General features: G+C 48.6%; 1 protein-coding gene across 3 annotated transcripts; it reads right to left on the bottom strand.

The window, feature by feature from the left end:
- Positions 1–12,856: 12,856 nt before the first annotated feature.
- On the bottom strand, positions 12,857–106,936 carry PPARGC1B (PPARG coactivator 1 beta). 3 transcript variants are annotated; one of them, XM_034778318.1, is made up of 12 exons: positions 106,794–106,936; positions 42,887–43,060; positions 37,384–37,596; positions 34,936–35,052; positions 29,566–30,748; positions 28,492–28,528; positions 27,707–27,771; positions 25,894–26,641; positions 24,336–24,411; positions 23,374–23,495; positions 22,822–22,973; positions 12,857–18,532 (listed from the first exon to the last, which is right to left on the bottom strand). In XM_034778318.1, the coding sequence occupies exons 1-12, from the start codon at positions 106,875–106,877 to the stop codon at positions 18,429–18,431; spliced, it is 3,075 nt and encodes a 1,024-aa protein (XP_034634209.1). In that variant the 5' UTR covers positions 106,878–106,936; the 3' UTR covers positions 12,857–18,428. The 3 variants fall into 3 exon arrangements, with proteins under 3 accessions (XP_034634209.1, XP_034634211.1, XP_034634212.1); XM_034778320.1 differs by lacking the exon at positions 34,936–35,052; XM_034778321.1 differs by lacking the exons at positions 12,857–18,532; positions 23,374–23,495 and having other exon boundaries at positions 22,885–22,973.
- Positions 106,937–134,264: the final 27,328 nt, after the last annotated feature.

Below are 134,264 nucleotides of genomic sequence, written 5' to 3'. Positions count from 1 at the left end.
CCGGGGGCCGGCAGTGCTGGGCGGGCCGGGGGTGGTCGGCCGGGGCCGGCACCCAGGGCCCGAGCCGACCCAGGCTGGAAACGCCGGGGGGCCAGCCTGGGCCGCGCCTCCTCCCCCCACACCGCCCCTTACCTGCTACAGGCTTCTCGCGAATCAAATATTCGCGGGAAGCAGGGGAGGGGGCGGAGACTTTGGGGAGGAGGCGGGGTTGGGGCGGGGGTGTGGGCGGGGCTGGGGCGGGGCTGGGGGGCTGTGGAGTGTCCTCCATTTGGAGGCACAAAATATGGTAACCCTACTTAAATCAGAACTTTTTATAGGGAACCGGTTGCTAAGAAATGAAAGGCTTTTTTTCATGTTTTTTTTTTTAGTCATCCCTGCCGGGGCCCCGCCGAAAATGTTCGAATTGGCCCCTCACTTCCTAAAGTCGGCCCTGTGTAGTGTTATAATATATTCCATGACCATTTCACTTTCATATAGATCTACAATAATAGAAAACTGTGAATGTTTGTATAGTATATGATATTGCTGTTAAAGTTCTTGTGCATTCTTTGTTGTGCACCAAAAGACAGGCACATTAAAATGATTGGCATTACACTTCTCCCATCTTCTCTCCTGCACACACACTTTTGTCCTCCATTTCAGTCTGATACATTTGCAATATCAGTTGCCTTCGTATAGCTCCCGGCTAGATATCTGCCACAGGGTTATATCAAGGCCTTAGCAGGCTGCAATCCACTCTGACCCCAAGCTCCTATTTCAAATACTTCAGGTCAGCTTAGAGCTTTTGCACAGCAGTGCTTTTGCTCATATATAGGGCCCTACCAAATTCACGGCCCATTTTGGTCAATTTCATGGTCATAGGATTTTAAAAAATTATAAATGTCATGATTTCAGCTATTTAAATCTGAAATTTCATGGTGTTGTAAGTGTAGGGGTCCTGATCCAAAAAGGAGTGGTGGGGGGGGGTCACAAGGTTATGGTAGGGGGCGTTGTGGTACAGCTACCCTTACTTCTGCACTGCTACTGTTAGCAGTAGCACTGCCTTCGGAGCTGGGCAGCTGGAGAGCAGCGGCTGCTGGCTGGGATCCCACCTCTGAAGGCACAGCCATCACCAGCAGCAGCACAGAAGGAAGGATGGCATGATATGGTATCACCATCCTTACTTCTGTGCTGCTGTCTGCAGAGCTGGGCCCTCAGTCAGCAGCTGCCACTCTCTGGCTGCCCAGCTCTGAAGGCAGCAGCGCAGAAGTAAGGGTGGCATGGTATGGTATTGCCACCTTTACTTCTGCACTGCTGCTGGTGGGAGCTTCAGAGCTGGGCACCCGGCCAACAGCCACTCAGCTCCGAAGGCAGCACAGAAATAAGGGTGGCAATACCGCGACCCCCATAAAATAACCTTGCGACCCCCCTTGTAACTCCCTTTTGGGTCAGAACCCCCAATTTGAGAAACACTGATCTCCCTCATGAAATCTGTATAGTATAGAGTAAAAGCACACAAAAGGCCATATTTCATGGCAGGAGACCAGATTTCATGGTCCGTGACGCGTTTTTCATGGCCGTGAATTTGGTAGGGCCCTACTCGTATTTGACTAAGATGCAACAACTTACATAATGGCCTCACTAATATCACTATAGGAGTGTCCAAGAGCCATTAGATAGACTAACACATGAACAGGGTGTTTCAAACAAATGCTTGAAGTTTTTATAAGTATAGGATTCTTTGCAGAGGACTTCTGGTCAGACATGTCATAAAATGACACCAAGTTTCTTTCACAATCCAGCCCCACCTTGACCACATTTAGGGCTGGTTGCCTAGTTCTGAGCCACTTGGTGAGGGAGGGGGGAACAGGGCTAATATTTTGATGTACATCTTAAGGACTAGGATCCCTATAATCTCCCATGGCAGGCCTGCCAATGCACATTTAACCATCACCAGCATCCCCACTGCAGTTAGATACAGATTATATCCAGGAATGTGTTCATCAGATGCATGACACTGAATGCTAGCTGGATAGTTCCCATATGAAATATGGCTGCTGGTAAACTAAAAATTCTACACTCTGCCTCTTCACCTGGGGAAAGGTGGGTGTGACTCCGATTGCTTCTCCAGTGAGCCCCAGGGCAAATTTAAGAGGGGCACTGATGGACAACAGGGGAAGTTACAGCCAACTTTCCTTGTTTGGAGGACTGGTTTTATGGTTAAAGCACTGGACCAGGACTCAGGAGTATAGGATTTGACTCCTGTGTGGCCTGGGGCAAGTCACCTAACTTTTCTGTGCCTCAGTTTCCCAACTATTAAATGAAGACAATACTTACATACCTCACAGGGGTACGGTAGTTGTTTAAATACCTAGATTGATAGGACGGTCAATGCAACATGAGCTCTAAAGTGCAGGGGATCTTTGGAAACTGAAAATGTACCTAAATATCTGACTGAAGCTGTTTCACCCACCTTAAGAAGAAACCCAGAAAAGATCTGAGAAACCACCCAGAGATGGAAAAGCTTTGTTTTTAGTACTGATCGGGGGGCCAGCCCGAGGGCCCAACCGAACAGCTGATTGGCAGCCAGCCCCCGGGGCCTGGAACCACTGTGGCTTGTGGGTGCTGAGCACCCCCTAGTTTTTTTTCCGTGGGTGTTTGAGTTCCGGAGCACTCACAGAATCGGCACCTATGATGCCGGCCATCTTGGTCCAAAAGAACATGGGCTCGCTGGAAGGTCCAGCTACTTGCTCAGGTGCTGCAGTGGGAGGCCTCTGAGGGCCTGCAGGAGAATTCGAAGTTTTGTAGGAGTTCTGCAGATGGCTGAATTTTGTTGCCTGTTGTGAGGCTAAATACTAGTTATTTATACTGTTTTTAGAAATTGTGTCCAAGTTTCTAGGGCTCCTTCACACACAGACATAATTCAAAATAATTACATACAATAATAGATACTCCCCTTCAGTTACCCTTTGAACAGATCTAGTGGGCCTCTGTATGGGGCTCTGATGGAAGCAGGGAAAGGGTTAACATTCTCCTCCTGAGCAGGGCAAGATGCCACAGCTGCCTGCCCTCAGCCACAGGGATTGCTGGTGAACCAGCCCAGCTGGGGTTTATGAGGTACTTCCTCCAGGGAACTATAACAGGTGTGTGCTACAGGGCACTGAGCTTTTGTCAGGTTTAGTTGCTAGATTCTCCTGGGACTACAGGAAACAATGGTTCCCCTTTTCCTTGGCTTGACTTTTTTTTTAAAACTGTTTCATGGACAGGCACTGCTGAGTTTTATTTTTATATCTGTACTTTGTCCTTGGCCTTTGCTCTCAGGTTGAGTTCAGGAAGCCCAAATTGTAGAGATTCCCTTCTTGCTGGGGCTCCCGGACTAGTCTCCCTAAGCTTAGGTATACTCTGTGTTTTTCTAACCTGTTTTTCTGACGTGTTAAAGAAATGAGCAGATGATACTCAACTGCAGGGATGTGCAATCACTAGTGAAGACAGGAAAAACTAGAGGACTCTAGAGAGATTAGAAACACAGCCAGATGAGAATAGGATTCATTTTTGAAAAATTGTGACCTAACTTATCCGGAGGAACATAATCCAAACCACAGCTGTGAAATGTGGGGGAAAACAAGCGGCGATGCCAAAGGAGATGTAAGACTGATGGTAATCAACAAACACAGGGTCAATGCAGTTTTGGGATACTTGTACAGAGGTGCCATATCATGGAGCAAGGTGGTACAGTCAGAGTCTTTTGCTTGCAGTCCTGAGCACTCAGTACTTGAAAGACATAAACCGAGTGAAGGGAGTCCAGAGAAGAGCAACACAAGCTGGAGGGTTTATGAGAAGATCCAAACACGTGTAGCTTGGCTGAGCAATTAGTCTATGTGTGTGGAAGGAAACATAATGGCAGCTGAACAGTTGAAAGGTGGAAAGCTCCTGCAGGGAGATGACTGATTTAGGGCGATTAAGGAGCAGAAAACTAGGAGAGATGGCATTAAATTTAAAAAGAGACAAAAAACGTAGGCGAATATCAGGATATAGGCTTTAGAACAGTCTCCCTTGGGAAGTGGTGGGAGCCCCAGCGTGTGAGACATTTAAAGATAGGCCAGGCAAAGAACTAGAAATCATACACAAAGGCAGTGGTTCTCAAACTGTGGGTCAGGACCCCAAAGTGGGTTGTGACCCCCTTTGAATGGGGTTGCCAGGTCTGGCTTACACTTGCTGGGGCCTGGGGCCAAAGCCAAAGTCTGAGGGCTTCAGCCCTGGGCAGCAAGACTCAGGTTGCAGGCCCCCAGCCTGGGCCTAAAGCCTTTGAGCTTCAACTTCGGCCTCCCTGACTGGAGCGGTGGGGCTTGGGCCTTGCTCTCCAACCCCCACCCAGGGCAGTGGGGCTTGGGTGGGCTCAGGCTTCAGTCCCCCCTCCTGGGGTCATGTAATTTTTGTTGTCAGAAGGGGGTCGCGGTGCAATGGAGTTTGATAACCCCTGCACTAAAACTCTTATATAGGAGCACTAGGTGCCCAGCTAGGTCTGACCCAGCGCTAGTGTCATAACTCAGGCACTGCAGCCCCTTCATCACTGAAGTTACTCCTCTCTGAATAACTTCCAGTATCTCCATTTGTTTCTGGCTCCCCAAACTGAAAGCAGTGTTGTAGCTATGTTCTTACCAGAGGCTGAGCCATGCAGAAAGGGGGACGAACACTGCTCTGGCCAGAGCCGTGATGCCTTGGCTTAGGGAACAGAGCTGATTGAGATTTTTCCATTATTTTTCATGACAAGTTTCTGCTTCTCATGGAAATGGGCTTTTTGGCAAAAAAATCAAACCCCGACATTTTTGGTTTTAATTTTCCACCCAGCTCTATTATCGAGCTGACAACTCCATTGGCTTTTCTTGTTACACTGTTTTGTTTTGGTTTTAGTTACAAGTCTAAACATCACCCCTGACTTTGTCTGCAATCCTTTGTGTTACTCCCTCTTTCCCTTCCCCTTTGCCTGGGATCATTTCTCCTCCACAGTTCCATGTAGCACAGAGTTAGATTGTAAACACTCTCTTTGAAGTGCCTGGCCCACTATGGTGCTACGTACAAAGGTTTCCTAATAATATTGTCATAAGAGCTAGGTATTATTGCAGCACAAAGAGGTTTCCTATTGAGACCACAATACCCTTATAATGGAAGGTGTTGCTGTCTGTGATTCACTTGCGAATAATAGAGTTGATTACTCCTTTGTCTAAAGTCCTGAGAGTTCAGCAAATTGGGACTGGTTCTGTCAATAAAGAGCCCTGAGTCTGTGTCCAGACAAGGACTTTGGGTCTCCCTGAATATGGAGTTAATTTTTTTTATCCAGCAGACAAATCCATTCTCTTATAGACGGTAACAAGCCATCAATGCAGTCTCGTATGATGCACCCTCTGATCTCTTCCTCCTTCTCCCCCACCCAAAAAGGATTTAAATTATTTCCAGGTTGAATATTTTATTTCCTTTTCTTATGCCTATTCTGTGTCCCCTTGTATACACTCCCTTGTCCTCACTGGTGTCTGCGACGTCTCCTGATGCAATATCATCTGCACATGTAATGACTGTGCTGTTATTGTCCAATTTCAGATTATTAACACAGATGTTAAGTAAAACTGGCACTGATCTCACTATAGGCTACTCCGAAATCAAGTAACACTGCTGCACATAAAACAACCAGCAGATGGGAGTGCGGAGTCGGTGCTTGGGGCGGGGGCAGTGTGGAGCCCAGTGGCCCCCTCCGCCTAGGAGCTGGACCTGCTGCTGGCCGCTTCCGGGGCGCAGCGGGGTGTCGGAACAGGTAGGGACTAGCCTGCCTTAGCCGGGCAACATGGCCGACTGGACTTTTAACGGCCCCGTCGGTGGTTCTGACCAGAGCCGCCGCGACCCAGGGCCTTACATTCCGTGACCCAGCACTGGGTCGCAACCCACAGTTTGAAAACCACTGCACTAGGATGTGGCCTTACTGGGCAGTCTTGATGCTCTGTTTCCTCAAGTGGGCCTGGCAGAATGATGCCTCGCAGTTCAGGCAGTTCCTTACTGCTTGCTGAGGCTGCCCCAGGCAGAAATCACAGGGGATACCTTCCTCCTGCCTTGGTTGCTGCTGGCTTCTCCTCTGGACAGCAGGCCTCCTTGGAAGGTGGGGCCAGGAACTTCTCCACAATGCGGCACAACTGGAAGTTCTTTTGCAGCTTTGGGAAGGGTAAGAGGTCCACTTGGCTGATGGAGCGAGAGTAGGTGTCCCAGGGCTTCTGCTGATTGGTATTGATCACCTCTTGGATGCACTCCTTGCAGAAGGTGTGGCCACAACTCAGAGACACAGGGTCCTTGTAGATGTCAAGGCAGAGGGAGCAGCTAACTCTTCTTCAAAGCTTTCTGCTACTGCTACTGTCTCTTCCCTGGCTCCAGAAATGCAGCCCACTAAGCCGCAGTGAAGCAAAGCTGAAAAGGAAGCAGAGCATCTTAATGCTGATTGCCCAGAGCAAGTTGTGAATATGCCAGCAGAGCCACCACCTAGTTTGTATGGAAACATCTCCCTCCCTAAAGCCTCATCCAGGCTGGGACACCAAATCCCTACGAGCTGCAGGTGTATCCAGAGGCAGCTGCCACGCATGGTTCTGCTTAATATAGTGATTATTATCAAACGGCTAGCTTGGTCTGGAACTCCTACATGGGCAGGGCTTGAGGCTCCCCAGCTTGCAGGCTTTCTCAGCCTGGTTGCAACGTGGCATTTAACTGTGTTGAATGTGGACACAAACCAGGGTCCCTGTACATGTACTTTGGCCCATTGTTAGTGACTTAGCTGTAGCAGCGCACGAGATGTGGGTGCCAAATTCATCCCTGGTGCGATTGAAGTTAGTGAACTTATAGCCTTGGGGAATGTAGTCCATACAATGTCACAAGGGAACCCTCTTCCCCTACAAGAAATGAAAGATGAGCGGCAAAGACCTGAGGAATTTAAAGAAACAGAAACCTTCACTTGGTCCATGAGATGGGGCTAGTCAGTGAGGAAAGTTAGAAAATTTAAGGGGAAATGAAAGAGGGAGTTAGCGCAGTGGTGGACCCAAGGGTAGCTGGGAAAGATGGAGAAGGAGAATAAATGGAGGGGGGAAAGCTCCCTCCTGACCTCTGGAAACTTCCTGAGAGAAAACCAGGAATCTAAGTCGGAATGTGAGACGGAGCCTGGGCAGGAGCCATGAAGGGGAAAAAATAAAACCGGGGACTGAAAAAACCATGAAGGGAAGTAAGATGGGGATCCAGGGCTGGGTGCATAGGCACAGAGAGAACCCATCTCTATAGCAACCAATAATATAGCCAATATATCAGCAACAATAGAAGCAGGAATTTCTACTGCCTTATAGGGAAGAGGAACAAATTGGTTCGTTTCCCTTAAAAAACAGTGGGACCCTGAAGGAACAGCACTTCCTGGATGTGACAAGGGCACAGAAATCAGCATGGTGGCTCAGATTGGACAGGCAAATTGAAGGCTGGGTAGAAAGCCCTCACAAAAGGAAGAAACCAACATGCCTTACTCCCCGCAGTTACCTGTCTGCTACTGGCAGCAAGCAAGGATTGATTTATACTGGAATGGAGAAGCGCATACATTGTCGTAATTGATTTCTCTCTAGTCTTCTACGTGTATTGAGTTGGCAAAGCTTTCAGAGACCTCATCAACTGGAATTTATGTCATGCAGAAGCTAAAATCAATATTTCCAAGACACAGAGACCCTGACGTCCTTCTGACCTCAATTTAAAGCATCGAGGCTTTGATTTTAAATACTGCACTAGTACCCATATCATTCCCTGAGCAATGGAGAGCAGGAATAACCCTATAAAAGCAGTCTTGGCATTTTGGTGAGCACAGCCTCAGAACTATGCCTGGCAAAACTTCAGGTGGGAATTAGACTTAGGACATCTTGGCCTAAGACACTTGATATAATTTTAAGCTAAGAGGCCTGACCTGGAGGAATTCTGAGGGAAAGAAGCTGAAATAAAAACTCAGCAAAAAAAAATATCAGTATTTACCGGTGTCCTAGACTGAATATGTTCAACAATTCTGGGATCAACAGAAACTCCCACTTCATATGCAGCAGAGACTGATAAAGGATGTCTGTGCAGGAAACTAGCTGACCTCTGCCTTATTCCCAAATAATGAAAAAAAAATTGTACAGTCTGTTGGTGAGTGAATCTGCAGCAACAGGAGATACTTGTGAGAGGAAACCCTACAGAAGTGAAAACACTGTGCAATTTCTCCTGATCTTTAGAATATATAGGATGCCCACATCTGAACTCGGAGACATGCCAGGTCAGTAGTTTTTAAAGGAAGATCCACCCCATTTAGAGGATCAGAACCTTTTTCACACAGATGTTTTATTGGAACAGTCTCAGAATTAAAAGGGGTTTAAAGTTCCAAAGAGAGGTGGATCTGTGGAGGCAAGGGTTAAAACCATCTTCTAGTCCTCCTGTTCCCTGCACTGCTGTAAAATGAGCACGTGAGTGTATCTTTCTTGTGCAGCTCACAACATACCCCGCGCAAACCTCGCTGCAAAGCGGCCGCATTTTCAAAATGCAAATGGATCGTGTGACAGAGTGCAGGGAGTTAACAGGTGAGCCTGCACCCTGATCACTCTACCACCACATAGTCCAATTCTGTCCGTGACCCTCCTCCCCCGAAGATTAACTGGGATATTGCAGTTAATTATCTAATCAGGTATAGTGGGCTAGGGGGCTGGGTGAGCTCAGGACTGTTAAGAAAGGCACAGAAAGGGAGAGGAGCAGGGTTGGCTGAGACCAGAGTCAGAGAGATCTCCAGGGAGGGAGGCTTCTCCTCCTCCTGGGCCCTGGGAAAAGGGCTGAAGTTACAAGGGATACTGCAAATAGCATTGCTACACACAACTGTAAAGGTGTTGGTGGAAGGAACATGAATGAACAGCATGCTGTGGAGAGTCAGCCAGTGGAGTCTGAACAAGTTTCTGTGGCAAGAAGGCAGGAGAGGGCCATGCCCTGCTACAGATTAAATCACATGAGTTTATTGGCAGGGCTGGCTCCAGTGTTTTTGCCGCCCCAAGCGGCGGGGTGGAGAAAAAAAAAAGCTGCGATCAGCGGCACTTTGGCGGCAGCTCTACCGCTGCTGCTTCATTCTTCGGCGGCAATTCGGCGGCAGGTCCTTCACTCCGAGAGGGATTGAGGGACCCGCCGCCGAAGACCCAGAACTGCCGCCCCAAGCACCTGCTTGCTTCTTCGGATGGGCTGTAATCCACAAAAGCTTATGCTCTAATAAATTTGTTAGTCTCTAAGGTGCCACAAGTACTCCTGTTCTTTTTGCGGATACAGACTAACACGGCTGCTACTCTGAAACTTGCTTTTCAGGACGTATGCACCCTTCCTAGTGGCAGCACCCTCATCCTGCTTCCACTTTAAAGGTGCAGTTTAAGTGTCTCTCTCTTGCAGGGAGGGTTAATGAGCCATTTATGTTCTCTCACTCTCTCTCTCTCACCATTCTTTGACATTATCCTCCGTTTGTTGGCCCCGAAATGGCAAACTTCAGCTTTCCTGTGTCCGGTCTGGCCCCAGCCTATGCCCACAAGGCCTTCAATTTCCACAGGAGACATTCCATTAGGAGGGGGTGTGACAGTGTACCCCATAAGGCTTTATGGGGAGGGGGTATGTATGTATGACATAACTGGAATATGTTTTGTGCTGCCTGTGCCATGTAACATATCTCCGTAAAGGTTATGGTCTATTATATCTATTCATCCTATTTGTACATATATATATATATATATATCATTTTCTACTTAAGGTTAAGAATATGGGCTGTATGCTTGCTTGGTTTCTAAGTAAGCTTTGGGAGGCATTTGGTCAGCTTCTTTAGGAAGGAATTCGCCAGGTTAAGTACCTGATCAGGAAACACTTGGAGAACAATGCATCTTGGAATGCTCCAATCCACATAAGAAGTCTTCCTGGAGACATGCAAGATACTATGTGGACAATGGCTTCGGCCTGTAAAGACTGAGTCATGCAGGGACATGTGACTTGCCTAGGTGACTCCAGAACTCCATCTTGGAGCTGGACTTTGCATAGGAGGGAGGAGGGGGGGGGGTCTCCACACACAAGAGAGAGTCTATTTAAACCCGTGGGAGACCCCTCCATTTTGTCTTCAGCTGGCTAAAGAAGGAGCCTCTTCCCCCCCTCCCCCATACTTGAAGGAGACTGAAACAAAGGACAGTAACTACAGGGGGTGTGAGTGATTGCTGGATCCAGGCTAAAAGGAGATTAGCCTGTAAAAGGGAGTGCTCTGGAACTGGTGAGGAAATTATCTGTATTTAGTTTGATTAGACATAGATTTGCGCATTTTATTTTATTTTGCTTGGTGACTTACTTTGTTCTGTCTGTTACTACTTTGAACCACTTAAATTCTACTGTCTGTATTTAATAAAATCACTTTTTATTTAGTAATTTACTCAGAGTATGTATTAATACCTGAGGGAGCAAACAACTGTGCATATCTCTCTATCAGTGTTATAGAGGGCGAACAATTTATGAGTTTGCCCTGCATAAGCTTTATGCAGGGTAAAACGGATTTATTTGGGTTTAGACCCCATTGGGAGTTGGGCATCTGAGTGCTAGAGACAAGCACACTTCTGTGAGCAGTTTTCAGGTAAACTTGCAGCTTTGGGACAAGTAATTCAGACCCTGGGTCTGTGCTGCAGCAGACGGGAGTGTCTGGCTCAGCAAGGCAGGGTGCTGGAGTCCTGAGCTGGCAGGGAAAACAGGAGCAGAGGTAGTCTTTTGCACATCAGGTGGCAGCTCCCAGGGGGTTTCTGTGATCCAATCCGTCACCGGGGGAAAGGCTCCTGGTAAGAACTTCAACTTCTTCTGCACATGAACCCCATTTGCCTCCTCCTTCCATTATACTTCACGTTTTCTGGGCAGGAACTCCAAGCAAGGCCTTAATGATAAGCCTCCAGGCCAGGTTCCCTTTGCACTATAACCCATCATCTCCTGTACTGTCCTATAGATTTTAATATGTCTGGGAACTCCAAAATTCAGAGTCATGAGAGCAGAAGCCACCCAAGCAATATGGCAGACTAGATCCCGTACAAGGTCTTGGCCTGATAAACTAGCACAGTCATCCGAAAAGTGTGGGCATTGTAGCTCTGTAAGACCACGCTACCTGCTCTGCTAACGTGCACAGAGAGCAGTACAGAGCACACACTCTCCACTACCAAGGAGCAGTTGGTTATTTTCAACCAAGACCTCACTTGTCCCTGCTGTAGGCAAAGACATGAAGGCAGCCTGGCACCAGTGATGCCAATCAGTCCAAGTCAGCTGTAAAAATTGCCCCCAGTCACAAAAACAAACTGTTGCCTTTTCTTCCCATCATCCAAGAGAAATGTGTCAATTCATCTCCATGCTGAAGGGAACAGAGAGAGCACTGGCTATTGCACTGACTAACCCAGGAGGTGAAAAGTATATGAACTAGCAGAAAAGGCTTCTAGGCGTGCAATAAATTGATATTTTACTAAATAGAAACTGCAACCAGCATAGGGAAACTCCATTATTTTAATCTCCCTGGGAACAAATGAAACTGATGGAGCTATTTGTTGCAAATAATTTATCTGACCAATTGATGTTGTTAAATACATTATTCACAAACCATTTCTTCTCATTCTTTAATCAACTCAGTTGATGGCCAGACAGTCAACAAAAAATGTACTTGACACAAATCTTTTTCTCCCATCAGTGAGATGTCACAAATTATTTGTGAATGTTTCCATTCACTTATCAGGATGGATGCGGTTTGTTTGTTTTAGAAAGGAATACTCCAAAGGAGGGACTGATCCTGCAAACAATTTACCCACTGAGCAATTTTTTTCTCACTCATGTAGTCTCACTGGAGTCAGCAGGACTGCTGACATGAAAAGACTCCAAAACATATGTGCAGGCAAGGTGCTTAGTTGTAAAGGACCTGATCCTGACCTCACACTGGTTCCAGCTGCATTGACTTTGTGGGGCTAACTCCTGGTTCACACTGCTGTGAGTGTGGACAGAAAATGTAGGTCACTGTGAATATTACATATTGGATAAGCTCCAGATATTTCCCATTTTTATCGTGACATTTCCCTTTCCCTTCTGCTAATGTAAAAACATACATCAGCTGGAGTGTTGGAGGCTTTTGAGGGGGAAGAGGGGGGTTGTTCTCTATTCTAGCACGGGCACGTTCAACTGTTTCTTACCAAATCTTAGATAATTTAGTGCTGGTGAAATGTGTCCATTTGACATCCCTACCAATCAAAGCCCACGAAACAGGTAGCAGCAGGGCGACTGTCCTGTGCGCTCAGCCAATGTGCCTTAAACCGGTAAAAGGCGGCATACAGACCTTCTTATTCTGCAGTAAGAGTGGCTTATTTCGATGTAGCTTAATGCAGCAAATAAAATGGATTCAGCTAAACTGAAATAAGCAACTCTTACACAGGGGGTTTGCACTGCTTTATAACAAAATCAATTTAAAACCCCAATTTAAAGAAGTGCAACTTCTGGGCAACAAAAGGCAAAAAGCAACAAAAATCAATCAACTCCATAAAGAACCATTCTTGGCAGAATGTACAATTCCTTCCATTGGCAACACCAAGTGGAAGGGATTACCCTTTAGCACTTTTACTGCAAATACCCAAGTCCTAAAATGAGTGGGTGGACATAGGAAACACCTGTTTGTGGGGGGGGGGCATATATTTTGCTCTGTAATTAATCGTTCTTCAAAGCTTATGAGAGATGGAGGAAAGCATTTCTTTGCAACAAAAGTCACCTCCTCCCTGAACATGTATAAATGGGTTTGCACTAATAAACTGAAGCAGCATCAGGACGGAGATTTTTTTTTTTTTTACGTTATAGTGTATTTGTTATAGTTTATTTATAGGCAGATCACTTCACTATTTACAGTACATGAGCGTAGAGATTCTACAGTCTTTGTGATGTAAACAAGTAACTCCGCAGCAAGGGGAGTCTGGAAAAAGAAGCCAGTTCTGAAGTATTTACACAATTTAAAATAGAACTTTTATACCCACCAGATAGATATAGATAATACATTGAGCGATTTGGTTAAATTATCTATGAAACTATAGAATCTGACAATGTAAAAATACAAGAAAACGTTCTCTCGTTTAGACAGTTAAATCACACTAGAAATAAATCTCTTTTTAAAAATAAGAATAAAGGAAAGGCATAAGAATTCATGCCATTTTTTAAGGTTAAAGTATATTACATAAATAAGGACACAACGGAACATAACTGGGAAAGAAATTAAGTGAAATATAAAAAACCTCTACCAATTTAAAACAAAAAATGCAGTCAACTAATATCTTGATTCTTAATCACAAAGGGATCAATTCTGCTACTTTTACTTACTCCGGGAGTAAGGTGCTACTTACTCAGCTGAGCAGGGTGGCAAAATTGAGCCCTTAGAGTTATTAGCAGTGTCCTTTTTTTTAAAAAAAAAGTAGAATTTAGCTTTTATTATAAATAACAAAGCAGATGTGCCCCTTTTTAGGTGAAATTCTTACACCTTTCTCAAGAAATGCATCAATTTAATCCTTCTCGCTCATTCACATACACACACGTACACACACCCGATTATTAGATTAACCTTGTTCAGTTCTCTGATAAATAATGCCCCTTGCAGCGCCACCTGGTGTATTGCAACCAGACTTTCTAAGCCACTACCTGATTACAGAATCTATATAGGAAGAGCAATGGAAACCCGAAAGCTTTACTTGGTTCTGTATTGCTCAAGATTGTCAAGGATGGACTATCACGTCAAGAACAAAAGGTTTTAAAGGCTCAGCTACAGATAATGATATATTAAGAATTCAACAGATTTCCCAAAAGAAAATTAGTACAACAAATAAAGCTGGTTCCGTAAATCTTTACATGGACCAGTACGGAAATCGAATGCGAACACTGCAACATAGGGACTTGAGCTGCTGCTTACGCTTTGTGCAGATAATGCAGCTCAAAGTTGCACTGAGTAGGAACTGGGGATAGGTATTTTCCATGGGCAACATCAGCTCTAAAACCCTGCATTCCCCAGCTGTCCCTCCCCAGTCCAGACATTCAGAAACAATCCTCATCTTGAGAAGTCATGGGAATGCACTAGATTCTGCCACAAAGAACTGTATCTCATGCAAAACAATGAGATTTAATGGGTCAGTGGATAAGAAAAGGTGACTGGGGCATTATCATTTACTCTGCATGTCAGGTTTTGTACCCGATAGCAAATGGAAACCATCAAGGGATTTTCTGTATATATATATCTATATATCTATATTTAAAAAACTAAATGCCCCTTCCTGATCACCTATTATAACACACTATTTTTACTCCCACCCTCATCCAGAAACTAAATTCTTTCCTTATATAAGTCCCTGCTTCCCTCATAGATGCATGGCTTCTTCCGCACGTTGGCATTATTGCTGGCACTATAATTATTATGGGGGGCGGGAGAGAGAGATACAAGGACCGTGAAAAGCAAATGTGGGGAAAAGTGGGAGTGTCCCTTTAGAATGTGGGACTGTGCACAGAGCAGGGTGGAGAAGACAAGGAGGGGTATCGCTGGGGAGCAGTCCCTTCCTTGGCTGGTGTGCACTGTGTCACTCTCTGTATGGGGAGCATCGGTGAATGTGCCATAGCCTCTGCTCAGATGAATGGTGTGACGCCCACGGAGACTCTCTCCCTCTCCGTACAGTGCTGGCTCCGTGGGACTTAAAGCTATTCCTTTCACACTGCTATTTTCCTCTCCTCGAATGGACGCCACGTTCTCAGAATAACTCTCTCCCATCCCAGGGAAAAGATGTGGCTCCAAATTTAGGGTACAATCCTGCAAGATGGGGAGTGCCCCCAACTCTGGGTGACTTCAGCACCTCCCTGGATTGAGCCTTGATCAGTAGCATACTAAGAATCAAACTGCATTCTTTGATTGTGGCTGGCCTCTGTACAATCATTCCCCTAACAAGGCCAGGAAAGGATCCACACTCCATTGGCAAAGAGCATTCCCATCCAGAACACCGTACTATATAACTCCTCCCCTAGAATCTCCTGCTGCAGAGTGTAGCACTGCAAGCCAACGGGAGCTTAAAAAAACCTCAGTCCAAAGGGAAAAATGTTTACATTAGACCTAGTATGAGTGACATAAACAAAGCGAATATTCATGGCTATGCTTCTCAGGTGGAACATCCAACCCTCAGCAGCCACTGAGATAAGCCACAGGTACTGGTCTGAGCTAACCTGCGTAAACTGTGCGTACATTCCAAACCACAGCCCCCTCTGGCTTTACATTCAGCAATACTGGCTTCCCTGCATACATGGTCACCAACAGGAGCTCATGGCCCAGCCCAGGCCATAACCATGGGTGTGTGCGTTTGTGCACCTGAGTGCATATTGCATAAGTTCTGGAGACACTTCTTGCAAAAATAGTTTATAGGCTTCAGGCAACACGAAGACCACTTATTGCATCTCTTCCTATCCTAGGATTGCAGTACTGATTGGCCCTGTGCATCACGGGATCTTCCTTCCTCTTCAAGAGTATCTCATTTGATGCGCTGACGTTCTGCAACTGTCATTGGCCAACTCAGGAAGTCCCGCCTCATGAAAGCAATACGAGATTTAAAACTGGGTGTATTGAAATCAAAGTTTGTGAAGCGAGTGAGTGATTCACACTGAAGGAGGCTCCTTCCAGGTACCAGGAAGTTCTCCTTATAGCTGCATTCAACCCTTTCACATTCTTAAAGTTTGATGCATTTTCCATCTCTGACCAAAGCCAGCGTTGTGGGCTTTGATTCATCCTTGTCTTGAGCAAGGAGATGGAAGAATTACACGTATCGGTTTTGATTGATCGTTTTCTGAAAAACATCAGCACAGCACAGGACAGTACTACTCACCCTAAATGTGTCGCTATATACATTCTACAGTAAGCTCTATAGCAATCACATGTAAACATCATTGTTGTGAGGAAATACTAGGACAGAAAAAGGCAAAGCTACAATGAGGCGATTGCCAATAGCAAATGCTCAGTCCAGGTCAGAGTTACTTGTGTCATTTAGATTGGGATGAGGAGCAGAGGAAAAGCCCATAACTCTGTTTTACAGTAGGGACGCAATCAGGTAACTACTCTGGAACAAGACTGAAATAGCATGAGGAATATGCCATGTAAGCGCCCAGTAATTAACCCATTAACGAAGGTTTGGGGAAGTGTAGTTCAAATCACCAGGTAGCTCAGAGGTAATTACCATGTAACTGGATATTTTTAGAACCCTGAGCTCCACGTTATAAGACAACTAATCAGATAATTGTCCTGGGGTCACACAGATCCAGATTCTAGCACCCTTCCCCCTTTGAATAGTATCTTACATCACAAGCGATACCATTGGTGTCAATGGAGCACAGTACAATTCAGCATGAATTAGGGTCTTAGAAGAATCCAGTCCTGTGTAATTACTGAGTTTTTGGTCATGTGTGCCCCATATGATGAAATAATACCATTACAGTATGTCAGTGTCATGTACTAGGGGAGACCTTAAGGGAATCTAATCTATCTATTGGCAGAATTTAAGGCTATTATTCTATCTACAGGGGATGGCTCAATCCCTGCGGTCTCACCTGTGTGTGAAAAACAAAATGAAAACGTGGAGGAAGTTTGTGGCGTCAGCAAGGTTGTTTGGTCCCTACTGTTAAACATTGTTTCTTGCTTGTTTTTTCTCTGACTGCCCGGTCTCTCCCCGGCTCAGATGTGGAATGGCTTTAAAGTTTGCAGGTCAACTCTAGAGTGAAGCTGCTGACCATACTGACTGCGTGCCTTAACCCCCGCCCTGCTGACTGGCTTTGCAAGGACCCCCGTGATTGGGGATCTCTGGGAACCAGTGAGAGGCAGGCCAGGGTTAGTGCTACCCAGCAGGAACTGAGGTGACAGCAGCAGGCAAACACCCACCAGGGCCGCAGTGCCTCCATCACTGGTGCTCTGCTAGTCAGGAGCCTGGGGACAGGAGGAATACTGGAGAGACTGTGATAGCCAAGAGGGGTCAATAGGGAGATCAGGTTTGCTAACTTCCTAGTGGGACTGGGTAGGTCTATGGCTTATCAGACACCACTCAAAGGAAGGGTAGCATGCTGCGTGGGGCAGAGATGTTCAGCTTAGCTGCCATGCCCTCTAGCTACCAGTCTGAGCAAAAGAAGAATTTTCTCACCCAGTTCCCCTGCATGTTGTGGAAGTAGCTGTGCACGACGCAACCAGCAAGTCGATTTGCTCCAGCTGAGCCTGCCAATGGATGGAGCTGGGGAGGGCCCAGCAGCATCACACAAAGGCTTTAGCTGATCAACTAAGCGGAGATGTGATCCTCACCTACTGCCAGAGAAATGCACCTGCCTGCGTATGGGGGGATGAACAGGGATGGTTCTTTGGGGGCTTTTAGCATTCACTCTCTCCCAGGCTCTCAAGGCAGGACAGGAGCTTCACTGGGTGGTGCCTGATTCCATCACCAAAGTGGCCTGCAGCGATTAACTCCCATAATACCCAATTTGATAGTGTCCTAACACTACATCCTTATAACTCCCTTTCCCCCGGTCCCACAAAGCTGCACCACTATACAACAGCACCAGCTCCAGACCAGCCAGTGCCAAACCACTAAACTCATCGCTTACCAGCATGTTCAGTCTCAGGCAGCCCGAGATTGATAGCTGGAGACCCAGGACTTCCAGCCACGCAAGCAGGAAGAATGGCTTTTCCAACACACTGCAGTGCCAAACTCCAACCCTATCCTGGTCCAGTTCACCAGGGGCTGGGGCCCGGGCTGGCTCACTCCACAGCTGAAGGGGCAAACTCTGGTCTGGTGATTAATCCAGAACGCCCTCCTGGACTGACCCTCATCTGCTCAGTGGCTAGTGCCTCATTACAGTGCATAGTTAAAAATCAAGGAAGCGATACAATAAATCTGAATTACAGTACATCTGAGCCATAAATACATTTTTAAGTATATACTTTTTTCTTCTATTAAAAATTAGTTTATAGTCCTGATTCTATTCACAATTAACAGTTTCATCATCACACACTACAGACAAAAAAATGTTATGGTGAACACAGCTGCGACTCCACTCCGGGTGCCTGGGTGGATGTTGGGGGACCCGGGGAAGGCGGGGGGAAGAGAAGGCTCACTCCAAAACAACCAGTCAGAAGCAAGGATACTAATGTGTGGCAGTGGAACATCAACACCATGGGGACTCACAGACAGAAGCAGCTTTGTTCAATGTAAACATCAATTTAAAGGGACAGCAGTCTCTCTCAATCTCTCTCTCTCTCTCTCTTTTTTCATATACTTAATAATTTCTTCGAAAACGTAAACATATTGGAAGTGCCTTGACTGAGGTATTGAGGTGTTCCTCCAAGGTTAAGGCTGTTATCGATGCAGGCTTCGCTGGGCCTCCTGCAGCAAGCTGTCAAAATCCATGGTCTCGTACTTGCTTTTCACTGGAGCTGGGGAGGACTCCTCCACATTGGAATCTGGGAAAGGCAGGGACAGAGTATGAGATAGTCAGGAGTGCAGGACATCTGCCAGGGTCACAAAGTACTGACATCCTGCTTCTCTTTGAAGATCAGTGTAGCTACTTAATCGTACGTAAGACTTATAAAGCACTTCACATGGGTGGGCTAATTAATCTTAATTAATCCGCACTCTCCCCCATAAAGCAGGAATTGTCACCATTTAACAAACAGGGAAACCGAGGCACAGAGCGGTGTTCTGACTTGCTCATTCTCACATTATTATGATGTGTTAGAGTAGGACCTTGAGGCCTCAGCCACTGGGGCCTTTTGTGCTAGGTATTTGTACAAACACATAGTGAGAGACAGTTCCTGCAGCAAAAAGCTTACAGTTTAGATACGACAGACAAAGGTTGAAAGGGAAAACAGGTGAAGTGATTTGACCAAGTTCACATAGCAAGTCAGTGGCATAGTCAGGAACAGAACCAAGCTCTCCTGAGGCACAGCCACTGTCCCACCCACTAGATCAAACTGGCTCCCAGTGAATTAGTAGCAGCAGCTGGATAGAACTCAGGAATTCCAGGGTTCTAGTCGAATAATCATCAGTCCATGCTGCCTCCTCAAAAAAGTTGGTTTGGGTTTTCTGTTTAATTAGATGTAAATTAGACTGTGACTCTCACTCCCAACAGCAATCTGACCAGCCACTCCCCATCTGACTGAGCATCCTAACAAATCTGGCAGTAGATGAACTCACTTTCTCTTAGCTCTAACCCAGTGGAGTGTGCAATGTATCCCCCCCCTCCACCTCCGTCTCAGAGAAAAGCCTTCTCTTTTCAACAGAGCAGAGAGGGATTTCTCCATGAAAATCCTGGGCAATTACTTGTTTTCTGTTGTAGGCAGAGCTGGTAGCAGAGCCTATAGTTAAGATTGCTCAGTGCTTCCCATTAAACTGTTTCCAGTTGATTCTAACTTTGCCAAACTTTAGTCTGAAATTTCCCATGCTGGGTGTCTGACTCAAGCTAAATTTTTCGGAAAAGTTTCAGCTAAAACAATCCAGCTATTTCTGAGAATGAGACTCAGGAAAAAATACATTGTTTTGCCCAGGTTAAAAAAAATTCTTATGGCTGATTCATTAAGAAGCTCTCACAGCTCCCTGAACTTTGGCAGGGGAGTTACCCTGGGTCAGGGCCATGCCTTTCCCCATCCCTATGGAAATGTGCCCAAATTCAGGCAAGGTCTGAGCCTCTGAAAAATTTCAGTTCAGACATGATCAGTACAGATTGGTTAGAGTCTGGCAGCTAAGTTCTCTGAAGATTCCATCTGCACTGAGTATCTCTGTTCCCTCACGGCTCCTCTGTGCCAACCGGCCTGACGGAGCTGCTCCAGCTCAGCAATGGAGGGGCTGAACAGGGCTTTCCTGACAATTGCTCATCCTGGCTGCTACAGGAAACAATTGCTCCTCTGTGGCACCAGGCGACTGAAACTAAGAGAAGGGAAACTCTCCAGTGCAGCATGGAGGAGAAGGAAGAAGCCACCTGACTCGAATGGGAGAGGGGAAAACGGTGGAATAAGAGAAGAGGGGACCGGGAGAGGCTGGGGCAGGACAGAGGCAGAAGGGTCTGTAACCACTAGAACACACTCCCCTATAGAACCTGGACAACCCAGGATTCCTGTGTCTCAACATTCCTTTGCTGCTAGCAAATAACTGTGAAACCCACTGGCAAAGTGCCTGGGTATTGGCAGGCCCACAGGGATGTTAATAGCCTTCTACTGCTACCAGTTATTCCATTAGCCTCAGTGATGGAGGACTGTGCCAGGCATCTAAAGCTCCAAACCTCGTTGATCAATATGTCCACAGGATGTTTGTTTTTTAAATTTTTTAAGTTTTTAATCAATATAGGAAATTACTTAAAAAAACCCAAACACCTTACATTAAAAGAACATTGAGGCTGCAAAGCCAAGCTCTCAGAAGTTAGGAAAGGCCAGAATTAAAGTTGCCCATGCCCCCTTAATTCAGCCCACTCTTGTGTATGCATTATAAGAAAGTCATTAATTACATGATTACATATTATTTTTTGCACAAGAGCCCTGCATCATTCAGTTCACGGGACGGACAGTGGTCACGGGCGAATGAGGCTGTTGTTTACAGCAGGGTTTCTCAACCCATGAGTCGCAACTCAAAATTGGGTCACCAGTATGTTTTAAAGGGCTCTGTGGCCACTCCAGAGGCTCTGGTCCCGTAGGGCTGGCTTGGCTCAGTTACCTGCTCTGGACGTTTCAACCTCCAGGGTCATAGTGCCACCCTAGTTTGGCCCAGTTGTCTCTGTGTCATGATGATGGGGGGCCAGCCAGGCCAAATTTGTGGGGTGAATGCAGGGCGGGCTTTGCAGTGCCCCCCCAGGGCCTCCCTCCCACTGCAGCAGCAGTACCCAACCTCTCCCCCAACCTTTTTACTGACTCTCAGCATTCACAAATGGTTCGTGAGCCCCAGCTGGTTGAGAACCTCTGGCCTACAGGACCCCTGCATCACTCAGTACGGAAGTTGGAAGGTGTGCAGTGACTGAGGCAGGGGACAGAAGGAAGAGACTGGATGGTATCATGATTAAAGCAGTTGAATGCTGGCCTAGAGAACTGGATTCTATCCCTGCCTCTGCCACAGAGTTCCTGTGTGATGTGAGCAAGTCACATACACCAATATTTTCATAAATGGCCATTGTGTGCTCCTCATTTTCTGGGGGCTGGACTGGATACCCTGGGGTCTGATTTACAGACATCCCAAGCACTCACAGCAGCAACTCAGGTCAAGGGGAGCTCTCTTCTGGACCTCTACAGTGCTCTACACGCTAAGTGCTCTCAAAACTCAGGCTCTGGGCATCTCAAGCCCAAATTAATCGACACTTTTGGCTTTAATCTCTGTGCCTCAGTTCCCCACGTAGCAATGCCCCCTGGCCCCTCCCCTCACAGGGGGTCTGTGAAAAAAAATGCATTAAAATTTGTGATGCACTCCACTACTATAGTGATAAGAACCACAGAAATGCCATGGGGATCTTAATAATTCTGTATCCATGCGGGGTTCAAACGGTGTGTACTAAATAAGACTGGGGCCCATACGCTGAATGAAGAGGAGAAAAAGAAATACTGAGGAACTACTCATTCACCGAATGAGGCAGGGATCCTGTGGTGAAAAGAGTCTGTGAACATGTAATTAAAGATTGTATCATAAGTCGTACACACCGGGGGGCTGAACTAATTTTTGAGTGACTGGCTTTGCAACCTTAATGCTCTTTCAACAACTTTTTGGTTTGGGTTTTTTTGGATTAAACATACACATAAAGTATGTGGAATCTGGCAGCAAAATGGTTGGTCTGGAACACCGTGAATCAGACATTGCCAGAAGCATCACACAATCATGGGACGGGGGCGTTTCCAGAGAGAATTTTTCCATAAAGACTCAGTTGCTACCTGTAACTTTGAAAGATGTGTGATCTAGTGGTTAGTTCCTGGGACTAAGGTTCAGCAGTTCCTGTTTCTGATCCTGACTCTACTACGGACTAACTCTGTATCCTCGGGCAGGTCATTTTGCCTCTCTGTGCCTCAGTTTCCCAGTATGTGAAACTGGGCTAATAACTATTCACGTCACATGGGCGTTGTGAGGCTTTAATTAATGTCTGTAAAGTGGTTTGAGGTCCCGGGATGAAATGAGTTGGAAAGTGCAATGTGTTATTATAGTTATGCCATGATAATTGGGCACTCTTCACAAAGCAGCTCCCTGGGAAAGCCCTGTCCACAGGCGTATGTGTCTATCTATTCCTGCCACTTTTCCCTGCTGGCTGCCACGGACTGGCCTGCAGCTCTGCGGCATTCAGCAGGAGCAGCTGAAGTGTGGGCTATGGGGAACCTTGTTTTTTCCTCCACTCTGAAGACTAAATGCTTCCCCCCGGCTAGCTTGGGAAAGGCATGCCTTGCAGCCCTGCTGCTGCACTTCCCCTTGTCCTCCCTGCCGTTCAGAGATTTCCCAGCGATTCTGCACCTCCAAACTGTGGCAATTAAATGACCCCCTGTGGCACATTACTAAAGGAAACTCCCGGTCAAGGAGAAGTTTGACTGGGGCAATGAATCCAGACCCATGAGGGTTTAATGGGCAAGGCAGGCGCCTCCCAGGTGACTTCACCGGGGGACACTGAGCTGGAGAGCTGCAGCGCCCCGTTTGAGAGGTTTGGGCCTCAGCATTCACAAAGGGTCATAAAAACTCCCTCTGCCCTAAGGAAATGGGAGCCTGGCTCAGCAGTGGGGCCCGCCTGCTTTCTCACCCAAGTCAGTGTATCTGGTCCTCAAGTTGCCGAGGCCACCGTAGCTCAGCTGGAACCAGGGCTCGTTCCTCTTCCTCAGCGAGGCGCCATTCTTCAGCGATAAGGCGGCGTGTTCCGAACACCGGTAGGTGATGAAGCCATATTTATTCCCCCTGAGCAGCCAAAGAGAGGAGTCACGAGGTGACTGACCAGGGGGAGGGATGTGATGAGCCTTATCTCCTAAGGGGCTGAGAGCCACATACCGTGTAGCTTGGTTTACAGAGGGCACATGCAGGAATCATACAGTGCATCTCACTTGCACCTGTGGTATCTTAACAGTTCTACAGGCCTCCCACACCCACCGTGGCCCAAGGGGGAATTTACAGACAACTCTGCTTAACCTTGTGAGCCCTGGGATGCGAAGTACACCCAAGGGACTGTGCTGTTTTAATCCCCATTCATCCTATTAAAATATGAGGATGAGTCAGCCAGTCGTGCAGCCTACGTCCGAAAAGCCCTAAGAGCATTCCCACTGCTTTGCCTGGTGTGGGCCTGAGCTCGCGCTCGACACACCTGTTATTCCTGGTCAGAACCCGACACTCGACGATCTCCCCAAACACTTCGAAGCGTTTCTTCAGTTCACTGGAGCTCATGCTGCTGGAGAGGTTTCTGATGTACACCACCCGGCCTTCACCCTGCACAAGCACAACCAATGCAGCTCATGCCCGCCCCCTTACCAGGCCTCCCTGCTGCTCCCCTGGCATTACCCACTGGGGAATCCCATTGCTGGACAATGCCCCCAAGTCTCTGAGCACATGCAATGCAAAGATCTGGCCCCTCTGTGTAAACAGCTCTCTGAGGAGCCTCAAACAGCTGATTTCTTTTCATGCACATTTTCTTTCCTTTATCCTTCTACTGCATCCTTTCAGCCTTTGCAGCGTTCTCCTTGTGGAAGTGTAACTGTAAGAATATTATTGAGAATTCCTGTCTATGGGACTCAGCTTGTGCTGAGGAAAAATGCCAGAGATGTGTATGGGGGTGTACAAGGCAATACAGAAGAGCAATAAATTACTACCACTACACACACACACAGGCTTTCTATGTATATCTGTTGCTTTTTATATGCAGTGAGGCTCAGCTCAATAATCTCTTAGCAATTCCAAGTATTCCCCAAGTTCCCAGCCCTAATTGCTAACTCCGAGTGCACTGAAGCTGTGGACGTAGAGTGCTCTGAATTCCTCCAGTGCCAGGGATTCTGTATATTGCCAGTGTCAATTGCTTGCTTTTTATCTTTTCCCCACGCCCTTGTTTAAAATTGGCCCCACCTCCAGGAATGCCAGAGCCAGGGCCAATCCACTCCACCGTCTCCTTTCTGGAGTGGGAGATGAATTGCGGGGCCGTGAATTGCTTTGTCCCAAGATTTAAATGGGCTTCAGCAGGATGAAGCCATCTGCTCCCACTGGAAGTCCCGCTGCTTCTGCCGAGTTCAGCACTCCCCCCGAGCCCCCCCCACCCCAAGCCTGCAGGTCACTTACAATGGCCTTGTCACGTCTCTTCTCAATCTGGTCCTGGCTCATGTTTCCCCCTTGACACTGCTCGCTGTATTCACATCTGTGTGTAAGCAAACAAGAGAGAGAGGAGATCAGTGCGGAGCAGGGATCCTGCAGGGGGAGCTCTGGCAGTCAAAAGGAAGTGGAGGCACAATCAAGTTGACGTGTCTGACACAAGCTTTTAAAAAAATCTCTAACTCAGGAGACTCCTGGTGAGCAGGCTCCACTGATGCTGGGTGTGGATCCTCCAGAGAAGAGCCTGGCTTCCCAAACCAAACCAAACCTCTTTAGGCCTGGTTCCGGGACTTAAGCCGCCAGGGAAATCATTCTTTACAGATACTTGATGTGGCTCCCTATCTCCTCCTGCCTCCTTGTAGCTCTCCCCTTCCCAAGGAGCTCCTGGCTCCTCCCCAATTCTGGCTGTGATCTTCCTCCTTGTGCCACCAGAAAAACCCACCCTCAGACAAGTCAAGCATTGCCTGACTGACCAGTGTCAAGCAGCCACCGGTGTATTATGACTTACTTTTAATGAACTAAAATAAAGGACGTTGGACTCAGCGAACGGAGGCGATTTCATCAGAACTCTCCCCTGTTGGGCTGGACGGTTGGAAGGGCCTCAGATCGATATGAAGTGCATGCCATGCGCAGACTAGGTGATCTGCACACCCATGTTCTGTGGCAGAGGCACCAGCTTTGTGATTTGCCAGCGGGTGCTCGACCACCGCTCCACCCCTTTCCCAAGACCCCACCTTTGCCCTGCGTCTTCCTACCCCTGCTCTGCTTCTTCCCGTGCCCACTCCATCCCCGTTCCGCCCCCTCCACTGAATGCACCCCATTCCCACTCTTCCCCCTCCCCGCCAGCACCTCCGGCACGCCGCTGCACAGCTGATCGTGGCAGGCGGGAGGCGCTGGGAGGGAGAGGGAGGAGCTGATCGCCAGGGCCTACTGGCGGGCGGGAGGCACTGTGGGGGAGGGGGAGAAGCTGATCCACGGGGCTGCTGGTGGGTGCTGAGCACCCACTATTTTTTTTCCCTGGGTGCTCCAGCCCCGGAGCACCCACAGAGTCGGCGCCTATGCTCTGTGGAGGTGTTCAGTGTTAACTCTGCACTGTTCAGTGTGTCAGGCCTGACACCTGATGCTTAACACCTGAGTGGATCTTTGGGGTTGAATGCTTGGATGTATCCCTGGGAATGGGGGGGGACAACCTCAGCTTCGCTTTGGGGTCGGTGTGTTCATCACACTGACACAAGAACATCACTTGGCACAGTCTCTAGCACCGGCTTTTTGTCTTGGCATCTCACAGTGCTTCACACAAATTTATCCTCATTTGACAGATGGAGAAAATGAGGCCCAGAGAGATGGAGAAATGACTTGCTCAAGGTCACACAAGGATTTGGTGGCAGAGCCCAGGCCAGGACTCTGTTCACCTGCCTCTCTTATACCCCCAGTATAAACCCCCAAGAAATTCTTTTGCTTGAGATGTGCTTGCAGGCTGGGACTCATCAGTCCCACCCTTCCCCTCCTGCCAGCTGCCCAACTATACCTGAAAGTCCGTCTGTTTGCTGGAGACCTGGACCTGCAGCATGAAGACCCAGAACTGGATCTGCTCCGGGAACAGTGGTGCAAACTGGACCTGGCAAGTGGGTTCCTGCGCAATGGACGCTCACAACGTTCTTCCTCTTCCTCCTCCTCCACGGGGGAGCTGCTCTCACTGCAGCTATCTTCAAAGACAGTGTCATACTCAGGGGTCTTGCAGAAGGCCGTGTCCTCGTCTTCAAGGGCGCTGTCCAGGAAGCCGAAGTGCTTGGTTAAGCTGGCTCTGATCTCCTGGTCTCTGAGCTGTTTGCTGCACTCCTTCCACAGGGCCTCACCCTTCTCTGACCCCTGATAGTGTGCATCCGGCACTCTTCGCTTGTGCTCACCCTCCACGTGGCTCTGGGGCTCCCAGGATTTCAGCACTTTCCTCTGGAGCGTGGCCTCAGGTTTCAGCACCTGGCAGTAGTCATGGTCCCCAAAAGAGCGAGAAAATGGCCGCTTCAGCAGCCCCTGCTGCTCCGAGGAGGAAGGGCGCACGGCAGCTCGGCTCAGGTGTGCGTAAAGCTCTGTTCGCTCTGGGTGCTTCTTCATGAGTTTCCTGGAGGCTGCCACGTCGACTGCCACTGCTGAGGTTCTTGGCCCTGGGATGGAGGAGGTGATGGTGGCTTCCTCCTTCGCTGACCCATGGGGAATGTCCGGCTTATACAGGTCCTCCTCAGCAGGCTTGTACGGCGGAGTAGTAGGCGGTGTGAGACCTTGACCCCCCACACAACAAACCACAAGAATGAAACTCTTTGAGCAGAGCTTTCCCACTATTACCACAACTGGTCCTGGCAGGAGGAGGTAGGTCTGGGTGACGCTATGGAGAGCCATCAATCCTCTACTCTGTGGAGAGGGGCTCCCTGCTAGTTACTGCTGGCCTCCTGTCTTCAGAAGGGGGTCATTGCAACACCACAGTGGTTTGCAGCTAGAGGGGCCCACAAGATCCCCTTCCTGCCTCCTCCTCAAAACACATTGGTGAGAAAGGCCTTTGACTGGATTGTCAAAGGAGCTGGGCACCCATGTGGCAGCTGAGGTCAGCAGGTACTCTGCACCTCTGAAATTAGCCCCTACGCTTGTTACAGCATACATTTAGCCTGTAGTTGTTGCGTATCATTACATCTAGATAGCCAAGCAGATTTGGACCTGGGCAGTGCTTGGAAGGGAGACCTCCCGGCAAATGCCCTCAACAGCAGACCAGTTGTGAGCCCAGTTCACATAGTCCTTGTCAATCCTTTAGCAATTTTTGGAAAAGCAAGGATTTGGGGCCTAATCCAACCCCCCCTAAAGTCAGTGGAAATGCTCCCATTAACAGTTAACTTTATCCTTGGGGTTCTGCCCAAATTCAAGTGGAGAATGTACAATTTGGCTCCTTATATTTTCCATAGTTTCAGTTCAATACAGGATTCCTCCTCACTTCCTGGATGGATCTGTTGTGCGGTGTTGCTGTGCACCGTTGAACAGCTGCTATGATCCACCCCAGAGGTAGTTGCATTTCAGTGGTACCTGAATTGCTTAAATGAGTAGTTGTAAAGTGCTGAGGGATCCTTTCAGATGAAAGGCACTATAGAAATGTAGGTTTTTATTACTAAAATCCATTATATTTACTCAGTTATAATAATTCCTCAGACTACCACAACCCCCACCACATCTAGAAGCGGTTAGCGCCAGACTATTTCACACTGCATTTTTGGTATTGTTTCCCCTCACCTTTCAACGTACACAGAGAGAATCCCAACAACAAAGGAAGGGAGCACTGCCTCTTTACATGAGTGGCTTACCTGCAGTCCCACACAGCTCTACAGTCAGCACCTGCTCGAAGTTCCTCTTCCCAAATGTAGGATCACTGGAGAGGAGGAGAACATTAGAGGAGCAGGGAGGTGTTTATATGAACATCAGAGACTGAGAGTACTGCTGAAAGAGCAGCACAGAGACCACAACCAAAGGGGGAACAGGAAGAGGAGATGTCACCCATACAGGATGCGTACTGTGTCCCTCTCCGACTCTCTGTGGCATCAGGGCTAGTACATGATGGAGTGAGGGGGGGGGGGGGGTCGGGTCAAAATCCAAGCTCCTGAAGCATTTCCATTTTCCCTCCCAGCTGAGGTAGAGGAACAGGCAGCTAGAGAGTCACTCCAGCAGAAATGTATCCCTCCCAGCCAGAGCTCCAATTCCTTATTTCCAGGGAAAGGAGCCAAAGAAGTGCCCCCACTATCTTCTCTCCAGCATAGGACACTTCTAAGGCTTTCAGCAGAGAAATCCATAGGCATAACCTGCCCTGAATTTGAGGGCCTGGAGCTATGCTATCACTTGCATTTAGGATCCCAGTTCAAGACACTATGCTTCAAACACATGCCACAGCTAGTCAAACGTCCCCTCCCTGCTGCACGTCCTCTTTGCCTGGTTGGTAACAGTCCTGAAGTTTTGCCTGGCTGGATATTTTAACATTGAAATTTAAAATGCGTGTCCATCCAGGCAAAACTACAGGCCACCTGGCAGTCATGCTGGCCCAGACTGCCGCCGGGTTGGGTTTAAATTGCTGGTAAGTATTTTGTTTTACACTTACGTTTGTGCCAAGGACAGCGTGAGACACGTGGGTGTTTCTGAAAGACACGGAGAGAAGCAGAATTACTGAACATGCTGCATTCCCTTCAGACTGATTGATTGCATCACACCCAGAAAGAGGAGGCAGCGTGGGCTAGCAGATTAGGTGTGGGCTTGGGCACCAGGAACTCCGAATTCTGGACCTAGCTTGTCCACCAGTCATGGCTTGCTGTGTGGCCTAGGCAAGTGACTTTGCCTCTCTGTAATTTGGTTTCCCCATCTACCAAACTGGATAATACCTGCCTACGTTGTGAGGGTTAATCACATAATGTTTGTAAAGCACTTTCAACATGCACATGCTAAGGTGCTTATATGAATTGATTATAAGGTGCTAATAATTAATAGTATTCCAAGGGACTCCAGGGGGAGCTCCGGCCCGCTCCTCAGCTGGAGGGGTAGTATTCTATAGGATGAGAAAATGGGGAGATCCTTCGCAGGTGGTTTTGCAGTGATTCACTCAGTAGACAGTGTCTTTGGATGAACACATACTACTTGACACTTATTTTGTGCTTTCCAGCCATAGATCTCAACGTACTTCACAAAGGAGGAGCTGTGTCCTTACCCCATTTTAAAGATGGAGAAACCGAGGCACAGGGAGGGGAAGCAGCTTGCCCAAGGTCACAGTGACCCAATGGCAGAGCTGGTCTCCCAGCCCTCGCCCTGCCCACTGGACTATGCACCCCACAAGTTGCACAGAAAAAACCCAACAGCACTGGAGAAGTTTGGTGTTTGCCCCACTGGCTATGGGGTCTGCAGTGCTCGGCCATTCACGGGCACATGCACAAATGTTTCCTACGTCAGCCAGGCAGCAGCACTGCTACAGTGATTCACCGCCCAGCGAGCGCACGGGATCTGACATGCAGGGCTAGTGCTTAGAACACCGCAGACCAGCTCAGCCTCTGCTAAGCCCCTCATGCACTGACGGCCTGGGAAGAAGGGAGTCAGCCGGGGTTCCTTTGAGCATTAGTTTTGGCAATGCCAGGTCAATGCTGGCGTTAATTCACTTCTAGGCCCCTGCACACTCTCTCCTCCTTACCTGTTTCATGCAACGGGGTGCAGTGCTGGCTCTCATCCACCTCACATCCTTCCCCCTCAACCGGGCTCCCCAGAGGGGGGGTCTGGGTCTCTGGGTGGTTTTGACATCTGCTGTCCCCCTCGTCTGTGCCACCCACCTCCACCTCTGCCGCTGGCTCTTCTGCATCGAAGTTCTCCAGGGCTGGGCACAATGCGGGCTCCCGGGAGGCGAGAGCATCCTTCGCCCGGCTCTCTGCTGCCTCTCTGGGGGCAGATGGCTCTGGGGGAGGCTCATCAAGAAATGACAGCCAGTGGCCAAGCTCAGGGTTGAGTCTCTTGGAGCGCCGGACAGCATAAATAGTGCTCTCCTGCTTCCGTCCCACTTTCCCTGAGGTTTGCTGGGCTGGGAGAGCCACATGATTCCCAGTGGCATCCTCTGGGCTGCTGGTTTCTCTCCTGGCTTCGGACTCGGCCTGGGGGCTTTGCCTTAGCTCTGCTTTCTCCAGAGGCATTTTGGCTCTGGACTGATATCTCCCAGGAGAGCCCTCAGCCTCCTGAGCAGATGCTCCAGGAGACTTGGAGCCATGAGGCCTGACCAAGGAAGCGTACACAGGTTTGGCCAATCTGTACGGCTTGCTCACGTCACACAGCAGGTCCCGGGCCAGTAGCTCCTTCAGGATGGAGAACTCAGGCCATGTGGTTCTAGGCTTCTTGCAGCTGGCTGTTGTTTGCAAGGTGCAGGCTGTCCGGCTCTCCTGGCTGCAAAGGGGAGGTATCTGCAAAGGGTAGTCTGGCTTTGCTCTCTTGTAAGGGCTGTTACAGTGCTGGTGCTTCACATCTGCAGGGTCTCTGAGAGGCAGCTTCCTCGGAGGAAGACAGTAGGTATGCATGTAGCGGATGAGCTTCACTACTGTGTGCATGGCCTTCTCACTGGCCAATTGATCGCTGGTGTCGTCCTTGGAGGAGCAAGGCGTCACCGGGACCTCACTGGAGCTCAGCGAGTCTTCGCTCGAGTCGCTGTCGTCTCCACTGTGCGCAGAGTGACTCAGAGGGGAGCGGCTGCTGCTGCCTTGGTGCTCGTCCGGCGGCCAGGTGGCTTTGGTCTGTGGGCAGCGTGTGGTGGAGGTGAGGTGCTTGTGCAGCTCTGTGCAGCTCCGACTCTGAGCCTGGAGAGAGCTCAACTTTCTGTCCCGGGGACCCTCCGCCTTCAGAGACAGAAGAGAGATGCCCCAGTGAGAACAGACTAAGCCCCCAAGCCCTAAAATGAGGCTGTGTAACTACGGCACCACAGGACTCCCCACCTGCAGAAATACACTCTGTGGGAACAACAAACTCACTAGGGACACGTGTGCCATGTCCAGTTATTTCACTGAACAATGCTATGGGGGAAACAGACCCTGGGCCCATTTTCTCAACCAGCGGAGTAAGGAAGTGGGCCCTCTCTGGGGAGCAGAGCCTGTTTCTGAGCCCTCGGTGTGATGAGCCACTGTTTGCACTGCCTGGTTACATGGACAGAGCAGTTGCTTCACTGAACGTCTTTAGAACCTGTCTAGCACGGAGTGACAGCAGGACCTCCCTAACGGCACAGAGCTGCCAGCCTCGGCTCTCAGCAAAGTCTCCACTGCAGAGACTGGAGCGAATTCCCATGATCCCAGATTTAGACAGTATACAACATTTATTAGGACATTTTGAACAATTATAAATAATTAACCTGCGCTGTCCCTGTGATAATGGAAGGGCCGAGGATACTTGGCGCTCCCTGTATTATCCTTGCTCTAAATGCAGTCAATTGCAGTGGCTTCCCATCCCCTCTGCCCCGCTCACACCCAGTCATGCACTGCCATTAGGCAGGCTCCACTCTGCCTGGGTTCACAAGGCCACTTTGAAACAAGCCCTGAGTATTTTTAGTGAGAACACCTCTCCAGGCCCAGGCCCTTCAGAACATGGTAAGCGCAGAGTTACTAAAGCAGGCTCAGGCATCCCTGCAAAGAATCGGCAAACAATGCAGTGTTTCAGGGTTGGTTTGTTAGCAGTGAAGGAAGGCGCATCCGGCCTTGGTAGTCTACTGGGATCTGTCCTCAAGGTGGTTATGGAGATCTCTGCCCTAGGTATGTCTGCTTCATCACAGCCAGTTGAGTGGGCCGAATCACAGCTCATTACATCTCAGTGGAGACACGTGAATGTTTAATAGCAATGGTTCCTTCATCTGCTGCCTGGGCCCTTACTGTTGCCGGGTCTGATCCCTGAGCTGAGACCATGGGTCGGGCAAGGCAGCGCAGCAAGGACCTTCTCCTAGCCTCTCCTCTTTGGGGAGAGTGGATGAAGGTTGCTTTCCTTCTTTGAAACAGACTGAGATGATGAACAGCCTCTGAGAAGATTATGAGAACTGGCTGCGAACGGATGAGGAAACGGACTTGGCCTAAGAGAGTATGTCTACACTACAGCTGTGAGGCGTGATTTCCAGCCCAGGCAGACAGACTTGCACTAGCTCCACTCGAACTAGTGCACTAAAAAGAGCAGCGTGGACGTTGCGGCAGCAGCGGCAGTTTGGATTGGTTTCTTGAATCCAAGCCCACCCAACCCCCTGATTCTGAGCTCAGGCAGCTAGCCTGAGCCACCGCCCACATCACAATTTTTTACCATGCTCGCTCAAGCTGAGCAAGTACAAGTCTGTCTGCCCATGCTGGGAATGACACCTCCCAGCTGCAGTGCAGACACGCCCATAGTGCCTTGGTCGCAATTCATCATGGTCACCCGCGCTAGCCTGCCCATCTTGTAAACCACAGGCTGTTCGTTAGCCAGAAAACTGGGGTGGCTTAGTGTGACGGAATGCACCCCTGTATTCACACCTTGTACACTACTGTAATCGTCTTTGTACAAAATATGCCTTGTAAGGTATCATTTGAAAACTAGTAACTTGCTGGTCAATAGTACCATGGTGAAATGTGTGTAGCAATTATATGCAAAGTTATGAGTTACCCCTGAATGCTGACAGTGGCACATGTTCAAACTGAGGTAGCCCTGATTAGACAAAACTTGTCAAGCAGGCCTATCTTAAACAAAGGAATGTGTGTTTATCTCAATTTACATATGAAGTCTTGAGACAGCCAGGAGACCAGGCAAATCCGCAGTTTACCACAGCCCCTCTCTCGTCTGGACTGCACCACGGAATGTCATATCTAGTCAGACACAGGGCAAACCACAGCCTTCTGGAGCGCCTCTCTGGATGAGGGGGTTCCATCTTCACAGCCCCTTCATGCTTGACTTTTTTGTCGAGCTGCCCATCACTGACATGGTGGTCTCTGTGATCTCAATGCACTGAGCAGCCCGCTCCAAAATTTGTTTCATTCAAGCTGCCCAAGAGCCAGCAGATGGAACTGGCTTTTGGTTACAACTGACCTGGGCTGAATTTGCACCAGCTACCTAGAAGAGAAAGGTGCTGGGATACAGAGCCTACTTCCTGCACCATTCAGGCTCTCTGGATCTCCCTCACCCTGCAGCAGGGCTAGGATGGCAGCTGAACCCCTAAAGCATCCACTTGACTCCAGAGGGGTGACTAGCATCTCTCGTCACCGACTCAGTCCAACCGTAGAACAAGAGAGTAACTGAGCCCAACTATGTCTGCAGTGGTGGTGTGTAGCTGTCAGCCCCAGGATATTTGAGAGACAAGATGGGTGAGGTAATATCTTTTATTGGACCAACTTCTCTTGGTGAGAGAGACGAGCTTTCAAGCTACAGCGAGGAAGAGCTCTGTGTAGCTTGAAAGCTTGTCTCGCTCACCAACAGAAGTTGGTCTGATAAAAGATATTACCTCACCCACCTCGTCTCTCTGAGCCCAGGTAACACATTCACATGCTGTGGTTGCTCTGCTTGGGCCTCTGAGCAGAGTCAGTTCTCACCCTTCAGTTATGTGGCAGAAAATAGTGCAGGTACTATGGAAACCTATTAGTTAGATAGGCAGGTTACATGGAGGCAGTTACATGGATCCCATCAGACATAGCTGATCTCTCTCTAGCTGGTGTCTGCGACAACACCAGTGCTTTCTTTTTAGAACAGTCCTTCCCCCATTGCAGCTGATATGGAACAATGCCCTGGCAGATTTTTTCTGCCTTTCCCAGGCAATCTAAGTCCACCTATCTAATGCACTGCACAATTTCCATTATCCGAATGGAAAATCTTTGATGGTGGCTTGTGCTGGATTTCAGGGGATTAGCTTAAATGATTGGTTTGGGCTCTGCAATTTTGCATGCAGCTCTCCCCAGGATAAGTCGACTCAACCAAGAGCAAGTTCTACTATAATTTATTGGGAAGGGGGGATTTTATAAATCAGAACTCCAAAGAACTGACTTCAGTGAAACTGTGAGAGGCTTTCACCCTTAGCCCCACTACAAACAAGCTGCTCCAAATGCACAGATGGGGTAGTTAGGGTCTCTCCAGATCCCTTCGGGGTTAGTCTGTCTCAATGTGGACTGTCTATTTCCCCATGCACAGCACTTTCCCTTCAGATCATGACACTCTTGGGCCAAGTCTGTTTTCCACCAGCTTCATCCCCAGGGCTCATTATCCCCCAGTAGTTTCACTCAGAGGCTGTTTATCCCTCCATGGAACCATCATTTGACTGGCTTGTTTTCTGAGGCCTTGGCCACACTTGCAGCTGTACAGCGCTGTGAGGTAAACCTGTCTTCGTACAGCTGAGTAGGGAAAAGCGCTGCAGTCTGTCCACACTGACAGCTGCCAGCGCAGTGGTGTGGCCACACTTGCAACATTTGCAGCTGTGTTGGGAGTGGTGCATTATGGGCAGCTATCCCAGCATTCATGTGGCTGCAACGTGCTTTTCAAAACGGGGCGGGTGGGGTGGATTGTGACAGGGAGTGTGGGGGGAGAGAGAGTGCTCTTTGGAGCATGTCAGTTCTCTATTTTGCAAGTTCCGAACTCCCGGCCCCCTGCTCATTCGTTTACTCACTCAAAGCAAGCTGCAAACTGTTTGCTTTTTCTCTGTGGTACGAGCTTTGAAACCAGCACTTCCGCATTCCTGCAGCCGGTCACAACAATGGAGAGGATTGGCCACTTGACAAGGTGATTAGTACAGCGCTGCAAGCGTTTACACTCACACCCGTGAGTCGTAGCCACTCCACTGCAGCTGTTATTCCTCTCGGAGATGTGGAGTACCTGCAGCGGTGTACCCAGGGAGATACAGCGCTGCAAGTGCCCCGCCAGTGTGGACGGGGAGTGAGTTACAGCGCTGGGGGAGGCTTTACAGCGCTGTAACTCGCAAGTGTAGCCAAGGCCTGAATGCCAGTCTTGAGATTGGGTGATGGGGAGACGGGCAGGCGGGGGGCATCCCTAGCATTCCCTGCTGGGACGGGGCCATGGCAGCTGGGATGGGAAATACCTTTGTGCAGGGTCGCTGGGGTCTGGATTTTGGGGGCCCCTGGCGTCGTGCACTCCCTTCTCTCTGAGCCTCACAGCTTGGAGGCCCGTGGGATGGAGAAAGAAGCAACTTCTTCAGCTAAAAAAGAGAAGTGTCGAGAAAAAGAATGGGAATTCCAGCACTACCAGCAATTGATCGCATACTAACCTCTACTGCACACATGTGAGGTGGGTTCAGTGATCTCCAATCACTGAAGCCAAGAACCACAAACCATTAGTGTGCCTGTATCCGCCCTTGGCTCAGGCTGGGGCTGTCAGCTGTAAGGATCATAGAATCAAGCAGGAAAGAATTTCACACCTCTCTGCATGCTACTTGGCTGCAGGTAAAGAATGTTATAGTCTGTGGAAGTGCTTTATGTCTTCAGAACATTTTACAAGCATTGACACATTGCTGCTCATAACACCCCTGTAGCTATGCAAGATGGGAAAAGGCTGCCCAAAGGGGTGAATTTGCTTGCCCAAAACCACACTGCATTGTACCCCATGGCACCTCCTATTAAAGTCACTAGAACTGCCGGGGCATTTAAATAACCCACCAAAACAATTTTGTCCTTTTCAGATGGTGATTTTAGTTCTGTGTATGCGTCTGATTTGGGCAGCTCACATGAGTCCCCATGCAAGGGGGACTATTTGTTAGTAACGATCCAAAGGGGTTTGAATGAATCAATTACCTTGCAAAGTGTTTTGAAGATACAAAGCTCTGTGTAAGTGCCAAGTATTTATTGGGGATCTCCCCCAAGGTGACCCTGATGTGAATTCCACTGTAATCCCATCAAGAGGGTCTGCTGACAACAGCTGAGCTGGAATTTCCTTAGGTTACACAGCATCATGGCACACTCATTTCTGATCACAGAGTTAGCATAGTCTTCTGTTCAAAACATTAAAAAAAAACATTCCATGTTCCACACACGTCGTGCTAATGCTGAAGCCTAGATCAATAATAGCAAGGCGACTGCTTAGGCTCTGTGGGAACGTACAGACGTGCAATATCTAGGGCTTGGTCTTCAAAGATGGCCTGCAAATTTAGAGGCCCCCTTTAAGACCAGGCCCATGACAACGGTTATTGAAGTGGGAGGTTCACACAACAGCATTTCTGCTCTCTCGGTCGGATTCTGCAGTGAAATTTCAACAGGGGTTGCCCAATGGCTTAATTGTGCACTTCCCATTTATAATAAGTGTAAGTGCTTTCCCCCTGCAACGTATACATCCTATATATACACATACACATTGTGTGTGATATATACACCCCCACACACGCACTGTAGTGTGAAGTGGAAATGCACGCTTTCACCACTAGATGCCGCAATGCACTTTTATATAAACCATGCCTTTCAGTCATTACACAGCGGAGAGGTAGGGGGGTCCCCCCCAGGGACGGATTGCTCTGGCTGGTGAATGAGCTACAGGCCCAGCTCGGTTATATCAGACCAGCAGGGATGCTCTTATATATGGCCCAGGAAGCCTTGTACCACCTGGCAGCAATGCCGGGGCTCTCCTGCTCAAGCCATGAGTGAAGCTGGGTTCCAAGGAGCGGTAGGATAAAGCACAGGATGGACTTGGAGGTGGCATTGGAACTCAGAAACCTCACAAAGCCACAGAGAGGCCTCCTTCAGGGCTGGCGTGTTCAAGGGTTTGCCCAATGGGCATGGGGGACTGCAGGCTACGCAGGCCCAGGCCAACCTCAGAGCGCATGCAGCTCTGGCTGGGAGAGAAAAGATGGGCTGCTCTTTTTGTGGGAAGGGCTGGAGGGGTGGTATCAGCTGTACCCCTCTTTCCTCTTCCCCACTTCCTTGCAGAGTGATTAGCTTAACGGAAGGTTCTCAAACTGAGGCCACAGATAAGGTGAAAGGGCTAGGATTACAACCAGGCCGGGTCCCCTCTCCCCAGCACAAGCTGAGGAGCGCTGGCCCCTGAACACACACCCTGAAGGTGAGGGAGAAGGGCTAGGCCTATGGGTGGAGGTTTGGGGATCAGGAGAAATGGTTCGGAACTGCCCCCAGGTGCTCTAGTGAGATGAAGTGGAATGATGGGGAGCTCTGGGGTGGAGTGGGGGCAGTAATGGGCCACAATGAGACCCCGTTAGCCCAACTGTGATGGGGTTCAGATAAAGTGAGGCCCCAGGCCAAATCCTCCCTGGTTTGGGGGGCTAGAAAATGGATTCTGCCCATCTGCTAACACCCACTGCCCTTTGCACATAGCAGCTTGTTCCCATGAGGATGGTGATGGAGGTGACGGCGATGGCGCGGCACATGTATACGTATACAATACAGGTATATGCTTTGTATCGACGGTTAAGAGTTTTAAGCCTATAATGAAAAGATTCAGACCTTTGCTTCCTATCATACCCATGCAGCCGGCTTATCAGAGGCTCATCCAAATCCACCTTAAACAGTAGGAAGTGGGTTCTTACTAGAGACAGCTCATCAACCTCAGGGGCCAAAGGGGGCCCCCCCGGGGTGGGGGCGACTGGTTTGGGGGGAGGGGCTGGCGAGGCACAGATGTGGTTGGGCGCATCCCTTTCTTCCATAGTGCGGAAGGCAGCCAGGCCCATGTCATCTTCCTGTATTTCATCCAGTGTTTCGGTGAGGGCCGCCAGCAGGGCTTCATTCTCACTGTCTATTATCTGAAAAGCAAGAGAGATTTGTACAGAGCAGTGAGCGCCAGCCGACATTTTCCATTGCAGGCTACCTCTAGGGGGCGTAACTACAGTTCCCACAAGCTGCCCCACCATATTATTTAAAGGGGGCCTCATTCTTCCATCTAGGGCAGGGGTCAGCAATCTTTCAGAAGTGGTGAGCCGTGTCTTCATTTATTCACTCTAATTTAAGGTTTTGCGTGCCAGTAATACATTAACATTTTTAGAAGGTCTCTTTCTATAAGTCTATAATATATAACTAAACTATTGTTGTATGTAAAGTAAATAAGGTTTTTAAAATGTTTAAGAAGCTTCAATTAAAATTAAATTAAAATGCAGAGCCCCCTGGACCGGTGGCCAGGACCCGGGCAGTGTGAGTGCCACTGAAAATCAACTCACGTGCTGCCTTTGGTTCCTATTACCCCCCACCCCCTGTCCCGATTTTTCACACTTGCTGTCTGGTCACCCTACTTCCATCACTGATGCCAGGTTTGCATCTGCCCTACTCCACTGACTTCAGCGGGACTGCTCCCGATTTACCCCAGGGTGAAAGCAGAATCAGGCCCAAGAGCGGCTGCAATCTGGTCCATTTTATGCAAATTTATTGTGCCCTTCCGATTCCCAGCACGTTGCCACTGCTGGCCTCAGTAGCTCCAAGGGTGGTTGCCCTACAGTAGCCAGTTTGAGAGACCCTGGCCTACTCAACCATCCGTAAATACTCACTTCCAAATGAATGCTGTTAGATGAATTTATTTGGGCTTGGTGCATGGAAAGCTCATTCCTTCAACAGACTGACTGCATTCTTTCAGGATTCACTGAACAGCTCTGAACAGGCGTATTATTTCTCTACTGGGAGGCGGGGGGGAGGGTTAAGTTGCAAGGGCTTGGCTGTATCCTTCTGAATCACGCTTGCACAAGTGTCTTTAAAAAAAAAAAAAACCCACCACCCAACTCAATCCCCCCTTTAAATTAGCAGCTGTTGCCGTGGCTTCCCAGCAGCAGCTTCCTCTCTAACTAACTTCCATCCTTCCTGTTTTGGGCGTATTTCAGACACTCTGAAAACAGGGAAGGACACCCGGTGATGTGTTCTTTCCCCAATTTGTGGGCAGCTGGCATGAAGCTGTGACCACAATTTCCACCTGACTTGCTCTCTTGCTTCTGACCAGCACTTCCTGAGACTCACTGGGGCTCAGAGGAGTGGGGTGGAGGAATTGGAGCGCCCAACAAAACGAGGGAAGGATATCTGAAGGGCTTAGGCTCAAGGCTGTCCAATGGAAGGGAGTCCAGGGTGTCGTCCTCCCGATTGACCCCCTCCCCTTGGATCCGGCGGAGCACAGGAATGGCACTTGCATGATGGCAGCATTGCCACTGCTGGCCTTTTTGGTAAGCACTATTTAATTCTTAAAGCCCCGATGACTGGAATCAGAGTCTCTCAGCTTTTAATTAAAACTAAGGACGTTTCTAGCCTTTGTGGTTGCAGAAAAGGGTTGAAAATGAGACTGGCGTGAATCTTAAAGGCTCAGAAATCAGAAAGCAAGGAGAAAGAACCCATCATGTATTATTATTTTTTAAACTCATGATTTTTAAGCCATTCTCATGCTTTTGGCTCCTGTCTCGTGATTTCTGAATGCCTGGGGGTGGTAATACCGGGATTGACTTAAGGCTGTACTGTCATGTCATGACACCGTGTCACCCTGCTTGCAGATATTTTGAAAAGAAAGATGCTGTCACTGGCTCTAGGGAAACTAGGAGCGCAAGCCTGTTAAACTCTGACCTGACCAGCACAGGAGATCTGATAGGGCCGCAGGCTTTTCCATCACAGCTCTGCTAATACATCTTTGTCCTGACCTACAACACTCACCGGCTATTCCAGACCTGAACTCCCACACTCAGCTCTGCTGATGCACCTCAACCCCAACCTACAGCCACGACCCTTAACTATTCCAGTCTGGGCTCCCCACGCAGCTCTGCCGATGCCCCTGCCCTGTTGTAACTACCATCATTCAACCATATTGCCAAAGGCCAACATTGGGGCAAAACCCCAGAATGCTGGACGTAAGAAAAGAAGTGACCCAGATTCCGTTCTTCAGGAGGATTCATTTCTATGGGATTATTTACTGTAGCATTCCTGATATAAATAACTGGCAGTAATAGTAGGATAACTGCAGCTCTGCATGTAGCACAGGGAGAAATCTGGGTCTAAAATGAGGCCTAACTGTACGTTAGCACCTGCTAACGAGAATTAAAATACTCTTTTCTTCAACCCGCTAACCCTGTTAGAAGTTTCTACACCAAGACCCGGGGAAAAGGCGTCAGGATGCTCCATTTTTGGCTGCTGTGCGTAGAAGTTCAGTGGGATACATTTCACTGTGTCCTGCTAACGGGCCTGTCTCTTATATTTCTGTTCTGTTTATCTTTTCCCCAGGAAGTTCAGCGGAAAATATGCATCTCGTGATGAAGGTCTGTCAGCTGCTCCGGAGCCTTTTCAAGCACAGCAGCAGCGCAGCGTAAAGGCCAGAACGTTAGTATTGTTATGGTTAAGTTCGGAAATATTGGGGCTTTTTAAAAGTCTCCAAAAAAATGAAACCAGTGCCAAGATCCACAACTGGCTGCTAACGGGCGCCAGTGAGCTGGACTCCAACGCAGGCCCGTCGCTAAACGGGAGAAGAAGAGTCAAGGCTTCTCTCTGTGTGCAACCATCACCTAGGGAAAAGGGGACGTTTCCTTCCCAGTCCAGAGGGGATGGGGCATGTCAAGGCCACAGCTACAAGAGGAAGGATGGTCCCGTGGTTAGAGCATTAGCCTAAGACTTGGAAGCCACAAGTTTAATTCCATACTCAGCCACAGATTCCCTGGGTGACCTTGGACAAGTCCCTTAGTCTCTCTGTGCCTCAGTTCCCCCTCTGTACAATGGAGATAATAGCCCTGCCCTAACTCTCAGGGTTTTTGGGAGGCGCTCAGATGGTAATGGGGACCATATAAGTACCTTAGCAATCTAGATAGACAAACAGGTATTTACAGAAGGGAGGGGACCTGCTGCCCATTTCTGCCTTTCCCCCCATTCTGTTAGCACTTGTAACCTACCATCATGTTCCTCCTAAACTGCCTAGAGGTGCTGCTTGTGGTGGTGCCAGATGTTTCTGGGGGAGACACAGCCAGTGTGTCCAAAGAGCTCACAATCCCCCTCCAGCTATGTGGAGCCTACACACTGCGTCCAACCAATGGGCCAGCTCGTCTCTTGTCCCACCTCCAGCAGGGGCTATCCCTGATGCTTCAGAAGAAAGTGCCCTTACTCCATGCAGTGCTGTGATTCCTTCCCTGTCGATTACTAGATGCCCTGCCAAATGAGGTTTGAGTACCTTTTCTTAGCACATCACTGCAAATGTCAGTGCTGATGACAAAAACAATCCCATTCTTTTTTTTTTAAATCCAGCAATTGACTCTGGCTTTCTGTGAGACTCACATGCAAATTCCTTGCTTGTTGAAGGGGCTACCCCACTGACTTGTTTTAAAAGCACCAACTCTGTTTTTTCTATTGCAAACCAATGTATCTGCACGAGAGAGGCCAGAAGCAGCCTCTCCTTAGCCCCCTTGCACTGGAAGATCAGATCCAGAGATGAATTTGTGTGTCTGGAAGAAGCACCCAAATGTCAGTGAAGTCTGGATTTGGATCTGATTCTGGATCCAAACTTGGTGACTTAGGTCCAGTTCTACATTGTAAGCAAGGTGTTTGTTTACGACTATCAGTCTGGTGCGCCTGGTAATCTACCCACCTAACCCCCGTTTATATACACACAGGCATAGACACACCCAGGGACAATGATAAAGCTTAGCACGAATACTGCATTGCCCAACCATAGACCTCAAAGCCTTCTGGATGGGGAACACACTTCATCATCCCCAGGTTACAAGTGGGGACACTGAGGCAGGGAAAAGCTGCTGGTCTAAGGTCACACAGGAAGCCAGTGGCACAGCTGGGCTGCACAACCACGTTTCCTGTCTCCCAGCCCTGGGTCCCACCCATCCACTGCCACGCTGCCTCCTGATTGCACAATAGTGGAGCGGAGTCTGGAGTGACAGGGCTGTGGGGGAGAGAGGGTGAACTAACATCCTGTGTGTGACCCATGAGTGGGCTGAGTGGGCCTCTTCCTACTTGCTCATGAGACAATCTAGAGCGCCTCCCCCCGAATGCAGATCAGCTATTAGCATGATGCTCGCATGTCTATTTAGAGCGCAAGTCAGTGAGAGAGAGTCCCTGCTATAAATAAACCTGTGCGCAGAATGCAGAGGTGATGCTGAAGCTGGAGAGTGAGATAAAAGGGAAGCTGTTTTCTGCATGCTGGAAATTAACATTCCTGTGCCACACCGCTCCATGCTGCTGCTGAGCCTCTTAGAAACCACCGCCGCCACCCACCCCAGCACAATCTGTCAGACCTAAAATCAAACAGGATGCACTAGGCACTACGCTGTAATTTCCTTTTAATAATACATCACAGGAGGATCGGCTCAGCAGCCCTCTTCTATTCTTCCACCTCCTCATTATAGCCTTACTCCGCTTGCCCCATTTAGAAACGGAGTGCAAATTAATGGAGCACTAATCAGCTGGGGAAGAGATATTAATAACCCGGACCCCCTCCCCTCCTCATCCCACCACCTGTCCTCTGCTTCCCCAGGCTGATCTAGGAGAAGGAAGGAGATGAGGCGATGTTACCTGAGGAGAAGCCCACAGAAGGCCTTGGCTTCAATGGGCTTGATATGCAGCACTGGGCAGTGACTGTGTGTGTCCGTGTAGTGAGGTATGTGCACATGGACTGGGTGCCCCACGCTACCCGTGCTGGCTCCCCGTGCTGCAGGTGGGGCTGGGGGGTGCTGGCAGGGGTTGGACAGGCAGTTCGGGGAGTGGGAAAACTGTTCTCGGTGACCATGCCCCTTAGAGAGACCCTGCTCCAAAGCCCCCTGGAGTAAATGGGGTGCTTTCCGCTGACATCAGTGGGACCTGGATAGGGTCCATAGCGAATGGCCAGGACAGACTAACCCCAGATCGCTCAGTCTTTACTGCTCTTCTTTGGCTAGGCTAGGGGACAACACAGCAATCCCTCCCCTTCCCCAGACGCCACTTCCTCCTTTCAGTGGGCTGAATGGACAACATCAGTGCCCTGTAGTTGTAGGTGGTGGGTGGGGGAGGAGAGGAAGACCCAGGAGGAAAGATTCGCCCCGGAGTGAAAGTGCCGCTTGGTGGCCTCTGCCTTGGGCCAGGGAGCTGCATGGCACACGGTACCTGAAGGAGCTCAGAGTCGTCTGTGCTGTACTGACTGGACTCGGTCTCGGAGTGCTCGGCACACCACTGCAGCTCGCTGAAGCAGCTGGCAGAGTCAAAGTCACTGGCGTCCAACGGGGACAGGTCAATCTCAGGGAAATCGGAGTAAAGGTGCTCCTCGCCAGACACCTCGTACTGTGAAGAGACAAGAGGAGGTGAGCCTGGCCATCCTCTCCTCCACCTGCCAGCACCAGAGAAGCCTGATACAGCAGCCAAAGCTCAGGGCCTCATGAAATGCGCGTTGAGTTGCATCTGACTGAGGGTGCCGAAACATTGCCCAACCACGGGCCACCTTGGCAACTTACCAGGAGCCCAAAAACCAAACCGCATCTGCTTAAAATGAGCGGATTTCAACAGACTTCAACTTGAATGCAGAGATGTGGCCTGCAGAGACTTCAGCTCCCAGCATGCAATGCTCCATCTCTAGTCAAGTGGCTGGGATAAAGACAGAGCATTGCATGCTGGGAGCTGTAGTGTTAATGTGCTACCCCCAATATTAAAGTTGAGAGCAGCAGAGGGAAGCATTACTGAGTATTATGGGTCATATTTACCCCAGGAGCAGCTTACTGGCATATGGCCCAGTTTGGAGCAATTACATGGCAGTGAAGTGGCACAGGAGATCATTGTGAACTTTGCCAATCAACGGGGAGTGCCCACATCATTTCAAGTTCACATCAGAAACTTCGGAAAGCTGCCCTGCAAGGCTGCAATTCAAAACTGCCACAAAACTGTGCTCCAGTATCTATGTGTCAGAAGCTCCGGCGCAGGTTCTGCCAGTGTCACAACGGGGTGCTTTTGCAAGGGAATACCTTGGTCTCCTCTAGCGAGCACAAGCTCAAAACCATACAGGCCAGATGCTGGCAAAGCAGCAGTCCGGCTCTTCAGGGAAAATTAAGCCACTCCAGCCTTTGGTGACGTGCTGCAGACAGCCAGGGCTAATCCCACTGCCCTGATAAATCAGCAACTAGAGAGGAGAGCAAGAGGCTTACAGGGCACATAAGACAGCCCTGCTCTGGGCAAGACTTTTGGGTGGATGGTTTCACAGCTAGACAAGTCAGCTCTTCCGTCTCCCAAACCCATCTTCTTGCCCCTCTGCCTTCCCACATCCTCCCACCTGTCACTTGACTCAAACTCTGTAACCCCAGCCATCACTGTATCGCCTCCAAATTATCCAACCTTCAGTGTCAAGTCAGTTTCACATTCCCCCTGCAGCCAAGTCACTGAGGAAGGCAACACAGACTCTTAATTCCCCATCTCTCTTTCCATTGTGTCCAACCCAGCGTGCGCGCACACACACACTCAAAAAACCTAGTGTAGAGAGGAATCAATTCCTGGCGCACACAGGCCAATCTAAGCTCTAGGAACAGAGCTAAAAATATCCATTTAATCATGAAAAGCAGCTGAGACCTGCCCCGTTTCCACCTCCTTCCCGATGGCTGCCTTGCTGCAAAGCCACACAGCTCTCTGAGGGGCAGAACATATGATTGTGTTACACACCGGCACAACGGACACACAAGTGGCCAAGGGCAAGGCCCCCACTGACATTATGCCAATGCCCTGCCAACCAGAGAGCGTGGGTATGTGAAAGGCACTGGCTGCGGGGGCCAGGAATGAATGTGAAGGGGGGATTTGTTTAAAGCAAAAAGTGAGCCCCCCTCCAGGCCAATGCTAATTTGAAAGTGTGTCGTATGGTTTGGGTGTCTCAGTCAATGTGTTCCAATTATTGAGTACAGAGAGGAATCTCTTCATTCCTGACCCTCTTCTGTTCCAGCTGCACCCCGCACCCTTCCCCCCAGCCCCAGACAGGGTCTTATTCCCACTGAGGTTGCATGGAAACCTGGCTGGCTAATGCAGAGTTGGTTTGAAATTAGCACTTTGTCTGGCAGCCCTGAAGGCTGAAGGCCTCATCTCTGCACCTGGAGCAGGCACAGCCGCCTAGTGGAAGGTTAAGATTCCCACACACGCTGCCCCTGCAAACAGGTCTCCCCCTGCGCTGGGGTGAGTGTCCATCAGACTCCATGGCCCATTCATACTCTGATCCTGCCTCTGCTAAAGTCAGGGGCCCAACTCCCAGTGACTTCAACAGAGCAGGCTCCCAGTCCTTCCCTTCTGAGCAGAGGTCACCAACTCCTTTCATGCCACTCACCACAAGTCATTCATTAGTAATAGTTTGTCTGCCTCTACTAATGGCCAGGGCAGGATTCGAACCTAGCGGCGAAAGGCGTGACACAATTCTTGCCGTTATTGGCTAATCCGTGGGTGTTTTCTGATGAATGGGGAAGCAAGTTTATTTATACGGTGAGTGCATTTCAGATCAGACAAACATCTGAGCATTCGAGAGGCTGTGAGGAGAGAAAAAACACCCCAGGCGCTGCGTTAAAGCGCCCTAAATAATCTTTTCAGGATTCAACAAGTGGAAGTAAAATCTACTTCGCAAGAAGTTACAGGAATAGAAGAGACAGTTTCACTCTTTTTTTTTAATCTGGGGTTACTGGTCTAGTTTCCTGAGGCTGGGGAATGGGACTGTGTGTCCTGTCCATATTTTCCAGTCTGTCTTAGGACACTGTTCCACAAGCAGTGAACATTACACCCCTCAGCTTCCTTCTCTCTTTATCAACACCACCCTTGGGGAAGGCGATAGGAAGGACAAATGGTCTGGAGGGTGCCTGCAAGGAGCATTGTGAGTGGGTTTCATGTGGCTGGGAGCTGAGGCACCAGAGCCTTACAGAGAGACAGACCCTAACCGAGCACTATAACAAGGCTCCAAGTACCTTCATACAGCTGCACTCATCCTGCTCAACACAGGGCAAAATTCCAACAAGCAACAGAGAAACCGGTTTCAAACTATGAATGGCTCTGAAAGCATTTTCTCCATCGTCTTTCCCACTGGCAAGGCTGCATTACAATGTGTGTTTCTGTATGTAGGAAGCACCCTCATGCCAAAGGATCCCAGAAGTTTTTTACAGCTACAGAGACAAAACCCACTTGCCTTGCTACCCCAGTGGTGCCAATAAGTCTGATTCAAGCAAGTAAGGCAAACAGGATTGGGCCCATTGCTCCATCTCTGGCATGCACCATGGCATCAAGAGGGACAGCCAAGTGCCAGAAGCAAACTGCGTAAGATAGTGGGAAGGAGAAATGCTGACCAAGGCCACCAGGGCAAACCCATGAAGGGCTGCAGGATCTTTAAAGTTCACGCAGGCCTGCCAGGGCCCTGGCTTTTAACTCCTCACCCAGCCGGCCTCCCATGCTGTAAATGGCCCAAATTCATTTAGAAGGACGAAGAGTCAAGTCAAACCTGTGGGTCCAGGGAATGGGAGGATTTCAAATCAGAAGCTTTGGATTTCCCCTGAGCCAACCCCTTGTAGACTTACAGGGATACAGTTTCCTGCCTTTACCCTCCCGCTTTCTGCATCTGCTCTTGGATGGATATGGTTTAGCTCTGGGGCACTGGTGCCCTTTGGGCTTTCAGATTCCCCCATCACCTGTTACAGTGCGGTCCTGATTTCCTTCCGTGTTTCTTGTGTCTACCCCCAAAAATATCCATTTACAGCAATTGCTCTGGCTCCCTCCATCCCCCAAATCTTCCCATGGGAACAGAGGCAACCGTTTTTATTTTTAGAAACCCCCTTTTTAGATATATTTTCAATTAAAAAAGCAAACAGTCAGATTCTCCTGCTTTCTTTGATATGCCACAAGGAAAAAGATCCTGGCGTTGAGATCACAAGGAGCAGCTGACACCTGCACTTGGGACATCTTTTGATCCTCTCTACAGATGCGACACGTACCCATTCCCGATAGAGCTGTGTAAAAATAAACTCCTGCAACCTAATGCCTCCTTGGAATGCTGAGCTGCCCAGCTGGCACTCGGGTGGGGGGAACAAATGAAATCAGTGTCTTGGTAATGCCATGCTGCTGCTTGAGCCCCATTCCAAGGGACTGGCCAGTTCAGGGTACTAGGAACCACAACTCTGTATCCCGCTCAGGTTGGCAGTGCCCAAAAGTCATTCCCGTCCGACTGGTGTTTGGAGGGACCCCATATGTGAAAAGTGGGGAGAGCCTTAGTTTGGTTCCTAGCAGACAGACGGTACAAACCACCACCACAGCTAGCACCTTCTCCACATGGTAGCCAAGGACTGAATGAGCTCCCTGCTGTGACACCCTATTATCCAGGCCACAGTTGAGGTGGGGTAGAAAGAAGATGGCGTTGCCAGAGTGGTATCAGCTCTATCAATGGAGAACTTGTCTCCAGGGGATTTATCAATCCCAGCACTTTTGCCCAGTACAAAGTTCACTTTAGCAATGAGGAAAGAATCCCATTTTGGCTGCCTGCCATGGAGAAATAGAATAAAGGCACTTGGCAGGAGGGCAGGTTATAGTATTTTCAATTCTTCCCCTCCCCCTACCCTAGTCAGGTGATAGGGGAATGGTAGGTAGGACTTGGCTATGCTGGGTCTGCTGCCCATGGAGACTGGATCTGGGCTGGTCCAGCTTTCCTTTTCCCCCACTCTGTGCCTTTCCTGCTGGCTTGGGGAGGAACAAACTTTGTTCTAATTTCACTCAAGAGTTTATAGGGAAAACTGCTGAGCTCCAATGCTCACGAACCAGGTGTCTGGAGTGACGGATGGCTCAGAATTTTCAAGTCTCTCTCCATGGGTGTTTGCTGGCCACACACCAAGAACCAAAGGGCAAAGTTCAGAGATGTGCCCAGGGGATTTGAGAATCAACTGATCATCACTCCAGATCCATAGGGGAAAACCCACCCGACTTCAGTGGGACTGGGAACCAGTGCAGCATCCCTATGCCACAGTGGGATGCACTTCATTTTGGAAATGACTCCAGCTTCTCACAACCCACTGGGAAAAGGGGCAAGAGCCGGTGGGGGTGGTCACAAGGCTGCCATTTGCAGCACCGTATAGGTACCATGAGGTCAGTAATCACATGACCACAAAGGTGGGGAGGTGAAGGCAGAAGCAAAACTTCGAAGATAACTCAGAATATCTACATTGGTGTTTCCATTTCTCACCTAACAGAGGGGTTTTAAGGTGGGAGGGTTGGATTTGTGCCTGTCAAATTCAAGATCATATAGGATGACCCTAGCCATGATGGACTGGCACGTGAGGATCAAGGCTACCGCAGAGCACCCAGCAGCCTGTCAAAAATACAAGACGTGCAATTTCGATGGCTTACATGACAGTGACTTTAAGATGGCTTCCATGGCTTTCCTGAAATCATGAGTTTCCTGCATGCTCCTTTCTGGGAGAAAAGATCTGAGTTATTGACTGAAGTAGGACAGAGAAGCTGCCGACAGTCGGATACGCATTGCAAAGAGCTGTACTTCAACAGAGACTCTGGTTACCGGATGGATAGAGCACTGAAACTACTATTAATTTACTGTTAAGCACCGGGAGCAGGCTCCCTGCTGTGAGGAGCTTATAACTTAAATAGACGATGACACAGAATGCACTGGCAGACTCTGAGGCAGCCTCTGTCCTAGGGCATTTTGTGTTTGTTTTTTTAATTCTCAGAAGTGGGTGACAGCCCACAAGGGCCCCCTCTATCTGCAGCAGAGAGCCAAGCTCTTCTTTTACCCCACCAGCCTGCTCCAGGGAACACCTGACAAACAATTCAAATAGTGGATTCACAAGGCAGGAAGTGTTTTCCCTTCTTTCAGAATTGAATGTGGACTTATATGTGGACTTGGGCTCCACAGACTGAGGTGGGCTCCGGGGAAGAATTTGAAAACCAGAGTTCTGCTGCAGGAATGCCCCTTATGAGCATGACCCAGACAGCGTGCCCACCCCTCCTTTGAGGCCGTGATGTATAAACTGCCCGGGGCTTAGCCGGAATTACCTTTAAAGAGAGATGAACGAGGCTCATGCGTCCAAGGCCAGGACAGAGCCGGTTCTAGAACTAGAGAGGTAGAAGTTTAGCGGCGTCTCAGTAGGGTTTTTTCCATCTCTTCGGAGAGCCAAATAAAGAGTGTGGGCTGGATGCCCAGCTGATGTAAACTGACACAGTTCCACTGACGTCAAAGGAGGATCTGTCCCTCACTTTTAATTATTTGGGTAATATCTCTCAAGTCAGTGATTCCCTCTGACCCCATCCCCCAGCCCCATGTACGCTCTGGTGCTGAGCTGTCTAAGAAACTAGCCAGTGTCAGCTATCCTGTTGGCTTCTTAGAAGCAGGGCAGGAGGAGAAGCCAATGGCGAAGTTAGTTCCCTGCCTGACAGCACTCACCAGCACAGCCCGCCAGCAGCAATTTCGAATGTTGTTAAAGAGAAAAACAATATTTGACATAATTGCTGTGGGCTGTTACAACAGAGAGAACAGGGCTGGGAAATGCAGCCTGGGCTGCTCTAACATGCCAAGTTGCTTGATTGCTGAATTCTTTGGCTTGTGGCAGAGATGCCCCATTGATCGGGGCTATGCCCCAAGAAGTCCCTGATTCAGCAGTTTGGACCCAAACTCTACTCTGGTTGCAACAGGAAGAGTAGGTCCCAGTTCTCTTTGCCACCTTGGACACAGGGCTGGAACAGGACATTTATCTGGAAAGCTGAAGTCTCTGAATGTTCTCCTTCTAGAGCTGTTTAACCCACGTGTTAGCATGTGGGAGGCCTTCTCTCGAAAGCTACGTGAAGTGTCTCCCTGAGACCAACTGCAATTCAAATATTGGATTAACAAGACAGGGAATGTTTTCCCTTCTTTTAAAACTAAATGTGAACTTGGGCTCTACAGATTAGACAGCTCCACAAAGGCCTCCCTCTTCTGCGGAGTGTGCTAGGCTTCGGGCCTATATCCAGGGCTTTGAATGTGCTGGCTCCTTCAAACCAGGCTGGATTAGCAAGAAAAACTGGGCCCGCAGCCTCCTCGCTACAGCTCAGGAGGGACCCTCTATCAGAAGCAGGAAGCCGAGCTCATTTCTGCCCCATCAGCCAGCTCCAGGTAACAGTCGATGGCATATGCTCAGAGGATACAAATCGGACTTTGCCTGCAAGTCTTAGAGTTGAGCGGAAGTGGGGGGGAAGCTGGGAGTTCAGCCGTGTCGAAGCAAACCACCCATCCTGCAGCCTTCAAGACAAGCATTGTGGGCTTTGCTTTTTCATCTTACCGAATGCAGGCTGCAGAAGGCAAGCTTTAACCCAGTGCCTCTCCAAGACGATATCGGCACACAGGCCCCCGTCTGTAATCTGTGCACTTTCTTGGAAAGAAACACAATTCCCGTACTATTTCTACATGATCTCTGAAGAATTGTAACTCTGCTACCACGTGGGCAGCTAAAATAGTGCAGGCCAGCATTTCAGTAGCATCGAGCCAGCTGCTCTGCCTGGTGCTGGAACCCACTGGGCAATCAGTGTTGAATTTCTCCCTATGTTAATGCTTACCTGAGCTTTTAGCCTCTGAAAATGCTTATTACCAGGAAAAAAGCCCTGCTTCTCAGGGTGAGGTGTACAAAACAACCATGAGGACAGCTGAATCTATAGTGGATTATTATCTACACTGCACTGAGGGATCTAGTGGAACAAGGCACATGTAGGTCTTGCCTCCACTGGGATTTTCTGCTCCCATGTAGCTACCCCAGCGTCGATATGCTGCACTTGTGCAGTGGGTCTGTTAATCTCAACATCATTATAGTTACACTGGTGCAAATTTCCCTAGTCCAGGAAACCCCTGATTCCAACACCTTACGTCACGGCAAAGTACTTTGCAGTGCAGCTCAAAGTGCCCTCGGTAATCACATGCAAATTGCGCTCAGGTTTAGCGAGGCTGCAAAAGTTTAAGCTTCTAAAGTCTGCGGCTGCTAAAATGCTGCTGGACTGACTGCAACAGCTTCTCAATAACTTAATCCTGTTTAAGCCTCGAAGGCCAGATTTACATTGTCATTTGCATAAACGTCCCCAGGATGCTTTGCAATAGGCTTGTCATTCAAACGCCGCTTTGCGGCTCTCTAGGCTGAGCAAGAAAAAGGAAGAAAAGTGACGGTACCCGGAGAGGCTGTAGGAAGCAATAACCTCAGCCAGAAACAAGCAGCCATCTACTCATAAAGAGACGTGGCTTCTGCGGTGACTCATCCAACCCCGTACAGAGCCTTCCTCTCATGACTAAGTGCCTACTCGAAGCATTAAGAGAGAAATATACATTAGCACTGAGGAGAGAGCCCCAAATTAGCCAGTAGCGTTTTAGTTGGGTCACAAACCGACACAAGGTGACCAAATACACAGACCGCGCAGGGCTCCTTCAGTGACGCACTCAGAGCCCAAGGGCTGGAGACAGCACCAGAAGGGTTGCGCACGCGGGTGCAGGTTAATGTCTGCGTGTCTGAAAGGCAGGGGAGCTTTGCTCTCACTCTGGGTTGTTTCTAAAAAGGACAGAAAATCCTTGTGCGGGGGTTTTGGCGAGAGCCGTCTGGGCTTACCAGGGAAATCCGTAATTACCGACGGTTTGAAATGCGGATTACGGACATCCAGGGAGACAGACACAGAGATTGTTTCGCTCTGATGAACTTCTGACCCGGCTGTCAGGATCGGCTCTCGTGTAATGCTTCCGGCCCATGTATCTGACCCCAAGAGGTGCTGAGCACCCCACTGGCTGAGATGGGAGGCGCAGGGCCTCCATACTTTCCTAGGGCTGCTGCGCTGAATGGGTTTGCTTTCTAGAAATAAGCATTTCTAGGTGAAGCATGTCAGGGTGGGGGCGGAGGGGGGAGGGAGTGACCGGAGTAAGCATGTGGCTAGTACACGTGGGGATCTGACATGTGCGTGTGGCTGCAGGGGGTTTGTGCACACAAGGAGTGTGATGAGTCTGGAAATGGGGCCCTTCAATGGACACAATGGGCCAATCTCAGCTCCGGAGCAAGTGTACCCAGTTCCCACTGCAGTCAAAGTGAGCCCACGCTCAGACAGCACTGAGCTTGGCCTAATTAGTCTGACCCCTCCTGAAGGGTTATATCTGAGGCCCACGTTCCCTGGGGCAGCAGGGACTGGGAGCTCCACAGAGCTGGCCAGTGCAGCCCGGCGTGGGGGAGCACCTCGTGTCACCCCAAGTGGCCACCTCTTCCTGGGGCTCAGAGCAGCATTCGCAGACTAATGTCAGAGCTGGGTCCGTCCCCTCCTCATCCACTGCAGTGCAGACCCCAGGAGTGTTGGGGAAGAGCTAAGGGCGGCCGAAACAGCCATGCCATGTTAGAGCAGAAGCAAGAGGCGCTGGAGGAGTCTGTGGCTTTTGCACATCTAGAATGTGCAAAGTGTCCCGAGCTGGGAATTGAATAGACCCAGCTTCACTGCAGCTGCGTTATAAAAGAGAGGAGCGTGTACGGCGCCACAGCCATATAGACAGTAGAGCAAATGGTACTGTCCTCCTTTCCCTCTGTCCGAGGCTTTCCCACCCTGATGGCTGACACCTTCGCTAGGAGAGAAAGAGCTTGCAAAATCCTAATCCAGGTGAGTCCCTTAGAAAGAAATGATTTCAGCTCTACCTAACTGAAGGCCTCGCTCACACTAGCCAGCCCCCATCAGTCACTCCAGGGAAAAGCTGCTTTCGGCAGAATCCTGCCGGACTTCCATGGATTGCTGGCATCTTCCGGGTTCCTGGGCGGTGAGCCTTGTTATCAGCCACCCCAAGCAGGATTCCGGTCCAGGCCTCCTCTTCCTCCCTGGCTCCAGAAAAAGGGCCATCGTTTGGCAAGGACACCGCTGTCCCACCCCTGCACCCCTCTCTACTTGAGTCAGAATATGGTGTTGGGGTGAAGGGTGGAGGAGAGGAGTGACTGGTGCAGGGCAGCCCTGGAGATGGAAAAGTAAGTTATAAATACATGTAAATAGGGAGAGAAGGCACCCGGCCGGAGCCGTGAAGGTCACCGCGGTGTGTGCCTGCAGATAAGTAAAGCCCCGCGATGGCATTTGACAAAATGTCACTCCGAATGGGTAGCCGTGGTGTCGGATTGTGTCTTTTGTCAGGCTGCCCCTCTACATGGCGGGATATTTATAGCCGAAGCCTCAAACACCAAGGGCAGCCATTCCTCCTGGGGAGGCAGCGATAGGAGCCGGAGACCCAGCCTGCACCACTCGCAAGCATAAATATTTGACGCGGGGGGGGGAAGGAGGCGGCAGGAATGCTGCCCTGCTGGGCTCCGGAAAGGAGAGACGGGTTCCCTTGGTGCAGAGCGAGCCCCCCGCTGAGGGCTTCTGCTGTGCCCCTCTCCTGGCAGAATGCAAACCTGCCAACTGGAGTCTGGGCCAGGAGTCCCCATGGGGTTTTGATCTGTAAATGCAAGAGGCCGGTGAGCAGGGAGCTCTCTCATTAGGCCTGCACTAAGTTCCCACCCTCCAGCCAAGACACGGACATGAAAGGAGAGGCGCAAAACAACCAAACTGGTGATGCAGGAAGCTCAGTGTGAGCGGAGAGGATGCTATCTCCCACGCACACATGGATCTTCTCACCCTTAGGCTAATGGGGAAGGAGCAGCCAAAATTCCCAGCTTCCTGTATTTGCATACAGGGATTTCCAGGATCTGACTTCCCTGCTAGAATGGGTGGGTTGGAGCCTGTGCATTTTCATTGTGTTTTTAATTAAATGATAATTTCTTTTAAAGATTCAAATTGCTTACTAGGAAACATACCACAGCATTATGTAAGGCCTACACAAATAAATGATAATGATTTACCCTTCTTAGTGCTTTCCTTCTGAGGATCTCAAATATCTTTTATTATTATTGCTATCATTTGTATTATCATAGCAGCAGAAGCCCTAGACATGGATGGACTGGGCCCCTCTGTACAAACACAGAACACAAAAACAAGATCTGCCCCAACAAACTCAAAACCTAAATATAAAACAAGAAACAGATGGAGAAAGACAGACAGATGGGGGAGCACAAGGAACTGATGGTCGTCAGCATGATGGTCCGTGGTCTTAGCACACAAACTACCTAACTGAACACTAAGCCTCACAACACACCAAGTTAGCTGCGTTTTACAGACAGGGAAACTGAGGCATAGAGCAAGATTATGTGACTTGCCTGAGGTCTCATAATGGATCAGTGGCAAAGCTGGAAACAGACCCCAAATCTCCTGACTCCCAGCCCTGTGCTATAGCCCATGGTACAACTCACAAACACATACGGTATCCTTTTGTACTGGCTTTTGCCTTATATAGAAAAAAAGACAGCACTGAAAAGTACCACAAGATATGAGCAATAGAAAATATTAAACATTAACTTAACCTGGCAAAGTACTTTTTTATAGTTTTATCTTTGACATGGAGAAAAGATGGAGGTAATTGCACTAAAGCATCCCTGAGTCATACCATGTATCTCAGAAAGTAAAAAAAAAGGGGCTTAAAATACTGGTAAAATATGCTGAATAAACAAAGGTGAAGCAGAGCATTTCTAAACAAAGGTGTGTTGAATTTGGGAAGGGTTGAAGGAAAGTATATTTTGTCACAGATTAAACAGCCCCATTTTATTACTATAGGGATTTCAACTTCCATTTATTCGTATCTTTCCACATCACACTGTCCATTCTGTTTCGCTGTGTGAACAATGAAACCCACAGGCAATGAGATGAGGTATACCCAAGGTTACTGGTGACAAATCCCACAGCCCCTCCTGACTTCCCCCCAGTAAAGACCTGATTAACACAGAGAAGTAATAATACGGTTATGTTATTTTAGCACCTTTCATCTCAGAGGATCTCAAACTGCTTTACAAACTTAAACCGATATATAGATCTGACTGTGTTCGGGGCTCAATTCACCCGGCACTAAGACGCAGCCACTTCTGCAGTGGAATGTGGCAGTTGTTTAATGGCATGCGGCAATGCTACACAGCGTGTTCGGACAGAGAGAGAGGAGACTCCTTGCCCCCCCACTGAAACCGCAGGAGCGAGTCAGGTAGAATGTAACTGTAAAAAGGACATTCCCAAAGCAGGAGTCTCTGAACAGCAGCATATGGAAATTAGACCTATTGCTTTTGCGGGGAAGCTTGCCACTGGCTCTGCCCTGATTTCCACGGGATGTGCAGCGCTGAGTGAACAGGCCATCCAGGCAGAATGGGCGCATTCAAAGAAATACAATAGGCTGACAAAGATGGGGCAGGTGCACCAGGAAGACAAAAGCCCAAATGCTTCCCCCTGAGGTCCGGGGGTTTACACTAGGAATAAGTTTGGCTACACAGGATGACTTTTTATCCAGCCCGCGTGGGCAAAAAATACAACAGGAGCCTAGCACCACAGAAAACCAGCAACACACTCAGCCCTAGGTGTAACAACAGGGTGATAACGACAGCTGCTCCTCAGCTTGCTGGACAGCAGCATCGCCTCTCTCTGAATGCATTCGGACACTCATGCAGGCCTGATCTCCCCCAGCGAGGGGAGCACTGCATGTGCTCATACACACACCTTGCTGTGCTAATGTGACATGCCAGTTCTATTGCTGCTGGACTATCCCTCAGGCAAGAGGCAACTTGTGATCGCAATCCAAGTGTGACTGGCACAGCTCCATTGGTAGGAGTCAATTTCACCCATACTGACAAAAACGCAGTGCAAAGGGGGCCAGTCCTGAGAGTAAATTGCTGAGATTCCCAGACGTGCCTCTGAGCCCTAATGGTATTTTCTAATAAATCCCTTGCTATCAGCCACACAAAAGAAAGCAGGATAAATAAAAAGCAATAATAGTAAGTATGTGCTGGGTAAGGCACAAAAATGCGAGTGGGAACTGGAACCTCAAACAGGAGCAAATTGGCTTAGGCAGCCAAGCCCTGCAGCAGCAAAAGGTTGTGGGTATGAGCGGGTAAGGAGAGAAGACACTGGTAGATATGGGAAATAACCAGATGTGGTCAGGGGAATCTGTCCAACAAGGGATCTCTTTCCTACCCACTAGGCTTGATTGTCTCCAGGGTAAACTTTCAAGAGCCAGGGATAAAGATCTCTCAGCCGAGAGCCCACGGCTGCAGAATACACTAGCCCTGGAAACAGAGCAGAGACGGAGATCCAACTCTCCAGTTCCAGTGCAAGACTCATCCCTTTGTGTGGCCTTTCTCCAGTAAGGATGCATAGGCGGTCCAAGGCTGAGACATCCCGGGGAGAAGGGAGGGATGGAGGAAGTGACGCAAGCAGATCAGGCTTTGGTTTTTTGATAGACAGAACCTCTGAATGAATGATTTCTGTAGAGACGAGTACTGAATGAGGACCTGGACTCAGAGAACCCCCCATTAATGCCAGCCAGTATCTAGCCTAAGTAAAGTCTGTATAAATATGGAAGAAGGCCCTTGGGATCCAGCCTATTTTGGACTGGATCTTTAAACTGAAGACACATCTGATGTGATTAGTGACGCCCAAGCCCAGCTGGTGCCCTGTGCTCAGCCTAGCAGGGCTCTCCATCCTTATGGCTTTCCCACGGTGACTCAAGAGCAGAGCTTCCTGGCTCTAAGGCTGAGCCTGCTGGGTAGGCAGATCCCCCTCGAGACAACCCCAGAGGCTGGAAGCCAAGAATCCCACGATAGGGAGCCAGGTTAAAATCAATCAGCCAAAGCTTCTGCCCAACCCTTGCCTGAACCTTTCACAACTGCCCTCCCTTGCTGGGCCAGGGGACAGTGCTCTGTGTTCTTGAGGCAGCCAAGAGGATGCCCTGCCTCATACGGCCCTTGTTTTAAAGCCAGTTCCTCCAAGGCCCTGCCTGCAACTCCCTGAGCAGGAACTGTCCACCTGATCCTTTTGGCTAACACAACACCATGCACACAATCGGTGCTCAGTGAGTAATAAGTCAGAGAAATAATGTCACCATCCCTATGCTGGGGCTGATAGCCTGGGCTGCCCCAGCACCCTTCCATGGGCCACCCTGGCCGCTCCAAAGATGAGAGGAGGATGAGCCTGTTTTATCAGGACAGCTCCTTCCCAGGCAGCAGCCGGGGTTCTCTCTTGCACCTGCGTGAGTGATGGACGACACCAGCCCTATTCACAGATCCAGCCCGCACATCTGTAAAGCTGGAGCAGCAACAGATTGGAGGGGAATAAAACCAAACAAGGTAACAGAGTATCTGAGTCCCCAGCCAGCCCCAGGGCCCAGCCAGAGCTGGGAGAGCTTTCACTGCATCTCCGCAGCTCTGCCAGAAGCAGGGAGCTGAGCCTGACTAGCTCTGCGGATGAGGGGGCAAATGTCTGATTCATTCAGGAGCTATTAGCCAGGCCCATCTGTCACAGAAATTCCCCCACACAAGAACCTCCCTTGTTTTGAAAGGAACAAATGAGTGGAGAAATATTTTAAGACCTTCCTCATCTGACTGTCTTGGAGCAAATGGCCACATGATAACTGTGGGCGGATGGGGCTAGCCAACGGGCAGGGCAAGGGGAAATCGCTGGGCCCTGCACACGCTACTGTAGGCACCATACTAGCCCCCTCCTGCCTTCCATGGTGTAGTTTGGTCATTGGGTCACTGCTTCCAAACTACCCCTCCCGGGTGGCACATGGTTCCAGTATTTGGGGAGGCTGGAGCAGTGCAGGCAGGGCCACAAGGGAAGAGTGGGAGCGGGGCCTCAGGGTGGAGTGCAGGTAGGGCCACAGCCCAGGCATCTGCACTCTGAAAGGTGGCAGGTCTGTGGCTGTTTGGGGAGGCTTAGCCTCCCACGGCCTATTCTACCTGCCACCCATGATCCTTCTGCCACGTGGCACAGGGAGCCACTGAGGAGCCGTGCTCTGTGAGGCTCACTGCCCTGCCAGCACAGTGCAAATGCGCTGGACTGCAGGCCCCTCCATGACCGTGGAGGTCATGGGAGCTGTATTGTCATCCAGGGCCCTGTCTACAGTGGGGATGTTTAGCAAAAATCTCTTTTCCCCCTTTTCCCCCCGCTCACACCAGTTCAGTGGCAGTGTTGAGAGCCCTGGAATAGACAGGTCTGTGACACTGTACCCCTGGGTCTTCTAACCTTGCTCCCAGATGGCCTAATCAATGGTGTGTAAAACGGTGCCAGAAGGCAGCAGACACTCAATGCTACGGCGTCTAACATTACCACTGGCGGAGCTGAACCAGAGCAAGTGTTTGTGGGAAACGGGTGATGTTTCCCCAGGGAGTATGGTTAGAAGACACCACTTATCCCACTGACCAATTTTCAGTGTGGCCCCCCCAGCGAGGGATTATACCCAGCCTCACCCCAGGAACGCTGTAATAACCACAAGGGGTGGGAGGAGATTCCTATTATTGGTATGCTTGTGCAACTTCTCTGAGTTTGAAGTAATGCCTGAGGTCCTGGGTGTGTAGCCAGGAAATACCAAAATGTGAATGTCACAGGGAGTCAGATTCCCAAGCATATACTACATGTGTGTGTTTCTTCCAGAACCACGATTCTGTCTTATCACGCCATGTGATTTCTTCCCTATAAATCCCACTCCAAAGTGAGGCTGGGAAAGTTGTGCCTGCAATGCCTACCGTTTTATATCCTGCCCAGCTTCTCAGGTGTCCTAGAAAAAGAGGGGGAACCAGAGAATTGCAGTCTAAATGCAGATTGCGGGATGCCTGGCATCTCCATCTTCGACTGAGGAACGACAGGAGGTGCTAACATTATTTATATATAGTTCTACTCTGGTTTGGGAAACAACGCAGGACTTTATGGGCGACATCCCAATAATGGGGTATAACAGTTCAGCACACAACCCTAATTTTCTGTCCAGTACAACCATAGAGAAAGGTTATAATTCTCCATTAAATTCTCTGGGATTTTTCCATATGGAACAGTCTCTGTATCAGCAGACCAGCAGCACAGACAGGGAGACTAGGTTGAGACCGGGCTGAAAATCCGGGCCCTTTGCACACATCTGACCTAGAGGCAGATAGTGCAGCTTTTGTTATACAGCTGCAGGCGGCTTATCACTTTGTTAGGTCTATGGTCCATAATCTCTCGGATTCCTTTAATTTCCCAAAGCAGCCTGCACCTTCTCAAATCTTGCATTCCCTTAAACCCAGACCAGTATCTATCTCTGCATTTAGACCAGGCTCTCCCCTAGCCTGACTCACTCCTGAAGCACTTGTGCTGGAAAGTTTGATAACCGGTAAGGAAGAGAGAAAAGTATCTCTCCTGGCTGCCTGTGTCATTTGCAGTCAGGTACCAGGATCCTAAAGTCCTCTCACTGTGCAGAAGAAAATACAGAGCCTTGCATTCATTGAATGTCATCGCCTGAGATGTCAGGAAATGGAGCACTGTCTCCTTAGTGCTAATCAGGACAAGCAAGGAGACGGAGAAGGTTCACGCTAAGGTTAAGAAAGCACAAGAAAGATCTTAGCATCTTCTGTCCTTCCTAGCATTAGCGTGACCTCCGACGGGATGAAAACCCCAATGCACCTGGTGCTATAAGTACCCACAGGTCCATTGGATGCTCCCTGCAGCTGCAATGCAAAGCAGTGATTGTGGCCGAGATCCAGGAACAGAGAGAAATTCCTGGCGTGTTTGCAGCAGAACATGATCCTCTTTGATGGCTGGGCAATCTGGCCAGGTCCTGCCTAGCAGTACCAGGCACAAGCCCCGACAGAGCTAAATCCAGACAATTTCTAGCTTTCTGTCTTCTCTCCTCCTCCTTCTCCCAGGGGAGGAGGGAACTGGAATCTGGCCATTTTCCCCCATAGGAAAAAATATACAACTGCCAAAAGCAGGAAATGGAAAATTTTGGAAGTGAGGAAGGAGGGAGAAGAATTATTGTGAGCAGCTGAATGAACCAGAGCTGCAAAGCTCACCGCTGCCCCACAGCTCCCTCCAAGCTCCACTCCCTGGATCAACCCTACTGGGCAGCAGAACAGGAGCCCACCCACTTCCCCTTTCTCTCCCCCCCACAGGTCAGCCCTGCCTGGCAGTGTTACAGTGTCCCTGCTCACTCATCTCCCCTTGGGCTTTGGTCCACTGTTTCATTTTTGTCTTCCCCCACCCTCCGAGGGATCCCTCCTATGACATTGATGGAAGGAGGCAGGAAGGAAACAGAGAAGAAGGGGGAATGTTTCCCCCCATTCTCTGTAAGTGCAAGACCCCTTTATTAGGCTACTGAACCGTATCTGCTGAGATCAGCTTTACAGTCTCCAGTTCACTGCTCTGCTTAGCTCAGTCCAACTCCACGAGGGGCCTGCGGCCTCTGAGAGGGAACCCACCCAGGCTGGGGAAAACCAGTTGCACGAGGCAGGTGACCGGGAGAAGGAGTCCTGTGATGACACCTCCGCTCGGAGTATAATGCAGAGAACGCGCTGTCTGGGAGCTGGCTTCCTCCTCCGATCGCACAATGGGAGCACTCAGTTCCACATGCACTGCATGGGCACAGGTACTCTGGGGGCTCGTCCATCATTTCCACAGGAGAACAGAGCGCTTGTCTGGTGAGGGCTGAGCTAGCCCCTCCAACACACACGCCCGGGGCCCAGAAGCATGGTGACCTCAGAACTGGCAGTGATTTCTACTGAACCCCGCTCCCTTCCCTGCTCCCCTCCCCAGGTGCTCCTGAGAAAAGGCTGAACAGCTCGCAGAGACACGCAGAGAGCCTTAGAAAGCAGGTATTGTTGGAAGACAAATGACAAAGGCAGACTGGCGTGCCAGAGCTCCTGAGAAGGCACTGCACCCGCCCCCACTCCCAGGTGTGCGGCCCCGGAGGATCCTGAGCTGTGCAGAGCTCCCACGTTAAAGGGTGTCATTAGGGACCGAGTCACAAGACGTCTCGGGATTAAAGTCCATTGCACCATTACAACTGAGGGCTGAGCTGCAAGGGAAAAACACTGGCAACCTTTTGTGCCACTCCACGCCCACATCCCATCTCCCCCTGCACGATAGTTCTATGGAGGCCTATTCAGTGGTACAAACCTAAACAAAGCCCTGCCCAGGCCATCCCCATTTTTGACTGTGAGGCACACAGAGGTGGTGTTCCCTGAATGACCAATTGCCAAGGACACCACTGCAAGTGCCACATCACATTCACCTCCACTGCTCCGGAGAAAACATGGTACCATATTAGGAGCTGCCTGCTGTCGACTCCAGCACGCTACACCGCATAGTGCCAGGGGAAAACACCTCTCTCTGAGCTAACAGCTCAGGTCACTTTCCATGGCAAGGGAGCTCTACCTCGGCAGCAGAGCCCCTGCCTATCACACTATGGTCTCAATATGCCACACGCCGGGGGGCGAGCAGTGGGTCAGTCGCTTCTCTCTGCAGCTCCCAGTGCAGAGGAATCTGGGCAGCAGACCCTCTTTCAATCAAAGCTGAAGTCTCCCTTGTTTCCCCCTGTGGTTTCCCTCATTAGCTTGGCACTGCAGTCTTTCTTATCAAATTAGTGTCCCTCTTCTGCAAAGCCCCTGGAGATGTCGTGGCATAAGCAGACACATGACCAGCCGGAGCAGTTATTGATCCACTCTGCTCCAGCATGACACATTCACAGAATCTCCGGGAAACATGACCGAGGGTGCCGCACGCAACAAACAAAGCCCAGCCTAGTGCCTGGCTAGCCTCTTCTCGGCCCTGGCTGAGGAGTGGGAGCCCACAGGAATTAGCCACTGAGACTGACAGCACCCGTTCCCCAGGCTGTTCCATTTAGGTTCCGAGACTGCACCCGTCTCCATGGCAGCTGTGTGGCAGTACCACTATCTTCTATGATCCCCACTCACACCTGTCCACGCTGGGTAGCTATGGCTAAAACACTACAGAGGAAAGGGCAAGACAAATGCTGTGGTTAGATTTTTTTAAAGGATGGGTGTATGACTATTACTTCTAGTAATATAGCTAAGATGGGGCCAATTCAAAGTCATGCTTTTCAGGGCACCAGCTGCTCACCTTAGGGGTCAGGACAGAAGTATGCCCACCTTGCCACATGCCCAGCTCAAATGGCCATGCTGGAGGCAGGAGACCAGACATTATAGTCTGATCTGCTGCCAGGTTCCCAAACTCACAGCCATGTCTGGACTCCAAAGGCGCTGGAGGAATGAATGGGCGGTTGTCTAGGTTTAAGGAGACAATAATCCGGTTTCATGGGAATTCCTCTGGTCTGTTTATACATCAACACTCTTTTCATTCCATCCATTTACCTGGATGATTACATTACGTAGTAAAACCTTTTATTTGCCCTTTAATTCCCAGCACTTGAGTGAGTGGCTAACCGCAGGTAGGATAACAATGCACAAGGCTAGGAAGGCGGTGGGGGAAAGCAAAGACTGGCTAGATCTGGACTGCCATGTATTCTGGGCCAAGCCTTGGGGAGATGGGAGTCTGCTCAGCAACTAGGGATTGGCGGCTTTGGCCATTCATCCAGCTGCTCCTGCTCTAGTATGGTTACAGGACTAGACGGTGATGCATTCTGGCCTGGGAGTGGGAGCCAGGCACCTCTGAATGCTCTGGGATCCTGTAATCTTCCTGCCTCAATCCCCCCTCACTGACGCCAACCCAACTTAGGAAAGTCCTTAGAGATCTACAGATGGAAAATCACTATCAGGGTCAAATGTCCACTTATTTATTAATTATTATAATTCTATGTAAAAAAACCCAAACACAGAGAGCTCCCCTCCATTCAAAATTACCCTCCAGTGGGAATCCATATAAACCTAAGAACAAACAACCCCCCACAAATCCTAAGATCCTAAAAGGGAAGAAATCTAAGATGAAGACCTTCTAGTTGTGTCCAAAGCTGGTTTCTTGCTGCAACTGCCTAGATAAGGGATACTGGCCTCCACTGACTGTTGACAAGACAACAGACTACAGCATAGTCCAGAAATGTGACTGAGACTTGTGGATCTGGGGAGTGGGGCTGAAGGGGGATGAGGAGCCCCCTCTCAGGGGATGGTACAGGATGGCAGGTAGACATAGTGAGTAACCACTACTGGGCTAGATGCTACATAACATAAGAAGGGCCATACTGGGTCAGAGCAAAGGACCATCTAGCCCACTATCCTGTCTTCCAACAGTGGCCAATGCCAGATGCCCCCGAGGGAATGAACAGAACTGGTAATGATCGAGTGCTCCATCCATCCATGCTAGTATAGTGTATAAGACCTCCATAGAAAGCAAAGCACATTCCTCTCTCCCAGCGGGGTCAGCTGCAATGGTGCTGAGCTGTGTCTCCATGCCCCAGGTGCTGCCATTGTTTGCAAAGCAGAAATCCAGTGGGAGCTGATGGAAGTCTCGAATACAGCACAAGTGGCTTCGAGCGCTAACCCAGCTGGCAGCACAGTGCATGCCGCATCCCAGAACTGAGACAAATCCATATCCACGTAACCTGCCCTAACAGCTGCATGCTGAACTGGAGCGAGGCATGGGCTCCCAAACAGCTGTACCCCTCCTTCTTCCCAGCTCTGTCCCTGGCTCCTCCCCTAGCCTCTTCACAGCCACCCAAAGGCACAGGTCCCCTAGCAGCAGTTTTTGACATAATGGCCGATTAAATCAGAGATGGACCAAACCTCAAAGCCCCAGGCATTGGAGCAGACAGGACCCTGATCCAAACTCTGCCCGTGCCCCTTTATCTATAAAGGCACAAACCTAAAATCTGGATCCACGTACTCTGAAGAAGTTTCAATCCAGATTCAGTGTTTACCGCACGGGCCCATCTCTGGCTCAAGTGAATTGGAAGCAAAGGCGCCAACAAGCGTATAGGCCTGGCAATGAAGTCTGCGCTGGAGGAAACCAGTTCCTGACATGCCTGGTCACCTCACCAGCACTAGAAGGGGTTAAGGTGGCTGTTCACCATGCCACCTTGAAGAACTTTGAAAGGCATCAGGGAAAGCTGCTTGCGAGTCACGTGAGCAGCTCCAGTTACCCGGGACGCAAACGTGCAGCCTGGCTTTTATCAGATCCATCTCCCCACTCAAAGGAAGCCATCAGTCTCTCTCCGCTGCCTCCGCTTTCTGTGTCAGGGGGCGGCTGGACTCGGAATGCAGCTGGGTGCCCTTGAACGGGCAGTTTCGCCTCCAATGTCACCTTGGAGAGAAACACTGCAGTGCAAACTTTGGAGAAGAGGGGAGGGGGGAGGAGATAAAGGGAGCTCTGTTCTCTACTCCCAGCTTTGCTCAGAGAAAGCAAGAGTGACAGGAACATTGATCAGGCCCTGCTACCATTCAGGGACACGCCAGTGGGATCATCTGTAGCACCCCCCCCCCTCTGCCTGCCAGGCAAGCAATGCAGGTGGAGAACAGACTGAACTCAGAGGCTGTGAATTCAAGTGCCAGGACACATCAGGCTTGTGCCCAGTGGTGATCCTGCAGTCAAATCAGGGGCCGGACGTTCTGGTCTTGGCTGCATGTCCCTGCCCAGCCAAAAGCTCCTGCTGCAGCACATAGGAAGCCAGCACATTTCTCCAGCCATGTGGCTGCACCTACCCTGGGCAACTGAGCTTACGATCAGGCCCCAAAGTTCTGAAATTCTGTTTCAAATCAAGGACCACCTGGAGGATCTGAACTGTCATAACCGCTAGGGGCTGGTTTAATTGTATCAGTATTTATAGTAAACAGAGGCAACTGTAACCATATGAATTGGTTTGGCTTCCGCCTTTCCGTCAGGTGAGTACTTCCCCCCTCTCCTGAAATGGTCTCTCCTGGGATACCCAGGCTCTTCCTCCCCCCACCCCTGGATGCTGCTGTCCTCTGTGCTGAATGAGCCCTGCAGATCCTCTTCCGTTATTGCACAAGCTTCCCTACTTTCCCTGACACATCTTCATGCTTGGACAGAGCCATGTGGCACGTAGCAGTGGCTGGGAACCACTGTTCCGCAGTTTCCCTCTACTGCTATCAAGATGCTCTCTCTGCAACACGGATTGCGGTGTCGGTAGCAGCTTGGTACCCCGTGGTAGCACTCTGCTTTTTGCACGGGATTATGAAAGGTAGGAAGCACGGAGTGAGGCAGCTGGAAATCAGCCGTGTCAGCAGGTTTCTCAGACCTTGAGGTGTCCTCAAGCTTTACGGTATTGATGATGCGAGCAGTGTGCCGCCAAGGGTGATTGGAGGAAAGACCACGTTGCTGTGCATGAACGGCTGATAGTGAAGTGGCCCCCACACTGCTTCCAGCTGGGGACAGAGATCCATGTGCCATAGAGATGGGGAGGATCATGAGGGGCCTTTTAGCTTCAGAGAGGAGAGATGGCTGCATTGGGGTGTTCACTCCATGACAACACAAGATAGCAGGGTCCATGCACCACCAGCTCCAGGAAACCTGCTCTGCAGGGGCTCTCAACTCACTGACTGCATCGCTGAGGACCCAAGTTCACATCTATGTTTAGACTCCTAGCAAAACATGTCCAGTGAGCTAACTAGAGACCTTAGAGGACACTTGTGTACATCACCAAACTATTGGGAAATGAACAATTGGATAGCTGCTCTGGAGAGGTTCAATCCTGGAATAACGGAACATGATGCAAACAGAGGTGCATTGGTAGAGCAGAGGTGAGGAAGAAAACAAATAGCAAGAGGTACTGTAGGTCAGGACTGAGGTACCTCGGCAGAGCTGTGTGTGGGAAGCACAGAGCTAGACTAGTTATGAATGCTGCAGGTCAGGACTACGGTCCGCTGGCAGAGCTGGGTGAGGACGCCTGCCTGCATTAAGACAATGCCGTTGTGTTGAGATTTCCAAAGCAGTGCATAGGCCAATTGGAAGATCTTCTGCACTGCCTGAAAAATCTCAGGGCTAGGCTACATTACGAAGGCTTTGCTGGTACAGCTATGCCAGCAAAGCTCCCTCCAGGAGACGCAGTGTATACCAGCCAAAGAAGTTCTTTGGCCAGTATAGTATCACACTCCTAACAGACAGAGCTATGCTGGCAAAACACTGTAGTTTAGACCTGGCCTCAACCTTCGACTTTAAAAACTGACGCAGATTCTTAAAAGAAAGATGGTGGGGGGAGGAGAGAAACAAGCTAATATCTGGACAGTGTTTGTTCTAAACGATCCCCATCGGGATGTGAAACAAACAAGTAACTGAGCATTAAAGGATGTCCGTCCATTGCGGATCCCTGGAGACATTCTACAGCATGACCCTGCAATCTTGCATCACCAGAGCCTTTGGTGGCATTGTTCTAATTGAACCCTGGAATGACTCCATTGGAGATCTGCTGTGCGGGCTGTGAGTGGGAGACATGGGGGGGGGGGGGCGCAGCTGAGCGTTTCCTGCAATGAATTACCCCTCTCCACCCACTTTATCTGCTTGTTACCTCGGATTGCAGGGCGTTTAGCATGCTGTCCCTGGTTAGCAGAAGCCTCTATGGCCCTGGCTACACAAAGAAAATGCTGCCAAGACATCCCCCTGTTGCTCACCTCAGTTCATTGTTAGCCACGCTGGGGACATGGGCTGCTGCCAGCGTTGTAAGACCCCTACGGATTAGCCTGTGCTGGGTTAGATGACACAATGCAGAAATGGCAGCGGAAGCCCACAGCACATCTGCACTAGAGGGTCCCAGTGTTGCTGGACCCACAGTAGCAATGGAGGGGAAAAAATTTTTGCCTAGTGTAGAATTTCCCCTGTGCTGAACTTGTGCTGAGAGCTCTGCACAAGGCTGTGGGCAGCAGCAATGCAGGCGTTCGCGCAGCCCTTTGTAAGAGGAATAGAAATCGATCAGCGAGGGCCATGGTGGAAGGAGGGAGGAGGATTCCCGCCTGGCTGAGTTACCGAACGTGCCAGGAAAGCAGGATGACCACCAGGCGAGTATGACACAGAAGATGGATCTGTCCCAGGAACATGTTTCTTTGCTACTAAACTTCCTTGCAAGTAAATGAAGCCTTTGCCAAAGCAAATGGGCTCCTGGCCACCTCACCCCTACCCTCCCAGAGCTCCTTGGAGCTGATCCTGCTCTGACCGTCCGTGACTGGGCACTAAACCTTAGGCGTGTTTTTTTCTGGCTGGTACTGGATCTCCCATAAAATCCTTCTGGAAAGTTGGTATTGAGAGAGAAGCAGCAGCAGCAAGGCAGGGAAACCTGCTTGTGTTGTGTAGTAAATCTGCTGGCAACAATGTGACGCTCCTCCAGACTGTGCCTCTAAATATAGCATCCTCATTTATTACTGGGCCTCCTGCTGGATTCAGTACAAGCTGAGCCAGGGTGCCTGTGACAACATCTCCCTGCCCTCAGTCAGCCCTTGGCCAGTGGGAGCAATCAGCCACGTGCACGGGGACAGGCACTGACACTGCATTGCTCTCTGGCAGTCTCACTGAGGAGCAAGCTGCTATGCCAGGAACACAAAAACCACCAAACACGGGGGGAGAGGGGGAGAGCAAGGAAGTGCTAGAAGGAAGGTAGTGGTGTGTGTCTGGCCCCAGCATCCCCCTTCGGCCACGCCCTTCCAATACAGCTGCCTGCACAACTCAAAGGCCAAAGTCGCAACTACATGCCAACAATATTCATCTACACATATAATTGTAGGATAGACCTCTTCGGATTGAAGGATTCTGCAGGGTGCTCCGATACTCTGGTGCAGAGTATGCAATCAGCCGGACATATTGGTGTGTGAAAACTAGGTACTTCTACTGGGGCCTTTAGAGTAATTGTAAGCTTGTATTTTTGGTGGCATATCAAAAATCTGTCCCTAAAAAGAAAAAATCAACCTGTGGGTAGCTACGGAGAGGTCTGATTGGTCTCCCACTTTCATTTAATGCACCAGAATGATCTGAAAGGCCACGCAAGCCCCAGGGCATTCTGCAGTTCACTGGCGAGTCTGTCTTTAAAATACCGTCCACATCTGTGCGCGTATAGAACCTGCATGTATGTCAGCCACTCGGACAATCGTTAACTGATCTAAATTAACTGGAAACAGTCAGAAACAAGTGTAGCAGCAGCAAGAGAAACCTCATTATTCATCAGTATAAAAATAAACAGTGGGCAGTGTTGGAATTAGTCATAGCTGAACAGAGGGAAGACACTGTCTACTTGTTCTGCATTCAGCACCCCGTCTAGGGTCCCCACTGCTCTGAGAGGACAGTAATGCAGAGAGCACAAATGGTAAATATGGATCTTATAAATATAGATCAAAGCTATAAAAACTAGCCTGCTGCGGGACAGGAGCCCTTCCCCACATAGTGACAAACAACTTGGTCTTGCCAGTGTAGATGGGAGCAAACCAGGTACATAGCCCAGCCTAAAAGCTCACGCTGGGATACAACTTGCTTTGGCCCTGCCCAGAACTGCAGTTATGATCCAGTTTGGCCACAAGTGAATTAAACTGTCCTGCTTAAGCCAGCCCAGGTACTAAACATAGTTGTTTGGACAGTGTAAAATCTTTGGGGGTCTCCCCCTGGCACTTGCAGCATTTTAGAGAAGGCCCCAGAGCTGTAGATTTAACCCCAATGCTTCGCACTGTAGGCATCTTCCAAGAGAATGAACCCCATCTCCATATCTCAGATCAGCACTTGGCCATTTACCACCTCAGATGCATTGGAAGTAGCTGGGAAAGGGGATTCCCTTTACTGTTTGTGAGAGCAGAGCAGCTAAGGACCAGGAGACGCTAGCTAACCAGCCTGGGCCAGGCCCTCCCCCCCCCCCTTCGTCCCCGCCCCTCCGAGAGCCAGTTTTATGTTGTTTTCTGCTGATGAGGTTTGGCACATTGGTACATTTCACAATCCAAAAAGCCAGGATGTCAGGAGTCAATCTGATGGAATCAACCGTCCCTCTGGAGCTAGGAATCATTTATGCCAAATTCCTAAGATTGCTCAGGTCACGCAATAATTTTGTTTCTACATCTCAGATCCCATAGAGGGAGAGAAAATCTAAACTGCATTTTTAAGGGGACTCCCTTCCTGGGTTTCCTTCCATCATGATACTCACAATTACTGGGTCAATTTTTGCCCACTGGCTGCCCTAGGCCTGTTCAAAGTTCCAGGGCATGTCCTGATGTAGGAGGCAGAAGGGGGCAATTCTCAAATTTGATGGTGAGCAAAGACTGAGAAGATGGGCTAGCATAATCCTACACCCCTCATAATGATCTGTCAGCCACAGGCCGGGATCTGTGTTGCTGCAGCCGGGAAAGGGAGGTCAGAATGGCTTTTGATGCAGATCTGAGACGGGCATGATGTAGAGACTGGATCTGGAGGGTTTGGGAGACCCTGGCCTGGGAACAGAAAGAGACGTCCCTGCTCTGGGCTGGGAATGAGCATCGCTATTGATTTCCAAGATAATATATAACAGATCAGAAATAAATACACATGGGTAACTGCACTAATCATTTGGCCCAGTGACTCACCATGGAGCAAACCGCGTGGCTCAACTGCACCTGGTAAGAGAGCAAAGCTGCCTCCCTGCCATCAATGGGTACGTCTGCGCTGCAAAATAACGGTGTGTTCTTAACTCAGCTTAGCTAACTCAGGTTAAAGTAACAGTGGAGACAGGGTAATTCGGCTTCTAACTCAGGCCAGCAGCTCAAGGTCAAACCTATAGGGCAGCCTAAGATTGAAGTCAAGATGCTAACCCAAGTTAAAGCCAAGCTGCCGTGTCTTCACTGCCGTTTTAAGCCAAATTGTTTTTCCGTGTAGACATGCCCTGAAGTGCCAAACCCTTCTCACCCACACCCTTCTCACCTGGGGAGGTTGGGAACAGAGCGGGGGAAGAATCCGATTTCGGGCACAGTGGAAATGGGCAGAACCCTCCCTAGCACCAATCAGGAAACAGCCGGATTCCTGATCAGACTCACCACAGGCAAGTTCAGAGCGGCAGAAACCACTACCCTGCTGCAGTGGCAGAGTTCCAAGATACTCAAGACACCTAAAACCTAGCAGCAGCATGTGAGACAAGTTACTGCTGTGTGCCACACCCAACCGCAAGAGAGCCAAATGCACAGAGATGTGGTGCCTACCTCCCCTGGGGGCACGCAGCCCTGAACCAGGAAGTACTCAGGGATCCGCCGTCCTCCTGGGAGTAACAAATGAGATGGCACAAAGCCAAGTTACAGGAGTTCACCGCAACAACACACAAGAGTCAGGTGTGGCTCTGCAGAGCCTATCTGGATGGGGTTGCCAGAAGTGGGCACAATGGGTTAAAACAAACATCATCCTCAAAATGTGCTGCATAAAGGCCTTTCCCATCAAATCCTCCCTACAGCAGAGCATCCTTTCCAGCAGCATTGGGCACCTGTTCAGCTCAGCTGGAAGCACATTCCATCTTACCACCAGTCCCAAACCCTGGGAGGGAGGGAGCGAGGCTGTTCCTTGCACAACCTCCTCCCCAAAGAAACAACCCAGGAAGGAAACACAATGTACTGAAGGAGGGTCCAGCCTCTGTACCTGGGCAACATCATTTTTACAGCAACTCAGGTTGCTAGGGCAAGGATCCCTGAAGCAAGCTGGGGGAATTCCCAGGCCAGGAATGTGCTTGTCTGACTCCAGAAGTGATGAGCCTGTGGAGGAAGGAGGGTGGGGAAATTTGCATATCACTGGCTTGAGCTCAAGAGGCAGGCACTCTGTAAGCTGCCCAAACACACCCCGTTCCCCAGCTCTGCTAGCTCCTTAGAGCGGATCTGCAGCACCCAAGGCTATTCCAATCCAGGGCTTCCCTGACACAGCTCTGCCAGTGCCCCTCACTCCTGACCTGTGACGCCCCAGCTAATACATCCTAGATAAATGCCCCAGCTCTGCTCATTCCTAACGTGCACCATGCCCTGCTGTTCAATCCCTAGCCCCCAGCTCTGCTGATGTACCTTAGTCACGACTCACAGCCCCCTCTCCCCGTTCTAGTGCAGGGCTTCCTCGCAGCAGCAACAATTCCTGTTGCAGGTGAATGTACACATCTCCCCTGTGGGAGGACAGACGAGGGGGTGGTCACACATCACTCACTGACACTCTCGATGAGACCAAAGTGAAGCCATGCCCTTTGGAGACAAAAGACAGAGAGACCACATGGGATGTGGCCACTGAACTTTCCCTGCACACTTCCGATAGGGATCGTCTCTCAGGTGACCCTGCCCCACGTGGGCCCAGGCTGTACTTGTCTATTCCTGCCTGTCAGTGAGAGCAGATTGTCTGATGGGGCCTTTACCAGAGGGTCCTGCAGCTCTCTGTGTTTGGGAGGGAAGGGAGGAAAAGATGGAGTTTTCTTGCTATCACTGACCAACTCTGTTCTAACAACAGAAGGGTCCATTCTGCCTCTTGCTGTAGGGGAGATTAAAGGCAGGTCTGAGCCACAAGTGTAATTCTTACCCTGTCTTTTCCTATAGCCATGGAAGAACAGCCTCTAGATTTATCAGCCCAGTGTCACTGTCTTTTCGGGAGTGTCTGAGCCGGAAGGGAGCCCAGTGTCACCTGAATGAAAAGAAGGAGGATGCTGTGGAGAAGTGAACCTGGGGCCACTTACACCTCACTCCCTGGGACTCTCAGCCTGCGTTCCGATCCAGCACGTAGCAGGAAATCCCACTGATCTTCCTCATCCTGGGGGAGGAGAGACCCCTGTCCTTTCTCAGCTAGCTGTGGTGGTTCCTGGGACTCTGGGCCTGAGGGCATAGGTTACATACCAGTGTCAGTTACACAACCACCACTAGGCCTCAGCAACCTGGGCATACCGTCCTGCCTATAAAACAAGGAAGGCAAGAGAGTGAACCCCTGGCAGCTGCACAGTGTGAGCCCAAAGCTACCTGAACACCAGTGACGGGTGGGGCTGTTGAGCAGGGGGGCACGGTACCTAGATTGGAGACCTTGAACTGTATATCTGGAGCCCTGTCAAAGCACAGGAGCATGGGCATCCCCTGGCCCATGAGAAATACAACTAACTACAGATCAAGCCATGAAACTCCCCTCACCCACGTCTGCTTCCAGCCAGTTCCCAGGGTAAGCAGCTAATCCTTGGCCAAGACAGAGAGAGGGTGCTGAAAATCAGGACAAGGCAGCCTCTCCTCAGGATGCAGAGAAATGCTCCCCTGATTGGCCTTGACCATGCCAGGTGCTCAGCACCCTATGCGCCCACTCACACAAACGGGAGCTGTCAGAGCTCAGTACCTTGAGGGAGGCACCCAGTACCCCACAGGCTGGGCCCTACAGAGAGTGACTGTACATTCTGAACCCCATCCTGAGTCCCAACAGCCGGACTAACTCCCCTCAGCCTGTTCCCTTTGCAATGCAGAGCAGGGAGGAAACAGTCTCCATTTTGGTCACAATGTGACTGAATCTCATTATGGTTCTACCTGGATTCTCCAAATCTTCCTTGTCTGTAGCCCCCTGTGCTAGCGCTAACCAGGCTCACGCCCTCTACAGGTATCTGTAATCTGGCTTCTCACACGTGATTTGTCCCACACAGTTTCCCATAGGCTGAATCAGGATGCCCTACAACATGGAGGGGCCTTCATAAAAATGGCCTTCACCCTATATGTGACCTCGGAGAGGAAAGTGGTCCTCGAAATGGTTGGTCAGGAATATGGGGAAGCCAAAAAGATGTCCTAAATCCCTTCTCTACTACCCAGCACGCCCAGAGAAAACCCACCTATCACAGAAAGAAAGCCCAGACATCTAGGCCCAGATCCTCAAAGCCGAAATCAGTGAAAATTAGGATCTGGACCTTTGTGTTTATAGAGTAAAGAACCCTGGGTTCACATTCTTCCTGAGCCATGTGGGACCTTGGCCAGGTCAGCTGAACTCTTTCCATGTTGGTCACTCCAGCTGGTGGGTAAAAACAGGGAACATCACTGGAAATTAGCTGCCGCCTCTGCAATGCTGCTCAATTTTGGAAGCCTGGATGGGAAGACGCTCTGCTGGATGTTTAGAATAAGCATCCCGTTGCTCTTGGCATGCAGTCTCATTGACTCAGGGCCAAGGAGGATGGAAACGCCAGGCATCCTGCCTCCTAATGCCAGTGCTTCCAGAACGTTGGTTCACTTTGGGACACCTGCTATTCAGGAGGTCCAAGCGGCCCTGCGCTCCAATTGGCTGGCAGACTCTAGCAGTGCTGCTATTCCATGGCAACATCTCCACTCAGAATATTCCTGCCTTGTGACTGTGGGGCCAGCCAAGAGGAACGCCCCCAAACAGTGCATCCAACCAATGGTCAAAGCCAAAAAGACACAGGGGAAGGTGCTAAACAATTAATCATCTGCGCTAAAAATATCTGAGTCCCAAAGCACATTCACCTGCAAAAACATAGCACACCTGTCCAATATTCTGGAATATTAACATTCAGTAGACATGCCCGATCTGTTAAAAACGTACAGAGAGATTTCACTCAGATTATTAAAACCACTAGAAACGACATATTACAGGTGTTGGAATGATGCTCACTCTGTAATATGGTAACACCCTGTTAAACAGAAAGGTCTGAGGACTATATTCCTGGATAATGTCTAGTTAAACAAAAGCTCACTGTTGCAATGATTGTTTTGTTTCTGATATTTACATGGCAAGAATCTGTGAACCTGTTAATACTTCCTACATGAATAAACAAAGAGTTAAAGAAAATATATCTGAGTCCAGAGACATGCATGGAAGAGCAATTCCTGCCCCGTCGAGACTCACTGAATCCCAGCACGTACACTAAAGCTGCAAACCAGCTGGCAGGTCCCTGTTGTTTCTAAAATGCCAACAACGGCCTCAGTGCCACACAAGACAGTACCAGCGAGAGCTGAAAGTCAGGGCACGGTATTGTTCTCTCAGAGGTAATGGTTAGCTACTAATGAAGTAGCCCAGTGCCATGCAAACATTATTTTCCCTGGTGGAAGGATACTGGTGGTGAGAAACAGCTCCACAGCAGTGCTTGGGAGCCTGCGTCGGGACAGCGGCCCCTCCCCTCTAACTTTATATTGAGCATTCTTGAGTGGTTCATTGTATCAATAAACGCAATCCCAGGGGTCTGTAGCAATGTCTATGCTGCAGCACAGGAGGGGCAGGGAAGCTACCTGATGCAGAATGTTGTCTCTCTGAAACACCCCCGGCGCAGGGGCCTCATTCCACTCCACACAGTGTTCACAATGGCCATGGGAAAAGAAGGTAACTGCACCCACTAGAAGTCTCACCCACCCCCATGTCTACTCCAAGGTTTGGTGGATTTAACTGCAGAGCCCAAGGGTGAGAATTTTTCACACCCCTATGTGACACTGATTGATCTAGCTAAGCTAAGGAGAGCAGGAGGAAAGGTGGCTTACGCTTCGTTCTGTTTCACTGATCCTGGCCCAGATGGGAGCCATTCAGGCCCTTGGAGACTGGCTCCAGTTGTACTATAATAACCATCGTACCAGCCAAGGATCATCTGCCCTGCCCCCTCCCACTCTGGCCCACCCTCTCACCCCTCCCAAGGAGTCGGCTTCCCTTGGTCGGGGGGGTGGAGGGGAGGCAATCCCTGGCTGGCCCTCCCTTTAGGCCAGTTCCTGGCTGCTTTGCTGCTCTCCCTCAGGGCTCGGGCTGAAGTGATGTCCCTCTGTGCTCTGTCTGCTTTTCAGTTGTGGCTGTCAGCATCAAGGGCTGTGCAATTAGTCCCTAGGATCGCACAGGTACGTGATTTCATTCTGCCTCACAACAGTCCCCTTGGATGTCAACAGGACGCAGAATTCTGCTTCCCTTTCTGGCCTATATTGTTGTGTAGTGTTGCTGTTCACTGTTTTCAGATGCCACGCTCCGCCGCCGAGGCGGTTGCATTTCAATGGTGATGGACGAGATCCCTTTACGTGTCCAAAGTGATATACAGTCTAGTTTCCCAGCAAGTCCCTTCTTCTGGGCATCCACCTGTTACACTGTCAGCGCCTAGAGGTGGAGACTGTCTGTGCCTCTGTGCATTGCACAAGGCTGAACATACCATCAGCACTGACAAACAATACGCCTATCTCATGCTCAGTACACCCCCGCATGGCACAGAGACTGCACAGATGAGCGACAATTTTCCAGGTTTGAAATTCTGCTGAAATTTCTAATTTTAGACTTTTTTTTACAAAGGAAAAAAAGGTTGAAGGGTGATTTCTTTTTCCTGAATTTCCCCCCTGCGTTCCTACCACCTAGCTCTTCATTTTTCAAATTTTAACAACATTTCAAAAATACTAAATTTCTTTTTTAAAATATGGGGGCGAGGAAGGGAGTGGATTAAAAAAAAAAAGGCCACAAAAATTCCTCCCCCATTTCTCAGCCAGCTCTGGATGGCAGTGTCCTTGTGATTTTAGAGGGGGATAACTGAGGCACAAAGCAGTGACAGGCCTATGGGTTCAGAGGGAATCACTAACACAGACAGGAGAGTTACTCCTTCCCCATCCCAAGCTCAGACCACCAGACAATGCCTCCATCACTAGCCTACGCCCCTTCTCTTGTAAAGCCCCGTGGGACCCTTCAGGATCAAAGCTGCTCTGTCACACACAGAGAAGTGTTTAAATCTATGGCCCTTGCAAGAAATCACACATGAGAAGGCACACGCATGTGGACATGTGATCACAACAGCACACACAACCCAGGACAAAAGAGGCTTCTCTGAACCCAGCTCCATGGCCAGGGCAGCTAGGGGCCCTGCATCCCTCACACACAGACTAACACACCTGGCCTCACAGGCGACTCTCAGGTCTGAATGGTGCTGGGGTAGCAATAAGGGTACAGGGAGGATCAGCACACAGGACCCAGGCACTGCAACCGGGAATGTGGCCAGCATCTCCCCGCCCCCCAGACCTTTGCCCCAATTTCCGCTCATTTACGGGGAGAGAAACCCTTGTGACAGTGTGAGTATTTGGGTAACAGTCCACTGAGACACCAGCCAGGGACAGCTGAGAAACAATGCACTAAAATAAGAGTTGGCAGGAGCTGAGCCGGGCTTGGCAGTGACTGAAGGAGACGCTCGGAGCAGGAGGGGATGAGAAAGGGAGATTTGGCTCCCTTAAAAGAGACAGGCATGGTCTGAGCCATGAGCTTGTATTCTTGTGCTCACCCGACAACCACTTCCCCCACGCCCGCCCTCTGGGGTCCTAACTCCCCCTACCCCCCCATAGGTCTCCTTCCTTCCTGCTTGTGACCCTCAGGGCATGCCAGTTCGTCCAGGAAAAGGCTCAGAAATGGGTAGCACACTCTGGAGCTGGGACCAGCGAGGCCAGGATGGGAACGGGGCTGGAATTGGAGTGCAGCTGCATGACCACCCGTCTAGCATCTCCACTCCTCCTATGGCAGACCAAGCAGCAGCAGCGCATGCTCCAGAAACTCTCCCACGGTCGGTCAGCAAGTAAACATCCTGGGGACGCTCAGGGATCCAGATGTCTGGGGAGATGTGGAGGAGTGCTGGGGAAGAAGCAGGGTGGCAGAAGGGGGAAAGGGGAAGGAGGGGGCAGGTGGAGAGGACACAGTTCCGGGCCCATGGTGCAGTCCCAGGACAGATCGGTGATGCTGACCTTCCTGTGCTGGAACACGTCTAAGCGTTGGCACTAATTCCCCTAGGCTGGGCTGTGGGGGCCTCAGCCCCACCCGGAGGAACTGTTTTCATCCTGAGAGCTCATCTTGACCTTTGTTTATTTCAGACAGTGACATTTGCAGGCTGAAGCCTGAGCTCTGCTTCATCCTAGCTGAAAGGACACCCTCCGCCTCTCCCGCCCACCGCTGCCCAGATGCCTGCTCTGCGGAGCTGCTGGGCTTGGACTGACCCCCTGCAAACTGACTCGGGCTTTGCTCACCATCAGCATTTATATTGGTTTCACCTCCCCATTAGTGTCATGCTCAGGCCAGCTCAGGGCCAGGCGTTCCTCACTGGCTGCAGCCCTGCTGCTGGACAATGTGCTGCAGGCAGAGTCAGCTCGAAATGTTTCATCAAAATATTTTTTTTTTAATGCAAAATGCCATTTTCTCACAAACTGAAAAGTTTCGGAAAATGTCTTTTGATTTCTACGAACGCTCCTGCCGAAAAAATATTTCGAAATTAATAAAAATCATTAGTTTCGGGGAAATTCAAATATTTTATTGTTTTTTAATTTTTATATTATTTTAATGATTTGTACATTGCTTTATAATATGCCAGCAGTAGTTGTGGATAATGTGAGGCTACTGCCATAATCATATGACACAATGTAATAGTTTAATTATTTTTAAAATAAAAATAATAGAATATTTCAAGGCAGCTGTTACTTGGTACTTATTGAAACATTTCATCTTCTTTTATCAAAGTGTCTCCTTTTGTGTTGTAATGAAACAGTTTGATACTTTGACATAAAGCATCTGATTCAGACAAATTTCAAAAACACATTTCAATATGTCGAAATTTCCCATGAACCAGAAATTCTGAGTTTCAACTGGCTCTAGATGACGGTCCAAGGACACCCAATGTACACAGCTCTGGTCAGCTCCGTTCCACCTCCCCATGCGACGCTGTGGCCAAAAGGACTAATGCAATCCTTGGATGCATCAATGTAATTTCGAGTAGGAGTAGAGAGGTTATTTCACCTCTGAATTTGGCTGCTGGAATACTGTGCCCAGTTCTGGTGTCCACTGTTCAAGGCAGATGTTGAAAAATTGGAGAGGGTTCAGAGAAGAGTCATGAGAAGCATTAAATGATTAGAAAACCTGCCTTACAGTGACAGACTCAAGGAGCTCAATCTATTTAGTTTAACAAAGAAAAGGCTAAGGAGGGACTTGATTACCGACTATAAGTACTTACATGGGGAACAAATATTTGATAATGGGCTCTTGCATCTAGCTGACAAAGGTATAACATAATCGAATGGCTGGAAGTTGAAGCTAGATAAATTCAGACTGGAAATACAGTGTAAATTTTTAACAGCGAGAGTAATTACCACTGGAACAATTTACCAAGGGTTATGGTAGATTCCCCATCACTGGCAAGATATGATTTTTTTTTCTAAGAATCTGCTGTAGGAATTATTTTGAGAAGTTTTATGGCCTGTGTGATACAGGAGATCAGACTACACAATCCCAGTGATGAATCTATGCTCCAGGCTCACTGATGCTGCTCCAGTGGAGTATCTCTGTCTGTATCAGTCTCACATTGGCCGCTGGCCTGAAAGACATTGCCACCGTCAACAACCAAGGATTATCTCCTCTCAGTTCAAGGAGAAGAGGGCCAGCGTAACATCTGAAGATCCCCTGCAGGGAGCATGCCCAGTCAAGAGACCAGCATGAGAGAGTGGACAAGGAATAGGAGTGGGAGCTGGAAAGCTCTGAATTCTAATCCGAATTGATCCACAAGTGTTGGAGACACCACATGATTAACTCAGCCACTAACTCACTCTATGACCTGAATGCTTCACTTTCATTTGTTGTGCCTCAGTTTCCCCATCCACACCATGAGACTAATGATCCTGACCTCCCCACAGGAGGATGAATTAGTAAATGGCTGTAAAGGGCTTTGCAGCTGTGAAGGGCTTTCTAAGTGCTAAGCACTATAAGCCCAGAAAGCCGGTTGGCATCCATCTTGAATTCTGGCAGAGACTGATTGAGACTGATACACGAGAAACCTTTGCAAAACTGCCTCCGTATTGGCTACAATCCACATGAGGGGACCCGCCGGGCTTCACTGTAGACAAACAGTTGTCAGGGACCATTTCTGCTCTTGCTAGTTTTCTGTCTGCTTCAATGTGAAGCAACAAACACAGACATGGGCTCTGGAAAGAACGAGGGAGGGAGCGGGTGGTGGTGCACAGAGCAGGGAGAAAGACCAAAGAAGGAAAGGAGTAGGACAGAGGAGATTACGGGGCTTCCTTCGCCAGCAAGCCCATACTGTAAAAGGAGTGGGAACAGGGACAGACTGGCTAAGGCCCCAGCTGTGCTAAGATGGCTGTGTAGCTGCAGCAGGGGAATTAACCCTCCAGGGTTCACACTGCTCTTGGGTCACCCAGGAGAGAGTGTACGTGGGCCTTTGCCGTCTGTAACTGCTGGTGTCACAGTTACTCCCTGAAAAGCCGCCTGGCTCCAGTTAAATTATACCGTCAAGGACCCCCAACTACATTCATTCCGTCAGCATCAACATCTGGAGCCTTCCTGGGTGAACAGCCAGGTGCATTCTCCACATCTGACCGCTCAGAAGCGAGAGGAGGTTCCCTAAGGTAGATTGGACAGGCATGCAGAGGAGGATGAGCAGGGTAAAGGGTAACAGTGCAGTCATACAACAGGTTGCTTCAGGGGTGCTGGAACAATTTGTACAGTAGGGGAGGGAAGGGGGGAAGCTGGGAGCTATTGAACCAAACTGTAAACCCTGTATATAATGGAAACCACTTCAAAGCAGGGGGTGCGACCACACCCCCAGCACTCCTAGTTCCAGCACTTATGGGCTGCTTCCCAAAGGAAAGTCAGCACATGTCCCTGGGATAATTCTAGATCCTCCTGTGTAACCCTGTTACGTCTCCCATTCCAGTGGTCACACAGGTGTAGACAGGGCATAGCCGCCTCGCCAAACTCTAACCTGGGTGCCTACATCAGCTCACCTACCTTCTCCTGCTAGCAGGACTCCTCTTCACTTTCTGCCTCAACTACCACGCAGCACGGCTGCCACGTTCCATCCCAGGAGTGGCTGCATATCAGTGCTGGCTGAGGTGAACCCATATATCGTTTACGTGCCAGTCTGCAACACGTGTCTGGCTCCTTCAAACGAGGGGCACTATATAAATTCAGAGTCTCAGTATAACGCAGAGGTTCAGGAACTCCCAAACAAAGTGGGCAAAAATTTTCAACTGACAATATTTTTTTTAGAAATAACGCAGATTCAGCAACACCGAAACATTTCACGGATTCCTGTAGGTTTTGCTGAATTGTTCATCTTAAAAAAAAAAAAAATCCCCAAAAGCCTAAATGTTCTGACGTTCCTATTTAAAATGACTTTTCATTATGAAATTTCCTTCAATTGTATTTAAAATAATTTTAAAACCTTTTTAAAATGCTCAAAATCAAAGTGAAAATGTTTTGTTCAACCTGAAAGAATTTTTGAAAAATGTTGTTTTCAGGTCAACCCGAAACTATTTATTTTTTCAATTTTTCAGAATTGTCAGTGAACCGAAAAATCAATTATTCGCACAGCTCTGCTCTCAAGTCTTCACTCCAGCGCCAATGCCAACGACCCTCTACGCCTTCGTCAAATGCCTTCTCCTCTGTGTAACTCACCTGTCCCACCGGCAACACTGGGGCAATACTGACCTGCCTCATGGGGAACAAAGACAATTTAGTGGCTATTGCCATGGAGGTGCTTTGAACATAACAAACCCTACAGAAATGGTACAATCAACAGGAACTGCGCAAGACGGTAGTCCCAGGGAAAACAACTTTAGGAGCACAACTCTGCCCATTCAAGAGGAGACTAGGATACCTGGACTCACATTCAATGGAGTGACGGAATATAGCCCAGCAGAAGTGGCCATCCAATGGCCCAAAAAGCCATACCTTTCCCTTGTCTTTCAACCACTGCTATGCTTTAAGGTCCTGGCATGGGTTAACGGAGCAACTAGTTCTGGGTGAGAGTACAGGCATTTGGTGTTGTAATGAACATTACCAAAGTGTTAGTCGGTTGTAACAAGATTGCAAGTGGCCTCACATGACTAGCAGTTCAGTGCCTGCCTGACCTTGTCCCTACCTGCCTTCACATACACACACCCTCCAGCACTTCCAGCCAACAGGAAAAAAAAAAAGTGTGTGATTGTGCAATCACCTGATATGATGCCAGCAACACTCCCGCTGATACTGCCAGGGAGTGACTGCACGTGCTAACTGCCAGTCTGGGCTGTGGCAAGGCCATCGCTCCATGCAGGGCCGGCCCCGCCATCCCAACCCTGTCCCAACAGAATCTGGTGGGCGCTGAGTAGTCAGCCCCATGCTCTGGGAAAGACATCTCTGATATCCCCACTGAACAGACCAGCAAAGAGCCCTGTGAAAACAGGCAGCACTCAAACAGCATGGAGGAACCCAAGCAGTCCTTGAATATCCCAGCTTTCAAACAGATCTGGGCCATCTCCTTTCGGTATCTTAGAAGGTCACTGGTTCGATTGTAGGTCAACATATATCAAAATAGGGTCTAATGATGTCAGTGGGGCGACCTAGGTTAGGAACATAGGAAGTGGGAGAAGCCCAATCACCCTTTCTATCTCCTGCCAAACCAGAGATCAACTTTCCATCCAGTATGTATTAGAGCCACCCAGTGCCCTGTCCACTACTGTATCCCATCTCCTGCCACTTACACTTGCCTTAGCAGAGCAGGCCAATGGCCCATCCAGTCCAGTACCCCATCTCCTGCCATGAAGAAGCAGGACAATGGTCCATCAAGTCCACACCAGCACAGACCAATGGTCCTTCTAAAACTGATGTCTGTCCGATAGCGGCCAAGACTGAATACTACAGAGCTGGAAGTGTAACACACTCCTCCTCACGTTATATGTCTAAACGTGCAATACTCTGCCAGGGGGGTATTCCTTCTGCGCCAAAGCTGGCAACCAGCAGCATGAAGCATGAGAATGGACAGTCCTTGTGATTTCAGCCTAGCTAGTGTCATTGCCAGTGCTGTTCTTATCCAGACGTGTTTCTAACCTTTTTTTGAACCTCACTAAACTATTAGCCTCAAATGTCCTGTGAAAGTAAGTTCTAGAGCCAATTCCTTACACCCTCTTTTAACCTAGGAAAACGGTTAACTTCCAGGTGTATGTCACCAAGAGGCTGGCAGTTTCCAAAGGCCTATCCTCCCGACAGGACTCCCCTTCTCTGCACATCTCCCTGCGACTCCCAACCTTCCCCTCAGGCTGGGAACCAATGGGAGACAGAGACAGGAAGCTACTGGTATAGAGCTGGGGAGGCTGAGCCAGCAGCCGGTGGGAAAGGAGCACAGCCCCTGCTGACAATGAAGTGACCGGGGGACTGATCCAGCAAGGTGGACGGAGACTGGAAGGGTCCATTCTGCTTGGGAGAGGGAGCAACAGCTGGGGAGTGGGAAGGTGGGGAGGACAGATTTGTCTCTAGTGTTCACAGGGTTACACGTATCAGTGTATTGTTGCTCCCTTATTTCTGTCTCTCTATGACCCAGGTAAACACGAGCCCCATGGATTGGTTCCATCTCAGCTTTTAGATTACAGGCCACTCTTCCGTCTCCAATTACTCTGTAGTCCTCATCTTTGTAATGTATCCTCCCTGGTGGGAATCCGACCCCTGGGTGCCACCAGTCTGGGCTGCTGCCCTTCCTTGGGCTGTGCCCTTGAGACAGCGCAGCATGCAAGGGTCTGAGCGCAATAGCCAGAGAACTCACAAGTAAGGCTGAAAGAGGGTGACGCAGAGACAAATGAGGTGCCTTAATTAACAGGGGGACTGAGATACATCCGACCTCCCCAACAGCGGGCAAGACTCCGTGCTGTGGAAATGCCAGAGGAACGGCTCCAGCATTCAACAAAGGCATGGAGAGCAGAGCAGGGACAGCGTCTGCTGCATCACTTCTAAGGAAATCCTTGCCCTGCAAATGGGCAGTGGAGGATGTTCTGTGTATTACAGCATGTTCAAGAAAATGACGGCAGCGGTGCATTTAATTACACACACAGAACCTGTGTGAAAGGTGGCCGGTCTCCACACAGCCAGGACAGAGCTTAGTGTACTGGTCCCCCTGTCCTTTCTCCCACACACACACACACATATACACACACTTCTCATATGAATAGGAGAGCTGCAGGCACCATAACCAGCTACCTAGCCCTGGATTCCTCCTATACTATCAGTTTCATGGCCCCATTCTTGGGAGCCAGAGTGACCTTCTTGGAGAGTTTGAGAGGAGGTGGCAAGACTGAAGACAGTTTAACCCCAAGGCAGCTGAGACACCGCACTGAGTGCTAATGCATCGGCAACCTCAAAGTGAATCCACATTGCTGCTGGCTCTGTACCAACCTGGGAGCTTTATGAGTGACAGAGACAGTCAGTCAGACACAGCCTTAGAGAGAGGACGCCAGGAGCCTTCCCATCCTAGCAACAGCATCTCTGTGAGGTTCCCATCCCCAGAGGAGGACTCTGCTTACAGCACCACATCCAGACTCTGGTTCCCTCCCTCCCACCCCTAGCACTCCAGCTTCTCTTCACAGGGAACCTCCAACAATCAGCTTATCATAGTTACGCTCTCCTGGCATCCAACCTTGTGTGGGGGTAGCACCGTGGTCTCTGCCTCACCCGCATGCTGCCTTGGAACAACGCCCTGGGTTCATCCCATAGGTTCTGTGTCCGAGGCCTCCACACCACGGCCAAACTGTGCTTTCCTTCCACAACAGGGATATTAGCTAAAGGCCCTTCCCACCACTGGGGCTTGGGGCATCTCACCTCAGTGTAAGACATGAGCATTGCACGGCCAAAGCTGAGTGTATAACTGACGGAGCTGTCATCTCCCACAGGGATGGGGAGGGTGTATCCCAACACAGTCAGTACATGCAACTGCAGGCCGAAATGGGAAGAGGTATATGGTGGGCTCTGGGGGAGTAGAATTCACATCTTCTCCAGGTTCTCTGCTCTTCCCACGTAGAGTTTGCCCTTTGCTCCGAGACCTGATTCCACTGCCCTTCCTCACTTGACTGCCTGGGTGCGCCCCAGTGCTCCACTCCATGCGTCTTGCTTGGATCTAGGGCAAACCCTGGAGGCTTCAGTCCCTGTCAGGCTATCTGCCTGGGCTCCCCTCATCGGGAAGCCAAAGCAAGGGCTTGTCAGGCTGGACTAAAAATCTAACAGGATGGCAGGGCAGCTGCATAGCTCTGTGGGAGGGAAAGCAGGCAGCACATTCAGTCTTGGAAGAGAGAGTTCCCTGAGCCATCCAGTATATTAGGCTGCAAACTACAACTAGCAAAGCAATAACACATTCATGCACCCCTCCAAACAGGCTCACAAACACACCTCACATGCAAACATATACACACCTCCATGCACACTAAGGATGTAGAATGTTAACCGGTAAGCACAGTCTTACCAGCTAACCACTTTAACAGTTAACCCCTGGGCTGGCCGACTCCAGTGGTCCTGCGCCGGACGGAGCGGGCCCAGCTGTAGCGCCCAGCCAGAGTGACCAGAATAGCACTGCCCGGCCGGAGCGGGCCCAGCCACGTCACCCGGCCGGAGCAGTGCCGTCCGGCCAGCCTGGGCCCAGCCAGAGCAGCCCTGGCCCCAGCCACTTCAAGGGTTAACCGTTTAAACGAAATATTTTTAATCATTTAAACAGTTAACTTTTTAAATGGCATTTACATCCCTACTGCGCACCCCTACTGGGACTCACAAACACACACACACAGATGTACAAGCATCTCCACATGCAAATGCAACTCTCAGTGTTAGAAGCTACAGGTGGGTGGCCCCTTGGAGGAAAGTGGCCTGCAAGGAAGTCTGGGATGCTGACAGTGGGTCTGGGATACACAACCCATTGCACATACCCACAACTCCCACTTTTCCAGTGGGGTTTTTGAACTGCTGTGTGCAATGAGGTCTCTTTTGCCAGAGGCTGGGAATGAGCGACAGGGAATGGATTACTTGATGATGACCTGTTCTGTTCATTCCCGCTAGGGCACCTGGCATTGGCCATTGTTGGAAGACAGGATACTGGGCTAGATGGACCTCTGGTCTGACCCAATATGGCCGTTCTTATGTTCTCTTCAAATGCCAGCAGGCACAGGGGAAGAAAAGCCCCCAGTTCAGTTTTTAATTAGGGGAAGGAAACACTGCTGGAGAAAGGAGGAGAAATGGTGTTCGGAGGGGAGGCTGGAAGACACTTGACTTCTGTAGGAAAGGGGGGAATTGGAAGAAGAGGTATCCTCAAGGAGGTGCCCCTCTAGGGTAAGCACTCAGCCCTCTGCCCTGGCTGCCAGAACCTCCTCTAGCACCTTAAAAAGCTTGTACTGCTGCTAACACGCACCCACCTTAGAGCCATAGGTCAGAACCAAGAAACTGAGGGGGATGAGGATGGCAGCACACTATATGTCCATGGGGCCAAAGGGATTAGGAATGTCACATGCTCCAATCACCTCTTGTCCCACTCCCTGTAGCAGGAGGTGCTGTTACATCAGATCCACCTACCCAAAATCGGGCACCATCCAACTACCTGCCTGTGCCATTTCTACCACATGATCATGAAAATGACGAGGCATCAAATCAGACTATTGTTCAGTACATGTGACAGGCACATGCAACACTCCTGTCCATCATGTGGCTGGAAGGGCCAGTACAGTGAGCGGGGGCAGGGTGGGGAGAGGCCTGGCCAGGAATGGACAGGAGGAAACAAGCCTGCACCGCATGCGTTCCTTCAATTCATTTACACGGCTCTGCACGCAAATGGGATTTCCCAATATTCACCCTGAGAATTTTACAAATCAACATTGCCACTGGAGCATCCACCTCTGGGGTGGAGGGCTGGTGTTAGTGTCCAAATCCATCACACGGGAATTCTATTGAGGCCTCCATGTTTGAAAACTGGTTACCCTGAATGTCTGTTGTGTGTGTCCCTGTGCCTATACATAGCGAGAGTGCAACACGCACTGCCATTTCTTAAAACCAGCTGACCGACTGACGTTCCAAATAGGCGGAAACACAAGCAGACATCACAGCTCAGAATTTGTCAGTATGATCTGATAACTCAAAATCAGCGACTGATGCACACACACACACACACATGCACTGGTGCGTGCACAGCTGCCAATACACACCCATTAAGGTGCAGCCCGTGCTCAGTTGACCCATGATATCATGCTTAAAATACAAAAGAAAAGCAAGATCAAAACAATTATTAAGCTGCTAAGAGAATTCCAGGGAGAGGCTGCGACCCTGTGTGACTGAGAAGCAGCTTATGAACTGAAAAAAGGTTCTACCCACAGAGTTCACTCTTCTCCGGGGACATACAGCTCTTCCCATTCAGTAAGTTTCTCCCTGTGCCCCCCTCCTTCCTCCTCCTCCTGCTGTATCCTCTCAGTCTGCTGGGGCTTATAAAAACTGGCACTAGTTCTACTGAGCTGTGGGAGTGGGAATTGGCATGTTCTCTGTGGGTCAGCTTCATTGCCTCACCAGTTCTTTTGATCTCACTGCAGAGTCAAGCAAGAAGGGGCATTGACACTTTGCCCAGCTGAGAACTGCAGCAGTAATTTAGGGGCCATGTACATACAAGGGAGCGTACTGCAATCACCTTCACTTCTACAATGGAAGTGCAGCCAGTGGAGATGCTAAGTGCTACCCCCAAGCCATGTTGTAGGCATCCACAGCCTACGCTATGGCTGTCCTAAAGTGGGGGTCCTCAAGGTAGACAGTTTGGGGAAGGGCCGGCCATGGTCTGAACCCTAACATCACAAACCCATTGAAATGAAGATGGAGAAGGCATATCCCAGCCCAGCCAATCAAATCTGCCAGATCTTTCCCAGCAGCTCAGACACTGCTCCTTCCTTTGATCAAGCTTACATGCTGGACTTCCTCAGAGACACACAGAGGAGGAAGTCCTTGGCAGTTTCTCCTTGGCTAGGTCTGAACCAGAGCAGAGGTGGCATGGGACCAGAGGAAAGGGGAAGGGAGGGGAGCTCAAAGAGAGTCAAGAGGTTAATGATCAGTAGGTAAAACAACCAGAAAAAAAAAAACAGTCTGTTCCCACTCCAGGGAAAGAAGATTTGTCAGAACTTTTATTTAAGCACCAAAATATGCCGGCAAGAGACTGAAGTGTGAACTCTCTCTGGCGAACGGGATGGGAGGGAAGATCCCACCCACACCAATGCAAATGCCATTGACTTCAGTGGAGTTACTCCGGATTTACACCAGTGTGAGAGAGAAGAATCAGGCCTGTCTCACTGCTCTTATGAATGAAGGTGGGAACAGGGTTGCTAAAGATAACTTTGCAAAAGGACTCTATTAATAGTAATAGTTTGCATTTCTATAGCAGCTTTCTATGAGGATCTCGCACTGCTTGGCAAATGCTAATAGATCAGGCCTCACTACAGTTCTCTGTGGGTAGGTAGGGTTAAGTGTCAACATAAGAACATAAGAATGGCCGTACTGGGTCAGACAAAAGGTCCATCCAGCCCAGTATCCTATCTACCAATAGCGGCCAATGCCAGGTGCCCCAGAGGGAGTGAACCTAACAGGTAATCATCAAGTGATCTCTCTCCTGCCATCCATCTCCACCGTCTGACAAACAGAGGCTAGGGACACCATTCCTTACTCATCCTGGCTAATAGCCATTAATGGACTTAACCTTCATGAATTTATCTAGTTCTCTTTTAAACCCTGTTATAGTCCTAGCCTTCACACCCATCTCAGGCAAGGAGTTCCACAGGTTGACTGTGCGCTGTGTGAAGAACTACTTCCTTTTATTTGTTTTAAACCTGCTGCCCATTAATTTAATTTGGTGGGCCCTAGTTCTTATATTATGGGAACAAGTAAATAACTTTTCCTTATTCACTTTCTCCACACCACTCATGATTTTATATACCTCTATCATATCCTCCCTTAGTCTCCTCTTTTCCAAGCTGAAAAGTCCTAGCCTCTTTAATCTCTTCTCATATGGGACCTGTTCTAAACCCCTAATCATTTTAGTTGCCCTTCTCTGAACCTTTTCTAATGCCAGTATATCTTTTTTGAGATAAGGAGACCACATCTGTACGCAGTATTCAAGACGTGGGCGTACCATGGATTTATATAAGGGCAATAAGATATTCTCCGTCTTATTCTCTATCCCTTTTTTAAATGATTCCTAACATCCTGTTTGCTTTTTTGACTGCTGCTGTACACTGCGTGGACATCTTCAGAGAACTATCCACGATGACTCCAAGATCTCTTTCCTGATTAGTTGTAGCTAAATTAGCCCCCATCATATTCTATGTATAGTTGGGGTTATTTTTTTCCAATGTGCATTACTTTACATTTATCCACATTAAATTTCATTTGCCATTTTGTTGCCCAATCACTTAGTTTTGTGAGATCTTTTTGAAGTTCTTCACAGTCTGCTTTGGTCTTAACTATCTTGAGCAGTTTAGAATCATCTGCAAACTTTGCCACCTCACTTTTTACCCCTTTCTCCAGATCATTTATGAATAAGTTGAATAGGACTGATCCTAGGACTGACCCTTGGGGAACACCACTAGGTTACCCCTCTCCATTCTGAAAATTTACCATTTATTCCTACCTTTTGTTCCCTGTCTTTTAACCAGTTCTCAATCCATGAAAGGATCTTCCCTCTTATCCCATGACAACTTAATTTATGTAAGAGCCTTTGGTGAGGGACCTTGTCAAAGGCTTTCTGGAAATCTAAGTACACTATGTCCACTGGATCCCCCTTGTCCACACGTTTTTTGACCCCTTTGAAGAACGTTAATAGATTAGTAAGACATGATTTCCCTTTACAGAAACCATGTTGACTTTTGCCCAACAATTTATGTTTTTCTATGTGTCTGACAATTTTATTCTTTACTATTGTTTCAACTAATTGGAACTGGTTCTGAGGTCATTACTGGAAGTTGAAGCTAGACAAATTCAGACGGGAAATGAGGAAATAAGGCACACATTTTTAAGTGTGGGTAATTAACCATTGGAACAATTTACCAAGGGTTGTGGTGGATTCTCCATCACCGGCAATTTTTAGATCAGATTGGATGTTTTTCTAAAAGATCTGTTCTAGTTTAAGCAGAAATTAATTCAGGGCAGTTCAATGGCCAGTGTTATATAGGAGGTCAGGTTAGATTGTCAGAATGGTCCCTTCTGGCATTATAATCTAGTGCAGGGATTGGCAACCTTTGGCATGCAGCCCGCCAGGATAAGCACCCTGGCGGGCCAGGCCGGTTTGTTTACCTGCTGCGTCTGCAGGTTTGGCCGATCGGGGCTCCCACTGGCCGCGGTTCACCGCTCCAGGCCAATCCCTCCAGCACATCCCTCAGCCCGCGCCGCTTCCCATAGCCCCCATTGGACGCGGCAGATTAACAAACCGGCCCGGTCCACCAGGGTGCTTACCCAGGCGGGCCGCGGGCCAAAGGTTGCCAATCCCTGATCTAGTCTATGAATCTGTGCATTATCCTTGTGACATAGATGGGGACACTGAGGCACAGGAGGATGAAATGACTTGCCCAAGGCTACACACCAAGTCACGGACAAAGATGGGAGTGGAACCCAAGAGTCCTAATTTCCAGTAGAACCACTAGACAAGGCTGCTTCCCCAGTAACAAATGGCTGATCACTGTAACTGGTGGAGGGCTCTGATCAGCTCCCCACCAGCGAGCAGTTCTCCATTACAATATTTCTAGATTACTGGTCTATCATGCACAGGAGCTGCACAGTGAGACTGCAACCCTGTTGGTTACCATGACTACATCACTGCTCCTGCTCGGGATGGAGATGACAGGATCGGCAAGGAAAGTAACTGAAAGGAGCTGGTGTTATCCTTCATCCTGAAGGGAAGTGATGGAACTGACCCAAGGCTGCGCTCACTTGGCCACATGCTAAGCTAGCTCCACGGAGCTACCTACTGCCATCAGTTACCTTCCACTGGAAACTGCTCAGATGGATAAAACTCTCAGAAAGAGTGAGGATGCTCTGACAGCTCTGCTGGCAGGCAACTCCCTTGCAAGTGAGGGACCCCGCTGCGCAAGTCCCCCTACCTCAACTACTCTCTAACGAACGGAGATGCCAAAGTGTAGGCTGCATAGGTGATCCCCCAGCATGCAACACTCCAAACAGCCTTGCTGCACTGCACGCTGGGACCTGCCGCACCCATGGACCATACCTCCTTAGTGAGTCTGAGAGTGGCTACCATTTGTTCCAATTTATGCTGACTAGGTTCAGCCCACCAATTCCTGGCGAGTCGGTGATGTGGCAAAGTCTGGGCACCATCTAGTGTAAATTAACATACTCAATGGCAGCTCTGCTTCTCTGTTGAACAAGGTGAGCACCATGCCCCTGCTGGGGGAGGAACATCTCTCTGCCCTGCCCCAAGGCCCTCCGGGAAGGGCCCCTAAGTAGAGACAGCATAGTCACATGGCTCTACTGCTCCACACCAGGCACAGCCACACCCTATCACCAAGGATTTAAGCCACTTCCAGGGCTTCACACAGTTCTGTGTAAAAACTCCGGCCAGTTCCTCTTCCAACAAGCCGCATGTCCCCAGCCCAATTCTCAGGAAAGCCATGGCAGTGCCCCCATTGACAACACCATGGAGCTAATCAGACGCTTGGTGCATGGCACTGCTCATCCACCTCGTTCCTGCATTTGTGTGATGCCCGCTTAAACAATGAGCTCCTCAAGGCAGGGACCATGTCACCCAGAACACTGTCGTCCCTGTCTAGATAACAACAATGATGATGATATCTGAGCAATGAGTCAGTGGGTTTCAGTTCAGTTCCTAGTGTCTCTCTGTCTAGTTCCCTATTCTGCACCATGGTGTCTGAGCACTCACATAGGAGTTCACTTCATGCCTGGCACTAACTGGCCTTTATGCAGACAGGCTCCGCAGGAAGCCTAAGAACTGGAAGGGCCATTGAGAATCTAGAGAAGCCCATCTAGGTTGGGCTGAGGGACATTCATGAGGCACCTACATAGCCCAGGCTGATCCTCCTCCCTAGATAAATGCAGGCCTTTGGTCTCTAGGGCTACCAAACCAGCACCTTTTCCAGAAAAAAGGATGTGGGGTACGTGGCAGAGTGGAGCAGAAGGTCCCTGCATGTTTCTGGGTATAGGGAGCTTCCATGAGACCTTGATTTTTGCCATCATCAGCCACTGAAGAGCTCCTTAGGAGGCATTCAGGTTCTCCTGGAAACCTAAGGTCAAGAATCCCAGCAATGCTGTATCCAATTGATATTCAGAGACGTGTGCCGGAGGACAGGGGAAATCAAATGCACTACATTCCGCTCTCAGCACATGACTCAGGAAATTGGCACAGGCCCCCACAGAGCCTGCAAAGTCACTTGAACCCAGCTGAGCGGCAATTTCGACAGGCCCCTTCTCTCCCATACAACCCTCTCCACTGTTTTCCCAAAACACTGGAAACACTATGTACTTGTGCCTGTTTGTTTGGAAAATCACTCAGCCGGATAGTACCCTTCGTTAAGTCCTTTTGCCGGAGTGGTTTTCTTGCATGTGCAGTATTCTGCAGTCTTCCCTTTTACTACAGCATTGCAATTAGCCCTGCTGACCTCTGAAATCCTCAGCCTCTCTAAGCAGCCATGCATTAAATCCTGGATTCAAGAGTGGAAATAGACTTCGTAAAAGGCTTATGAACCTATTTATTACATTACACACATGACGGATCCCAACACTACAGCACAATACCTCATTTAATGCATTGCAGTCGTTGCTTTCTCTGCCTCTGTGCCAAGACAGACAAACAGATGGACAGGTAGGTAGTGGAGAAGACAGCAGCGCCTTGGCCGATGTCTATTACAGTCCATATCTTGCATTGCTAAAGGAGCACGCACACAAGCAGAGATGTGGATCTAAACAAAAGGTAACACACTGCACTTTTATATGGCATATCTGCCACACACGTACTCTTTAGACCAAGCCACAACACAAGCTGACCATATGGGGCATCACACTGACTCCAAAACTCATGCTCTGGATAGGCCTCTCCCTCGGACAGTGGATTCAACAGGCAGGAAGCTCACTGGCACAGCAGCTCTTCATTCCTGGTCCACTGGGAATGGGTTGGTGCCCGGAGATTGAGTGAAAGCAGCACAGGCAGCCTTTCCCATGGTGGAACTTCAGATCAGTATTCTCTCTAAGCCTTCAGCCATTCTGTACACACACATGCATGACAGCAGCTGTCAGCACCATTCCTGGGTCCAGAGACATAGGGCTAACTGGCACTGCTGATTCCAAAAACTAAACATGGGAATGTCTAATATAAATCATTTGCTTGTGATGAAAAACAATGAGTCTGGATACAAACGGCAGAAGCCCAGTGCTCGGGAAGCATGTGCTGTGGGCAATGCCATGTATGCACTTCAGCTCCTCTGAGGGTCGGCAAGCCATCCAGCAGCAGAATTCTGGGCATATTTTTTCCTTTAGTAAGGCATGCCTTGAAAAGGAAACAATAAGAAATTCACTGAGCATAACAAGTCAAGTAGCTGAGGGACCTTCCACATCCCTGTGGAAAAGATACAGCAGCCACATCCTATGCATGTTCCAGTCAGAGACTGGATCACAAGTCAGATCAGTTAGCACTTCAAACAGCTCAGCTGAGCGACAGAGCCTAAGACAGGGATGTCTGGGTTTGAATATCAGCTCTGAAAAGGAGGGGGCATGTGTGGGTGTCTGTGTCTATACAGTTATAAATAGATGGGTACAGAGACTCCTGCAGCACACAGTGTTCATCAGATCCAATGTTCTTAGGACAGCAACACAGATATACACAAATGGAGGAGCCCACCAGAGGAAGGGTCAGACCATATAATCATGATGCCCAGCCTAGTCGTAAATCAGATCAGAGAGATCACAGGTTAAATCGGGGACCACACTACACATCTATGGGGAGTTATCTTTCCACTGACATTTGGTTCACACTTCAAAAGGATTTTACATCTGCATGTTGCTATAGCAGAATCCTCAGATAATGTAAGAGAGAAACTGCATATCACAGTGCAATTTGCACAACACTGACCTACATATGGAGCCAAATCCTGCGCTCGGGTTCCTGTTTGTTGCTCCCGCTGAAGACCACAGGAGCTTTCCATGTGCATCTGGAAATGAGGGCAGAATTTGGCCCAAATATGTGTCTCAGGAGCTGCATGTGGGGTGCATATAGACTTGTTAACCTGAAATAAGAATGGAGTTTGCAGGCCACCCTAATGGCCCAGCTGGCGGAAGAGACCAGAGTTCAATCTATTTCCTCAGGAAAGTTTAGCTCGTAGGCTGCGTCCAGTTTTACGCTCTCCCTCCAGACGGCGTGACCGAGACTCAAGGAACTGGGTAGGACTGGAACTCCAGATGCTCCCATAGACCTGCCTATCTATATTTCTCACAGTGGATTCCAGTTCTTTCCACTGGCCACTCAACTAATTCAGCCAAGTGGTGCAGTAAAGCAATGGCCACAAACAAGATATTATGAAGCCATCTCTGACTAATAGAAATCACACGCGTCAAGACTCTTTCCATCCCATAGTCTTAAAGGGCAAACTGCACATTTTTTCATTAAATGAGCTAAATGTATTTTTAATGTGCTCAGTGCCACAAATACCAGGGCAACAAAGGGCATTCGCCTTCACTATTGTTTCCCTTTCCACCCCCAAATGTCACGCCTGCTGGCTTCGCTCTGATGCCCTGGAATTCATCATCCTGAGATGTCACAGCCACAGTTCCCATTAGAGCCCTGCTGAAGCACAGAACTTGCAGAAGTGCAGGGAAGTGAAGTTATTCAGTCCTACAGCACAGTTTTGCCTTGTGTATTTCTGAATATGATTATTGCATCCCCTCTGACATACAGAATATTAATAAAACAGTTGGCCAAACTTGCACTCTTGCCTCAAATTATATTTAGATATTTGAAAAATAAATCTGCAATTCACCTTTAAGGCAGTTTTTTATCCGCTGCCCCCACTTAGGATGCTGGTTGTTGCTGTAATAGCAATGAGAATAATCCCAAAGCATGGAAATAACATAGAACCCAATTTTTCAAAAGAGCCCAGCTCCTCTTTACATATTTCCAACAAACTGCCCAGAAATTACAGACTAGCGAGCTTAACTTCAGTATCCGGAAAGATAATGGAGCAAATAATTATACAATCAATTTGCAAATACCTAGAAGATAATAAGCTGATAAATAACAGTCAGCATGGATTTCTCAAGAACAAATCGTGTCAAACCAACATAATAGCTTTCTCTGACAGGGTAACAAGCCTTTTAGATAGTGGGGAAGGAGTAGATGTGGTATATCTTGACTTTAATAAGGCTTCTGATACTGTCTCGCATGATCTACTGAAACAAACTAGGGAAATACAACCTAGATGGAGCTACTATAAGGTGGGTGCATAACTGGTTGGAAAACCATTCCCAGAGAGTAGTTATCAGTGGTTCACAGTCATGCTGGAAGGACATAACGAGTGGGGTTCCCACAGGGATCAGTTCTGGGTCCGGTTCCATTCAATATCTTCATCAATGATTTAAATAAAGGCATAGAGAGTACACTTATAAAGTTTGCGGACGATACCAAGCTGGGAGGGGTTGCAAGTGCTTTGGAGGATAGGATTATAATTCAAAATGATCTAGACGAAATGGTGTGACGTTAATAGGATGAAAATCAATAAGGACAAATGCAAAATACTCCACTTAGGAAGGAATCATCAGTTGCATACATACAAAATGGGAAATGACTGCTTAGGAAAGAGTACTGCAGAAAGGGATCTGGGGGTCATAGTGGATCACAAGCTAAATATGAGTCAACAGTGTAACACTGTTGCAAAAAAAGCAAACGTCATTCTGGGATGTATTAGCAGGAGTGTTGAAAGCAAGACACAAGAAGGCTCTACTCCACGCTGATTAGGCCTCTGGAGTATTGTGTCCAGTGCTGGGCGCCACATTTCAGGAAAGATGTGGACAAATACAAGAAAGTCCAGAGAAGAGCAACAAAAATTATTAAAAGTTGTAGAAAATATGACCTATGAGGGAAGATTGAAAAAATTGGATTTGTTTCGTTTGGAGAAAAGATGACTGAGAGGGGACATGATAACAGTTTTCAAGTACATAAAAAGTTGTTACAAGGAGGTGGGAGAAATTGTTCTCCTTAACCTCGGAGGATAGGACAAGAAGCAATGGGCTTAAATTGCAGCAAGGGAGGTTTAGGTTGACATTAAGAAAAGCTTTTTAACTGTCAGGGTGGTTAAGCACTGGAATAAATGGCCTAGGGAGGTTGTGGAGTCTCCATCATTGGAGATTTTTAAGAGCAGGTTAGACAAACACCTGTCAGGGATGATCTAGACAATATTTAGTCCTGCCATGAGTTCAGGGGACCAGACTAGATGACCTCTCGAGGTCCCTTCAAGTCCCAGGATTATGATTCTGTGTTCCTATGATTTTCAAAAGAGCTCAGTACTCCGATTCTGTATGCTGAGTACCTCTGAACATCTTCCCATCACATTTAGGTGCCAAGGGGGAATATGGGATCTTTTGAAAGTGTGGCCAATAGTATCCTCCACAAAAGTAAATACATGCATATATTATAACATGGTGGTTTCAGATGATCTTCCATTTGATCACAGCAAACTAGTAGCAGAGCGGGGAACAGGATCCAGGCCTCCAAGCTCCCAATCATTTGTTCTAAACTAGACAGCCGTCTTCTGAGTTTAGTGGGTTTCAGTCTAGGACAGAGGTTGGCAACCTATGGCGCGCGTGCCGATTTTTAATGGCACGCTGCTGCCTGCCGGGGTCCTGCTCAGCCCACTGCCGAACCCCGGCAGCAGGCTGAGCCGGACCCCGGCAGGCAGCAGTGTGCCATTAAAAATCCCGCCCGACCCAGCCCGCTCTTCTCCGTCCCCTGCCTACCGCTCTCTCTGGCGGGGGCAGGGGGCAGAAGCAAGCTTGGTCCTGGCAGCTGCTGCTGTAGGGCAGGCTCCGCCAGCAGCCAAGCTTCCCCCTTCCCCGCCTCTTCCCCCAGAGTGCTGCGTCGAGCCCCACCTCCTCTCTCTCCCTGCCGCCAATGGCCCTTGCAAGGGAGGGGAGAAGAGCAGCCCCAGCGCCCTCACTGCTCAGACCGGTAAGGAGGCGGAGAAGAGGCACGGGGAAGGGGGTAGGAGCGGGGCGTATCCCTCTGGCCCCCTGCCGTGAGCCGCGCAGGGGGCTGGGAGCACCCCCCGATCCCAGCCCTCTGCCCTGACCCCTGAACCTCTCTTGCACCCCAGCCCCCTGCATCCCCCCCCACAACCCCATCCCTGATTCCTGCACCCTCCACACATACCCAGCCCCCTCACACCCCATGCCCTGACTCCCGCACCCCCTCACACACACCCAGACCTCTGCCCTGACCCCTGCACCCCCCTTGACCCCAGCTCCCTGCATCCCCCCCACGACCCCATGCCCTGACTCCTGCACCCCCTCACATGCCCCAGCCCTCTGCCCTGCCTCCTGCACCCTCCACATATACCCTGCCTCCCCCACACACCCCTGCCCTGACTCCTGCACTACCCACACATACCCAGCCCCCTCACACCCCATGCCCTGATTCTTTCACCCTCCACATCCCCACCCCGAGCACCAGGTTGTCAGCGGGCTGAGCGGGGCCAGCAGCTAGGACCCCAGCTGGCAAGGGGCCGGCAGCCAGAACCCCAGACCGGCAGTGGGCTGAGCGGGGCCGGCAGTCGGGAGGCTGGCTGGCAGGAGCCAGCGGATGGAACCCCAGACTGGCAGCAGGCTGAGCCGCTCGGCCCGCTGCTGGTTTGGGGTGCCGGCCCTGCTCAGCCTGCCGCCCATCTGGGGTACCGGCCCCCGGCCCCACTCAGCCTGCTGCTGGTCTGGAATTCTGGCTGCCGGTCTGGGGTTCTGGGTGCCGGCCCCTGGCCAGCTGGGATCCCAGCCACCAGCCCCGCTCAGCCCACTGCCAACCTGGGGTTCTGGCTGCCGGCCCCTTGCCAGCCGGGGTTCTGGCCGCAGGCCCCGCTCAGCCCGCTGCCGGCCTAGGTGAACGGAACCCCAGGCTGGCAGTCAGCTGAGCAAGCCGGCAGCTTAAGATCAGCATTTTAATTTCATTTTAAATGAAGCTTTTTAAACATTTTGAAAACCCTGTTTACTTTACATACAACAGTATTTAGTTATATTATATATAGACTTATAGAGAGAGACCTTCTAAAAAATGTTAAAATGTATTACCGGCACGCGAAACCTTTAAATTAAAATGAATAAATGAAGACTCGGCACACCACTTCTGAAAGGTTGCCGACCCCTGGTCTAGGACCTTGTAGACAGAGAGCAAATCACAAGACTGGCAGTTTGAGGACAGAACTCCATGCTAACTGAACTCCCCATTGAGCCCTAGATAAGATTCCTCTAGGTCAGGGTGATATTGATCCCTCGGCCTGCACCGCTTCTCACAGCCCCCACTGGCCTGTAGCGACGAACCACAGAGAGTGGGAGCTGCGATCGGCTGAAACTATGGATGCGGCAGGTAAACAAACCGGCCCAGCCCGCTAGAGGGCTTACCCTGGCGGGCCGCGGGCCAAAGGTTGCCGATCCCTGGTCTAGATGTTGGGCCTAATTTGAACTGTAGGCCACTTGATCATATCCCTCTTGCATGACACAAAGCTCCATCGGAAGGAATTGTTAGAGCGGTCCCTTAGTCAGCTCTAGGATGGTTAGGAAAGGAAGGCAGCTAACTAGCTATAGTTTCAAGGGGGCCAATGATTCATGAGTGGTCAATACATTTTTAAAGTAAATTTAACAGGAAATTCAATGCAAAGCTTAATCAGCTTAAAAGCAAAGGATTATGAAAGTCACATCCACCCTCTTTAAACAAGGAGAACCCAGCCTGTTAGTGTCCAGCCTGTTCAAGTCCCAAGAATTCAGGGAACAGGGAGAACAGACTGGAACAAAGTTCACCGAAGCCTCACTGGATGCCTGGTGAAGAGCATTCATGCAGCAGGAAAGGGGTCCGTCAGCTGGTAGAGCACAAGTCAGTATGCAATCCCTCTTCCCTGCTGTGGATGTGGCCTCAGAGTCCCCTGAGGAAGTGGTGATGGGCACCAGGATGGCCAGCCCAGGGCACTGAGACTGAAATGATTAACCAGGGCTAAAGATGTTGCTCTCAGTAGTGGGTTTCCTAGTTGAAGGGTAACAGCATTGCCTTAAGGAGATTGCACATTTTCCAGTGCTTTGCCGATGCATGTACTTAGGACGCTCACATTGCCCAAGTTAGAGTTCCACTGGCAACTTGCCCAAAGCCAAAGGACCACATCTCCTTTGCATAACATGGAGCAAATTGCAGTGCTGTCTTCAATAAAGAGGCAGCCTACTGAGTTTACAGGGTCCATCTTGAAATGCTCTTTCTTGATCCTAGGAGAAGCACTATCTTTCTGAGGAGATGTAAAACCCAGGCTTCCTCGGCACTTGCCTTCAGTGGGCGTCATGGGGGTTGGATACCACATAGCCTGATTATTACTGTTACCTTACTGTATACGTAACAACCACGCTAGATGAAATCATAGTCACTGTTTGCTCTAAATCAATCCAGCCGGTTCAGTAATGGACAATTATACTGGCCTGGATATTCTCTCCCGTGCATGCAAAAAGCGCACTCACTGTGGCATCCTGCCTCTGCAACATCTATTGCAACATTTCAGTGCTACATTTTCACTTTCATAATGCAAACATGACAGCTAATTTCTACCACCAAGCACTCAACTAGGTTGAAAAAACTGCCCAGCTGCAACGACAGCAAGCAACACTTCCTCTTCCCAACAGCAACTCACGGAGGGTCTGATCCTGAGCTCACTTAACCCGTGTAGCTCCATTGATTTTAGTGGAGTTATGCCTCATTTACGCCAGAAGTGAAAGCAGAAACAGGCCCAGACTCAGGGCAGCAGGAGGTTATGCTCAGACAACTTGCAAACTCCACCATTGAAAAGAAATCTGATTAGATGGTGATAGGCTTCCTGGTGTGTGCATGTATCTCAGCAATGGTGTTCCTCTGCACACTGCTCTGACCACACCAGCTTCATACACACAGGATCCTGCGGCTTGGCGAGGGATATTCTAGTCCCCTGGAGAGTCCTGTCAGCTTCAGGATTTCCTTGCCCTTGAACTGCAGGGAAACTTGGGCTCTCCTCAGGGGAGGTGAAGGTGGCTCTTAGCCTGGTGAATGCCTGGCCACCCTGCCTAGGATGAATAGGTTACTTGCAGCTCTTTCTGAATAACAAATGTGGAAGCTGCAGCAGCAATGAACTCCACAAACTGAAACAAGAACTGAGCTGTCTGACCAGCAAGGGCTGTCTCACCAGAATGGGGCTTTTTCTTCCAACATGCTCAGTACTGCTGCTGGGAGCACGTTCACAGCTTAGGAGCAAGACAGAGAGAGAATTTAGCAAGTCCGTCTAATCAAAATATAATTCCACACAATGATTTTATTGCAAGAGCTGGAGGCACTGCTTTCATCCTAAGCTGCCTTTTATTGCTCCCCTCAGCAGCAAAGGAAAACAGCTGTGTAAAGAATGTGTCCTTGGGTCCCAGGAGGAACACAGGGGAAGCATCACATCAGTGTTCCCAATGCCCCAGAGTCTCTCCCACTTACATTATGATGGGAGATGAGAAGTCACAGCCATCTGGGACTCCTCTACCTCTCTGCTGCTCCATACAGCAATAGCAAGGGGCCTCTTGTTCCACAACGTGTGAAGGGAAATTTGCGTCATGTTCAACCACTCTAGCTTCCCTTCCCAAGGCTGGGAAAGATTCTGGCTCTCACTGCCTGGGAGGGGAATCCGGAGACACAGAAAGGGATACAAAGAGCTGCTGAGATGCGCTAGCAGTCCCTGTCTCTTACTGCGCCTTCATTCACTCCATACCTCAGACGTGGACTTGCCACCCCCCCCACACACAAAGCAGTGATCTGCCACTTGGGTTATAATGCCAAAGCATTTTGAAGGTGGAAAGCACAAAGCAGGGGTTAACAGCAAACTTCTGCCCCATCTTGGGGCAAGGGGGAAAGAACAGGGAGAGGATAAATGAAGCACTGCCAAGCAGCACCCTAGCACTACCACCCAGGAACCAGGCTAAACGTTAACCAAGTGCTAGCCATAGTGGAAGGTGACGGTCCACCCAGCATACCAGTTCATGCTCCCACAGCTGCTTGCATACATGCTGGTATTCTGAAGCAAGCACAGGGGAGTTGGGGGGAAGCCCTGACCCTGTTTAGCTTCTACAGAAACTAAGGCCAACAGGAATGTTTGCAGGCTTTGATTTCCCTTTTTCAACCCTAAAGTAAATAAGCTGCTGTTTTTAAAATCATTGTAACCTGGCGCATGAGAGCCCCAAAGTGAAATGGACAAGGAGCAAGAGCTGAGCCGACAAGACCATAAGCACTTGCAGGACAAGATGATATAGATATAGGGGTGGGAGTACGTGCGTAAAATGCCTGCCACATCCTGGATGCTACCACAACACAAACAATAAACAAATAGTAATTTGTGTCCTTTCATAGTCCAGGCTGAGAGAAATGTGGAAAAGCAAACCAGCCTACCAGTACATCGTAACAAGCTCAGGAAATGTCTGGCGTCACATCCGCAGGTGGTGCTAAGGGCACAACTTCAATGAAACTAGGCCAATATACACCAGTTGATGATTTGGCCCTCTAATTTTAGCCTGTCAGTTCTCTTTATCACTACAACTTCAGCCATTTTTTTAAACTCTCTCTCTCTTCTAAGTCTCTACAACCTGGTATTTGTCTAGCATGCAGCCTGGGCGAGGAGATGGGGAACGTCCTTCCTATTCATTTAAACTTGCAAGGAAAAGTGTGGTGACTATAATGCAATATGGTTGCTGAGACCACAGAACCTGGTTCACCAGACACCATTTTAGGGACCTGCTCCCCAATACCAGCAGCAGCGCACCATCCAAAACACAACCCTGTGGAACAGGCATCACACGTTCCACTGAGTACTCTGTGGCCAAGGAGAAATGTGTTGTGTTGCCAGGGTTGTGTGCCATAGACAGCTATGCTGTTCAAAAAGCCAGCTCCAAGGCTGGCTCACTGATCAATCTGCAGTTCGCAGGGTTTAGAAGCCATCTCTCTGTTAAATCATTTTATTCTGCCAAACCATCACGAGAAACATAAGCCTTACAGTGTTGCCATGGAGCGCAGCTATGCCATGGAAGCGGAAGCTGAAAAGTGGATTCCTCTGACCAAAAGCATTTACCAACAGAGGCTTGTTCTGTGGAACAAATGAAAGGAGTCTGGCGGATTTCTGTAGACAGGCATCCATAGCTCATCACATCTGGCTCCTTGGTTGGCAGTCTCACAGAGAAGCCAAGAACTGCCCAAGCTATGGTCTCAACCCTAATGGCAGTTCTTCCAGGGTACATGTGCCCTGCTGCTGTACCTGCTCTGTGATGAACAGAGGGATTCGGCCTCCAGGGCTATCAATCTGGCACTAAATTCACAACCTGAAAGTGGTACGGTGGTGAAAATACAAGTTTCACCTCAGTGGCACTTTGCACACAAACACTCCCATCAGAGCTCCTGCACTCTGCCCCTTGCTTTCCGAAGGACCATGGGACTCTGAGTTAGTTTCAGTTCTTTACGTTCATTGAGGACTCGTCCAGAGCAGAGGGGAAAGCCGAAGGAGCATCTATTCTGGTTTACTGAGTGAAGCAGAAAGAATACACTCTAGAGGTCCTGCTGCAGATCAGGGTCTTCTCCAATTTCCCCATTTCGCCCTCATGTCAGAGCCATCCTCCCTCCAGCCAAGGTGGGGTGAATCCTGCTCACTGGTGAGCTCATTAATCCTAGTCTGTGTGTTGGCCAGAAGAAGGTCACCGTTAAGTGTCATGGAATGCTCCTTCCCTGCTTCTGTCTCTGCTAGCCTGGAACACGAATGCCGAACTGCCACAGGACAGAATGCTCTTGGGCCAATCCCTAATTTAACTGAAGGAAACCAAAGGGCAATGTATGAAACCTCAGTGTCTTCCATTGTGAGAAACACAAAAGCTGGATGTCTGCTAGACAGTAGAACAGTCACATAAAAAGCACAGAAACTCGCTTGCAGCCTAACCCTCCAAATAGCTCAAAATAGCAGGAGTCACCCATTGGGCCAAGGAAAGGGGAACATGTGCATGGCAGAGACAATGCTTTACAGCGCTATCATGCAACTCAACAACACAGCAATGTCAGGTTTGAGGCTCAGCGGTTTAAAGCCAGTCTCCTTAAGGGGACGAAGAAGAGGTTCTTTTGGAAATCAGCCGGGAGAGTGGGGAGATATGGGGGAGGGGGGGAAATGGTGTCAGTGCATTTTTACACCCTGTCAGGTTGTCGAACGAGACTCTAGAGAAAGTAGAATTTCTTACTATAAAGAGGCTTTTGACCCTGGAAAGGTTAATGTGGACAGGCGTGCTGGAACAATTTTTATAGTGGGGGTGCTGATGAGAACCATTGAACCAAACCGTAAACCCTGTATATAATGGAAACCACTTCAAGCTTGAGGGTGTGGCAGCACCCCCAGCACTCCTAGTTCCAGCACCTATGATGTGGGATAGAAGCTCCCTTTACTAGAAACAGCAGGTTAAGACCTTAATTATTCACCTGTGGGGCAGATGCCTTTGAATCACAGGATGAAACAAGGAAAGGAATGTGCTGGTACAACAAAGACAAAACCCCAAACCCACATCAGGATGCAACCAGTGGATTCCTACTATGGATAGTAAACACGGGGCAAACTGCCAGAAATGCCAGGCTTGAAAATGGGCTGATCTGCGCATAGGTTCTGAAAAGGGACCAGTCTCCAGCACGCCCACCCGAGCTGCCAGTGAGAATTCTCCGTCTCTGCTCCTAGCAGTTAGTATCTCATCACTGAAAATGACAAATTCAGCAGCAAGCTGTACTCTGGATTTTTCACAATCAGCGCTGTGACATAAGCTGTTGCTGCAACTCCGAGCAGCGGCCACCTCACCAAAATGTCTGTATTCTGCTTTGGATGGATCAGTCTGCTCTTCGATAAACTCAGATTCAGTAATAATTGCAACACTTCTCTAGACTTGTACATGGCTACTATTCTCAGACCCTTCTTCCCACCTCTTTTCACTGACACACACTACAAGGGAACATACCTGCATGCAGTCCAACAAAAGGTATGCTTGACACAGGTGCAAAGAAGGGTCATCTTTGGCTTGGCCTAATTACTCCAGGCCTGAAGACAAAAAGCTTTGATAAACAGCTATTGAGCAAGACTGAGAAGAAGAGCACACAAGAAGTCGAACATGGGTTTGAGCTATGAGAAATAGCTGGAGTTACGCACTGATCTAGAGGAGAAGAGCAAACTGCTTAATGATTAACAATAATAATTAACTTGCTATATGCTTTTCAACTGAGGACCTCAAAGTGCTTATGCACCCATTAAAGAATTAAGCTGTTAACAAGGTGCAGAGAAGCTAAATAGGGAATAATGTATTTCAGTCCATGTGATCTTTAAACGTCTCCAGGCAGCAGCCTGTGTTATTTTTTCCTGTGCTGATTTTTAAACAAGTCAAAAATGGAAAAGTCAGACTGAGCCTCGTTATTCCAGAGAGTCAGAAAAGATTCCATAACCCGATTGGTATCGTTGGTAGCGTCCACTATGCCTGGTCCCTTCCAACACTTGATACCCTCGACAAATTAGCTGCAATTGTCTTTATCTTTTTAAGATGACAAGAGCAGCACAGAATGCATTAAATTGGCCTATAAATCATACATTTCTGGTCACTTGCAAAATAAGCCCATTTTGGTAAGAAAAGTAAAACATAAAAAGAAAACCCTTTATTCTCTTTCAGTAGCAATGCAGTTATCATGAGAATCATCATTGCCTTCCATATGTAAATAGAGGTTAGCATGCACCCTCAGTGCAATCCTGAATAATTAAGAGACTGATGCAAATAACCATGTTAAACTTGCATTGCGCCTCTCAGGGATTTTGTCTGTTTAGCTGGGCTGGGCCACTAATCACCTACCGCTTTTGAGCACCTTGCTGTGAATTTCTGCAATACTGCTGCAAAAGAAAGGAAAAGGGGGGATGATGGAGGAGAGCTGGAGCCCTTCAGGATTTCCATGAAGGAAAGGGATAATATTCATGATCTCATGGCCTCCTGACATTTTAGCCTCTTTGGATAATCTGATCCTGTGCTAGAACACTGGGGGCTTTGCAGGAGCAGCTTTCAGGCTTCATTGAGAACTCAGTAAGCCAGTTGTAAGCACAGGCTAGTACAGTAGTAATGGGGAGAGACGTCAGAGGCGAGCCTAGGAACCGCCTCCCGTTTATAGTTATAAGCAAAGCATGTGACTGGAGCCTTCACTGCAGTTTCATCAGAGGTTAAGGTACAAGCACAATACACACTTACAACTTCAATCATTTCTCAAACAAATGCATACAAATCACATGCTTGGACTTTAACCCTTCTATACATGTGGGGGAGAGAAGTGAAATGAAATTAACAAAAGCATCTTCCATACATACCAACACAGACTGCATAACACTTCTGAGGAAACCTGCGCAGTCTGCAAAGATCTATTTGCTGCTGCTAACATTACACACACAACAGATGACAGCTATAACACTATGTATGTACATAGAGCTACTACTAAACTACTGTGTATATATATATATAAAAATGTGAGAGAGAGATGCAAACTCAGCAAATATTATTTCAAGAAATGTCATGGAAAAAACACTCTTATTTCATCACAAGCCATTTCACAGTTCCAAACTTTGCAGAAAATGTTCATGATAGGGTAGTGTTGCACCAAACATATAAACTCGCAAAAATGTCTGGATCGGGATATAAAAAAGAAGGGGGGAAAAGATCCTTATTGGAATAACATTTTTAGATTGGAATTTAAAATGCAAAATCTTCAGCTGTCAAAGTGCATGCACAGCATATAATATAATTATTTATTTAATGTTAAACATGCAGAAAAGATGCATTTTATTACTGGGTATCATACCTAAGACCTTTCACCTGCATAGAGAGCAACCAGACTTTTGCAGATTGTAACCTTTCTGAAATACTTTGTTTTTGTAGAATGACATCTAGCTATACAATCTCATATTCTCCCATGTTTCCTCATCACTAATTCCTCTGGTAATAATAAATCCTTCCAACCAGAAAATACAAACTCTGTTTATAAAATGTCCTCTCCCCACTTCTCACCTTTTCTGACCCTTCATCTGTAATCAAACTGTCAGCAGCTTGCAGTTAATAATGAAAGTTGCCACACACACATACCCACTGCCCATGTCCCATGCTAAACTGGAATTCTCCAGTGCTGGTGTCTGCTCCAGGAGGCACAGAGACCACATCAATCTAGCTTGTGGCAAGACCTGCCTAGTTCTGTCTGGCACATGCACCCGGGGCAAATGAGATTTACTAAGTCTTCAACTATTATTTGTTATTAATCCAAACAGCAGTTCTTCCCCAGCTCCTGCAGTCAAAACAAATAAACCAGTGAGAGAAGAAGGGCTAGCATTTATGTGGCAGATCCACAATCAAAGCTGTTTTGTAATCTGTGGTTATGAGACTGAGGGTGTGTTGGGGGGGGTAAATAAATAACTATAGAAAACTCTTTACATTTGCAACAGGCTCTGGGCACATAAATCTGGCTGCAAAATGTGTGGTCGTGCTCCAGATCAGTCACGGTTTCAGCTATTGCAGAGTTTATTGTTTAGCCCCTTTCCGCCACCCCCCAAAATGGAAAAGCATGCAGCTCTCTGATATATCTAGCATGCACCCTCTCGTGATCATGCAGAAGCTGCCAAGGAGACTTAATCTGATTTTAATATCCAGCTCCGTCCAAAAAGGGGCTGATCCAGATTTTTAAGTCGCTTATTTGCAACAGTAAGACCCCTCTCACTCCATCCCCCAGATCTCAGCCTGCATACATGTAACCGACACACGGCATGACTCATCTGCACAGTCCAATTCTTATCTGCCCCCACACCACACAACCCCATCACCACCATATCTCTGGAGTAACGAGCAGGGGCAACACAACGGTTAATCCATCTACCAAATGCCAGCCCTAGCATTCAGGTCAGGCTGTTTGTTGGGATGGGAGAAGCCAACCCAGGCAACAACCAATTCCGCTCTCACCCCCTCGTCCCCCACTTTCTTTCACCCAGTTGTCTGAAGAAAAAGAAAAAAAGGAAACACATTGGGAAGATGGGGGGTGAGCAGGAATTGATACATTAACCTGACAACTTTAAGGAACTCTGCATCCACAGGGGTTCTCAAACTGGGGGTCGTGACCACTCTGGGGGTTGTGAGGTTATTACACGGGGTCGCGAGCTGTCAGCCTCCACCCCCAAACTCCGCTTCACCTCCAGCATTTATAATAGTGGCAAACGTGTTTTTAATGTATGGGGGGGGTCGTCACATTCAGAGGCTTGCTGTGTGAAAGGGGTCACCAATGCAAAAGTTTGAGAACCACTGTGACTAGACTGTTCCTTCCCAGCATTCCCCTCCACACACACACACACAATCACTTCCTCCCACAACTGGACCCCCCCCGGCGCTGTTACCCCCCTCCCCCAACAACTGCACTTCCTCAGACTGCCTTCCCCCCTCCACAACACTCCCCCCAGTCACACACACCCTGCAAGGACGGATTGATTGAGCCCTGACAGGGCCCTCCCTGTGCCTTGATCGTCGTCCCCCGCCCCCCCGCCCGCCCCCCATGTGTGCAGCACGGCCGGGCTGCTATGCATGGGGAAGGTCTGGCAGAAGCACCCAGGAGTCCACGTGTGAGTGGTGCTGAAAGTGCTCGGGCGCAGCGAGCTTTCCCCCGAACAAGGGTTCGAGCCTCCTTGAGAGCGCAGCGGAGCAGCCTCCCCGGTGCCAGATCCCCCACTGCTGCGCGGGGGGCTTTGCACGCGCACCCCCGTCAGTCAGGGCTGCCGGCTGCAGCCTCCCATGCTTCTCCCACTGGGACTGCAGCAGCAGCGTGCAGCCCCCTGGACCCCCCACTGCCTGCCTGGTGCATGGAGGGATCACGAGTCCCTGCATCCCCAAGCTCCCTCTTCCTGGCGTAGGGCGGGAGTCAGGGCTTCCTGCACCCGCAGACTTCTCTCGCCCTCTCTGCTGTATGCGAGGAATCAGGAATGCCCCATCTTTGGTACATGGAGAAACCGGTGTTTCCGAACCCCAGACTCCCCGGTCCTCAGTGCATGAGGGGGAGCAGGGGCTTCTGCGCCCCCAGATTTCCCTCTGTCTGGTGCATAGGGATCAGGGCTCCCTGCCCCCGGTGCATGGGGGATCCCGGGCTCCCTGCACCTCGCGACTCCCCTGTTACCGGTGCATGGGGTGCAGGGCTCCCCGGTGCATGGGGGATCCGGGCTCCCTGCCCGCGGTGCACGGGGTGCAGGGCTCCCTGCTCCGCGGCTCCCCGGTGCCTGGGCCGGGCTCCCTGCCCCGGTACCTGGCTGTCAGTGAGATAGCTGAACACGAAGGAGGAGAGCTCCTCGTCCAGCAGCGCGCTGCAGTCTGGCGCCGGCTCCGCCATCTTCCAGCTCCGGCTCAGGCTCCGGCAGCGGCGGCACCAAGCATGCGGCGAGTCTAGAGCAGCGCGGAGCCGGGAAGCCGGCGGGGCGGAGCCGGGCCGCTATGCTGGGAGGAGCCACGACCCGGCCGGCGGCAGAAGCCGGCCTGGCGGGGGAGGAGCCGGCACTGGCGGCAGGGGGGAACTTAGCCGGCCCGCCTGTGGGAACGGCGCCTCCCGCCGCATCAGAGCCCGGGAAGGGGCCGGGTCCTGTCCTCTTGGGGTCGCTGTCCGGAGGTTCCTGGCCTGACCCTGTTCTCTGAGTCCCCAAGGGGGCAGGACCCCACCCCAAGCCTGCCCCAAGGAGCAGCCCCCCCACAGAGCGCCTCCCCCAAGTACGGATCCCAATTTTAGTTGGACTTATTCCTGGAGGTTTCATCACGTGATATCATCTTTAATTAAAGATTAATCTTTAATTCCTGGCGACTCCCGGACAATCCTGGAGGGTTGGCAATTGTTCAGCCAAAGGACCGTCCCCCCTGGAGAGCCTCCCCCACGGGGATAGGTCTCCCCCCAGAAAGCATCCCCGAGGGGCAAGACCCCGCCCCTGAGAGCCTCTCCCAAGGCTGCAGGCCCCCCCCCCACAGCCTCCCCTGAGAGCATCCCCCCAAAGGGGCATCCCTTCCTCAAGAGTCTCCCTGAAGGAGCCAGCCCCACACACATACCCCCGAGAGCATCCCCAATTCAGGTACTTAGCCCCACAGTGCCTCCCATCTGCCCCTTCCTTAGGAAGGGCCCTGCCTCACCTTGCTCCTCATTCCCCTGCTAGGACACCCCTGCATTTCCACCAGAGCCAAAGCCAAGCCCGGTGTGGAAGCCAGGCAGCAGAGCGTTTCTCATTGCAGTGGGCAGAGCTCTTCCCTGGGGGGCGCAGGATAGCTCTCACTGAGAGCTCAGAACCCTTGGGATTCTGGGGTGGAGGACACTCAGAACAGCTCTCCCTGGGCAGCCAGGGCAGGGGGCAAAACACTTCCCATGGGGTGGGAGGAAGGCAGCTCCAAAATCAAACCATCTGGGCAGGACACTGGCCTAACTCATGTAATTTCCAACTCCCCGTAGGGCTGTTCTGACATCGGGGTCTGTGTCACACCTTTGGGCCCTGGCCAGGTTGTGAATAACACTGATGATACCCCCCCAATAATGTTAAAGAGAGCTCTCCAGGGATGAGCAAATCCCTTTGTTTGAATCTCACATCGATGACGTAAGGCAATGCTGTCCCCTCACCGCTGCATTTTGGTGCGACAGCAAACGGATGGCTCTCCAATCATGCTTTTCTACATTTATCTTATTCCATAAAGTTCCCTGCAAAAGCTGTCTGAGCCAAGCCCTGAGGGTCTCAAGCAGATAGAGAAGCAACTCCCCTCACCTTCTCTCAATCGATATGTTATACAGAAATGGGACAAAAGCAGAAAAAAGAATAAAAATGTCCATTAGTTACATGCGGCTTCAGGTCAGAAAACAGAATACAATCAATTCAAAGAGATAAGGCCAGCTATTTACTAAGGCCTCCTCTATGCACAGTGTTTGTACTGGTATAATTGTGTTGTTTGGGGTGTGATTAACTTTTTTTTAACCAAAAAAGTTATACTGGTACATCCCTCGTGTGGATAAAGTTATACGTATAAAGGTGCCTTATAGCAGTAGAGGTTATTTTCCTTCTGTACAGGAATAAACTCTACTGGTATAAGCCACATTTATACTGATTAAATTGCATCTGCACTAGGTAGGTTGTGCTGCTTTTGCTATACTGGCATATTGTGCTGCTTTAATGACATACTCTAACTTTTGAAATCCTTTTATTACTGGCTGTAGCACTGACTGCTGTGAGAAGTCCTTCTGACTTCAGTCGGCCTATTCATGGTAATAAACGTTATGCCCAACAGTAAAAATGTTGGCAGGACTGGTCCTTTAAATTGGAGAGACCAAACTTTACAGCACCTCAGACTACATTGGCAGCGTGCCAGGAGCCTGAGAATTGCACCTTGTTGGCATATAAATGCACATAGTCATTAGAATTGCTTGCACGGGGCCCTCAGCCATGTGACTAGCCCCTGAATATACACAATAAGGAGAGTACATAGTGACCCAAAGTGAAGAATGAAGAGGACTGAAAGGTCGCCGCTAACTCAGGGCTGCATTTCATGTGTGGTGTTCTCTCTGTCACAGTGAATGGTTTCATGTTGCAGGCACACTTTTCTGGCTTACATTTTGCTGCCCATATTAAAAGCTCGTTCAGAAATAATTCATCACTGGACCAAAATTTCATGAACATTCTAACTTCACATATCCACAAGGATTACAAGGGGGAAAAGCACTGCTTGGCAGTGCAGGCAGCTAAATTAGCCGACGTGAAATTGATCAGAGTAGCAACACATGCAAACTATTGGGCCCAGATCCCCAAATCCTATCAAACTGCTCAGATGAGACCATATGATACTTATGTGCATAAGCTGATTATGCAAGTAAGGGATATGTACTGATTTAGGTGGAGTGCATCATGGTTGTATTTCTCTAAATGGATTAATATAAATTTATTGTTGTTTGAGGCCATCAGCAATAAAAATCTGTAGCTGTTGAACTTTGTCTTCACACTGCTGTTTCAAAAGAAGGACTATTTCCAACCACTGATTAGCTCTCTGTAGAGCACATGCTTTAGGCACTATTCCATGTACTAAAATCAAGACAAAGAAGGATTTGGCAATAGTCATTTTACAAAATAGTACAAGTTAGTCTGAGTGGTCTATAAACAAAAAACTATGTCAACACACCATAAAGAGGTGGTGGGTAGCATAGATGACTGGTGACTCCCCATACTGGAGGGGCACAGGCAAGCTAAAGGGAAGGACACATGACCATCCCATGTGCCTCCCCGGCCCAGTGACCACTCCTGCCCCGCGCCCAGCACTCTCCCCGCCCCACGTTCCCTGCGGCGGTAGGGAGGCTCTCTGTCCTTCTCTCCCCACGCCTCCCCGCACACACGTTAAGGCACTCTCCCTGGCAGCAGGGCAGGGAGCAGAACGGAGCCACTTCTGTCTGAGAGAGCATAATAATGGTTGGCACTTCTGTAGCACTTTTCATGCATAGATCTCAAAGGGTTTCACAAAGGAAGGGATGTCCTCATTTTAAAGATGGGAAGAGACACAGAGAGGGAAATTGAAACTCAAAGTCACATGGAGAGTTGCTGACAGACTCAGGTCTCTCAGCTCCTAGTCCTCCTGTGCTCTATGAACTGGACTGTGCTACCACCACCACCCCTAAATCCCTATATATACAGAATGACACCACAGGGCAAGAGAGGTCAGTGAGGAGAGCAGTGCTAGAAGGCTTCACAAATTAAGTGTGATTTACAGAGGAATTTAATGCACAAAAGTGGGAACCAAGTCCAAGTATGATTTTATATTCTATATATGCTCCAAAGAATAAGCTAATTATAAAGTTTCAACCTTGCATCTGAATTTCCGTCAAATTGTTGATTTAAAGCCAGACCATAGTTTTATATTTAACATTGTGTGTGTGTGTGTGTATGAATTTTTTTTTTTTTTTTACACAGTATACAGTTAGCATGCTTGATCAGACATGTGCTATAACACACATATCTACATATCTAGCCCATAAGGACATCTAATACATAACTAGTGTTCTGGTGTAAATCCATAGAAGAATCCATAGAAGGAAAGCTAGATAAAGCATATGCTGAATGGATTTCTTTGTAAGTTAAATCTCTCCATGTGAAGTCTTTCCATTGATTTGAATGACAGCTGGATTGATTCCTGAATGAGGAACTGTGCATTAGATTACATGACTGGGAGTCAGAGCTTCTGCATTCCCAGCTCTGCTTGTGACTTAAGCTGTGATTCTGGACAAGTTATTTACTGCTCTGTGCCTCATTTTTTCCACCTGTAACATGGGAATAATAATACTTCCCTACCTCACAAGATCATTGTGAGAATTAATTAACTAAAGTTTGCAAAGTGCTTTGAGATCTTCAGATGGAGATCAGTATAGAAGAGTCAGTTATTATAGTTATGATTGTTGTTTTCCTCCCCTTAGAAATAAACCACATGGCTGCATTAAAAATACCCAACTCGTGGGGTTTAGGATGTGCCATTTGCATGTTATGTTGAGGCAAAAGAGTTAATCATATATAATGTGGTATTATATATGCTTCCTATGTAAGTAGAGTGGTTACACAACAACATTATAAGTTAATTGGTTGCCACATCTTTTTTAAATCAAAACATTTGAGTTGTGCAAGGAAAGAAAAGTAATTGACAGTGGTCAGACCTCTTGTTTGTGCATTTATGTAACTTAAGAAAGCACAGCCAAATTCATTTATAAAACAAAACTTTCCCCTTTTATTCCATGCTGCAGGCAAAACCAGTTTTTTTTATGAATGAGTTGTAAACCCCAGAGAAATGAAGTGTTATAATGGAATGCCTGGCAGACATAAAAGAAGTACCAGAGGCAATAGGATAAATAGGGTATTGTAAAGAGATTTTTTTCTCCCATGCTAGTGAAAGGCAGTGAAATTTCCTGGTTTATCCCAAACAAAGGGGCAAGAAGCTGTTATGTTTCTGGGTCCATCTCATGTGAATTTCTGATACCTCAAGATCCAGTGATATATATTCTTTGATCTATTTGGAGCATGCCGAGTGGTCCTACAGGCCATACTGACCCAGGAGCCCACTGAATTTTAAGCTTAAAAAAAATGTTCAGAACATCTTCCTCGTTCATAATTGTATGGGTTTATGTGAGCCATGGATTATAACCAGTGTGATCTCCAAGAGGTTAACCAACTTTACAGGCAGCTGCTGCACTGTGATGCTTGGCCCAGAGAGGCTGGGTATAATATTACCAATTTAAAGTGTGACAGGAAAAGGCTGCAAATGCCCTTTCAAAACAGCAGGACACGGAGAGCAACTAATGTCATTAGGCCACCAGTCAGGAGCGGACACATAGTTTATATATACCGGTGCCCTACCAAAGGCCAAATGTGGGACGTCAAGAAGAGAGCCAATGGAAATCAATTGAGTGGGAAACACCCAAAATGCTGTGTGAACTCTCTGGCTTTGGTTTCATGTCTCAGATGCTTCTGATGCTTGTAAAACAGGAAATGTTGTAATCATTGAGTGGGCATGCAGTGAAATGCAGGGACATTCAAACGCAGATGTCCATATTATAATACTGTATGTTCTCTTGGCTCCCCCTTGGTGGGTTTCAACATGCCCATCGGCTCTGCTAGACAACTGTGGCTCCGTCTTTCCTTCCTGCATGGGAAAACCAAAGGGATGGAGCTAGCTCAAACACCACCTACTGGTGAGCAAGAGTATCACCACGTTCCTGCCTCGCCCCCCCACCCAACATCTGATCCAATAAATTGTCCAAGTCTGTGATCCTCTGTCTCCTCTCTAGATGAAGAATGAAACAGTCAACAACATTATAGAGACAAGGTGGGTAAGATAATATCTTTTATTGGGCCAACTTCTGTTGGTAGAAGAGACAAGCTTTTAAGCTGCGCAGAGCTCTTCAGGTCTGGAAATGGCCCTCAGCGTGTCACAGCTAAATACAATTTGGAACAAATTGTGTAACATAAGGGTTTAGCATGTTGTAAGAGACCATCCAAGCTGACGTGGGCAGTTAACACCTCTACAGTCATAGTAAAAAAGAGGGTTAGTGGTTATAGATCATTGTTAATGAGCCATAAATCCAGTGTCTTTATTAAGTCCATGATTTTTAGTGTCTAACAAGTAATGAATTTAAATTCCCAGACTCATCTTTTGAAGTGTTGTTCAGGTTTCCGTTGAGGACGAGGACTGAGAGGTCAGATATGGAGTGATCATTTTGTGAAAAGTGTTCACCCATGGGTGATATGGTGGTTTTTGTCTTTTATCATTTTTCTGTGTGCATTCATTTGAGAACATAGTGATTTCAGGTTTCACCCACATGGCTTTTATTGGGGCATTTAGTGATCTGGATGAGGAACACCACATGTTGTGACAGGCAGGAGTAAGACCCATAAATCTTGAAAGGTGTGTTGTGGGGACTTCAAAAAAACTGAGGAACCATCTCCTGCACCTCACATACTCCTGAAGGGACAACTGTAAACAAGAAATCATCACGTACTCCCACACATGGGAAGGAAAGAATCAGGAAACCTACCTGCAAATCATGCAGGAAACCCAAAACAACTATAAAAAAAACCCAATGACAGACATCCAACACAAAAATATAAAGTGGAACCAACTACAACAACTCTGCAACCCACAGAACACCACGACACCAGGATCCATCATACGGACACTAAATGGCACCCCAACATCATCAACTTATCAAGACCACCACTAACCAGAACTGAATTATCTGTACTCTTCCAGGGACTGAACTTCTGGCCCACCACAGAACCTGATACTATACTAATGCGGAGAACTAGAAGAATTATCTTGCCTACTCCACTGCAAAGAATTCTTTCACAACAGAGACGCATTATCCACAACTACCACCATGGCCTTACTGATTTCTTAAGAAAAGGTCATAAGAAGAAAACAATCATCTGACTGGACACACCACAGTGGACAAAACCACACACTTCCTCATTATATCGATTATTTCAGGAAAAAAATTGAGTGTGAAATCCTTAACAAACATCACATCCACCACAATCTCACCACCACTTAGAAGACTGCTGTACAATCCAAGCACCAGATAGTGATCAAACCAGCAGACAAAAGGGACACCATTATTGTCTTCAACTCTGATGACTAGGTCAAGGAGGCCAACTGACAACTCTCTGACACCACCTACTATAAAGAACTCAAAGATACCGCATCACAATTCAATCAGGAATTTAAGGATATCATCAAATCCTTCCCCAAACAACTCCAAGAGAAACTCTACAACCTCATCTCCCACAAACCCAACTCAGGGACTTTCCTAGATTCTTAAAAAAGGGAACCCAGGCAGAACCATCATATCTGGCCATGGAACTCTTACTGAAGAATACTGGGACTCATAGAAACCATCCTCAAACCACTTACAAAAGGCCAGTTTCCTGCAGGATACAATCAACTTCCTCCAGAAAATCTGCAATATTAACAACCTCCCTCAGAACACCATCCGTGGCACCATGGCACCTCCCTATACACCAACATCCCTCACAATGACAGCCTAGCTGCCTGCTTCAAATATCTACAAGACAATGGACAACACTCAGATATCCACCCCAAACACATTGCCAAACTCATCCATTTCATCCTCACCCATAATAATTTTACATCCAACAACAAAACTTTGCCCAAACCATGGGAACAGCCATGGATACTAGGATGTCTCTCCAGTATGCCAACCTCTTCATGAGTCACCTGGAGAAAGAATTTCTGGACAAATACACCATGAAACCAGTGATATGCCTGAAATATATCAATGACATTTTCATCATCTGAACAGATGACCTATATTCCCTCACAGATTTCTACCACAACTTCAACAACCACCACCCATTCATCAAACTCTTTCCCACACCAGCATCAGCCTCCTGGGTACCACAATCAGCTTCAACAATGGAACCCTACAGACAACAATTTACAAGAAACCCACAGATCCCCACACTTACCTTCACAGATCCAGTAACCATTCCAAACACACCAAGAAATCTGTTATCTATAGCCAGACATTCAGATACCACAGATTATGCTCTGAGGAGAAAGTCCAGGATACACATTTTAACACACTTGAAACCTCTTTCACCTAAGACATTCCACCAGAGAAGTAGATCTTATCATGGAACAGGCCACCCAAATACCCTGAGATGACGTGCTTCTATAAAGGAAAAAAAAAATCTCCCATTGCACACCCGTAGTGGTCACCTACCACCCCACATTGGAATCCTTACAGGTTAGCATTAAAGAATTATAATTCATCCATGATGGGGAACACATCCTGAAAGAAATTTTTGCCAAGCACCCTCTTCTGGCCTTTAAACAACCCCCCACCCTTGCCAAGCTCATCATCAGAAGCAAGCTCCCCACAGACCGGGACCCACCTGCCGCGCTGTCTGGAGTGGCTCACAACCAAGAGTGCCAACCTCACGGCAGACTGTCAAAAAGCAGGGCAGACACCCCAAGCTGGTGGTATGTTCTTTAATTAGATGTGACCAGCCCACAAACAAGTGTGAACTCCTAAAGCACTAGAACAGTCTTACCATGGAGTCCAGACAGTTCTCTTGGGCATCTCAGACTATCTTGCCACCCAGGCAAGCTGGACTATGTGATAGATGATCACCTTACACCAAAATCACAGCAATATTCAGGTTACTCCCAGTCCCAAAGGAACAGTCACATACCCCAGGTCATTTGTACTCAGATCTCAAACCAAAGACAACACCTGTAGCAACTCCTGTAATAAACTAAAGATTTATTAACTAGGAAAAGAGATAAGAGAGTTATCTAGAAGTTTAAAACAGGAAACACACACACAAATGAGTTACACTCTTAGATTTAAAAAGATAATATAAGCTTCTCTAATAAGCAGCTCTATTTGTCCTTTATGGCTAACTCATGCCAAGCGGCATGCAACCTCTTGCTTATGTTTAGGAAACTTTGCCCCTCAGAGTCCAGACAGCATAAAGATTCCAGTTTTTCCTTGTCAGGGATTTTTACCCCCTTCTCAACCCCAGAATGCAAGCTGAAGGTATGAGTTCATGCGCAGGCCTCCCCTTCCTGGAGAGAGTTAGGAATGTAGTCAATAAGGTCTCTGTCCTTTGATACTACACAATGCCTCATTTGCCTTCAGTGGGCCATCTTGTGTGCAGGATGAGCACTTTACCTTAATTAACACTTCTTTTCCTGTGTGGTGAGTTACATCAGTGGTTCTCAAACTTTTTTCCCTCGCGGACCACTTGAAAATTGCTGAGGGTCTCGGCGGCCCACAAAATGATCTTTCCAAATGTTGTTTGTGCCTTTAGCTAACCATTGTAAAGCGCTTTGGATAAAAGTGCTATATATAAAAAAAACTTAATAATAATTAAAGTTTTTTGTTTTACAAATAAAAGCACACAACTAATTTTAATATCAGTAGTCTTACCTTTCTAATACAATGGATGTGTCCTCTTTCCCCCACCACAGCAGCCCCCGAGCTGGGACTGGGAAGGAGAGGGGTCTCTCTCCCCCGCCACAGCAACCCCCGAGCTGGGTCTGGGAAGGAGAGGGGTCTCTCTACCCCGCCACAGCAGCCACAGAGCTGGGGCTGGGAAGGAGGGCTGTCTCTCCCTGGCAGCCGCAGCCCTGGAGCTGGGGAAAGTCGCCTCTTTCTCTGGCCGCCGCAGCCCTGCACATCCCAAATTCCCCCACCCCCTCTTCTGATCCCACTGCCCCCACCCACCTATCCCCTATTCCCCCCAAGGCCACTACCTCACCTTACACGTGTGTCTTCTCCAGGGTCCAGGCACCTAATTAGTGGAGCCATGCCTGCGCAGCTCCATTGATTAGGTGGCTGGCCCTTCATTCTTTCGTGTGCGACTGTCCAGGAGCGCACCTTAGAGGGATCTATCCGTGGACCACCTGAATGGAGCTCACGGACCACTGGTGGTTCACGGACCACAGTTTGAAAACCTCTGAGTTACATAATTTACAATGCAAACACTCAATATAACTTTCTACCATGGGATACAGATATTGTAAGTAGGATTAATACACGCAGCATCCTACAAGTATTCCATAACGTCTAAACACATTCTAACACCCCTAAAATCTATTTTAACTATACTAACCCACAGGTGAGCCAGACTGGTTTCCCGCTCAGTGTTCAGTGAGGCCCTGGGCCTTTAGCCTGAGTTGGCACCTAGTCTGCCAGTGTCACACCACCAATTCAAAGCATCACCAGACCCTGCCACAACAATAGATTCAAAATTTGCAGCTATATCTCCACTGACCTGTATTTTGTGGGTGAAATGAGACAATCACTGATCTGTATGATGCTCAATACCAGGGCCGCCCAGAGGCGGGGAGGGCGCAATTTGCCCCAGGCCCCCACAAGAATATAGTATTCTATAGTATTGCAACTTTTTTTTATGGAAGGGTCCCCCAAAATTGCTTTGCCCCAGGCCCTCTGAATCCTCTGGGTGGCCCTGCTCAATACAACTTGCAATACACTTTCAAAATTCATGGGTCCTACACATGCCTATTACAACATGTAGTGTACCTCATCCAGTGCCCTAAATGCCCCAATAACAACTTTATGGGTGAAACCAGACAATCACTGCCCTCTCGAATTAACTCATGCTGAAAAATTGTAACACTGTATCACCCAGGGCAAACACTTTTCATAAAACAATCACTGCATATCTGACCTCTCGGTCCTCGTCCTCAACAGAAACCCGCACAACACCTTCAAAAGATGAGCCTGGGAACTTAAATTCACAACTTTGTTAGACACTAAGGCCTGGTCTACATTAAAAAGTTAGATCAACTCAGCTACATTGCTCAGGGGAGTGAAAAATCCATACCCCTGAGCTACGTAGTTAAACTGACCTAATCCCCAGCTCTTGGGCTTGGCTACACTTGCGAGTTACAGCACATTAAAGGAGCCCTGGGCGCATTAGCTCACTCCCCTTCCACACTGGCAAAGCACGTTGAGCGCTCTGACTCCATGGCTAGAGTGCTGCTGGTACTCCACCGCGGCGAGTAGCATAACATTTGATGCGCCCCCGCTGGAGCGCTGTGGTGCCAGTGTGAATGAGGTGCTGCATTACTGCGCTCTGATCAGCCTCCAGAAACGTCCCATAATCCCCTTAAGTCAAGTGGCGACTCTTGTCATTGTTTTGGATATGCCCTTTGAAAGCTCCGTTTCTGACAGCCAGCATGCTTATCTGCTCCGAGACAAAGCAACCATTACTGTGGAATGCTGTGTGTGTGAGAGAGAGAGGCGGGGGGGAGGAGGAGGTCTGCTGCTGTCTGAACTTACAAGAGAGCATGCTGACATGCTCTCAGCCCCCCAAAAACCCATTCTCTCTCCCCCCACATACACACAACACACTCCCTGTCACACTCCCCCCCACTCCTCCCCCATTTGAAAAGCACGTTGCAGCCACTTGCATGCTGGGATAGCTACCACAATGCACTGCTCTCTCTGGCTGTTGCAAGGGCTGCTAATGTGGCCACACCAGTGTGCTGGCAGCTGTCAGTGTGGACAGACTGCAGCGCTTTCCCTCCTGCACTCTACGAAGGCTGGTTTAACTCAAAGGGCTCTACATCTGCAAGTGTAGCCATGCCCCTAGGTTGACAGAAGAATTCTTCTGTTGACCTAGCTACTGCCTCTCAGGGAGGTGGATTACCTATGCCAACAGAAGAATCCGTCCGGTTGCTGTAGGGAGTGCCTACACTGAAGTGTTACAGTGGTGTAGCTGTACCACTGTGGTTTTCAAGTGGAGACAAGCCCTAAAAATCATGGACTTAATGAAGAAGCCAGATGTATGTCTCATTACCACAATCTGTAACCCACTAACCCTCTTTTTCCTATGACTGCAGAGGTGTTAACTACCCACTTCACCTTGAACAGTCTCTTACAACATGTTAACTCCTTAGGCTAAGCAATCTGTCCCATCTTGTATTTAGCTGTGAGACTCAGGACCTTTCCCAGAACTCAAGAAGAGCTCTGTGTAAGCTTGAAAGCTTGGCTCTTTCACACCGGAAGTTGGTCCTATAAAAGATATTACCTCACCCACCTGTCTCGCTCACATCTTTGGACCAACACAGCTATAACAACACTGAGTCAGCAATACTGGTAGTTAAATGCTCATCAAGGAGCATCTAAGCTAACCTCTCAGTGAAAAGAATGGGACAGATCACACCTCTCAGTGCTATCATTCCAGGTTCTCTGCAGACATATGTAGACAGGACTTGTAGCTGTGCTGCTGTAGCATCCGGAGTGTAGACATCGCCTACGTTCGTATTTTGGAGGTTTTCTCCACAACCATATGTGCTAGAGACTAGCTTTTTTAAACAAATGAGTAATCTGGAGAACAAGCTAGTACCTTCAGAGAGGTTCCAGTCCAGTGTATAGGTGAGTGCCAGCTGTTTCCAGGCCCTGAGTCTAAGCACTTGTTTGCATTGGGGATTCTTGAGTGGCTGAATTGTTTTGAAGCTATCATTTTATCTTTAACAGTTAAGCAAGGTCTACCCCACAAACTTCTGCCGGCATACCTATGTCCATCAGGAGTCTGAAGAAGCATGACCCATGACCAACATAGCCAGTAAAAGCCCCAGTATAGATGCAGTTATACTGGCAACGCTGCTCTGTTTTCAGTATAGCTGAAATAAATTATATTGGCAAAAGCACGGTTTTGCCAGAATAAACCATGTCCACCCTAGCGGTGCTTTGCCAGTGGAGTATATCAGCACAGCACTATCTGCATAGCGTTCCTAGTGTAGACCTGGCCTCATGTTTGAATTCCGTCTGGATGATCTAGTGGGATGTTAGAAATTTAGCTCTTGGAGGTTATGGTCTGAGGCAAAACCCATCGATTCTAAAGACCAAAACAAAGGCAGAAGAGCCTGCAACAAAGTACACAAGAATACAATACACGACAGTACAGCACAGCATTGCCATACAGTACAGTTCACCTAATTTTGCATAGTGACTTTCTCAAAACTGTATCTCAACACACCGTTTATAGCATTAAAATAATAGATGTACAAAGAAAAGAAATGGAGAGATGCAGCGGCAAGAGAGTTAAGGGAGGGTTTTATTGAGCTATTAAAATAGATGGGGAGTTCCCGAGGCAGAAGTTCACGGGATGATGGAGTTTTCAGAGGAGAAGGCTAGTAAAGTTGGCTCTTATTGTCAGCTCATGTTGTTGAGTCTGAACTTTTGATGAGCTTAAACTTAACCCAGACTTGATGTCTCTGTCTGAACTTTTAATCAAAGCTCTGACCTGCGAACTACTCATGACACCCCCCTCCCCTTAAGTAGTCATCTCCCCTTTTCTCTTTCTGAATTTACATTTTAACCTGTTTTATCCTGTAGAATCTTGATTGATTATACATGACCATTATGATCTGTTAATCACTTTGTTTACTTCTGTGTATAAATATTGATGCTCACCCCTAATAAACTTGCCACACTTACTCTGAAGCTTTTCAAGCTAAGGATAGTGTGAGCCCGTTGATCAACGAATTGGTGTCTGGTCTCTGACAGATTGTGAGCCCCATACCAACTCCGCACGAACTCGGGTGCTGGAGAGGTGAGTGAGGACTTGCTTTTTACCTAACAATGTTAACAGCCATCCGTCTGGTCTGAGAGATTACACTGAGGCCTCTGACTTCTTTCAATGGCAACTTATGGCATTTGAGTGACTTGCAGATGAATGTATGAAGAAACAAACAACAGCTGAAGCACAGCTAGGCTTTCTTAATGAGTCTTTCTGCTGGCCTTGGCCTGGTACACTAGGGCATACATGCGTCTTGGGGTTATGGGTGATGGTATGTATATGTGAGGGAACAATGCAAAGTTGTTAATAAAGGGCCCAATTTTGCAAAGTGCTCAGCCCCTCTGTTCCCTGTGAAGTCCGTGGGAGTTGAAGGGGGTGAGCACATTGCAGAATTTGGCCCTGTTTTTTAATATTTCCCCATGCGTGGCGTGTTTCTTTTCTCACTACAGTACGGTCATGCCCTCCATGTGCTCTCAGTAAGCTTTTGGGGCAGGTTCTTCTAGAAATCTCACACAGCTCCCAGTTGGTAAGAAGCCCTAGTTTCTGATAGGGTAAAGGCCAAGTCAGAAAGCCAGTTATGCTGGGGAGGCCAGTAGAAATCAATGCTTATTTCATATGACAGCATAAATGGATAGCCATAATGCTGGGCCCTTGACCACACCTTTCTCTTGGTGCCAGTCATTACTGGAGAGGGGATACTCCAATTGCCCTGTACCTGAGAGCAAGACGCCTGTCCTGTCCCCTTTTAGTTTTCCAGGCACCAATACCTCCCACCTCATTTGCCCTATCAGAGTAGTCAGATATCAGCTAATTCTTCTCCAGGATTTGTAAGTGTAGACAAGCTCCCCTTGTTTCTAAGGGGCAATGTCCCAGGGACGCAGGCCATCAAAGCATGCACCTCACTGGAGCCTGTTTCTTTAAATCTGAGACAAAATCAGGAGGTTTATGTTACTCTAATTACAGGGCTGTAATGGTACTGAACAGCCACATCTTTATCTGTGCAGTTTTCTGCGTCCTTGCCTGACTCCAAGGCACTGACCTTTCCCTTTCATTTCTACTTTAGATCACTGACCTCATACCCCTCTAAAGCAATTTGTTCCTTTGAAGGAGATCTAGGTGGATAAAACTAGAAAGCTATTTACTTTTAGTGACCAAACACAGCAATCTCCCAGAGTACATTACACTAGCTCTCTCTCAGTCACTCTGGACGAACTCTGCTTACCCTGCTTTACTGTACCACTGCAGGCTGTTACACTCGACTTATGGTGTCTGTCATATTGTATTGATGTCATCTTGCTGTAACCTAGTAATGCTGCCTTGCTCATTTGATCCTGCTGTAGGTCCCTTCCTAGCAGCATCTCTTAGCTTCTCCTACAATCAGATTGCTTACCTGGACAGTCTCAGTGGTTAATAATGTCATATCATGCAACAGCAGCCACATCATCTTTCCATTTGTCACTGTTGTGTATTTTGTATTTGTCTCCAACAGAGAAGCAGCAGCTTCAACTCCAATGTCCCTAAAAGCGTGAGGCCAACTCATTCAGACAGAGCTGGGACCTGGGAACCCCCTGGGCTGACCTGCTTGTCCTGGGGAAGTCTCAGCCTTACTGAGAACCATGCTGAGTGGCAGGCAATGCAGCAAAGTCTGAGCCCCTCCCAGCTGAGCAGGAATCTCCTTCCCTTTAATAACCCATAGAGATCTTGTCTCCGCATTCCTGCTCACAGCATGGGCCCGCTGGTGCCATCAGAGAGCCAGACAGTTTGGAAGGCAAATAAACATGCGATCTCAGCCTGGGGAGGAATAAAACTCAAATCCCACAGGCGTTAGAGCAGCTCAGTAAAAAGGCGCCTCCTACCCTTTATCTGGATATATCCTGCTCCCATTGAAGCCAGGGGGAGTTTTACCATTGATTTCAACAGGAGCGGTACCTGGTCCTTTGGGCCTGATACAGCAAGGCACTGAGTCCCCTAAAACCCCACTGGACTCAATGGGAGTTGCGGGCTCTCAAGGGGCACCGAAGACCTTCTCAGATCAGACTCCAAAACTAATCGCTGAGGGCAGGACCCTTGTCCTCCTTTGAATCATGTTGAGCACTGAGCTCCCCACCGAGTGTTCAACAAATAATAGCGAATAATAATAATCCAGTTCATAATCAGTCACAGGAGGCACGAGCAGCTTGCACGTCTGGCTCAGCATTTCTAGTGCAGGTGCCCACAGCAGGGGCAGGGGCAGGGGCACACACGGCCATTTGGAGAATGACCTAAGCATTCCACAGCCAATTCGAACCACAGGCAAAATGCTCTGGTGGGGCGAGAGGCTATGAAATGCTGAGGTTTGTCTCCGGGTGGCTAGGGTGCGACCTGACCTGGGAGGAGATTAGCACTCAGCCAAATGGGATGAAGTCACCAAGGGCGAGCAGGGAGGGGGAAGTTTTCCGAATGTATCTGTTAATGTATAAATGAGGCTCGTGCATATAATGATCCCTGTGCATGCTCCCATTTTTCCATGTTTGCCGACATTTCTCTCTGCACCAAGACCCTTGGGTGCACTGACAGCCTGGTGTGTGCACAGGTGTCTTCTCATGCATGCAGATGTCTCCATGCACGTTGATATCTGAGTGTGCATGGTGCTATCTCCATGCCAGTGTGCACTAGTTCTCCATGCCTAAATTTAACTCAGTCCTTATCAATAGAGATAGCTGCTGTTTATGTGCTTTCAGGTTTTAACTGTGTTCTCTAGGGCTTGGGATGTTTTTTTGTGGCCAAAATTTGGACCCCAAAGAACTGTCTCCCAGTCACCACTCTTCTCTGGTCACCGTGGCCCCAGAGCACAGAAATTCCATGCACCTCTCCTTGGGGGGTTGGGTTGGTTTTTATCTGAGTGCTGAGATCACTGTTTTCCTTCACCTCCCTCTGTTTATCTATCCCCCTCTGAAGGAGCATCATTATCTCATGGAACAGACCCCTGCTCCCTCCTCAGTGTCAGCAAGTGCTGAATGGGTAGGACAAATGAAGGAAGCAGTGGTGAGATCCAGCTCTCTGTGGAACTAGGACTTCTTGTTCTTTAAACTGCAATTGCTGGCAATGCCATCCCTAGGCATCATCCCATTCCTTATGGCTCAGGTCCCAGAGCTATCAGTAGCTAGTCCGTGTCCCATTTTAGTATAGCAAAGAGTCTAAGACTCTCATTAGCCCCAACGTTAGATCCTCCCTTCCATTTTCTTTATATTTGCTCTTAAAAGTCCTGGCCCCATCACTATGCTGACCTAGAATAACCATTCTGAATGACCGGTACATGCATTGCCGGTATTGGCACAGCAGGTTTCTGAGCAGGGTCTCTGAACACGCCATCCCGCCCTTAATGATGGGCTTGTGTCCGAGGGCCGCTATTACCTACCATCCCATTTGCTTGTGCCTTCTCTAACCTTCAGACCACTCCAGACCCCAGTATCATGAGCACTTTTGTAGGCTAGAGCTTGCATAGTTGAATAGGAGGCCACTGGTCACTACAGCCAAAGTCGCAAGGTGTCTCTACATTGCAAGAAAAACCCTGTCCAGGTGACTAAAAACCTGCAAGAGACTATCATTTTTTTTCCTCACCCACCCACCTTGTCTGGATTCCCAAATCCTCCCCTACTTACTGTTTGTCTGATTCCTTCCAAAGAAACCCCTTATATATATAATGTGTGTGTGTGTGTGTGTAACTATTTACCGTTTAGTACAAAGGATGACATGGGCTAACTTCCTAATAACTAGGGTTACCAGATAGCAACTGTGAAAAAACAGGACAGGGGGTGGGAGGTAATAGGCGCCTATATAAGAAAAAGTCCCCAAAAAAGGGGCTGTCCCTTTAAAAACGGGACGTCTGGTCACCCTACTAATAACCACATCATAACATTCAGCACAACATAGTGTGCTGGATACCACTGGAGCTAGAAGCATTGCTGTGGTTGACTCCTCTGCATGCAGTACCTTATTACAGAAGCAAGCTCACATCACTACTACATTGAGCACATATCTTTGTCTATATCTCTCTTCTGTACACTGTAGACCTGATTGTCAAAAAGTTAGGCAGACAATTGCATATCTATTTTGCATGCACACTTACCACAATTGTGTGCACAGATCAAGCATTTCCATGAACAAAGCCAATAGTGTTTTGCATAAAAACAAATACCCAATTTTCACATTTAGTTGGGGTAATTGTGTGAATAAATTAGACATGGAATTGCATGCACATTTGTGCACCTAACTTTTTCAAATCAAATCTCTCTCTCTTGCTCGCTTGCTTTTGACATACATACCCCTCCACCCCCCCTACACACACACAGATGCAAAAAACAGGATCTAGAGAAGCAACACCAACTATTCTTACAAGCTAAGGTATAGGAATATAGAGTGTACAGTATAGAAATTTTGCTATTAGCAACCCATCGATGGTGATACAAAGAAAACTTAAGGATGTGATAAATTGGGTTTGCTCAAAATAGTTTACCACCAAAGAAGAGCATTATAGACACCAGAATAAGAGGGGGGAAGGCACTGTTGGAGAAATGGCCGTTTCTGCTCTGCTAGAGCAAACAGATTGTAAACTCTTTGGACCAGAGACCATCTCTTCCTCAGTGGATTTTACATTGTTAATGCTTGATAAATAATACATATTAATAACAAAATAAGAACCATCCATCATCCATACCGTCCTTAAAACAAACAAGAACAAATTGTTTTCTTAAATTTCCAAAATGTTTGGTTAGCCTTTTAAATTTATTTTTCTTTTTGGTTTTCTCTGGCACAGACATGTAGAACTCCCCAGAAAAGGTAGCTCTCCTTGTACTGCTCACCCCTCCAGAAGCAGAAAGCACTAGAAATCTTAAGAGAGTGGATGTTCTTATAGAATATCAGGGTTGGAAGGGATCTCAGGAGATCATTTAGTCCAACCGCCTGCTCAAAGCAGGACCAATCCCCAGACAGATTTTTGCCCCAGGTCCCTAAATGGCCCCCTGTAAGGATTGAACTCACAACCCTAGGTTTAGCAAGCCAACGTGCAAACCACTGAGCTATCCCCCATGTGAATTACAACCCACAGGTTCAGATTTGAAGATGCAGGCCTTGTCTGCATTCTGGTTTTAGCTCCCAGAGTTACCCCGACGTAGCTGCAGCAATGCAAACCCTTAGCGCAGAGAACTGGGGTAAACCATTAATTGGGGTAAGTTGCCCCAGTTCAAGTCAGGGTTTATACAATGCAGTGCATCTACGTGAGGGCTTTCACTGGTACAGCTACAGCAGTGTAACTATGCCAGTGGCCAAACCCCCAGAGTAGAGAAGGCCATAGGTAAGATTCCAAATGATGAGGTGTTTTTCCTAAAGGAACCTCTGAAATTGTCATGGTTCTCCCATCACTGTTGGTAAGTTTACACAGTGCTTAGAAGTTACTTCCCTTTGTTTCAGAGGGTTGGGGAGGGTTTGCTCAGCTGTGCCTGCAGATCTTTGGCTGGAATGCCAAGTGCTGACAAATAAGTTGTGATACACTTGGAGTATCCCTATATGCCTGTACACTGCATAGGGCCTTGCGTATGTGTACAGTACAGTGAAGCTACAGATAGGTTATTACCAAAGCCCAGGGACTGCATATACTGCTTGTTAGTACTCTGCTTGTGTCCCAGTAAACCGACCTGAAGATTATTGCCATTCATACCCATCTGGGCTCACACAGAAGAACCAATTAAAAGCAGACCCATGGAATAATGGTCAAAGGAGGAATGCATCCAGAGCTGCAGTCTGGAAAAAGGCCAATTAAGCCTATAGAATTCGGCTCATAGCCATAAATGTGTCTCTACCATCTGTCTTTGCTGCATCTCCAGTTGCACTTTTGTCCAGTGTTCTCAGTGTCATTTCATTCAAAGTATCATGTCAGCAGAAGCGGGTCTGGTCCTAGATCCACGCCTGGACACCTGAGGTCACTGATCAAGAATCGACCCAGGCTCGGGAAGAGCTAGTAGCCTATGAACATGGAGCAGAAGGAACAATCTGGGATGAGGTGGGATATGGGTTAATGACGTTTGGAGAGCTCTCAGATACCACAATAATGGTATGAAATGAAAATGGAGTGCAGCAGTACAAAGAACCTGAACACAGTAGAAGTTTTCGGGATCAGCATCCCACTTACTCTCAACTCAGTCTTCGTGTCTGGGCTTTCCCCACATTCTCACACATCCTGGATATTTTACCCCCAGGGAGTTTAGTGAGTATCTTACAACCTTTAGTACACTCTATCACAGAAGCAGTCCCTCTGGTTGGGAGAGCATGCGAGCAAAGCTTATGCTAGTCTGGAGACTGGATGTGGTATGGGACTTAATGTATCATAATTGCTGGTTCTTTGCCCTCTACAGACGAGACACAGGGCAAGAACCACCCTTTAGTTGTCTCCCGTATTTGGTTCACTTCCCTGTCTTTTCCCATTACAGTGTGGTTAAGAATGAACCAATACACTAGACTTCAAATAACCAGTGTGTTCAAACTCATGATCCATTACTGATCCTGGGGGCAGATTTTTTTGGTCTCATAACATAACTTCTCCACGTCATCTTTCCACCCTCTCCCCTCCCACTCATCACAGTTCCCAACATGGACTGTTGGATTCCTGTTTATAAAGTTCTTTGTTATTCTTAGAATCTGAAATTAGAGCTCAAAAATGCTCCCATAGTGCCCACCTCCTGGGGTCCAGTACAGGATTGTTTACTACACAATATTTTCTAGCACTTTGTCCTGTCTAGTTTTAGCTGACCCAAGTGAAGGGGCTTCTAACACTTCCCTTGGGAAAACTAATACCATTCACCATCCAGAAGCTTTCCATCTTAATGTTACCCTTGTTTTATTCTTGCAAAGCAGCATTGGAGGAGGGGACACTCTTTGTGTTATTCAGTATTATTGTTCTCTTCTTTTTTTATATAAAATGTAAAGTCATGTGCTGCCTGTAGCTTCCTAGTTGGGTCAATCTCAATTATTGCAGCCTGAATAATTCTTGGGTAAAATCAGGTTTCTGTAAATTGTCCCTCAACTTTCTCTTTAGTCCGTCAGTTGCTGGTTTTCTTGAACTTTTCTTTCTTAGGCATTCTGGGTACACAAACATTGTACCATGTCTTTGACGGTGCCCCCCATAAGGCTTTATGGAAATATGCTTATGAATGTATATATGGCATAACTGGAATATGTTTTATGCTACATATGGCATGTAACATATCTCTGTAAAGGTTATGCTCTACTGAATCTATTCATCCTATTTGTATGCATGTGTCATTATTGTATTCAAAGTTATGAATATTGGCCGTGTACTTGCTTGATTTTTAAGTAGTCTTAGTAAAGCATTTGGTCAGCTTCTTGAGAAAGGAATGCGCAAATTAAGTGCCCAATCAAGAAGCAATTAACAGACAATGGATCTTGGAAGGCTCCAATCCACATAAGAAGTCTACATGAGGACGTTCAAGGTAGCATGTGAGCAATGGCTGTGCCTATAAAAACTAAGTCATGCATGGACATGTGATTTGCCCAGGTGACTCCAAAACTCCATCTTGGAGCTGGACTTTATATAGGAGAGAGGAGGAGGTCTCCACCCACAAGAGAAAGTCTATTTAAGCCCATGAGAGACTCCTCAATTTGGTCTTCAGCTGGCTAAAGAGATAGCCTCTCCACACCCAAGGATACCTGAAAGAAACTGGAACAAAGGACAGTAATTACAGGGAGTGTGAGTGATTGCTGGACCCAGACTAGAAGGCGACTAATCTGTAAAAGGAAGCTTACTGGAACGTCTCTGAGGGTGAGATTTTATCTGTATTCAGTTTCTTACTGTATTAGACATAGACTTATGTGTTCTATTTTATTTTGCTTGGTAATTCACTTTGTTCTGTCTGCTATTACTTGGAACCACTTAAATCCTACTTTCTGTATTTAATAAAATCACTTTTTACTTATTAATTAACCCAGAGTATGTATTAATACCTGGGAGGGGGGGCAAAGAGCTGTGCCTATCTCTCTATCAGTTTATAGAGGGTGAACAATTTATGACTTTACCCTGTATAAGCTTTATACAGGGTAAAACAGATTTATTTGGGGTTTGGACCCCATTAGGAGTTGGGCATCTGAATGTTAAAGACAGGAACACTTCTTAAGTTGTTTTCAGTTAAGTCTGCAGCTTTGGGGCACGTGTTGGAGCAGACTGGCGTGTCTGGCTCAACAAGACAGGGTGCTGGAGTCCCAAGCTGGCAGGGAAAGCAGGGGCAGAAGTAGTCTTGGCACATCAGTTGGCAGCCCCAAGGGGGTTTCTGTAATCCAACCCGTGACAATGTCATCTGTGTCAGTCTCGTTAAAGCAGCACAACCCCCTGGCCCCTTTGTGCAAAATAAGTTATATTGGCAAAACTGCACTTTTGCTGGTATAACTGCATCTACACTAGGGGCTTTGGTCAACACAGCTCTTACAGCAAAAGTCTGTAGTGTAGACCTGCCTGCAGCTATACCAGTATAACGGTTCCTGAATGGGAAACAGAATCAGATATACTGGTTTAAAGCAGCTTTATATCAGTATAACTGCATCCACACTGGGAGATGTACAGGTATAACTATTCTGGTAAAAAAAGACACCCCAAACACCATTATACTGGCACCAACACCATATGTAGGCTAGGCCTTAGATTGTGCCCTCTGCCAGAATCTTTAGCACCCATGGTCATTGTCAAGGAGGAGAAATGCCCCAAACCTTGGTTTCATTTTTAAAGGGTTTTACCAAGTTTGATGTGACCCACAATGTTTTCATGAGACTAAAAACTAAATCATCAATGCAGCACTTTTCAAAACTGTAAGCATTCCGCAGAAATGGGAACCCAACCATAAAAGCATGGAGCTATGGGCTGAGAACTGGACCACAAAAGTGATGAGAAAGAAAATGTGAAGCTGTGTCTAGTGTCACTGTCCAGTCTGAGTCATTCACTCTTGTGAGTTACAATATGGGTAAGGAACACAAGGGCCAATTATTTTTAAAGGTAGAATGTTCCATTAGGGATGTATATTCCTGTAAAAATTATGACTGCAAAGCAAAATTACACTCTTCCTGTCAACAACAGTGAGTAAATGAACAAAATGCCAAATACAGATGGTGGAGAGTAAATTAGGTTGTTAAAATCCTTTGTTTTATTGATAATCTATAGTTGTTTTAATAATCTAAGATTTTAATAGTCTAATCTTACATTAGTAAGTGATAAGGAATTTTATTTAACCATATGGGGCTAGATTTTCAGACATCATATGCAAATGCATGCATAGAATTTATGTGCTATTGAGTGCACTAATCATAGCAATTCGTTGCATCTGCATTTGCCTGTGCAGTCCCAGTAATTGCACCAACTTAGCTGTGCACTTGCACAGCATTTTACGTGCCTATGTGGTCCCCCTACACTGTCTGACTTACATTGTCTGAAGATTCAGGCCATGAGCTTCATCTTGAGATTGTCCCTTTAAAATTCTTGTTCTCTTTCTTCTTCTTTAGGTAGCTCCTGTTATAAGTTTATTCCGTTTGGATCCCCTGATTCAAAAACAAGAATGTATCAAATTGGGCAGAAGAAAGAGAGAGTTTGAATAGGAAATGGAGCTCGTCCATTTGCCAAGTGTCTCGGTTATTCCTCCTAGCGCTTCTCTCTTTGTTAGTGTGAGGGTTGGTAGGTTGTGGAAGATGAGGATTTAATGAATGTCCTTGCAGATGATAATAACAAGCCTTTGACTTTCACACAGTAGCACTTCTCCTAGGAGTGCTAAGGTTTATTCTTCTCTGGCTTTTTACTATTTGGGAATAATAACAAAGTTTTAACAGTGGAATCTCCTTAGGGGAAGCTGGGGGAAAATAATATTTTTTCTTATATTGTTAGGGGATGGACCATGTCTGCCTAAGGCTGAGCCGCACCTAGCACAATCCTGGATACGGCCTCTTGGCCGCACCTTAGTGCAAATAATAATAAGTTAATAATAGCCCCACTCATCCAGAAGGATCTCAAAGCACTCCATACACGAAGGGCAAAAGCACCGCTGAATGCAGCTGCCACTGGGTGGGAGAGTGGCAGCCAGCTAGCACATAACACACTGCACTGGCGTGGGGGGGGAGGGGAATTTTGGCCCAGAATCTCAGAGCAAAGTCCTATGATTATGAAAACATGTCCTGGGACCATTTCCATTCAAAGCAGAGAGGCCTTCAGTGTGTCAGGACTTATTCCAAAGGCTTGACTTCCTCTGTTTGGAGTTCCGATGGAGTATGATCATTCTGTTGCCATAGCCTGGCCTGGCCCTGAACATGCCTTTATGGACACTTTTGCCTTCCCACCTTCAGACATTACCTGTTTCCAATGCAATAAATCCAATAAAGGCCTTGCATTTGGCACCGTCAGCTGGAGGCGAGACAATATTCAGGGAGTTCCTCCAAGCACAATTTCCTTTGTGATTTTTTAGACTTGCTTTAGTTTCAAGTGAGATTCCCATGATAGACAGCATGTGAATGCTGCTTCAGCGAAGCGGAGTGCTGATGCGGCTAGAATACACCAAAGCTTAGGCTAGAATTCACAAACATTTACTGAAATTCCAGCAGTGGTTCCCTCCCTTCCAGCACATGGGTGCCCTTTATTACTAGCTATTTGCAGACATTTGTGTGAACATTTGGGGGGCAAATGGACGCTGGATGTGCAAATTCCCATAGTCATCTGGGAACAGGAGAATTCCTTATTCCTCAGCATCCTCCTCCTCGTTGAAGTTTTACTCATCCAATCAGGGAGTCATGGACAAACCATGTGACTTAGTTGACCAGTCACAACCCTTCAATAATGAAGCATCCAAGGGAACAGCCCATGAGCAACAAATGGGCTCAAAATTGGTTGTTCAAATTATCCCATGATCTGTGATGAATAATGAGCAGGGCTGGATTACAAACAACTTGAAAAAGTTGCAAAAGGCTAAATTGGACAATGGGCGACTGATTTCTGTGCAATGAAATTGCACCAGTTCTCAATGCATCCGTCAATGGGGGTGGCCTGTGCAGTTGGCCTCAACGGGTTTTTGCTTTTAACTACCGATCGGGGGTGCATGAGCCAAGGGCCACTAAATTTCTGTCTGAAGCTTGCATTGCCCTTCAGAACTGAAAACAAAACCATAGAGCCCAATTTCAGATATGCCCATGTCCATGGCCCATGCTGACCCCCTACTGATGCGTGTGAAGATGCTTGCAGGGGCCAGCTCCCCAGGTTTGCCTATGCAGAGGGTGGGACCTGCATGCACAATTTAGGCAATTCCTTTAGAATGTGGGCCCAGAGGAGGTGGAGGTTTTTAAGCCTTTCTTACTGGTATGTCTCAGCTGTTGATCTACAGACATACTCCTGGCAGTTGCCCAGTGCCGCTGTACGTGAGGAACAGCTGAGGGGAAAAGAGCGAGAGAGCTAATGCACTAGCATCCAGCAGGGCTCCCCAGCTGCTCCATCTAACTGCTACTGAAATGATTTCACATCTTGTCTGGGATGGGCCCGGAAAATCATTTCCCCGGTAATGTCTAATAAGAGCATGTCAGTGTCCCATCCTCCAGGTGCACTCCAGTGGAAAGAAAAGGGCTGGAGTCAGCAGCTAAGCTGTCTCTGACTGACTCACTACGTCTGCATGCTCTTGGGTGATGCAGGCAGCGTGTGATCTCTGCCGCACAAAGAATGCTGCACTCGCAGGGAATTGCTCATTGCTCAGACACTTTATTCACACTAAGCCATTGTGCCAGGCAGGTGCCTTCCATTCAGCTGTCACTGGATGAGTTGCTCTGCCCACTGCCTGCTCTGCTGTGGGGCTGGCCTCCCTTGATCCCAGAACCCTCCTGGATGGCTCTTGTGCAATTGCAGTAAGTCCTGGGTCCATTGATGCCTCTCTCTCTCAACAGCACAGCGCAGGCAGAGAGTAAGAGTCCAAATCTAGAGTGCACATCACCTACTTTTATTGCAGCTGACCCAGCACTGAACCATCAGTGCAGAAGTGCAGAGCAACACAGGCTGTGCACTTACCTCTCTTAAGACCTAAGGTGGAATGAACCGTCAGGGACAGATTCTGATCTCCGTTACACAGGTGTAAATCCAGACTAAACCGACTTTAGTGCTGTCATTGTGCCTGGGGAACCCACAGCAGAATGTGGGCCTCAGTATTTTGGATCTGGCACATTCAAATGAAAAAGAAAATACTTCAGTATTTATCCGTCTGCTTCTGTTTTTCCATAAGGATTTCTACTTACAAAGGCTCCTTTCAATTAGGCAGGCAGCAGCATGCCGGAGATATGGCAGCAGGAGATAGTGGGTAGCATTTTCCAAGTGGAAACAGGCAGCTGTTGTGAAGAGCTCATGGGTGAGACGTCGTCTGAAATCTTATTATGGCTGTAAGTGAGAATGAGCTCGGTGGCCTCAATTTAATTCCCATTTGTCCACATCAAAATCCCCCCGCCTAGACTGGCACAAATCAGACAGAGAGGCCCAGGATTGGGATAGCGGGCCAGAACTGAGGTGCACTGGCAGAACTGCGTGGGAGGCACGTACTAAAATAGCAGGGAGGCAGCAGGTCGAGATGCAGGTTCATTGGCTGAGTTATGCGGCGGAGCAACATTGGAATAACAAGGCGCTGCAGATGGAGAATGTGTGGTAGTGGCAAAGCTGTGTGGGGTTTCCAGGACTGGCATAGCAGGGCATGCAGCAGGTCAGTGCTGAGGAATGTTGGCAGAGGTGGAATGCCATGGGGTTTCTATATCACAAGTGAGGGCCTTCGACAGAGCAATGTGTGGTGGCAGGATTGGTACATCAGGACGAAGGAGCATGAACCTGACACCCATGTTTTGTTCCCCGGACTTCAAAACCATCATAAGGGAAAATGCAGGTTAGATCTTATGCCTAATTACCCTTGACATTGTCCTTGAACAATGAATTATTGGACCTGCCTGGTTCAGCTGGTTGTGTGGTATATGTAGCTTGAAACTGTGATAGCATTTATAGTCTCTATTCTGCACCTTTAAATCTAAGGACACTCCCTGTGTGCAGAGGTCAGCAGCCATTTTGTTCTCAGTTACTGCAGCCTGTTACAGAGGAAACATACACACTGCGCTCTCCAAGGGGACTTTATTGTTATTCTTTCTTGGTGGTGTTGTCCTGAATCTAAAATGAAAGCCATTCTAGACTAGCATAGTTTGTTTCAGATTATAAACCATGTCATTCATGGGCAGGTTATTCCATAATTGTCCATGACAGGGTTTCTTGCATCCTCCTCTGAAGTAGCTGGGATAGGCCACTGTCAGAGACAGGAATATGGATGAGATAAACCATGGTCTGATCTGGTATGGCAATTCCTACAGTCCGATCTGTATGGAAACATCACAGATGGGATGATGAGCCTGGTTTATTCTTCTCCTTGACATCATTCTAATAACCTGAGACAGACCAAATCCTCTGCCCCAGGTGAAGACAGACAACCCCAGCTTAGTAAAGCTGATCAGAGGGCTAGGAAGAAAGCATCCACCAGAAATGCCCATGGGCGAGCAGCTTGTGCTCTGTTTTCAATAACTAAAGTGAGGATTGTCATCTGCATTTGCTTAGCGAGTGAATAACTTTATTTTTGATATGATGCTCTTGTCTCTGATGACTCAGGCGTGAAAGTGGAGAGCAGATAAGAATGAAAAGGCCTGGCTGGAGGGGACCTGGTAACAGTTCACCAGCAGAATCTCCAGAGGCTGGAACCCTTCCAAAGAATTTACACAGTTGTCAGTAATAAGAGCAGGATTTGCTTCTTTGCTGGGCATATAGGGGCTCCACTCCAGTGAAAACAAACCAGCATGCCATGATAACAAATCAGCTATGTCCAGTTAAGGCTATGGAGGCTGCAGTAGCAAGAGCACTGGCTATTATAGACTTGGCACGCTCTCTCCTGGTTGCATTGCAATATCCTGCAGTGCCTAGCTCTTCCCACCAGTGAGGCCAACGCTGTGGCTGGATTTTTTTGGATTTTTTTTGGATAACATTATGACCAGTTCTGATATCTCTAGCTGTGCCACTAAAACACGAGCACACACAAGCACCAGGGCATATTCTGATTGTTGCAGGGGCAGGAAGG

The sequence above is a fragment of the Trachemys scripta genome, chromosome 8 (assembly GCF_013100865.1).
Source record: "Trachemys scripta elegans isolate TJP31775 chromosome 8, CAS_Tse_1.0, whole genome shotgun sequence".
NCBI lineage: Eukaryota > Metazoa > Chordata > Testudines > Emydidae > Trachemys > Trachemys scripta.
The sequence above is the reverse complement of the archived record's forward strand: the minus strand, read 5'-3'. Positions and strand labels throughout refer to the sequence as shown.

Bases quoted from the DNA above. Each gene is read 5' to 3' on its own strand.
- PPARGC1B (XM_034778318.1), bottom strand. From the start codon at position 106,877: ATGGCGGAGCCGGCGCCAGACTGCAGCGCGCTGCTGGACGAGGAGCTC. The intron at 35,053-37,383 runs GTAAGAACCCAC...TCTCTTTTTTAG, and splicing joins AGGTTGATGAGCTGTCTCTA to CTGAAGAAGTTGCTTCTTTC. The intron at 28,529-29,565 runs GTAAGGAGGAGA...CGTGTCTTTCAG, and splicing joins CACCCCGTTGCATGAAACAG to AAACACCCACGTGTCTCACG.